At 38.5% G+C, this 144179-nt stretch overlaps 2 protein-coding genes across 3 annotated transcripts; both read right to left on the reverse strand.

Annotated features, from left to right (window-relative positions):
* Nucleotides 1-632: 632 nt before the first annotated feature.
* On the reverse strand, nt 633-7029 carry SRP19 (signal recognition particle 19). Of its 2 annotated transcripts, none has more exons than XM_070938739.1 (5): nt 6897-7029; nt 3827-3902; nt 2970-3041; nt 2263-2374; nt 633-2105 (listed from the first exon to the last, which is right to left on the reverse strand). In XM_070938739.1, the coding sequence occupies exons 1-5, from the start codon at nt 6935-6937 to the stop codon at nt 1972-1974; spliced, it is 435 nt and encodes a 144-aa protein (XP_070794840.1). In that variant the 5' UTR covers nt 6938-7029; the 3' UTR covers nt 633-1971. The 2 variants fall into 2 exon arrangements, with proteins under 2 accessions (XP_070794840.1, XP_070794839.1); XM_070938738.1 differs by lacking the exon at nt 6897-7029 and adding an exon at nt 5823-6824.
* An 8067-nt stretch (nt 7030-15096) lies between these two features.
* On the reverse strand, nt 15097-107451 carry APC (APC regulator of WNT signaling pathway). The gene is made up of 17 exons (XM_070938740.1): nt 107103-107451; nt 105267-105313; nt 68756-68908; nt 62225-62309; nt 59011-59212; nt 57789-57897; nt 57362-57475; nt 54829-54912; nt 50287-50391; nt 39303-39401; nt 32009-32387; nt 30208-30303; nt 28705-28844; nt 27948-28025; nt 26770-26886; nt 25276-25490; nt 15097-24767 (listed from the first exon to the last, which is right to left on the reverse strand). The coding sequence occupies exons 3-17, from the start codon at nt 68888-68890 to the stop codon at nt 18224-18226; spliced, it is 8502 nt and encodes a 2833-aa protein (XP_070794841.1). The 5' UTR covers nt 68891-68908; nt 105267-105313; nt 107103-107451; the 3' UTR covers nt 15097-18223.
* Nucleotides 107452-144179: the final 36728 nt, after the last annotated feature.

Here is a 144179-nt window from a genome sequence, read left to right on the forward strand (position 1 = left end):
TTTAAGTCGGTGGATAGGTTCAGGTCCTGTTTCGCCTGGGCTCTAGTGGCGACAGGAGCAGCCAACTGCTTCGAAGGGATAATCAGTCGGATCACTTCCGGCCGTGCGCTATTGTATTGAGGCAATCTCGAGAGAGCATCTGCCATAAAGTTCTTTCCCCCAGGGAGGTAGTGGAGAGAGAAATTAAAGCGATTAAAGTGTTGTGCCCAGACTTGTTTGGGTGACTTCTGTTGTCCCCAAATAACTTCTGGGGCATTTTTAGGGCTTCCAGGTTCTTATGGTCTGTCCACACCTCAAGAGTGTTTGGCCCCTTTGGTACAATGCTGGACCAAACCTGGGTCCAAGGACTTTTCAACTCTTGTTTCCAATGCTTTCTTTATAAAAATATTTTAGACATTCTTAGATATTTTGGCACTCAAAAAGAAAAAAAAAGTTCAACTATGTAATTTAAATAGAAATTATTCCTTTAGACATCTACAGAAAATATATTGATAGAGTAGTTTATGAGTACTTTCCCTGCAATTTCCCATGAAATACAGCTGTTGTAACTCTCCCAGGCATGACAGTTTATCAACCTCCATCAAAAAATGATATAACTGGAAACAGTTTAGCAATTAAACCATTCTAAACAGTTTAATTCAAACATGTTTATTGTAATAAAGAAAAATTGTTTCAGAAGCCTAAGATCACAGTGACAATGTATTTTCATTGTAAAATTATCAAGTGAAAATGTGTCCAAGGCAAAAACAAACAGCTTTGCACTCATTTGTACATATAGTTCAATACATTAAAACATTTTTTCCATACAGCAGTGGCCAAAATTGTGGAAACCTTTTGGGAAAAGTGTATTTTTGAGATTTGATGGCTAATAATACCACTTTTTTTTGTAGTTTCAAGATAATCATATTCCACTGCTGGAATGGCCTGGGAATAGCCCAGACCTTAACCCAATTGAAAATCTATGGAGACGACTAAAGAAACTTGTTAGTCAGAAGTGACCCAGCAATAAAAATCAGTTAATAGAAGCAATCATTCAATCTTGGTTTCACATTATAACAGGTGCAGAATGAAAAAAAACTTTGTTCACTCCATGGAAAGACGTAAGGCTGTAATTCATGCTAAAGATTACCCAACTATTAACTGACATAATTTTTGTATACCTCATTTTTTCTATGGTGATAATTTGTGTATATCTCATTTTTTCTACGTTTCACTTTTCTTTATACTGCAACTGCTATTCTAATAGCATATCCTTCATAAAAGTTATTGCGTTACATTCTTGATTAAATTGTATTTCCATTGATATATAATTTTATGGTAAATGGTAAAGGTAAAGGTTTCCCTTGCACATATGTGCTAGTTGTTCCCAACTCTAGGGGGCGGTGCTCATCTGTTTCAAAGCCGAAGAGCCAGTGCTGTCTGAAGACGTCTCCGTGATCATGTGACCAGCATGGCGCACGGAATGCTGTTACCTTCCCACCAAAGGTGGTCCCTATTTTTCTACTTGCATTTTTTACATGCTTTCGAACTGCTAGGTTGGCAGAAGCTGGGACAAGTAATGGGAGCTCACCCCGTTACGTGGCACTAGGGATTCGAACCGTTGAACTGCCGACCTTTCGACCGACAAGCTCAACCACTTGAGTCTTATCCACTGAGCCACTGCGTCCCTCAATTTTATGATACTACTCCCAAAAAAGTGGTGTTATTACCTAGTTTTAGAAAATACACTTTTCCCAACAGATTTCCACAATTTTGGCCACTACTGTATGTTTTAAATACTAGAAGAGGATTTTCTGGCTATGTTCCCAAATGGTTCAACCATAATTTTATACAAAATGAAACTCATTCTAATTTAAAAACTACCACAAAATAGCTTTGCATGTTTTCATTGGTCTGTCCAACTGTCATTTGAAGTCATTATTCTTCTGTAACCATATTAATTTGAACATATAGTATTAGTCCATGTCACATTCATTTCTTCTTTTTTCCTTTATTTTTTTTGCCACCTTCTCCTTGCTGTAGACTTGGGTCACTGCCTCCCATTTTCTGTGTCCTTGTTTTCAGTTTGGGAATGGTTTCTGCTGCATATAACATCACTGCCTTACCTAAATAAACAGAGAGAAAAGAACAAGAAAATAATTCATCAAGAAGAGGGTAACCAGGAATTATCCACCATTTGCACTTCATAATGTGCAGCTTTGGCTTCCATCTATAAATGAACAAAAGGAACAAACCAGTCTTCTGCATATTTATAGCACTCACGTGTTGGAAACTGAGGCTGACATAAATTACCATCTTCCTGCTTCAGTTGAATGCGAACTCTACCCCTATATTGCGCATCACGGTTCCATTCCCTGGAATACATTTTGTTTTTCTAGTACATGGAGAAAAAGTTCAGAACATTACAAGCAAGCATAAGCAAAATAAAAACACTTATAATTATAAATCTACTTTGGGAGCAAGAACCATTAAACTATTAAATTAATAGTCCTAATAGTTATACAGGAATAACCAATATAGGGCTGAACTGTTTATTTTAATAGTCAAAGGTATTACCTTAGTAATTCAAAGGAAAGCTCTGTAAGAAAGGCTACTTGACCCCATGAAACAATTTGAAAGTTATACTATTAAAGGTTTTTTTAAAGAGTATGCCAAGGATTAGATTTCAAAGAGGAATTTCCCAGCTCATTATCTTAATTATAGTATGCCAGCATAAACATTTTAGATTTATATCTCTCCAGAGTGTTGTTAATGCTCTATTGGAAGTGTGTTCTGTAATCCTCAACCTTTTACATTTATGACAATGTCCTCTGTAAATTCTGCTGCTTTTCTACTCTAAAGAAGGGAAGGACTTGTGTCACAATATTGCTTCTATGAGTAAGACTCTTCTTATTCCCACCCCCTTTGTCACAAATTGTGGAATTATAGTTTTACATAAGTGTACAGTAGAAAATAACAAAAAAAATTACCTCCAAAAGCACATTAAGACCAACTGCTGCACAAACATCTTGAATTTCTGTAGATGTAGGATTTTCAATAGCCTGCCCAAAAAAAAAAAAAAAACCCAGAAATTTTTTTAGCATCTATGAGTTCTTGCCACCAATTAAGCTGTTATGCATAAATCAATTATCAGCTAATACTACTGAATTTGGAGCCTTCAGTATTTTATTGCAATAGCATTAAAATGATCGTGTGCATCTTGCCCATTTATAGGAAAAAAAAAAAAACCAATTCCTAAAATATATTGAGGAACAATTGACTGAAACCACAAAAATTAGTAAGACAATGGAAGTATTTAGAGACATATGGTATAGCTCATATAATGTATAGATATAAATTAATGTGAGGGTGCACAGGTTTAAATTTTGCAAGCCATATGCCAGCTTTAAAAATTGGCACTGACAACCCTCGCCAATTTGTTATCTGATGCCAAAAGAAAAGAAAAAAAAAAAAGCAAAGAAATTTTCATGTAACAAAAATGTTAGTTAACCATGGAGTAATTATAGCTTGCAACTGAACTTTTTAATGTTCCTATAAACATAAATTACGTAAGTACTTTAATAACTATATTAAAACAACTAAGTCTTTTTATACATGCAAGACATAAATATGTAGTGGCAAAACTAACATTGTGGGCTAATGAATATATACAACAAAAAAAGCTTTATTTAAAGCAAATACAGATACTACATCTTAGTTTCTGATTAATAAGGCTCCATCCATGAAATAATTTAAATCGTATATCACACAAATATTTTATTCTACATAGTTTTCAAATTATATTTTTGATGCACAGATTTTCTTTCCTCCCTTCACCCACAATTACTTTGTCAAGAGGTATTCTTCTTCCTTCTGCTATTGTCTTCTTGTTATTTATGTAGGCTGGATATATACAGATAAACCTAAGGCAAGAAATAAGAATTGAAAGCCAACAGGTTACATAAAAGAATATTTATTTCTTCACATTCAAATATTCTTCGAAATATGACATATGCAGCTCCTAAAGTAAAGAAATTCACTATGGCCAAGAACTGTGTGAGTGAAAGGGCTTATTTTTATATTTTTATGTTTAACTAGACAACCTGCAATGGGTCATCATTTCAAAGACACTGCCTAACCTAAACAGAAAACTAGGGGCAAAAAAGCAATGGGAGCAGAGGCAACTTCTGATTTCCAGCTGGCGTGATGGCAGAACTAGTCTGCCTGGCTACCAAATGGCTAGGGTGGGATCAGCTTACTGAACTTCTGGACAACAGTGTAGCATTGCAGGAGCATTGAAGTGTCCACATATTTGCCAAATTTCAACCTGGGAAGCATGGGTCCCAGGTTTTGGATGCATTCTATAAGTTAGCCCATTTGAGGGATCCTGATTCAAAAACTGCTGCCCTAGGATGCACTGTTTGGCCCAATTAAATGTTACAGACACAAAAGTTTTAATAATATATAGATAAAACTGAACTGGGTAATAAAAACATTTTGGCAGTCGTCTGCTCTCCAATTCTTTCAATTTAGTTTTCTGAATGTTTCGTTACCAGTCTAGGTAACATCAGCAGCAGATTTTCTTGTCCTATTCTCCTTAGCCTATAAATGTCTTGTGTGCCAGTGTGGTCAGTTAGCCGTATGACTGGCTGTTCATATGGAACTATATTTAAATTCTGGGCAGCAGATTGGTTGATTGGTCGTTCGAATGGTCTGGTTTCTTACATATTCATATATGTAAGAATAGGACAAGAAGATTCTACTGATGATGTTACCTAGTCTGGTAATGAAATGTTCAGAAGCTAAATTGAAACAAGCTTGAAGAGCAAAAACCACTACTAAAATCTAGAGTATTTTCTACAAGTATTTTCTATTATTTATTTTTTAAAAATCTATTTATATCCTAATTTTATTATTTTTTATAAATAACTCAAGGCAACAAACATATCTAATACTCCTTCCACCTCCTATTTTCTTCACAATAAAGGAGGATTGGGTTGAGAGAAAGTGACTGGTTCAAAGTCACTCAGTCGGCTTTCATGTTTAAGGCAAGACTCAGGGTCTCTTGGTTTCTAGCCGGCTGCCTTAATCACTAGCCCAAACCGGTTCTCCAAAACATATGGATTTTATGAGTGAATTCAATGTTGCCAACCCTTACAAAGAAGTATCAGCAGGTTTTAAGGATTCCTAAATCTTGCAGATTCACCCCAAATAAATAAGTAAATGTTAAAAATAAATAACAGATTCTGTCCCACTCTACTTCTTTTAAAATAGGAAATTAAGCTGAATTCTATGCATGAGCAATACTATACTAAATGTCTGAAAAAAGAAAAACTAAAACACTTGACAGGAAGATTATGAAATTGAATGGCTAATTTGCTATCGTTTTTGAGGATCCTGTCTCTAATATTTTAAATAGATTTAATACAGTTGCTTATCACAACTGCAGATGTAAACTAGTTTTTTTATAGGAGTAATTTCTCTTCCCTCATACACCAGTCTTCAACTGGTGGGCTCACCATCCAAGGATATGAGTAAAGGGAAGAGGCTCCCAAAATGCAGGGAGGAGATGAATGGGCACCTTCAGAAAAAGCACCTGCAAGGGCATGGATATCACACCATCATACAAATTATGTGAACACACAACTAATGCAATTTATATAATCAGATATTTGTATGACACATGATGAGGCATGTGACCTCAGGGTTCTTCTGAATGCCTATTCCACTTCATTGTGTGCTACCAAAAAAAATGGATCTCAGAAACTTAGATAATGGATTGTTTTAAGGAAGCGTCTGTTAACTCACGTAAATTCATTATTTAAGCAAAATAGGATACTTGCTTTATAAATGTTAAATCAGTTAGAGGGGTTAAGATTTTGAACCAGGCGCTGAGAAACAAGGGTGTAGTCCACCCGTCATGCAAGAAATTCAGCGGGTGACTATGGGCCGGTCGGGTTGTTGTTGAGAGGAAAAAACAGAAGAGTTCTTTGTGCTCTTTATGCTCTTGAAGAAAACGGGGTTGCATCGATGAATGAATGAATGTCTGAAAAAATCTCCAACTATATTGCAGCCATTATTTCTCCACCCTTCCTGATACAATTACAAAAAACAGTGGGGGGAAATACAAGTAGTCCTCGACTTACAACAGTTCATTTAGCGACTGTTCAAAGTTACAACGGCACTGAAAAAAGTGACTTGTGACCGTTTTTCACACTTACGACCATTGCAGCAGCCTCACGATCATGTGATCAAAAGTCAGATGCTTGGCAACTGGTTCGTATTTATGACGCTTGCAGTGTCCTGGGTGTCAGGTGATCAGCTTTTGGACAAGCAAAGTCGATGGGGAAGCCGGATTCACTTAACAACCATGTTATTAACTTGACACATGCAATGATTCACTTAACAACCGTGACAAAAAAAAAGGGGGGCGGCGGCAAACTCGCTTAACAAATGTCTCATTTGGCAACATACATTTTGAGCTCATGTGTGGTCGTAACTCGAGGACTACCTGCCATCAAGGGGATATACCCCCGAGCAGGACAACGAAACGAAGCTCATTCCCGCCGCGCGCAAAGCCAACGGGGCTCCTTTATGGAGGGAAGCCACCGGATCGCCCCGTTAGAGCTGCGCAAGGCCCAGCCCAAGAAAAACGGGGCAGCCGCCACTGTCGTCGCCGCCGCCGCCCTGCAGCAGATGCCTCTCTTTCTCTCTCTGAGCTTCGGCCATTCTCGGCCGCCGCGCCCGGCCCTTCCCCACAGCCGCCCGAGCCGAGGGGAAACCCGCGCACTCCCGGATCCCAATTAAAGCCCGCTTCGTACAACGCGCGAATCGGAGGCGATTTGGCGATTCGCGGCTCCGGCGCGTCCCGCGAACCCCGTCAGGGAGCCCCGGCGCGGCTTCCCTTCCCGTGTTACCGAGATTTATCGGAGGGTAAAGAGGGCGCAGCCCAAGCCATGGCCTCCGCATCGGCAGGCGGCAGCGGCTTTTCGTGACTCAGCCATTCACCGGCCACGCCGAATCGGGGACAGGAAGCGGAGAAAGCCAAGCCAGCTGTCCCGCCTCCCGCGTTAGCGATGTCGTTCGATCTCATTGGTTAAGCGGAAGCGTCGCTCACGGATAAACCGAACTAAAACAAGAGTTTGAGAGACTATCTTCGGTGTCGCGAGAGTTCCTGTCAGGTTGGGTGACGCGTGTACGATAGAGATGGGAAACCGTGCTGCGGGGCGGAGATCCCTGATTTTGCCTCTCTGGCCGGGCGGGTGACGTAGGACAACCACAAAGATGTCTCAAGATAATGTAGAGGGGGAACCGTGAAAAGCTTTGGAGTAGTGATGCAGTTTCCATGCTGGCATTGTTGCAATTGATGTTCTTTTTTTTTTCTTTTTTTTTAACAGGATTCTATCTCTTGTAGAAACCCAAAGGATGATAAAAGAACTTGATAAATGTCTGAATCTAGACACGAAAAGCAATGACATCCATGGGAGAAAATTCACAATACATGCTTATATAATTTATTTATTTTTTATTTTATTTTATTAGATTTCTATACCGCCCTACTCCCCAAGGACTCAGGGCGGTGCACAGCCAAACAATAAAAACACATACAATACAAAATTTAAAAATAGAATAAAATCAAATTAAATAATTTTGGCCCCGACACATTTAAAACCCCAAACTTTTAAAACCAATTTAAAATTGAATATATAAATACTAAAAGATATTTAAAATTTTAAAAATCTTTTATAAAAGAGGGGGAAATTTAGGCCAGGCCGGCCTGGTGAAATAGTAAGGTCTTTAAGGCGCGGCGGAAGGTGCGCAGATCCGGGATCCTCCGTATCTCTGGGGGGAGCTCGTTCCAGATAGTAGGTGCCCCCACAGAGAAGGCTCTCCCCCTGGGGGCCGCCAGTCGGCATTGTATAAGAGTAAAAAACATAAATTAGCAATTTGAAAAGAGAAGAAAACTTACTGAAATCACACCCAATGTAGAGTTTCTCCTCTATGCTGAACATAGTAACGTTGGTGACTTTGACCGCTGACGTGAAAGGTCGCTCATCGTTCCCAGTTTGGTGGTCTCTGCTTACCTATCAGGGACTGTGGGAACTGGAGTTGAGAGTGGAGAAATGTTTCCTAGCTATGAAGGTTTCAACAGCAGTAGGGAGTGAGGTAGATTGCATTGGTTTGCTTAATTTAAAGCTACACAGCCTTTGGAAGCTCTACTGTTCATTCCTGAGTTGGTCCTGCTTTTCTGCTCCAAAACCTTATTACATAAAATGAATAAAATGGAAAAGAGTTTCAGCTGGCTTTAGGAGTTGCTGAGTACTCCCACATCTCTTTCTTTATTACACACGGTAGGCAAGAGAGCATGAGGGGAGGTACAAATTTGCCATTCCCCCATTGCTGTCATAATTGATGGATATTATTATTTTATTTATTATTTTATTTATTTGATTTATATGCCGCCCTTCTCCGGGCGGCTTACAGTGCATTAAGCAATAGCCTTCATACTTTTGTATATTTATACAAAGTCAGCTTATTGCCCCCACAAACTGGATCCTCATTTAACCTACCTTAGAAAAGATGGAAGGCTGAGTCAACCTTGAGCCTGGTAAGATTCGAACCTGCAGTAATTGCAGACAGCTGTGTTAATAACAGGGTGCTTTAAATCACTGTACTACCAAGGCTCTGGATAGTTTCCTGACAGCTGGTAACATACTGAAACTGGGAGGGCAGCAAAGCCAAAAGAGGGTTTAACATTGTCACTGTTAACTGTTTAACACTGGCAACATTGGCAAATAGACAGGCCCCTTTGAAATACACTGCTCAAAAAAATAAAGGGAACACAAGCAGAAGACATCTGAGATCTGAATGAATGAAATAGCCTTATTAAATACTTTGTTCGTTGCATACAGTAGTTTTGTGTTCCCTTTAGTTGTTTGAGCAGTGTATAAACTACTGTATGTAAAGAACAAAGTATTTAATAAGGCTATTTCATTCATTCAGATCTCGGATGTCTTCTGCTTGTGTTCCCTTTATTTTTTTGAGCAGTATACACACACACACACACACACACACACACACACACAATATATATATATATATGAGGAGCTATTACTGAAAAGGTTTGTACTTGTCTTGATGGAAGTAGAAATCATTTCTTTATTTTTTCCTTATTCTTTTATTTTTTTTCCTCCCTTTGTTCTACCCCCTTTTTTATTACTCTCTCCACACTTTTCACTTTTTCTTTTTTATATTTCTCCTAATTCGTATTTATTTTTTAACTTTGTATGTTTAAACGTCAATAAAAATTATTTTAACAGGTTTTTATTTTTTAGAAGTCAAAGCAATAGAAAAAGGTGGAAATATGAATAACAATGCTGCCAACAATAAAACAAAATTTAAGAAGAAAAGAAAAGCAAATCTGAGAAACATTGGAGGGAGGGTTCTGGGTCATAGAGGATCTTGTGGATCTTTAAAATAGAGCATATGTTGCAGCCAAAAGATTTGATTAATGACTCACAATTTTCTGTAAATCCTCTGTGTAATGACTCTGTCATGCCAGATGTGGAAAATAGGTCGGTGTTGGACTGAAAAAGAGAGGAATTTTCCTCCTTTAAGAAGGGATTAAAAATAGAGAAAGAAGAGGTTGCAGATGTCATTTGTCTCTCAGGCATGAATCTAGTGGCTAAAAACTCTGTTTCTTTGATTTATTTTTTTATAATTTAAGGTGGCTGTTTATTGATAGTGCATATGATTATTTCAATTTATAATCAAATAATGGCTGCTAATAACAAAATTGAGCTGAAGAATTGCCTCAGTATTTCTATCACAAGATCATGTGAAAAAAATTAATTCTGTATTTTACAACTGCATGGAATTATGTTACAGATTGCAATGCCTGCTTCAAAGAAGGAAAGATGGCATACACAAGCTATCATGTATCCGCTTTCAGCTCTTGCATTGTCAACCTCATATAATGATTTGGTGGATATTGTGTGGCTTTCTAAATAATGTGAATTTGATGATTATTAGAATGAAAGCTATTCTTAAGGGCTTTCATGTCATTCCCTTTGAAGATGAATGTATCTGCTCCTTACTAAAGGTCAGGAAACTATAAGGCAGACATGTGGGAGAAGGTTGTGAGCAAGAAGAGATTAATGCCTGCCAGGTTAAATCTATTCCAAAGACAAATTATAAAAAAAAAAATACACGAGCAGGTGGCAGAAAAAAACAGAATTATTTGATTTATTCATCTTCTCTGAAACATACTCAAACTGCTTAGTAGCAAGCATTAACAGCATAAAATCCCACTCATCAGTATAGCAGCAGCCCTCAGTATCTGTATTTTGACAACACAATTAGCTGCTTGGTTGTGGTTCCCAGATTAAGGAAGTGGGACATCAAATACAAAGGAATGGGTGTACAATATTTGCATCAGAAGGTTTTATTCTGTATAACCTTAATATTATCTTATAATGTATACAACTACTTCAAGTTAAAAAAAATGAGGCAGTGTGTCAGAGATTCATGGTACCATCTAATTAAAGCATAATAATCAAAGGAGCTCTACTCATCCAGTTTCTGCCCGTCCTTTTATATGCTACTACAAGGAGTGTTGGGAAAACACTTTCGGAGGGCGGCCCTCAATCTTTTGGGCACCAGGGACTGGTTCCGTGAAGAAAGTTTTTTCCGTGGACTAGAGGGGGTGTGGTTTTGCATGCTGTCTGCATCCCATGGATGGGGCTTTGCATGTTTGCGCGAACTGGTTGCTGGCATGCTGCAGACTGGTGCCAGTCCAGATCGGGAATTGGAGACCCCTGCTTTAGGATAATGTACATACCAGACAAGTTACATGAGTTTGTTGAACTTTGCAAGACCGGGCCACTTGCAAACTCAGAAATAGCAGGACCGATTAAAACACTTAAGCCTGTCAATGCTCCAGGCAATTATATTATCACTGCTGAAGTTATTAATAATGATCTGGAATGGTGGACTCCATTGTTAGCATCTGTTTACTTTTATAGACCATGCATATATTCTATGGAAATGGAACTTGGCCATTATAGGGTCCATTTATTATTTTTTTTAAAAAGGCATTTTTTAAAAAAGGTTTACATTTTATTTTATTCCTAAATCTAAGTTGTGGTGCACATCTCAATTGTCTCCTGTTGATAGATGGATGCTTCTGTTAGTGTGCAATCTTTATGAAAATTCAAGATTAAAAGTTTGATGCAATGCCAGTTTGGTATAGTGGTTAAGGCACCAGGCTAGAAAGCAAGAAACTGTGAGTTCAAGTCCTGCCTTAATCAAGAAAGCCAGCTGGGTGACCTTGGATGTCATCATCTCTCAGCTCAACGCACTTCACAGGGTTGTTGTAGGGAAAATAGGAGGAGGAAGATGTATTGGATATGTTCACTATCTTGAGTATTTGTAAAAATTAAGGCTGGATATACAGGAACAAATAGGAACGTTACACCAGATCTAATCTTAACGATAAGAGGACTGTATCCTGTCACCTTTGTTATTTAACTTACATATTAATTTTGTAGTGACTATGTTAAATTTCTTTGCATGCTATCTTCTGAAAGTGGTTGACAAACACAATATGATAAATTTGTATGTGGATGATGCAGCATCATAATAATATAAAATTGGTTTTGAATGAATGGGCTTGCTCTGCCATGAATTATAAGAAACTGCTGAAGATAAGTTCTAAAATTAAGATCTTGATATTTGCCAAACATCACAGAGTCTATGCCTGACAGTTGAATGAGCACCTGATTGAACAAATTAAAATATTAATATATTTGTTAATAGTTTTCTTTGGTAATGATAGGGCTCACTGGGATTATATTGTTCAAAATGCCCCAAAATTAGCATTAGTCTGCCATATTTTTATTACTCTATAGCAGTGTTTCTCAACCTTGGAAGCTTGAAGATGGGTGGACTTCAACTCCCAGAATCCCCCAGCAAGTCTACCCATCTTCAAGCTACCAAGGTTGAGAAACACTGCTCTAGAGGACCATTATATTAGCTCTCTTAAAGCATTTTTCAGCAAAAGATCATGTGTACCTTTTATTTGGTTTCCATATAGGCTGCTAAAGCTATTTTGCCCCATTAAAGACAGTACAATTTCCATTTCTAAGGACTATTTTTTTCAAGTGCTATAAAGTATGCTAATATGTCTTTCATAAAACTGATGTGATTAGAGTGGAGATTAGTAAATGGTTGTGCAGTTTTTTTGTGGTTGAAATCACAGGTTTTCCCAGCATGCCCAGGTACTCTGATCCTGGTGGATAATTTTTGAATCAACTTGGGAGACTAATTCATTGGACATTGCAGAGTTACATCTTTTCATAAGATACATTACTGATGATGGATTATAAATGAACTGTTCAGGCCTTTAAGCAACACATTATGCATACTTAAATCAATTACATCTGTCAGCTATCTCTAGACTTTTTTTAAAAAAAAGCAATATTTTTTAAAGTAACAAAATATTTAAATCATATTTCCATCCCTAAATTTAGGATAGCACTAAACCTCAGTATGTTACAATACACTTTTAACAGCTATCCTTGAAGAATTAGGAAAATCCCTTTAAGATTCTGTTCTTGTAGGAAAGTAACATTGAAAATACAATCCATGTGTTGTTGCATTGCCCATTTTATAGAGATACAAGGTTGCATTTTGTATCTTTTTTTATTAAACTTCTGAGCCATTTAGATCTATTTTACATATAGCTGATAGTTGCTATTTGTCAACCAATATGATTTAGTTTCTTTGAATGTTGCCAAATTTTGCCTTTTGTGTGTAAAACTTTTTATTTATAAATATGTAATTCTTTTGCAGATTTCATTTTTATTTTAAGATAATTTTTTGTAATTGACCATAATAAAGGATGAACGGACTGAAAATAACTTTTCCTGAGCATTTTTGTGGTCTGACAGCATGTAATACTCTAAGGGGTGTGTTTAATTGTATTATAGGATGTTTTTATGTACTATTATTTTGTTATAGTTATGACATATTTATCTTTGTTTGATGCCAAGAGTCTTCTGTGACTCTTGGCATCAAACAACTCAAGAATATATATCTTGAGATATATATTTGATTAATAAGTAAATCAATGGCCCACTGGAATTAATCCAGTTAAGCAGTAGATATGCTTTCTGACATGCATCAGACTTATTTTAATTATTCCTAATCCAGTTAAGTACCTGACAAATTTTAGCTGATCCAGATAAAATCCTTCACTGATCCTAGTCAGCTTTAGTTGAAAATATTAACTTTTTCATTCGTATATGCTTATTTATATTTTTCAAAATGTATTCATTAAAATTACATATATATCTCTATTGTGTGCATGACTTATATCCAAGACCAACTTTTAGCAAAGCTCTTATATTGCTATATGAGTAAAATAAATGAAATCACTCTTCCCTAGGCATCTTTATATTGCTCATCTTCTGAGAAAATATCTGTGAAAGATTGGACCTTAGAAACAGAAAGCAGCTGACTACATAGGCAAATAGACTGCATATTTTAACATTGTTTTCAAAACAAGCAACTGTTACAAAAAGAACAGCAGGAGCTGCTTAACAGTAAACCATTGCTCCCTTGAGTTTCCCAACACATCTGAATGTTGGCATATAATCTAACAGTTGATCAGTACTGAAAAATACACAAGTATCTGGTTCTACCATACTCAGTAAAGCTGATTTACATATACAAATACCTTTAAGACATATACTTTAATATTTTAATGAAGCACAAAAAGTCACATTTAAATTAAATCATGCTTTAGTCTCACTGAAATAAGTGGGCAAGTTAATCAAAGCTCTATCCTAGGCATTTCATAGAAACATAGAAAACTGAGGGCAGAAAAAGACCTAGTGGTTCATCAAGTCTGCTCTTTTGAGTTTTTAATTTTTTAAATTTTTGTCAGGTGATGGACGTGTGTTTATCCCAAGCATATGTTTAAACCAGGGATTGACAACCTTAAACCCTCAAAGAGCCACAAAAGTCCTAACCGGAAGTCCCCATTCAATTCTGGAGCCGACCGGAAGTCCAATTCCCCCACCAGTCTCCTCCTAGTGTGGTGTCCGTTTTCCTCTACCTGTCCTAACCAAAAGCCCTATCAATTGTGGAGCCGACCAGAAAACCCTCCCCTTGCCATGGAGTCTCCTCCTGGCATGCCAAGCTTCCCCCCTCCCTAACTGGAAGCTCCTCTCAAAATTGTGGCACCAACCAGTGACGGAGCCACAGCAGAGATGAGCCACATGTGGCTCCAGAGCCGCAGGTTGCTGACCCCTGGTTTAAACTCAGTTACTGATGACTGATCCACTACCTCTGCTGCAAATTGGTTCCAAGCTTCTGTGAAGTAATACTTTCTAACATAGCTTATGAACTACCCTTGTGTCAGCTTGAGGTTTCACCCCCATGTTCTTAATTTTGGCATAATATTGAAAATATTGCCTTCTAGAATTTCAGTAGTGCCCAAGTATGTCTAGGCTTTCGATATTGTCCTAACCTGATGGCTTGACCAGAAGTGATTTGAATCAGCCAGAAGTATCGCATAGTTGCCAGGTAAATGTCAGACATTAATGTTTTCTGAGTACCCACAGCAGACTCATAAAGAATAGATCTGTTATATTTTCATTGGCAGGGAAACCCCAACATGTATTTCAAGAGAACTGGAGGTACTTGGCATTCACTAAAATAAGTATTTTCACCTCGGAGCAATCTTATGAGACCAACTGGAGTAAAATATTAAGCTTACATGTTATAACATTTTAGGTTCAGATTTACACCTGCTCCAGGGTTATAAATAATTATGATGGAAACTCTATAAGTCAACTGTCAGAAAAAAAAGAAGAAGTTTAAGCCAAAATGTCAGATAGCAAACCTCAACAGAGTAAACTAGATTCCAATTTCAGCAGGGCATTTGATATACGGCTCCTTCTTATATGTAAAATAATGGAGGGCTTGATATAACAAATTATTTTCTTCTGTTTTATATATTTGATATATTGGAACTGAAAGTGCTTCATGTAAATAAAAACAGACACAATAATACATGCACATTTTCTGGAACATTTTGTTAAAAAGATGCACTTTGGTTTGTCAAATAATTTGTTTATTTCAGTGTGAGAATTAAATTACAAAAGAAAAGCTCTTGTCTTATACATCAACTCACAAATAATCAAGGAAGTGGAGAAAATTAGTACAATTCTCATTAGCAAAACTGCAGAAAGCAGAAAAGCTTTAAAAGAATGTCAACTTTTTAAAAAAATGTTGCCTTAATTTCTTGACTTGGTTCTATCCGTACTGCACGGCACATCACTTTTACAAGTTAGTGATTAATTTCAGTAGAAGCAAAATAGCAGTAATCAGCAAGTACAAATATGACAACATTAGTGACCTCCAGATGCTAAATTAAAGTTTAATAGTCAGCAAAGACAGGGGTACATGATGGGCTTTTCCCGTTATGTTTTCCTATTGTCTTTATACAACAAGTGATTTAAAGATAAATTGAGATGAACCATACTGCGTACTGATCCTGTTTATTGATCCACATAAGATGCCTCACAAAAAGTACATTGAAACATATACATTAATCCATCACAAAGATTATATATATGATAAGCAGGCCTTGTGTTCACATAAGATATTCTACCAATATGGTATGCCAATAAATATGCCCTGTTAAAAGGCAAAAAGTACAAGAAATAAATATGTATAATCTTTTTGACGGAGAATCAGTAATGGGGAGTTACATCTATTCTTTTGTCATACTTTGGGGGAGACACCTTGAATTTAAATTAATTATTTTTGTGGTCTTAGTAATGTTAGGATTAGTATTATTGGGCTAATTGCCTACCTATGTGTGTGCATTTCTTTTTTCTTTTTTAAAACAAATGGAATAGAGGCTGGAAAATTAAAAACCAAGCCTGCATCATAAGATAAAATTATGCAATACTAAACCAACTTAGTGTTACAAGGCCTAGATTGCTGTCTCCTCTTCCAGCATGGCCATGACTTTAGAAGCTCTTGTTTCTGTTTTAGGCCAAGCCACAGTAGATAACCTGATACTCTTTAGGTACTTTGGACTTCAGTCCTGGTTACTATGGTCAATGGCAAATGACTGCAGGAGCCTAAGAAAAATCCCTAGAATGCCTACCATGAGCTAGTTTATCATGATGTCGAGGCCTAGACAAATTGCAATTAATCTCAACTATCCTTAATATAAAAATACTTTAAATTATTAGTTTACAACATTGCCTTTTTTTTTTTTTGCTAACAGTAACAGCAATAACAATTTAAGGTTTTATGCAGTGTTTTAAAGTTGGGCACTGTAAAACCTTAAATTGTTTCTCTAACTTTTCTTTTTTTTCCACATTTTTATCATAAGTGTAAGAAGAGAAAATATAAGGAAGTAAGTAGAAGGAATACTTGTGACCATTTCTCACATTATCAAGTTTACTGTTTTGTCTGAATTTGGCCATCAATCAGTTGAAAATGCATACTAACTGTTGCTGTCACTCTAGCTTAATATAGAGGTTATTATCTGGTCTGAAAAAGTAAAACTGGTACTAGAAGAGTAGTTGTATCATCCATACATTTTAAAGCATTGATTTGATTTACAGATTAAACTGGATTATCTGAGAGCATCTGTAAACAAATATTGAACTTGTCAAATAATCATGAATAGGATTGTAATGATGAAAACCTGCCTGAGATACACATTTAACTTGTTACTACTGTTTTAATTAACAATGTGCACACACATGTTGCTATTTCTGTATAGAGGCACTTAGTAGAGTACTTCTGTTGTAAACAGTCCACGGAAGGTCTCTAAAGTAAAATATATGTAAATACCAAGTTGGTGTCCAGAGCAATTTAATATACAAATCTTATTTTCTATAAGACACTAAAATTTAGTACATTAGTTTCTAGTGCATTAACCAAATGAAAAAAAATTATTTTAAACAACTTTCATTCTCAATACTTATTATGTTGTATTTGTATATTGAAAGCACTCTAGGCTGTGCAATAGGAAATTTATGCCTTTGGGCATGTATGGAAGTACTTCTTTTAGCCTCTTTTCTGTACTGGAGGAACCAACAAACATTTCAGCTGAAAACACTAATGCTATATCCTAAAGCTGCAGCTGATACATATAAACAGCTATTAGAAATTGGAAGAAAACCAGTGTGCGACTGTATTAGGCAGTGGATATAACGCAGACCCATTCAAATTTGTAAGAATGTTTCCACTGACTTCAGTAGAATTATTATTGTTCCCAACACGCTTTTTGAGGAAATGCATAATACGAAAAGGATTTCTTAAACATATTAAAATTAAACATTGATTGTTATGTACTGCAAAAGTAACACACAACAAAATGTACATACAGCAATAATTTATTCTGTCATTTAGTTTTGTTGAGACTTCTTCACCTGTGCCTCATTAATAAAAGAGCAGCCATCTTACCTCAAATACCAGAATATACAACAAGTTACAGCATAGCAAAAATCCTACCTACTGTCAGTTAAAATCTAGTTCTGGTAAAATAATTTTGTTCAAGGTTTACACATACACAGATGTCCTTTTTTTCTTTTTTTCTTTTTTTGCAGAGCACAAAAACCAAAATGTATTCATCTCACTAACTATCTATGCACATTATGGTGACCACAGAAATGTTAATTATCATTTCAGAAAATGAACCATCAGTTCTATCCATGCAGGAATAAAAAGGCTTGTTCAGCAGAAACCATATTACTGTGAATTTCACAGCCACATGATTAATTAAAAGGTTAGTGGCTTCACAAATACTAAGGTGGAGGTTTTTTTGGCATAAATACCAATTTTTCCCTGAAGTTATTTAGCCATTTTGCAACTCTAGAAGTGAGTGATATATTAATAGAATTATTTATTTTAATCTGTTTTTCATCTTTCTAAATTCCCCCAACCCATCAAAACAATTATAAAGGTATGGGATGTTAATTAAATATATGTAAAATATACTGTACAAATATAATTATTTTAGCAATTTTATTGCTAAATTATCAATTGGGAATCCCTCAAATATTAGTGAAGACAAAGAATATTATATATGGCTTCCAGAACAAGAACCCTCTACAAGAATCAAACCTATTTACAAAAAAAAGAGGGGCTAACCACAATTTTGCTTCTTTATTTTTTAAAAATTCACATAAATCAATACATTGTTAATTTCCCATTAAACAGAAGTCACCAGATAAGACCCTGAATGGCGCTTAGGGCTTTGTGCACCACTCGAATCTGTACTTTCAGTTTTTGAGTCTCGTTTTTTTGTACTGTTATTTACTGGTGTTGGTATCTGCGATGGTCGAACAGAACTGTTATCTACACTACTTTTTCTGGGGCTTGGATTATAGTTAAAAGGCGTCACACGTGCTGCAACAGCACCACTTGGTGAGCTGTGTTTACTTGAGCTGCTAGAACTAAATGGTGTGCGCTCAGTCAGAGTGTTTTCACTAGTCTCTGGGGCAGCTGTAGAGCTGCTTAGAACAATTTTAGTTTCAGTTCCTTTCTTGTCTGGACCATCAGATTGGATAAATGAATTCAATCGGGTTTCTAAACCCATGGTGCGAATAGGGACATTTCCATTTCCGGTATTTTGTTTTCCATGAAGATCTTTTGAATCTTTGCTATTTATACTACTTTTCTCTGAACCACTGTCAATAATGGGGGGAGTATTTCCTGTTGGAGATTTTCCAGACCTTGGATTATTAATAGGACAGTCCTCAATCCTCACCCATACATCCTCTGTTTTAGAGACCGCAGGGGCCATCTGATAAATTAGAGTTTTTGAATCGGCACCATTGGTGGGACTAGGTGAGATATTCTGAGGAGGACTTGTCATTATTTGAGGAATTTCATTTTCCTTTATTTTTCTCCAAGTCCCTTTGGTTGGTGCTTGATTTTCTTTACCTTGTTTGAGTCCAGAAAAAGAAGTTACATGCTGCTTTTCATCTTCACTTTTTGCCTTTTCACTAGATTCTGAAGAAGCTGAAAGAATTGAGGAAGAACTTCCTGTCCTTCGCCAAGTACTTACACGAGGAAGTGATGAAGAATGTTTACTGTGTTCACGCTTCCATGTTCCTGATCTGTTAATTGGCAATCTGGATGGACTCTCAGAATGAGATCGAGTTATGTCATGCCGTTTTGTTGGCCTCCCATCATTGTATTCTAAAGATGGACTCAGGTTGGGAGGTAATTTTCTCCAACCACTGGCTTGGATGGCTGAGTGAGCAGATAAAGACATGTCAGGAAGCGATGGACTTAAAACTGGAGTCTGTGTTTGGGACTGGGTTGGAGAGTCTGGTCTAGAAGGTGACAAAGATTCAAAGGAGACAGACTCTTCTAATTTCCTTCTTAAAGTAGGACTTGGGGTTTCTTTAATAAAAGTTGACTGACGTACTAAAACAGGTCTCTCTGATCGGTCAGATTCACTCCCACTTGATTTGGCTGATGACATTCTAGATAACTCAGTCTTTTTATTTGATCCACTGATATTAGAATTTTGATTTAATCCTTTTGAGGCAGATTCACTTCTAGGAATTCCACTAGTACTTTTAGGCAATCCTGTTTGTTTGGCTACGGTTTGCTGGTTCATTTGTCTGCCTGGTGATGTATATGCCATTCTTCCAGAACCTGATGACTTATTGGAAGCTGTACTTGGTGATGCTGTTCTTGGCAGCTGGGAAAGCTTATTGGGAGGACTTATGCCATTTCTACCTGGTGAAATTGAGTTCCTGCCAGGAGACTGCAGAGGCCTACTTAATGGTTGTTGTTGTGGTCTAGAAGGTGTAGAATCTCTAGATCCTGATCTAGAAGGTCCTTTACTTGAAATGCCCTGTTGAGATGGCTGTCTAGATATAGGGCTTGGGTCAGATTTCATAGATGGTTTGACAACTCTTGGAGAGCTAGTAGAACTTTGGCTTTCATTAGGACTTTTGGATGCTGTATTCTTTAGTTGTGGTCCTTTCTTAGAAACTGGACTTGTACTTGAAGAACTATTTCGAACTCCAGGAATATGAATCATTGTTCTTCCTCGGGAAATAGAGGGCATATTTGTTTGCAAAGGCTGTTTCAAATGACTTGTAAGTTCAGAATTAGAACGAGCTTTACCTGTAATCATGCTTTTATAAACTTTCTTTCCTCCTTTAATTCCTTTACTTTCACAGTCATTTTTTTTATTTTCCAGTGTACTCTTCTCTCCTGGTTTAATAATTCTTGGACCCTTATTAGAAGTAAAAGGTTTTTCTTCTTGGTCTGGTGTAAGATGAAATGGTGATCCTAAGGAAATTCCTGATTTTAATGAAAGGATTGAATCTGAATCTGATGAAGCTTGTCTAGATAGTGATGCTGCTGCAGCAGCTTGATGTAAACAGCTAACTATAGAATTTGCACCTTCTTGGATAGCTTTCCAGTCAAAGTTCTCTGAATCGGGTGAGAAACCATTCTCTGAATCAGGCCTTTGTATATCTTTCAAATCTAATGTGAGATCTTCTGCTAAAATGCCTCCCATGTTTCTAGCACTAAGTTTTTCACTATCCCCCTTTGACCTTGATGGCTTTTTCTTTTTTGGCATGGCTGAACTAATACATTCCTGCAAAAGATCATCTTCTGAATCAATACTAAGAGAACTAAGGGAACTGTTCCTTGAAAAGCATACAGGTGTATCTTCCACATGAAATGATTTAGGAGCATATCCAGAAACTGGTGCTCTAGTTGATTCAATGTGTTTCTCAGGTGGTTCTATTTGTTCTACAGGTTCATTTTCTTTGCTATTGTTGTTTTCCTGATCAATATCACTGAGAGAACTGAGAGAGGAATTACGAGAGAAACAAACAGGTGTATTTTCTATTGCAAAATTTTGTGTTTTTTCCTCCGTAGATGTAATGTCTTTGGCTGATGGACAAAAAGGTGTCTGGTTTTGCCCCAAAGGTTTGGGTTGATTTCTTCCAGTTGAAGAATGCTTTTGGCCAGCTTGTGGTCCAGTGACTGATTGCTGATTTGAAATATATTCTGTATTGGAGTTGGCTTCAATTTCATTGTTTTTCCCCTTTCTCAGCTCTGCCTTTTCTTTTGAAAGATCTACATCATCATCAAATTCCAAGGAACTCAAAGAGTCATTTCGAGAAAAACAATATGGGGTTCCTTCAATTGGAGTGTAGTGGTGGGGAGAATCAAATGCAAAGCTTCCTCTTGTACGCTCTTCATTATTTGGAAGTTTATCATTTGAATTATTTTCAAGAGTCTGCTTCTTTGTCTCTTTATTATCATTATTTCTTTCACTACTAAAATTATTTTTTGATTCTACATTTTTTCTTAAGCGTGCTCTGTATTCATTGCTTTGTGGCATAGGCTTTACTGGTGATGTTGGTTTCTTTTTCTCCATTTCTAGTTGATTTTTAGTATTTATTGAGGATGATGTTGATACTAGCTGGATCTGATCCATTATTTTTTTCACTCTGAAAGGTTTGTGACTTTTCCCTTTTGGCATAGCAGAATTAATACATTCTGCAAGAATATCATCACCTTCTTCTGTTTTGTCATCATTCAACCCAACAGTTGAGCTGCTTTTTCCCCTTTGAGCATCTTCCGTATTTCTTCCTTCTGTGGGAATTGTATCCCTCTTTTCAATTTCAGCTGATTCTATTCCTGAAACAGCAATCCCTGGACTGGCCAGTTCATTTGGAGGGGATTCTATTGTTAGATCACTCAGAGATGTAGCTGTTGAAAAATTTATTGGTGTTCCCTCAACACAATAAACACGTGGCATGTCATCACCAGGGGTAAATGTAACATGCTTTTGGGAATGTAATCTGCTCTGAGAAGGAAGAAGTTTATATACAGGCAAATGGCTTGGTTTTCTGGCTACAGGTGGAGGTATTTTAGAAGCAGTTACCTGCGAAGGCTTTTTGGCTTTACGTGAAGACTTAGTTGGCATAGCAGAAATAATACACTCCTCCAATATTTCAATATCATCTTCATCTGAATCATCTAGAATATCTTTCTCTATTTCAGTGGATTCTTTTGTATCTTTTTCTACGTCATCCTTTGTATCATTTGATTGTTCAAGTTCTGCTTCATTTACATTATCATTTTCATGCACAGGAGGCATTATTCTCAATTCTACATCTTTCTGTATAAATGGTTCATCAAGACTCAAAGCACTCAGACTTGATGAACAAGAAAATCCATCTGGTGTACTTTCTGTTGCAAAGTGTAACAAAGTGTCAGCATCTTGCATTACCTGCACCCTTTGAACAGCTGTATTTACAGTTGTTTGTCTTGGTCCAGAGTCTCTCTTTTCAGTGTTGGATACTTTTGCTTTGGCTGCTTCTCTCTTTACTTGGGGCACTTGGGTAGGTGGTGGTGTTTTACTTCTGCTGGGTGGCATTGTCTGCCCAGGACTATCTGGAAGATCACTTGGGCTTATTATACCACTTATCATCCCACTACATGGCTCACTTTGAACAGAGCTAGCAATTGAACGGCTCTCAAAACTATCCAAGGAACTCACAGAGGTACATCTGCTAAACATGAGAGGAGTCTCCTGTACATAATGTTCTGGTGGGCTCTTGGGAGTCTGGGCACCACTTTTTGAAGGAGACTTGGCACCCGAAGAAAACTCAACAGCTTTATGTCTTGCTGAATCAGACGAAGATACAGTGGAAGTCTGAAGTCTATTTGATTTTGTTCTAAGATGCTGGGAAGCTAATGAGGTTTCATTAGTTGTTACTGCTGTTGACAGATTCCCACTGTTTTCTTTCATTCCAACAATCTTCAGAAAGTTATCAGCATCAGCTACCCGTGTGGAATGATCACGTCCTGTTTCATCTTCAGCTGATGATAAAGATGATAGAGAGCTACATCTTGAAAAACATATTGGTGTATCTTCTACACAGTAAGTTTGTATTGTTTCCTGGTTAATGGAAGGTGCTTTGCAGGATGTAGGCTTCTGAGTATGATTAGCCCTATTCTGAGCAGAACTTGGATGAAGTTGGTTATGTTTTTTTGACGCAGCAGAAGATGACGTATTTCCACTGCTTGACGAAATATGATCTGTTTTAGTACTCTGTACCGATGGAGTTTTTGAAAATGAAAAAGATGGTTTCTGTGCAGGAGGAACCTCCGTTGAATATCGAAGACTGTAATCAATTGGCTGATCCACATGGTGAGCCTCTTCATTGTATTTTATGCTGTAATTAGTTGGATGATCTTCTTCATGCTGTTCCTCTTCAGAATAATGCTCACTATAATTTGTAGGTTTATCAGTCTCATAATCATCCACCTGACACAAGGACTGATTGACTTTGGGATTTATTCCATGATTACATCCTACTCGGTTTTGTTCTGAATTACTGGATTCTCTTGATCTGAAAGGAGATACACATTCTGGCTGTCCAAAAGCTGACTGATAACTTAGGTGTTTATTATCACCACTCTCAGGATATACAGGATATGCTCCACTTTGACTTCTGGATTGCCTTTGTTCATTCTGCTTTATTTCTTCTTCTATTACATGCTTAGGTCTTGCCCATCTTTCATTCTGAGATGGGCTCTGCCTTCCAGAATTCAACTGTTCATCAGAATATTTCAAACTATAGTTTATTGGAGTATCCAGTTCTCCATCATTGTCATCCATATGATTAGCACTGTGTATTTTATGAGCTAAATCAGCAGGATATTGTCCATAACTGCAAAATTTACTTTCTTCATCTTCAGAATAAGATTCTATAGGCTTCATTTGTCCTCTTTTGCCATACCCATCACTGCTACTGACACTGTTTAAACTATCATTAGAAGCTCTTTTATACTCTACTTTTGAATATGGTACAGAACATGCCCTGTTCTCAGATTTTGGAAAGTTATAACTACTTGTGTGAGAGTGAGCAGTAGAAGTTCTTCTTAAAGCATTTCTGTCTTCTGATAAACTGTGAATTTCTGTTATGGATCCACTGCTTCTTTCATCTTGTGATATGTGCATATTTGCTGTTTCCTCCATTGCTTTTGAAATCTGAGTAGCAGCAGTAGAAATTTGCATTCCTATTCGTTTAGAAGAGTTGCCAGAATTTTCTGCTGTGGTATGGTAGCTGTTCAATCCCACAGCACGGTCCCTATCTAAACTCCGTTCTTTTTCAGAACGAGAATTCTCTGTATTTCCTCTGCTTGATGAGGAGGAGCCAGGCAATACTGTAGTATTTAAATATGGTGAAAGTACAGTCACATTTCCACTGTTAAAGTTTTCTGATCTGCACACTCCATCTTCATGGCGATTACCATCCAAAACATATTCACTGTAAAGATTCTGTTTATGTCTTTGCTTATTGCGGTGAGATGTTTTGGGACTTAAATTATCAATGTTGTCAAAAGTCTCAGATAATTGTTGAGCATCTAATTCTGCTTCCAGTGCTTTTTGCTTTCTGACATGAAGAGATGGCAAGCTTGAACCTGGAGACATAATATTAGCATCTTTGTATTTTGCAGGTCTGTTTGCCATTAAATTTCTTAGAGCTGCAGCACTCCCCATGGCTATCATTTTGTGCTTCGAATGTATGAGATTTTTGAGCATACTGACTGCTCCCAAGTCCCATAACGCTTCCTGGTCCTTTGCATTCCGTGCAGACAGGTTCCACAAAGTTCCACATGCATTACTGACTATTGTCAAACTGTGAGACTTCAAATGATGTAAGAGGGTTTGCAAGCAGTTATTCTCTCTCAGTATTTGCCTGGAATTGAGATGTAAGCATAAAAATTATCACATTAACACCACAAAAAAGCTCAAATATAGCAACTTGTTATTTTTCATAAATAATATAGCTTGTAAGCTCTGAATAACAAATCCTCTTAAAGAATTAATCAAAAATGTCAAAAGAGTTCTATAGAAACAATAGTTTCCAACAGATCACTTACTACGGCAAATATTCTCTATGCCAAGAAGATAGCCATGTAAATATCCCTAATTATTACATGCAGATATTATGCTGATAATGCTATTTCTGCACATATTCTGCACATGGAATAATTTTATTCTGGAAATATGAATCAAACACAGAAGGATGAAAAGGAAAGAGGCCTACTCAGCTGGTTCTGCTGAGACACCGACTCCTCCTCTCCTTATGAGAGATTCATTATGTTAAGATCTGATTCCAGAGTTTGCCCCCCACCCGGAAATCATTCATAAAACATCTTTGACTGAATGGATAACTAAATAATGCAATAAAACAGTATTCTCACCTATGGTCCTCATTTGTAGCAATCAAGCTAGACACATTACGAAGAATTCCCCCTCCACTTTCAATGATGGCTAAAGTATTTGTTTGGCTTCGGTAAGTCAGTGTGCCAACCAAAAAGGCAAGAGCACCATCCACTGCACATATATCAGCTTTATTCTCAGTGCAATGTGCTGATAGATTCCATAAGGCACTCAATACACTTTTCAGCGTAGATTCCTGCAAAGAATAAACATTACATTAGATTTCTTAGCTGTATAAAAAACATTAATACTTTATTTCAATAGGAAATATCTTAAGACAGTGGTTTTCAACCTTTGTTGCCTGGCAACCTAGCTGGGGGGAACCTGAAGGGGAACTGGGCAACATGAGCGGTAGGCCGGTGCACATGCGTCCACAGCTCAACTCGTGCAAGTGGCGGGCCAGGGGCATGGGCATATACATGCACTCAACTGCAAGTTGAGCTGTGCAAATGAGTGTGCGCCGGCCCACAGCCTGGCTGCGAATAGGTTATCAGTGGATAAGTGGATTAGTAGATAAGTTGGCCCTGCAGGATCAATAATCTTCTATGCCCCTCACAAGTGCTTGGCAGGCCTTCTCTTCCTCCTTCCATTTTTGCTCAAAATCACTGCCCTGTCCATGTAGCAACTTTATCAGTGTATGGGTCTATCTCTATATGTGAGATATATCACACGGGTACGTCTTGTGCGCCAGTTGTGCCCTTTCCTAGACCGGGATGCCCTTGCCATGGTCACTCATGCCCTTGTCACGTCTCGGCTAGACTACTGCAATGCCCTCTACATGGGGCTGCCCTTGAGATGTACCCGGAGACTACAGTTAGTACAGAATGCGGCCGCGCGGGTTGTTACAGGGGCTTCTCGATACTCCCGTGTGACACCTCTCCTGCATGAGCTGCACTGGCTGCCTGTGGTTCTCTGGGTTCGTTTCAAGGTGCTGGTGCTAACCTATAAATCCCTAGGCCCGGGGTATCTGCAGGATCATCTCCTGCCTTCCTCCCACCGTCCGGAGCGCTCGCACAGAGTGGGCCTCCTCAGGGTGCCGTCTGCCAGACAGTGTCGGCTGGCGGCCCCGAGGGGGAGGGCATTCTCTGTTAGAGCGCCGACCCTCTGGAATGAGCTGCCCACCGGCCTCATGATAGCCCCGGACCTCCTCTCCTTCCACCGCGAATTAAAGACGTGGCTTTTTCGCCATATGGGCTGAATCCGTAGGGGGATTCTAAATATTTCATAATTTTAATTTGATTTTAATTAATTTTAAATTGATTTTAACTGTTCAACTGTTTATGTAATTCTCTGTCGTTTTTGTAAGCCGCTCTGAGTCCTACGGGAGAAGGGCGGCATATAAATTACATAAATAAATAAATAAATAAATAAATAAATAAATAAATAAATAAATAAATAAATAAATGTATTATTCTAAAACGAGGAAATTTTTAAATATATTTAAATACTAAAAAAATACTGATTTGCTACAGTACCTTTTTAACTTCCAAAGCACATTCCATCAGTGCTTTCACACTCCCAACCTCTCGTAGTGTCTTCTTACTATTCACATCTGCCCGCCAAGACAAATTTCTTAAAACACTTGCAATAACCTATAATATTGTCAATGAAATAATAGAAAAAATTAATATGCTTTAACTACCATGCATTTAATAGACTATTACTTGGTATGCTGAGAAGTAGTTTATTACTCATTTTAATATGCTTGTTTATACAGCAGTACCTTGGTACTCAACTGCTTTAAACTCATCAAATTTGGTACTCAATGCAATTTGACATGAAAATTTTGTCCCGGTACTCATCATTTGTTTGGTACTCAACGGACACTATTTTTTTATAGGAAAAAATTGTTTGTTACTCTTTGTTTTTGGTATTCATTTTACCTCCCAGAACCAATTAACAATGAGTACTGAGGTACCACTGTATATTGATTTTAAATAATTCAGTGCTTGAGACTTTGAGTCAGAAATGTAGAGCATCATCTTTTTTTAAATTTGTCATAAAAATTCTTGACAATAATAGACATTTACCATGAGGTAAAATGGTATCTATAAATCTCTATCTTTATTTTTCTATCTATTTTTTTTACACTATTCATCTGTAAATGAAAGTATTCTAATACATTATTGTGAAATATGAAAACTTTTCCAATGTAATTATTTTAGCATAAAGTATTCAATATAAAAGAAAATGTTTCTCAGGATAAGTAAATAAATTGCATCAATATAAAATCCTTAATATAGACAGTTTGCTTATAGCAAATTATCTTATTTGATGGACTTTCAGACATTATGAATTAGTTCAACTCAACATTCATTTAGAATTTCTTAAAAAATCAAATGTTGTAATAAAACAAAGGGCAAAAAACATTTAATGCTTGGTTTGTTCCATTAATCAATTTAATGACTGTGTAGCTCCTTAAAGTTGTCCCTAGTCATATCAATTGTTTTTTTTCCTCAAAAGCAAATTCAGAAAAATTATGTCACTCAATATACTAATTGAAAGATTACAGAATAAGAAAATAAAAAGGGAAAACTTTTGAAAAACCATAAGATCCAGATAGCAGATTACAGTATACAAAAGAAACAAAAAAGAAATGTTGCATGAAAGTTATAAATATATAGAAACAGAATACCCGAGCAATGAAGTTTACCTGCTGCAAATCTTCACTTTCAGATTTTAACTGTGCTACTAAAGCTCTCATGCAACCCTTCATAGAACACAAAGTAGCCTATTTGAAAGAGAGAGAAATTTTATGAAACAGGTAATTAGATGTATGTTGGCAGTTGAGGATAAATTATCTAATGGATATTCAAAATAGAATTCTTTTCTCTATTTTTGCACTTAGTCCACTAACAGCTTCTCATAAAACTACAGTAATAAACAAATGAGAACGACAAACATAATAAGTTAGAAGCAGTTTTTTTCTAGGTTTAAGAGAACATCTTAGCTGAGAATCCCCAAATCTAATTGAATACCAAAAGAGAGAAGATCCCCCCAAATAATGGGGGGGAGGGGAGGGGAGAGGAGAGAATCTGAAATAAACATCTCAAAAAATCACAATAAAGCAAGCACACTTCCAAATATAAATTAAAATAATTCATGGATAAGCAAAATTAACACATATAATTATAGATCAACATTCATTGCATAGAACAAGAGTAAGAGCATAATCTTTTTATTAAAAAGACAATTTTAATTAATGCAGCTACATGAATAAGATGAAACAAAAAGAACTGGATCTTAGCTCATAATTAGTTCACACAAGAAGAAAACTGCTGATGATATAATTCAGATGGCACCTAGATTCAGAGTTTACAACAAGACTTAAAATAGCAAGAATCAATCTGTGAAGTACAACAGCATCTATTACAATAAACAGAAATAAATCCAAAGAGATTAAAACCTACCTTATTGGCTACATCTCCAAAAGTTAAATTTGTCAGAGCCATTCCAGCATATCGTCTTAATGTGACACTATAATGGTCATTAGTAAGCCCATACATTTCACAATCTACCTGTAGCAATTCTGCAATGGCTTGTAAACCCCCTATTAAAATAATTGAAAGATTTGTTAGAAATATTTTGGTAAATATTTCTATTTTGGAGAATAAATATTGGCATATTTATTCTCCAAAATTCCTTTCTTAAAAGCGTTAATACATAAAAAGAAAGAAAAAACAAAAATTATTATTATGGCTTTATTGTATACAAGATAAATAAAACTAATCACTCTTGGAAAGAGCACATTCTTAGCTTTATAATCCTGGATTAGAGATATATGGTCAGTTTCTATTTATTGATTTAATGGAAACTCTAATGAATATTATTTTGTAGGGTTTAATGATTTATTTAAAATTTAGAATGAATTAATGTCTTGTATGCTCTAAATTTCAAATTTTATTGAATGTTCCAAATTTTCCTGTACGCCCCAAACTCCAAATTTTATCTTTTTAAGCCACCAGGAGTCATTAAGTGTGAGTTGGGCGACTATATAAATTTTCATTCATTCATACATATGTAAAATGTAAATATGAAGCAAGGGAATTGGGCTATGAACAAGTTCAGTAGCTGTTCTGGAAATTCCTGCTGGTTATTGATGTATGCATGTACAACCTTTGGGCTGAAACTGACAGTGAAGCAAGATAATTTAATAATTAAGTAAGTAAGTAAGTATATATAAATAAAATAATAGGTAATATAACAGTTGAATTAAATTGGTAGAAGAGCCTCTATGTGTGTAGGTGTCTATCTCTGCAAGTGTAGGTATATTTGTATGACCTCTGTGTTGGCATAATTCTAATATAGATTTTGGAATCTTTCTTTTGGCTAGCTTCCTTTATTTTATGGATAACATGAAAAACACCACATGGAACTATTCAAAACTGGATCCTAAAAAACTCTGAGAATTCAGTTATTTTTCCTTCTAAATACTAACTAAAGTTATCAAGTTGCATTTCTTGCTTTTTTAAAATAAAATAATCATTTAGCTTCATTTTGAGTCTTTTTCTAATACCATAGTAAGCTAACTTAAATTACTCCTGCATTTTATATTTTTAAACGTGGAAACTCAAAACAATTGCACTTTTTCTTTTTTTGGTGCATGTGTCAGAGCAAACTGAAACTGCCAGAGCACCAGATACATTCTGATTTATATTTCTCCCCTTATGGGTGTTTTACTGTACTGTCAGTATTTCCCCATTTTCACTAGTATGTTTTCACATAATAAGGAATTTTAAAAAGTGTATTCAATACTTCGAATAAACCTAATAACAACATTGATTTAATGTGGATTTGGAAACAATCAATTAACTTATATATCTGCTCCCTGCAAAAGAATGCCCTAACCTCCTTCTAACAACTGTATATTAAGGACAAAGTTTTACTTTTCTGCAATGTCATTTTTTTCTTACCAAGTTCATTCATTGCATGCCTATGCTCTTCATCAAATGAAAGCTTCATTAAAACACATACTGCAGGACAGATCTGATGGTCAACTGGAGCTGGCACTATGTCAGAACAAAAAAAATCATTTTCATTTAATGTATCAGTTGAAGAATGCAACAAAACCTTTAAAGTTACACTGTTAAACAATTTATTAAACAAATGCAGTCAAACAGATATACTTCTCTAAGCATTTGCAATGGGAAAAAAATTGAAGTCTGCCAGTTTTGCATCAGAAAGAATAACCAATCAGTTATAGCACTTCCAAAGTTGCTGTCAATGAACGTGATTCCTATTGCCAAAGGTCAACAGGGCCTGGCACTCATAATCACTTCCATGTAACTTCCAATTCACAAGTAGTCAACTTACAACTATTCATTTGGTGACTGTTTGAAATTACAATGGCACCGAAAAAAGGGATTAAGGACAGTTTTTCACACTTATGACTGTTGCAGCATCCTTGTTATGTGATAAAAAAACAGACACCTGGCAACTGGCTAATATTTATGATGGTTAAAGGATCATATGATCACCTTTTGTGATATTTTGACAAGCAAAGTCAATGGGGAAGCCAGATTCACTTAACAACCGTGTTACCAAGTTAGCAACTGTAATGATTCACCTAACAACTGTGGCAAGCAAGGTTATAAAATGTGATAAAACTAACTTAACAACAAAAATTTGAGGCTCCATTGTGATTGTATGTGAAGGATACCTGTAATGTAAAACTACACTGCTGACAGTAGTATGAAAACTGAGAACCAGTTAAACTATTAAAAGAGGGATAGAAAAGATACTAATGAACTGATGGATAAGGGCTGCTCAACACAAAATATTTGGATATTATAATAATTACAAAGTAACTTCCTTACATTCCTGGAATGCTCTATGTAAATCATGAAACTGGCCGCTTTCCATGTATTTCCAAGATAAACTGTTATGCAATCCTAGGAACTCTCTATGTTTAGTGGTATCTATGAATATGTCACCATTTTTCATTTTTCACAATTGCTTCAGACTTGAAAGGCCTATATTAAAATTGAAACAGGGTGTTTCAAATTTGGAATGCTTTGAGTTCAAAATATTTTGAGGCATCATTGGGAACTCCATAGTCCTTAGATATGAAGAGCTGCAATTGGTGTAATAACTGATTTTAATTATTATATCTTTGTTTCCATATCATATATGGAATTTCAGAGGCTAGTATATCAGAAGGAGTTTGGCAGCACCTTTTCCATCTAATGTATTTTATTTAAAGGCATATACTTTCACAAACTGCAACACCACAAACTAACACAACTCTCCTCTACAAATACTAGTTCAAAAAAGTAACAAGAAATCACTAAAAATTATAGTTGTATATATCTCTTGGATTATATCCAAACATTACTAATGTTGATTTTTAAAAATATTATCTGTTGCTCTGTGCAAAGGAATGTTTGAAGAAGTCAGTCATTGCAAACTGATATAATTACCATATAACTAAAAATTTAATTATTACAAGTGATTTCATACTTCACCTTATGCTGAAGTGTTAGAAATTTAGAAAATAAATTTTAGGAGTTAAAATTCCCAATCAACACAGAAATATATACTTTATAACAAAAATGACATGACCTAAAATAGATAAATTTTCCCATTCCCATTTGCACCTAGTATTTTGAACAGCCTGCTTGGAAAAAAATATTCCACAAATAGCCAGAGTTCAAAGCTGTTAACACCAAAGAATACTTCACAAAGGTTTTGAAACCTGAATTGCAACCAACATACTTGGATTTTTATCTTGGTCCATGCCCTGATCATGTGCTTCCTGCCATTCCCAACAAGTTTCACAGTAAGCTCGGATTTGTTCTAAAAGATGGAGAACACGTATTTCTCGTCTGCCTCGTTTATCATCAGGCTGGGAATGAATGATATTATGTAGTGCTGCACTGGCTCTGGCACGAGCCTCTTTACTTCCACGAGAGTTGCCCAACAACACAGAGTCTTTATCATTGCCATGCAAAAGTTGAATGAGAAGAGGAAGACATCCAGACTGGCGCATAGCTATGCAGCTATCCTGGGAGCTAGACATGGCTAGCAATGTTCGTGACATATCATCTTTATCATGAGTGCCCAACATTGACAGCAGTGAATACACCATTTCAACCTGCAAAGCAAATAGTTTTAAAACACCGTTATGTACAGTTAATGTGGATGGGATATACTAAAATGAATATTCTAGGGTGACTCCACTTATATGTGGTATATGAGTAATTTACATATAAATATTATTTATACCCACACAGAGGCAGAGATGGATGTAATGTAACGTAAGGTAACGTAACTTAATGTAACATGTTTATGTTCCAAATGAAAACTTACTTAAAAAGCTAAAGACAGAGCACAGTTCAGTAGTAATAATTTATGTGGGTAAACAAAGCACTCCAAAATAATTACGCATTAGCATTCAACTCAAACTATTAATTTGGCAATAATCAGATATTATACCATTTAACAATATTAACAGTATCATGACAGGCATAATAACTAGCTTTTTTATAAAACTGAAATAAGTATTAAAAAGTATGTTAGATGTTAAAACTTGATAGTTTTTACATATTACAAATAAGACAGCCAAGTTGGTCTAGCGCTTGTGTCTATCAGTCATCCAGGTCATGATTGTCCTAAAGGTGCTTTTTTCAAGAAACAACTAGATTTTCTTTGTTTTTCCTTGAAGACATTCTGCTTTTCATCCAAAAAGCTTCTTCAGTTAATGAAGAGGCTTCTTGGATGAGAAAGGAAATGTCTTCAAGAAAAAACAAAGAAAGTCCAGTTGCCTTTTGAATGAAGCACCTTTGGGTCTAGCGCTTCTAGTCCCATTTTAGGCATAAAAAGCTGGGCTTTGACTTTGGGCTAATCACTCTCTCTCAGCCTAATCCACCTCACAGGATTGTTGTAGTATGGAAAATAGGAGGAGGAAGGAATAATAGGGAAGTTAGTTGCCTTGAGTTATTTATAAACAATAATAAAGTTGGGATAAAACATTCAAATAAATAAAAAAAATTAATTTGGATTGAAATGTATTAATAAAAGCTGGTTGGCCTTTTGAAAATATATCATGGTTCTAAAATATTTCAAAAGCATCTGAAATGAAATTTTTCCCACAGGATACATGGTCCAGATGGATAAGAATAAAGAATTCATTGTTAAGTAAAAATTACACTATATTGCATGTATAAAGCTTGCTTTTAAAAACAAAATTACAAAATAAGGTTAGATTTGTTAATATTACATTTTGCATTATTGGAAAAACCAGAGACAAAGGTTAGAAGATTCCTAGAAATCTTCTAGTCCAGCCCCCTGCCAAGGACAAGAATGTTCAGACCATTGCGGACAAATGGCTGTCCAAGCTTGGATTGATGATGGAGCACCCAAGACTCCATGAGCCAGGATGTTCCACTACTTAATAGCATTAACAGTCAGGAAATTCCATGTTATTTCAAGTTTATCTCTCCCAAGTATGACCATTGGTTCTGGTCCTACCTTTTGGGAAATACATCTGTATCTTCTTGGCTGTCTTCCTTTCAAGTATTGGAGGACTGAATTCATGTTTTCTGCTCTTTTCTTTAGGCTAAATATTGCCAGTTCTTTTAACTGTTCTCTGTAGGATTCAGTCTCAAGCCTCTAACCTTCTTAATACCTCAGCATTTTTCTTGTATTGTGGTAATCAATACTGGATGTAACACTAAAGGTGTGTTCTGACCACTCCAGCAGAGATTGGAAGTATCACTTCCCATTATCTAATCCAACTTTTAATTGGTTTATTTGAAAGTTACAGAAAACTGCTGGCTCATGCTTAATCTGTGGTCTATCAGGATATCCAGATCCTTTTTATAAGTACTATTGCTGAGCCAGCTATTAGTTATCTGATATCTGTACAACTTATTTTTTCCTACTTAAATGGAGAATGCTACATTTCTCACAACTGAATTGCATTTTGTTGGAAAAGACCCAATGTTCAAATCTATTAAATTCCTTTTTACAGTGAATCTGTCTTTTGGGGTATCACCAAACCCAACTTCACAAATTATTGGATAAACAGAGATGATGACTTCAGAATTGTGAAGAATTGAAGCTGTATTTCTATTAAATAATGTTTTTAATACTGAATGGTATGTGTAACAAAACAGAAACAAATTTACATGCACATTTGCAATGACAGTTCCTATAGACTGAGAGGATTATCCTCGTGTCCCCCTATGAGACAAATATGTCCCATTATCCATTTTTAGAATATCCTCACTACACAGCCTTTCTTTTTTATACCAACCCCAAAATGAAGATACAGCTATACTTTTAAAGTAGCATTTTTCATAATCTCTCAACATAAATCTAGATGAACAAAAGAAATCCTCAATGGCTAGCATTTCTGGAAGTCTTATTGACCGCTTGAGGCTTCTGGAAATATTTCCGCACTCCTGTCTAGTCACTGGGTACTGCCTTCCACAGCCATTATTGCTTGGGCTGCAGGAGAAACCTCTCCTGTGTCAGCAAATACAAGTGCAGAAAGTTAGACTTTGAGCTCTTTATGGCAACTATATATTTCACTATAGTGCAGGAATGAAAGAACTGAACAAGCTTTACTGTTTCATGCAGACAAATCTTACGATCCAGGAATCAGAGTTCACTCTATAGTCTTGCGCCAGTCCAAAGGTCAATCAGAGAATCAGAACATGTTCAGGTGGTCATCTCTGAGACCAGAAAGATATTTGGTAACAGTAGTCAGACGCCAAAGCTCTTTTATAGCTCTGAGTCAGGCACATCTATCTTCCTGAGTCCTGCCTTTCTTTTAAGGAACCTCGCTGAACATTTCTGTTCTACTCACTTGATATTTGTGTGAAGGCTGAGGATCTTTTCCTGCTCAGGTTCTAGATCAGGTGATTAAGCCTGCTGCCACGCTTCTGTACCAGTAACTGATTACCTGACTTTATCTCTACCCTTGGATTAAACATTAAGCAAAATAAGCATGTGATTAATGCTTATTAATTAAGGGGGGACCAGAGTTTTTTCCTCCTAGCTACCATGATCTAAATTCTTTCATTGCCACATTCAATTTTAGTTTTCAGCACTTATGAAATTTTAATGTCTTGTCAGTGAATCAATGAAAGAGCCAAGAGGCACCACTGTTAGGCTTTGCTTAAGGCATCAGTTGGCCTTAATCTGGCCCTGCTTGTCTACTCCTTTGAACACATGTGAAGATATCTGAAAGACTGCTGGTTCCAAATCGCGGAGATCAGTACCAGTCGTGCCCTGCTCTTTCAATTCAGAGTCTGAATCTATTCAGTCCAGGATCTTAAAGGGAGATGAAGCATGAAACATTTCTACTGTTTTCATTAATTTTCCTGTGCTAATGTCATTTTGCAATTATCGATGCAATAATTTTGATTGTCAATTAATCACTCACTACAGCACTGCCACTCCCTGGCAGCATCTATTGTTTTGTTATATTTATGAGCTGGGTGAGATCAAAAGCATTCTGCCACTTTCCCCTTTTAGCCCTAGTGCCAGGAAGATCAGAGAACCTATTTATCAATCTTTTGGAAGACAGCTAAAACTCTGTCCAAAAATATCCAGCTGACAGGTTGGTAGGGCAGCATGTGGGCCAGGATGCAGCCGGAAAGTTATTCCTTCCTGTTTCACCCTGCAACCTCCTCTGCTACATATATATAATACTGGAGGATGCACATTAACTCTGCCATGAGGGAAAAGACCCTAGGAACAGCCAGTGGTACAAATTTGCCACAGTCATATGCTTTCTCATTATGTGGTAGAAATAAGACTCATAAGGCTTTTGATACCAAAGAATCAAAAGTACATTATCACCCACTATTCTTCTTTATACACAGACAAACTAGCTTGCACAAAGTTGGCCAGTCAACTTTCTCTTACTAAAGCCTGGCCATATATTTGCAAAACTGGTTCTGGCTGAAGTTTTATACTGTAATTAGTTTTGAAAAATCCTGAATTTATGGTAAAGTGGCAAAAGTTTGGAGGTGGGCAAATTTGTCTTTATCTGGAGAACACAGATCATAATGTCTGATATTAATACCTGGAAAAATTCTAGAGCAGATAAAGAGACTGATTTATAAATGGTCCTTGGTGCACACTGAGCCTGTTTTTTTGCATATGTTTCATTACCCAAACTAGATAACATCATCAATGCTAGTAAGGAGTGGGATTTGCTCTCAGTATATATTCTAGTGGCTTGTCCTGGGGTGGTCTTAGAGGTTCTTTGGGCTGTTTACTGTTGATCCTGGCATGAGGTTTCCCAGGGTCTTTCCACATATCATTACATCAGTATAGTACAGTGATAGCTAACCTTTTCAGGACCGAGTGCCCAAAGCATGTATGCGAATTTGCATGTGGTCCTGTGCATGGCCCCTGCATGAGCCCCCCCGCATGTGCGTGTGCCCTCCGCACGCGCCCTGCGCATGCGTGCATGGCTCTGCCTCTGTGCTCTGCCCCCCCTGCATGCGCAGCAGTGACCTGACGGCCGGCTGGCTGGCGGGACATGCATGTACATGTGCAGCAGAGCTGAACTGGGGCAACGGCTCGCATGCCCACAGAGAGGGCCTGTGTGCCACCTGTGGCATGCATTCCATAGGTTCGCCATCACGGGTATAGTAGAAGACAGAACAAAAATTCTGTCTTAACAGATCAGTTAAATGGGCTGGTAATAATAATGCAACTGAACAGAATCAAAAACAAAACATTTCATTTAGGAAACAAAATTCAAATGGACAGATATAGGATAGAGAATATAATCTCAGACTTGATAACATTGTAAAAAAGGTTTTGTAATATTGTTGATTGAAAACTGAATATGAATCAGCAGTGTAATGTGGTTATCAAAAATGCAAATACAAATGATAGAAAACATTTCATCTTTTTTTTCTATAAATCAGCTCCCTCCTTGAATGTGTGTTCAGTCCTGGCTATCACACTTTGAAGACTCAAATAAAATGGAACAAGTTTAGAGAAAAGCAACGAGGGCAATCGGAGAAACTTGAAACTTGGCACAATAAAGAAATACTGAAGGAACTGGGAATAATGCAAGATAGCCTTCTTCAAATTTCTTGAAGGACACTACGCAGAAGATCAAGATATTTCATCCAAAAATGCATTTCGGCAACAAAAAAACATTGAATTCGAAGTAGTAAAAGTAACCTGATAGTACCATCACATAAGCAGAGAAATGGTGGATTGTCTTTTATTGTATATGTTAAAAGCAGACTAAATAGCCATCTACTGAGAGACTATTAATTCCTGCACCAAGCAGGGAACTGGAGTCTGGAGACTGGGCTCTTTTAACTGTATCATTTTAGGATGAAACTCTACCAAGGGACCCCCTCCCGCCCAACAATTAGGGATGGCAACTGAGTAACTTTAGGATGAGAATATATTAGTAAGCACAGTGCACGTAACAGGTTTAAATCTTACAGCTGTGCAGAACTGCAAATTTAATTACACTGACTATAGTAGAATATGCAAATTTTACATAGCAAACACTTAAGTAAATTGAAATCTAAAACATCTGGATGGTATCAGCTTGCCCTTGATGGTACCAGCATTAAAAGAGCATATGCATAATCTGATGACTCATTCAACTTCTTTCAGGATGTATATTAAAATTGTGTTATAGGTACTGTTAGACCTGAAAATAACTATTAAAAATAATATTGACCACTAACTCTATATACCAGGTGTGCATTTTTGGAGTTATATATTAATTACGGCCATCTTCAGGTTGCTTAATTATAATAAAAGTTGAACCCTATGCCTCTATCTATACATTTCACCCTAAAGTGAAAGTGTTTTTTCAACTATTCAGCTTTTTGTATTTTTCTGTATCTATTAAATGACTGCTTCAATAATCTTAAAACCCCAAATTTTATGAATGTTATAAATCATTACTAAACACAAAACAGTGCATTTTTAAAAGTAGGATTACAATTGTTTAAAAGCATCCATATAAATTATTAAAATATCCCAGAGCAGCAGACTATTCCATCTATTAAAATCTCTTTCATAGTTTAAAAAAAAAAAGAGTCCATTTATCTCCAAATAGATACTCTTCATTTTCACAGCTATTTCTCTGAATTCACAAAGCAGAATGGGACTAGAGCAGGGATCACCAACCTTTCGGACCTCAGGGATCACTAAATTCATAATTTTAAATCCTGTGGACCACTAATATGATCTGCCTAATGACTAGGTGGGGGGGGGTGGCTAGGTGGTCATGTGACTGAGTAGGCTTGGCCAACTCAATGTCACTCATGTCAAGGGGTGCCTCGCCAGCTTCTACTCGCTACTCCCCTCCCAGCCACTCCTCACCTGCTGGCCCAGGCTCCTCAGGGCCCCAACAGGAAGCAGTTGTTGAAGCTAAGCAGCCACCACGAGAAAGAGTTGGCAAAACAGCTGGCTCAGTTGAAATTGGATCTGACCGAGAAGGAGGCTCAGCAGAAGCACCTCACTGAGGATTACAAGCATAGGCTTTCCAAGTTGAGGGAAGACCTGAGGGTGTGCAGGGCCAGGTACTGGCGCCTGAAGGCTCAGCGGGCTGAGATGGTCAGCCAGTTCCAGGCCATGATGCAGTCCCACTGGTATGAAACCTTTTGGCTCTTCACCACCAGTGGCACTTCCCTCTAGCCTTTGTTGAAAGCCCTGTACCAGGAGGCTGAAGCAGACCCCAAGTTGGAATTTCTGCCCCCCTCCAACCCACCCAAAAAGACCCTGAAGGGGGAGTCTCTCTGCAGCAACACAAATATTCATTGCACATATCTGTCCCAGGGGCTGTAGTTTGTCGACCGCTGATTTAGTGCAATATAAAAAAATGCAAATAATTTTTCTGCGGACCACCAAATTTTCTCGCGGACCACCAGTGGTCCACAGACCACCAGTTGGTGACCGCTGGACTAGAGCATCCATTACTGATTATAAATTGAGATAGGTCAATGCAGATGTAAAATATATTTTAATTATAAAATGGAGAATTAGCAAATCTACAGAAAACTTTGGTTACCTTGGTACCCAAATGACTGGTGAGTCTTCGAGGAACAGAGTAATTACTATTAGAACTCATAACACTGGCTGTTTCATGGTCCATCCGAGCAGTTGAACTCTGTAAGTTTAAGAAATAGGGTTATAAGGGAGTTAAAATATTAGCACAATGCAAATGTGGAACTTACTGTTACAGTAAATAAGAAGTCAACTCAGTAAATATCTCATTATTTTTGTATATATATTTTACTGAACTATGATTATCAAACATTATCAAGTAACAAAATAACATAAATCCAAGATGCATAGATATAAAATATATAGAAAATATTTTTAAAATCTATTTAAAAGTAAAGAGTTAGGTACTGTAGATATACAAATTTACCATAAAAGTTATCACATTATAGCCTGCCCTATTGCTTTTGAAATAAACTATAAAACCCATCCAATCCTGATAGAATTGTGGGTCCTGCTTCTGATGTTTTATTATTTTAATAATGTCTATGATTTTTTTTGTAAATTAGCAATTGAACTGGATTTGTTAATCCACATCTTAACTGTTAAGAGATTTTCAATGTTGGGCAATTATTATTTTATCTGCTAAAGTTAAATAGATAAATAAGCTTATTGTTAAGCGTGAGACCTGGTCTTGTAAATAAATGCAGTAAATTTAAATCTGAAAAGCATTTGATTGTTTATTTAATAGCAATACTTAATTCTACAAAAATGTTATGCCATAAGAGCATACCTTTATCGAATGAATATCACAACTGAAATTGAGGCCACTTTTTGGACAACCTCACCAACAATTGGAAAAAAAGTCTGATATATGTGTGCCAATCTAAATGGAGTCAAGTGCCAGCAATGTATAATCTTCCACTGCAGTTTTTCCATTGGAGCTCATATCTTATTGTTTAGATTTTTATTCGATATGTTATAACAAGCCAGTATAGTATAGAAGAAAAAAAAACATTTCCCACTTATGCAAAGAGGTCCTTTTGTAGGATTTTATTTTCAATTGACTGATTGTTTAAATGCTGTCAGTTCAGTGTTGACTCTTAGCAACCAGATAGATTTTCTCCATCATTATCTGCCCCTAACGTGGTCTTTCAGATATTCTACTGTGTTTCCCCGAAAATAAGACATGTCCGGATAATAAGCCCAATCGGGCTTTTCAGCACATGTGATAAACCCCCTCCCAAAAATAAGCCCCCCACCAACTACTTACACGCATGCACAGCCGGTCCCGCCATTTCCTCTGGTTGCTTGCTGCGCAACCAAAATGAGTTGAGGAGGCGAGGCTGGAGGGGGGAGACATGCCCTCCCCTCCCTGTTCTTTGTGCCAACACGTCCCACCCCACCCCAATGGCAACAGCAGCCTGGCTGCTTCTCTTCCCCGCTGTCTCTTTATCGAGAGGGGTGGCAGGTGGGGTGGGGGAGAAGCAAGATGTGTGGAACGAGATGTGACTCCCCTTGCTGTCTCTTCTTCAACCCCCTCGCCGGGCATGGCATGGCAGGGCTCCTGCCCCTTGCTTAGCCACCTGCCCCCTTTAGGGATGCAATTTGAGAGTGGCAGATGGGGCGGGCGAGAAGCGGGACGCAGGTCTTACCTTTCAAGCTCTGTTGCTTTCCTTGATGTTGTGTCCAGGGAAACACGTTGTAAAAGAAAACCTTCTTGCGAGTCTGAGAAGTGTGATTGAACTCGTGAGAAGGCTTTCTTTTACAGTGCGTTTCCCTGGTCACAATGGCGAGGAATGCAACGAAGCTGAAAAGGTAAGATGCACATCCCACTTCTCACCCGCCCTACCTACCACCCTCAAATTGCATCCCTAAAGGGGGCGGATGGCTAAGCAAGGGGCAGGAGCCCTGTCATGCCTGGAGAGGGGTGAAGAGACGGCAAGGGGAGCCACGTCCCACCCCACCTGCCACACCTCTCAATAAAGAGATGGCGGGGAAGGGAAGCAGCTGTTGCCATTGGGATGGGATGTGTTGGGCTGCTCGGCTGGCGCAAAGAACAGAGAGGAGGCAACAGCAGTGACAGGACATCCAGTCCCATGCTCACTGCCTCCTGCACCCCAAAAATAATTAGACCCCCCCTGATAATAAGGCCAAGCCCTTATTTTGGTCTTGTTATAGGGGATATAGACATGGAACCCTTGTCATGGACTGACCACTCACTTCTTCGCCTGGATCTTCGAACCGCTGCCCCCCGCCGCAGGGAGGCGGACCCAATTAGATGGATCCGCCCCAGGCGCCTGATGGATCCTGATAGGTTCCAGATGGAGCTTGGGCCATTTCCTGAGGATCTAGCACATGACTCGGCCGAGGACCTAGTAGCCGCCTGGGATCGGGCGGCTGGTGGGGCCTTGGACCGAGTCGTGCCTTTGCGGCCTCTGACCCGGTGCCGATCCCGGGCGGCTCCTTGGTTTACTGAGGAGCTGAGGGAAATGAAGCGCCGGAAAAGACGCCTGGAGAGTGGTTGGAGGGCCAGTCTCGCTGAATCTGATCAAACACTGGTAAGGTCGCATATTAAGGCCTACCTAGTGGTGATAAAGACGGCAAAGTTTAATTTCCGCCTCAATTGCATCATCAGGGAATCGTCCGGCTGCCCTGTTTAGGGTGACCCGCTCCCTGCTCCATCCGGGAGTGCGGGAGGATCCCTTGGAAGGCAGGGTGGAGGATTTCGGACAATACCTGTATGACAAAATCGCTCAGATCCAGGGGGATTTGGACTCTGACTGGGTAGATCAGGGCAGGGTGACAAGGAATAGTCTTGAGAATGTTATCTGGGAGGAGTTTGATGCTGTGACTCCCGACGATGTGGACAGGATTTTGGGGAGACTTAGTACGGCCACATGTTTACTGGACCCATGTCCCTTCTGGTTGGTACTGGCTTCCCGGGAGGTTACACGAGGCTGGCTCCAGGGTGTTATCAATGCTTCATTGAGTGAGGGTTACTTCCCCACTGCCTTGAAAGAGGTGGTGGTGAGGCCTCTCCTCAAGAATCCGTCCCTGGATCCGGCAATATTGGCCAACTACCGTCCTGTCTCCAACCTTCGCTTTATGGCGAAGGTTGTTGAGAGTGTGGTCGCGCAACAGTTTCCACAATTCCTGGAGGAAACATCTTATCTCGATCCGTTCCAGTCGGGTTTCAGGTCTGGGCACAGCACGGAAACGGCATTGGTCGCGTTGGTTGATGATCTCTGGAGGGCTCGGGACAGGGGTTGCTCCTCTGTTCTGGTCCTGTTAGATCTCTCAGCGGCTTTTGATACCATCGACCATGGAATCATGCTGCACCGGCTGGAAGAGTTGGGGGTGGGAGGCACCATGTTGCGGTGGTTCTCCTCCTTTCTCTCCGACCAGTCGCAGTTTGTGTTGGCAGGGGGGCAGAGGTCGACCTCGAGGCCTCTCATCTGTGGAGTGCCGCAGGGATCGGTCCTCTCGCCCCTTCTGTTCAACATTTATGTGAAGCCACTGGGTGAGATCATCCGTGGCTTCAGGGTGAGATACCACCAGTACGCTGATGACACCCAGCTGTACATCTCCACCCCAGGCCACCCCAACGATGCCCTTGAAGTGATGTCCCAGTGCCTGGAGGCTGTGCGGATCTGGATGGGGAGGAACAGGCTCAAGCTCAACCCTTCCAAGACTGAGTGGCTGTGGCTCCCGGCATCCCGATATAGCCAGTTGACTCCATCATTGACTATTGGGGGCGAGTCTTTGGCCCCCACAGAAAGGGCTCGCAATCTGGGAGTCCTCCTGGATATGCAGCTGTCCTTGGAGGAACGGCTGTAACCAGGGGGACCTTCTTTCAGGTTCGCCTGATTCGCCAGTTGCGGCCCTTTCTTGATCGGGATTCCCTGTGCACAGTCACTCATGCCCTCGTCACCTCTCGCCTTGACTACTGCAACGCTCTCTACATGGGGCTCCCCTTGAAGAGGACCCGGAGGCTCCAACTGGTCCAGAATGCACTAGGGCAGGTAGTGACGGGAGCAGCATGGCGCTCCCATGTAACACCGCTCCTGCACGAGCTGCACTGCCTCCCGGTGGTCTTCCGGGTGCGCTTCAAGGTGTTGGTCATCACCTTTAAAGCACTCCATGGCATAGGGCCTAGCTATCTTCGAGACCGCCTGCTGCTACCGACGACCTCCCATCGACCCGTGCGCTCCCATAGAGAGGGCCTCCTCAGGGTGCCATCAGCCAAACAATGTAGGCTGGTGACCCCCAGGGGGAGGGCCTTCTCTGTGGGGGTACCTACCCTCTGGAATCAGTTGCCCCCAGAGATAAGGAGAATCCAAGACCTCAGCGCCTTCCGCCGTGCCCTTAAAACCCACTTTTTCCAGCAAGCCGGGCTGGCTTAAGAAGAAATTTTAAAATGTTTTAATTGGTTTGTGATTTTTAATTTTTGGGCCAAATTTATATATATTTTAATTGTTTTTTAATATTTGTATTTCATGTTCTTAATTCTGGCTGTACACCGCCCTGAGTCCTCAGGGAGAAGGGCGGTATATAAATTGGAAATAAAATAAAATAAATAAATAAAATAAAAATGGTGGGGGTGTCAAAACAAAACAAGACTCTATCTTATTTCTGGGGAAACATCGTACCAGTACATCTATCACCTTTTAAATGAATCCATTCCACCTTTTTATTGAATGAGTGGGAATAACATAGCTCCCAGATGGACAAATATTCTGCAATATAAGGTAGAACTAATGATTTCAAAGCTTTTCAGGAGTCACATGGATAGGTAGAACTGGATATATGCAGAACAACAAGACCTAAAGCCAAGACACACCATTATATCAGCTTACAGCAGGGAAATAGAAATCTTGATTTCTAAAAATAATTTATTAGCAGAGTAAAGGGGATGGCAGAGTTCTAAAATAGGGCTGCTGTTTTAAAGAGTGTCTTCCAGAGGCGGAAAAAAGCAGTATAAATGAAATAAAACTAAAGAGAGAAATATTAAGGTGAAACTGCATCAATATCAGTAAATATCAGTTGCATAAATAAAAAGAAAAAAATCCATTAAACAATAGGAGGTATTGATTATAACAGCATCAAACAAAATAATATGTGAGCTTTGCAAGGGCACAGCTATTTTACATCACAGAAATAACTACGGATTTTGATGTCAAAAAATATTTATTTCCCAACTGTTATTTTTCTAAATAACTTAAGGCAGTGAACACACATACTTCTTCCACCTCCTCCTTTTTTCCCTACAACAACAATAATTCACTTCGGCTGAACCGATTGTTAAATTGCTGACTGGCCCCACCCCAACCACTGGGGGTTGCCATTCAGGGTGGGGAAGCTGCAGGGGCATGCCTGGGAACTGTGCTGATCAGCTGGGAGGCTGCAAATGGACCAGCGGAGCCCATCAGCTGGGAAGCTGTGAATGAACCAACCGATCAGCTGGGAGGCTGTTCTCCCCCACTGCAGTCAGTTTTTAGCCTGGAGAGCTTCCTGCAAACTCCTGCAGCAACCACCCTTCCCTCACTAACTTGCTTTCCAGCTCAGTTCTCTGGCATGCAGGGCAACAAAAGACCATGTGAATGCCACTTTAAAAAAAAAAAACTTCAATCAGACCTTCCAACTTCGTGATATCTTTTTTCCCCGAGAAGTTGGAAGGTCTGGCTGAAGTTTTTTTTTAAAAAAAACTGGTAGTCGCATGATCTTCTTTTGTTGCCCTGCAAGGAGGAGAATGGAGCTGGAAAGCAGGTTAGTGAGGAAATGGTAGTTGCTCTGGACTGATGTGGAAGTGGAGATTTTGCATTATGATTGCTCATAAGTAAGTAGGAACCAGTAAAAGGAATGGAAAAATCTTTATCTGTGGATCAGCGTTTTTTTAGTCTTGGCAGATTTAGATGCTGCCTGGGGAATTCTGGGAATTAAAGTCCATGCACCTTAAAGTTGCAAAAGTTGAGAAGCATGGGTCTACACTAGAGTTTAGGATTTTCCATTCCTGTTTTATTTAGAGTTTGGTGCAATTAAATATATCAGTTATGGTTTCCTTAACAAATAGTAAGTAATTAAAGCGATATGAACCATTACTGGACTTTTTGTGAGAAACTGAAATAAAAGTTGATCTGTGCTTTGATAATTAGATATGGGGTTATGGAAATAATGTAGACAAATGTTAATCTTAAAGTAAGAGTTTGATATATTTTGTACTTATATCTGTACCAAAGAAACTTGGAAGTCATTCTTTTTCGGTTTTCCTTCTTTTCCTCTTTCTTTCTTACACTTTCACTCTTTTTCTTTCCTGAGCCTTTTCTTTTTTCAAATCTGTTTTTTATTTGTTTATCCCTTAGCTTTGTATTTTTTTGATGTATGAAGGATCAAATACTCTGCCATTATAATTCTACATTCCTTATTTACAGAAATCGTATCAAAATTTAGGATGAAATCCACTGGGAGTCATCTCATATAAGGCAGGCTCTGAGTCCCTCTAACCCAGTGGCTCTCAACCTTCCTAATGCTGTGACCCTTTAATACAGTTCCTCATGTTGTAGTGACCCCCAACAATAAAATTATTCCTAAGACCATTGAAAATATGTGTTTTCCTATGGTCTTAGGCAACCCCTGTGAAAGGGTCATTCGACCCCCAAAGGGGTCCCGACCCACAGGTTGAGAACCACTGTTCTAACCAAAAAATGTTTATCGATAGAAGAGAATATTTGTAGCTCAGGGTTGAACTGTGATGTCCTTGGTGCTCTCTGAGCTTGATGGTTTTCTTGAGATTTTTCATTATCAAACTAGGTAACATCATCAGTACTAGAAGGGAGTGGAGTTTGCTCTTATTTTCATATACTAGTGGCTTCCCCTGTCAGTGTTAATCAGTTGCTTCACAAACAGTGTTTTGATTGGTGCCAGGTCTCTACAGCCTCAGGCTATTCTGCACCCCACCCTCAAATGTTCTTTAAAATACAGTTTCCCAGCATTCTTTTAGGAACCTCCAACATGCAAACTGTGGTTACTCATCCTAAAATGAATCCTCTTTACCTGGAGCTTCAAAATTTGCTGTTTGCTAGGAAGATGTGTAGCTAAAAGTCAGTCTACATTTAGTGTACATCTGACTTTGGGGATATTTCTTCATAACCAAACAAAAGTGTATTTTCTGTGCAGTTCACATCCCTTGCTCACTGGATCTGGATGTCACAAAGCAAAGCCCACATTTTGTAATTAACTCCCATGCCCTGTTTTGCCTGGCAGAGTGCTGCAGGAGGCTGAGTACTGCCACACCCACCCAGCCAGTTATTAGGGCACAGAACCGGTTGTTAAAAAATTTGCAGCCCACCACTGCTCCAAGGTATCTTCTGATTCTAAAGCCCCTTCTTTGTGGCAGCCCCCCAAAAGCCTGTTTTGTGACCTGCCTATCACACTCTTGGACAAAACATGTGAGCCATTTCCTCCTTTCAGTGGTCCATGAAAGTACATCTATAGTATGTAGATGCAGAAATAAAAGTCGAAAAAAGGTGAACAACATTTTTACACAACTAGAGATACGTTGAGGCCAGGTGTGACAAGGAGTGGCTGGGAAGGGAGGGCTGGCCAAGGTGCCCCTCAACGTGAGTGATGTCGAATTGGCCATGCCCACACAGTCACATGACTACCCAGCCACACCCACAGAACCAGTTGTTAAAAAATTTGAATCCCACCACTGCTCTGAGGTGGAAGTTGTCACAACTCACAGTCTCTTGGTTTCTAGCCTGGTGCCTTAACCACTAGACCAAACTGGTTCTTATCATCAAATTTGGTTTGCATAAAGTTCTGTGTTTCGCGTAACTTTGATTGACATGAAAAGGAATTGCATGATAGGCATCATATGCATATTAGAGTAGTATCTGTCAAAAGCCTCAACTCCAGCTGAATTGTTTGTAATTAATTGTACTAGGACCAGGAAATCCCAAAGATAGCAGCCTAAAAAACATTTTGGGAGATGCAAGATACCGCTGTACTTTGCCAAGAAAATTATATGGATTTGTCCATAAAGTCACCAGAAGTTGAGTTCAACTTGAAGATGGCCTTACATACAATTCTACTATGAAACACACCAATGGAAGATAGTTAATGGTATCCTCTTCCCCCTAAGAAGGACCCCATATTATTTCAGGGGATCCTCTTGAACTAGGGTAGTTTGCCATAGATAACCTAAAAGAAAAGAATAATTGCTCAAAGATTCCCTGAATAGAAGCTTTAATTTCTGACTGTCTAAGAAACTAAATACCTACCACTAGAAGAAGAGAGAAAACCACTATCTGTTTCAACAATTCTCTGGATCTGAGTCACTAAAGGCAGAACTAGTATTAATATCAAATATATAATAAAATAGAAGCAATCAAAGCTCAATTACAGAACATTAATATTCAGGGAAGAAGTTAAAACACTATTTTTCCACAGAGCCTTCCAAGAATGAAGTTTTATTATGCTGTGGTTGAATTAGCTGATGATTATCTGGGAAGTGATGATTGCATCTGATGTTACAACAGTTTATTTTGCTTTTAGTCTGTGATTTTGTATGGTTTTGAATTATTGTACAGGGTAAACAACCCAAAGCTATGGATTTCTTTATTTTCAATAATCATAGACTGTCCCAATTGTAAGACTGTGGGCAGAGTACAAAAAAGGTGTATAAGAACAGAAGATATCAAAAGTAAAAGCAAAATATGCAAAAATGGAATGGCTATATTAAGTCAACTATGACCAAATATGATAGAAACTTTTCATTGACTTGAGAAATATTAAGAAAGAAAGAATGTTGCATATTTCTCCAGGAAAACAGATTCTAGTTTAAGTGGTCACTACACAGAAGGCTTGTCATTTAACCCAGGAGTCTCCAACCCCTGGTCCATGGCCCAATACTGACCACAGCTCATTTAGAACCGGGCCGTGAAAGTGGTGAGTAAGTGCCAGGGGTGGGTTCTAATTTTTTTTACTACCGGTTCTGTGGGCGTGGCTTATTTTGTGGGCGTGGTTTGATGGTCATGTGACAATTCTTTAGGATTTAGCAGAGGTACTGGTCTACCAGGCTTTTAACTGCTTGCAGAGCTGTACCGGTCTACTCATATGTTTTTGGAGGCACCGGTCTACTCATTTGTTTTTGGAGGCACCAGTCTACCCATTTATTTTTGGAGGCACCGGTCTACTCATTTGTTTTTGGAGGCACTGGTCTACCTATTTGTTTTTCAAGCGCACTGGTTTACCACCACACTGCCTTTTTAACATTGATCAGCTGTAGGGCGGCCCTTTGAAGCCTGGCGGCAAGAGTTTAAACAGTTTTTTTCCTTCTAGCCGATCAGCTGGGACTCGTGAGGCAGCGAATAGATTGGGCCAAATAAAAGGTAAGAATAACGCGGGGGAGGGGCGGGAGGGCCCAGCTCCCGAACAAACAGAACCGGTTCAGTGACGTCATATCATCACTGCTACTGGCTCAGCTGAACCGGGCCGAACCGGGAGGAACCCACCACTGGTAAGTGCATGTGCACGCGCAAAGCTGCATTTGTGAAAGTGGCACATCCGTGCAAAACCATTCCTTTCCCCTGAGCTGCCTCCGCCTCCATCAGTCTGCCAAGCCAGAAAGATTGGAGACCACTGATCTAACCCAAATTCTAAGCACTTCCTGCAAGAAGGATTCCTAACAGACCTTCTCCAGGTGACTGGACTGAATATTTTTGGGAAGTCAGTATCCCAGTACAACAGCATTTATGTCTCTGTTGATGATAACCAGCACTTTGAATAAAACTGAGAAACCTATTTTTAACCATTAGAGGGACCACAAAATTGAGGCAGCATACTAGCTGTACAAATAAATAACTGAATTACTTTGTATAGATACTCACCTTTTCAATAACTTTACTTTTGCTATCTGAACATTATTACTGCTCTGACTTACTTTTACATTTTTTAATCCAATGCTTTTATCACATCTCATTTTAAGCCACCTCATTTTTAATGTTATTTTCTATAAAAATGATCAAATAAAAAAAATAAAAATTCACACATTGAAATCTTGTTATGATGGTATGATGGAACTTTTCTGATTAAAAAGGAAAGCTGCTTAAAATTCATTTGCTGGTTTGAGATACACAAATAATCAAAATAAAATGTGGTAAAGCAACAAGAACAAAGACAAATAGTTATGTTATTTATAATAATATGCCCTCCTGACTTTTTTTTACTTTTAAATTAAGTTTGCATTAGGATTTAGCAATGGATCTTTGTTGTTCCAAAACAGCAGAGAAAAAGAATAAAATTAAAAATACATTTTAGCCATATCTGGTACATAATACTAGGAAGTCTTAGTAGCATTACATAAAATCAATTCTAGGTATATATATATATATGTATCTAAAGGGATTTAAACAATTTTACAGATTTATAAAAATTGATTTATGAAAACCAATTATAATAATTACAATATATATAATATTATATATTAGTGTAGAGATTCCAAAGCATATTATAAAGGACTCTTGAAAGCAAAATGCAGATTTATATTAAATTAGATAATCCCTGCCATGTATATAGCAGGGCTGGACTATATCCAAATTAATACAGTCTACAACACTTATTTAAAAATATATCCCCTTTCAACATTCCCCGAGAATGATAAAATTATTAGGTTTACAAAATTCCACCTTTTGAGAAAAACAAATCTATTTCAAAATCGCCCCATAATTGAAAAGAATATTCCTTTGGCTCACGTATCCATATTGAAAATGGCAAGCCAAATTGAAAGATACATTTATTCTTTTTCCTTCAAATGTATGCATAACAGCTCTTTGAACATGAATTATACTATCACAATGTGGAATGTTAACGTATTTCAGTTTAGAAAAAAAATCTTCTGTAGCAGATTAATGAGTGTTCTTCTCTAGTGGCACGCTAGCTTTCTGGTTTAACAAAAATGAAATAATTCATGCAGGCAAAGTTGCTATTACAGAATTACTACCTCTAACCTACAAGATGACCGTATTTTTAAGCACAATATATAGCCTTACCTGGCTACTGCCAGCAGTTGCCACAATAATTTCAGCTGCTCCTTGACATTCATTTTGCCTTTCAGATTCATGTGAACTTGCACCATGCTTGCTTGGAGCTGTTCTCTGTTAATGCAAGAATTTCTGGCATTATGCATAGAGATCAAATACACTTCATCATGCAAAATCTTCTAAAAACTGAACGAATCAATGCTGTAGTTTTTCATGCCACTAAAGTGCACTTTGCATTTTATAATCCCCAGCCTCAATAATTAGCACTCGAGACTGGCTGCCTAAGCAAAACTGCAGAATGAAAGTGAAGCATGTCCTCTGAGGATTATAGCTCTAGAAGACAAAGGATCTGCTGTGAGACACAAGACACCATCTTCCACCAGCTGTGCTCACATCACTTTCAGAAATGTAACAGAATTAGAACAAGCTGCTTTGTCACATGATCTACGCATTTACTGGAGGCTACAACTAAAGCAATAAATATAATACAAATAAATATTTGCATGAAAATATACACAGAACTTCAGTTTAAAAAGCATTTTTTTAAATGTTTCAGTATAGGATGACCTCTATTGAAGCATCCATTTTAACAGCAAAGAATACATTGTCCCTAGCTTAATTTCCAATTAGACATATAAAACTAACCCTATCTATTTTCCCTTGAAAAAAACACCAAAATTATAAATAAAGAAGTTTAAAGGTTCTTTACTTATAAAAGCAACATTATTTGTTTAAGAACTGACTGAAATATAGAACAGCGTATAGAACCATTTTACTGCTCAGAGCTATTTATGCATATTTTATGGGGACATCTCTATAATACAGGATTTTAAAAGATCTCCAGCCCCAAGCATACTAGGCAAATGATGCATGCACGAGCCTTTCGATGTGTATTCCACATTGTCTGCCTGCTTACTCTCTTGTAATCCCGTTCCCTCCAATGAATGTAAACACAACATTAATTCCCTTCTTGCTAATTGTCCCAATGCTGGGGTGAGCATTCCAAAGAGCGAGGGAGTTGGGAAAAAGGAAAAGCTGAAGTAAAATCGTAAGTCATGTGATGTCTCACTTAATGACCAAATTGCTGATCTTGATTGTGGTTGCTAAAGAAGGATCTTCTATCACAAATAATTCTCTTATGTTATGACCCTGTTTCTAAAGGATTTCAGTAATCATTCCATCTCCTTTTAACCTTATTTGCCCCTATCAGATCACTTTTATGTTTATTCTTGAATATTCCTGCAAGTTTTCCTGTAATTTCACCTATCTTCTTTTAAAGGTCTCTACTTTTCTTCCTCACCTCCCTTTTTTGTTATTGTTGCCATTATTGACATTTTCTTGTCCTATCTTGTTTAAAGTCTGCACTCAGTTATAAATTATTTAGGGAACATGGTACAGACCACAAATAAGAAGTGAATTTTATCTTCTTTTGATGCAGGGATTTATTGTAAAAAAAAAAGAAAAGAGAGAGAATATACACTTACTCCAATAGTTACGCTTTATTTCCATGTCTTTTCTTTTTTATTGCTATTTGTGGGTTTTTTTCATGTACTTCTATGTCTTACATTTCTGTATCTTATATCTATGTACTACATTTCTATAGGTTTCTATAAATTTCTGTAAAGCTTCTCCCCTACTTCTCCCTCCTTTCGTTTGTAATCAGGTTTGAATTGCCAATACTTTCTTAGATTTTTGTTAACCTTCTGTCCTTGGCTGCAGTTCCTTCCATGGAATGCAACTGTTCTCTTCACCTCATCCTAACTCCTAGTCATCCCAGACTTGGGTGACCTGGTTGCTGGCTGGCATTTTCCAAACTTTTCAGCCAAGTCTCTGGCTTAAGTTGCCATTGCGATTTTTTTGCAGTGTCTTGCTGGGAGGAAGGAAGCTGCTGGGCTTGATTGTTGTTTCTAGGTCTTATTCTACTGCTAGATTCCAACTTTTGCAGTTATGTTCTTCTTCAGTGCCATCAATCAACCAAATGCTGTATCTTTTCTCTGGCCCTAAGTATCACCACAGTAGTATTTTGTCCTGTCCAATTCCAGTATTCCTGCCTTTTTCATACTTTCCCTTTCTTCCTCTCCAGTCAACACTAACCAGAATCTCCTCCCAAAACATCTGCTTCCAAATAAAAAAAAAAAGTTTCTCCTTTAGTAGCTGGAGCAGAAATGCAGTCCTGCTAATTTGGTTGTATCAAAATCCCACGAAAAAGTAAAAAGGAAGGAAGGGCTCACACAGACTGTTACGGGGCCCTTCCTCCACATACTTATCCATCCATCTTTTCTTATTTTGATAGATACGGAAAGATATTTAGATTTTTTTCCTCTTTAAAATTTTGTGAATAATTTGTTCAGTTTTCATAATGTCTATTCCTACAAACACCCAGGTTCTCCTCTTAAGCTCGTTATGTTTTTATATTGGTCTTTTATTTTGACTGCATGTTCCATGCAAATATGCTCTCTTAATATTCCAACCTGTAGGGTGGTTCACTTCTCCAACAGCTCTGTAGCATACAGGGACTGCAAAAACAGGAATCACTGGATGGTAGCAAAGAAATTGTATTATCTATTGGATGCTTCCATCTAGTGACTATTGAAAGGTTTGCACTTCATATAAGGTTGTCTTACTATTGTTTAGTTGGCAGCATGTTACAGCTCCTTTCTGACAAACTCCAAGAACTCAACATGAAGAGGACAAAAACCAACAAAGGACTGATTGCTTTAAGGTACTAATTCAAGTGTCATTGGCTTTGAGGGCTTCCACATCCTGACACCTGAGTGTTGTGGGTATCTGAACTTCTTATCCAGATCTGCTTTTCTCTCTTCCTTCCCACTCCTTTCCCTCCCTTCCTTTTTGTTCTTACTTTCCCCTTCTTCTTTTTCCTTTGGCTCTATCCTGGTGTATAAATTAGAATTACCACATACACAGCTTTAAGTCAAGCTGTTATCTACTCTTGAAGAGTATACACATTTGAACTTACACAGAAGTTGATACACATGAGTCAACTGAATTTTTGTGTTCAATTTATCAAAACCTGGCAGCTCTCATGTTTAGTTACAGCTATCCTGATGCTTTTAAAAACTTCTCATTGCTGTTCTGATTGGTTCTTCATAAAAGAATGTTCCTTACTGTTAAAAAATGTTGGTTTCTTCCAATACAAAAATTTAATTTTTCTCTACTAAAATCAGATATTATCTCTTGTTATATTTTGCAGATAAAAGTTTTAAGAACCCAGGATTTCCCTGATTTTAAACCAAACTGTAGTCAATAATGGATTCAGTTGTTGTATGGAATCACAACTCCCATCCTTGGTAAAATCAGATTTATTGGGCCAGAAGTAGCATATTTCCTTTTAAATTTATTTTTCTGATAAATATCTTAATACTACCATCCCAAAATGAAACACCTAGACTTCTTATAGTGTTGTTATTCCTTCTCCTTTTTGTTCTTTTCCTAGGTAGAATCTTCTACTAACTACTAGAATAAAATGGGTTCTTCATTTTTAAAGCAGACAACACGTGGTTTCAAAGGAATGAAATGCCATGAAAATTTTACTGCTGTCAATTAATTTTAATCTGTGGAGCCCAAAAATATAACTTTAAAAGGAATGACTTTTACATGGAAGTAAAATTCTTTGTGCAGAATTTTACAATGAAGTCTCAACTATTATAAACTTGTGTATTTCCTGTCCTTAATATATTTTAAGTATTTATTTATTAGATTCATTACTCAACAAATAACTCTCAGCAATGGGAGATCACTAGCAGGTTCTACTAGAAAATCCATGACCCTGAGGAATAATTCAGAGCCAAGCCACGTATGGCCTTAAAAATAAAATCAACATTTTTAACTATTGTCAGTACAGGGAATGGAGCATTAGCTGGAAGCTATATATATCCACTGTACTAGTAATCAACTAAGTGTTGATATTGGTGATTTTTAAAAATATCCAGAATGAGAAATGCATATGGCAGGAGAGGTGTGACGTCCTGGCCTAATTACTATAACTGGGACTGTCTGTATGTTGTTTTAAGTCAGAGGCAACTTTTTAATATGACTATTGATGCTTTATGTGACTGGAGGATCATGCTATTAGTTTCACTTTATATATCATATTAAAGAAGGAAATAGGACATACACACTTTAAATAAACGTCTTGTATGACTGAAACAATATAATACTGGTTGATATGCAAAACATTTCAAATCCAAAACAGATTTCAATTGTTTATCTTTTGAGCTCAAAACAAATGTTTTAAAAGTCTGAAATGGGGCAGTTTTGCACTTAGAACACATTCAAGATAGACAAAACAATATCAGTTAAAACAGTTGCTTCAAATTTGAAACTGGATTATTTTGAGCTCAAGATGAGGCATTTTGACATTTTTGTATACCATCATAATTTAATATTACTCAGCTGCAGTTTAGCCAAAGCTAAAAGATTGGCATAGATTACTAATTATTTCTATTGACCATGCTCAACATTCTGTTAATTCCGCTTATTTCTTTTAATCCCATTGTTGTCTGAATAAATAGCAAAAAAACAAACACTAACCTCTGGCTCAGCAACCTGGGATTGCAATAGCTGTCTTATACGTAGAATATCTTTCTCAATTTGTTGAATTCTAGCTACTCGCACCTGAAACAATATGAAGTTTAAAAACTATCTTATTATTATTTCCCCTTTAAAAATTGCATATGAAACTGATAATGTAAAGCTTGACTCAGAATATTTATTTATTAAATTTGCTTGCTATCTATCTTGCTTTGAAGTGAATATATTGCTATATATACCGTGTTTCCCTGAAAATAAGACCCTGTCTTATATTTTTTTGAACCCTGAAATAAGCGTTTGGCCTTGCTGCCATGCGCTCAAAAGCCCGATTGGGCTTGTCATCAGGGGATGTCTTATTTTGGGGAAAACAGGGTAGAAAGGAAGATAATTCTGTATTAAGCAACCTTCCAGAGAAGGAGGAGGACATGATGGTGGTAGAGGAGGAAAAACACCTCCATTAGGAAAACATCTTAAAAAAATTAGATCAATATTCAAATGTTCTCTTCCTACGATATAAGATCTCTTATTTCCAGCTAAAATTAATCCTACAAATGTTTTTCCCCAAAAAGGACAGAAACATGGCAAGAATTAAATATCATTTTATTGAATTGTAACTGCTCATTAAAATTGTCCATTTATAAAATTAATTGATATAACATAAATCATTCTCTACCACAAGGTCCTTCTAGCAGAAATAGGAAAATGTGTTGAAGATAAACAAGTAGTGCTTGATCTGTAATGGAGCCTGCCCATTAAGGAGGCAAGTGGTAACAACTGTTAAGTGAGACATCCTTGCTTAATGACCCCTACCCTATGCTCTCCCTAATGCAACTATTAAACAAATGCAAAGATCGTTAAATAAGCATGAAGTAACTCGTGGGTTAGGGAGGCCTTGAGAGACAGGTCACCCAGCTGTCACCCCCAAGCCAAACACAGCCCAGCAGGGAAGAAGAAACCAGTTAGATTAAGGCCTACTGCTGTGTTCCAATATCAGAGAAGCTTCCAAACAAGCCTCCATGTTTGGCTAATGAAGCCATGTTTGTAGACTGGGTTAGGGTTGGCCTCCTCTAGAAACCCACATTTCTTCAATACAATAAACAAAAAACCTGGGATGGACAGACTTCTTAATTCTTTTTGTCCCCAAAGGTTTCTAAGATTTTTGCTGCCTGTTTGATTCCCTTTAGGACCCAGCTTCTGCTGTTATTTGGTGCCTACATTTGTGCTTTAGATGCTTTTTTTTTTCTAAAGAGATGAACTTTTCTCTAGCCCCTCAAGGCAGAAGATTTTCTTTGCTTCCTTGCTTCCTTTCCTCTATTCTTCAGCTTGGCAGTGACTCATCAAGGTAAGTAACTTATGGATTCTGTCACCCTCTTTCCAGGTATGCAGTAAATTTAGCAAATTAAGTGATTAAATGGATCAGGATTGGAGGGCAGAGGTGAAGAATTCAGTTTCAGCACCTAGCTGGGGGAGGGGCGGGTGTAGAAAGATCAACAAGTATGTCAAGTTTCTTGATGCAAACATCCATTTCCTGAAGGACTACAGGGGCATATTGCAAAATAAAGGTACACTAGATTATAGAACAGCCATCTTTATTATATTTTTTCTTGCTAGCTTACTTCTAACAATATGTACTACATATTAGAAGATTAGTCCAGATCTTAAGTTCATCTGCAGTCCTTTCATTGTCCAATGTTCTTTTACAATCCATGTGAAGCAAACTACTGATGATTCAAAAATATCCTTAAAAATCACCTGTTTCAAATTGTCTAATATGATTAAGTCACTCATTTTTTGCTGAGCATAGGAAACTGCTTAGAATCATTTGGCAGATGATTCTAATAATATCCTATTTTATTTTTTTATTGCTGAAAGTTTACTGATACTACATTGTGCTGTACTGCTATTTTATATTTGAGTCTATAATGCCTTTTCATTACTTAAAAACAACTGACTTCAACTCTTATCACACCTTTTAGATACAGGATAATAAAATTTAGGATCCTTCTTGAGACTTAACGTTTCCCCAAAAGAGAAGGACTCATGTTCACTCTGACTATAGATTCCATAGACTCATTTTTTGGGTCAATTTAAACTAAGAAATCCAATGGCTCCTTGATCTCTTTTACTGTACATATAAGAGAGAACTTATGTCTCCTGGTTTATCTCTCTTTGGTAGGAAGAGTGAGAAAAGGAATTGCAGGGAACAGATAAGACAAAAGTACTAAGCGGAGAAAGATTGTGAAACTTTGGAAGCAGATGCATGAAAAAAAATAAGCAATGTACAGTATTTTACTTTTCTTTGAGTGAAATTGTGCAGTCAGTTCATACTATGTCAATATTGTATTATATTATATTCAATACCACTTTCTGTTATCTGTTTTTTGAACCATAATTGTTAAGCTTACTGCATAATTATTAAACATATCATTTGAAAACAAAGGCACTTTCTCAAGCAGCTTTACATACACAAAAAACAGGTACATCTTTGAATTGTTGCTAAATTATTACTGAATTGATGTGGAGAAGAGATTACCTGGGCTCTCTTCTCCATGTCCTGACATGTACCAAGTTGTTCTTCCATGGCAGCTCTGATCTGTCTTGCCTCATATTCCAATTGCCTTCTATTCATGTCAGTCTGCAATGAAAACTAAAAACATAGGAAATACAATAATCCCAATGAAGAATAATGCTAATGTTCCATAATAAACTGAAGAAATTGAATTATGTGACTCTAATGTTTATAAAAGTTAAAGTTAATTAATGTCATTTTCCCAATATGACACACACAGATACACAGGAAGACTGAGAATAAACATATGAAGAGTTTTAAAAAAATATTCCCAATGTATTTCTGTAGACCTTAGTCTTGTCCTCAAAAAATCTGAAATGATGACATATTTCAACTGGTATATTTTGATTTAAATAATACATATTACATGTGTATAGCTGTTACCACTTACATTTTCAGTAAGAGGAAGACTATCTATCCTTTTAGTCAAATTCTGAAGCTGAGCATAATACCAGTCTTTTTCTTTTTCTTCCTTTTCAAGCTCAGCAAGCAAAAGAGATCTAGAGATGAAGAAACAAGTATTTATCATTTATTATTCTACATTAGCCAATATGTAACAGGTAATACTTATACAAGTGAATCATTTTTCATTTTCATAATCATCCTTCTCATCTTAACTGAATCTTGCCTTATCTTGTACTACCTTGATTTGAGGTTCTCTTGATAGTGCTGTAGATTTATTTGGATTGATACATTATTATTTGTTACCTTAACAATATCAAATATGTAGTTAGGGAATGCTAATTTAAAAATTAGAAAAGGCTACCTTAAATTTTACATTTTCATACTGTCTTTTTATCTACAATAGGGGTGTAAAACTCAATATCAGTGAGGGCCACGCATCAGGGTTGTGTTTGACCTCGAGGGGCCGGGGTGAGCGTGGCCAGGGTGGGTGTGGCAAGCTCGACATCACTTGTTCTGGCCCTGTGGTGGCCCAAGCACTCTGTCAGCAAAAACGAGCTCCTGAACTCCGCTTCAGCTGTGACGGCCTCCTGAAACCCTCTGCCAGTGAAAATGGAGTTCGGGAGGGCCGCACATGGCCTTCTGAGCTCCGTTTTCGCTGGCAGAGGCACTGCGGGTGGGTCCTTTGCTGTTTCCAGGGCAGCCCTGTGGGCCAGATCCAGCCCCCGGGCCCTGAGTTTGACACCCCTCATCCACAGTTTAATAATTTGTTATCTTTCAAATGAAAGATAATAGATGTTTCACAGCTGCTTAGAATTTCAATAATACATAATATTCATACTTATTCAGCATGTGAAAAATTCAAAAAATGCCTACGTTGACTCTGGTGGTGTGTCATTTCTCACCCCACTCCTGACAAAAGCCCTCCGGATTTCCTCTCTTCCAACCTCTCCTTTCCTCCAGACCCTCTGAAAGTCGCTCCAAAGGGTCCTGCTGGAACCTCAGAAAATTGTGCAAGACTGCTTCCTCAATTTTCAGACACCAAAGGGTTATCATAGATTTGCCATCAATGGCACTGAAGCACAATTAGCTCCACATCAAATTCACAGCATCCAACTTAGATGAACCCTATTTATGCAAGAAGCTTCAGGGATAGAACTAATTTAAAGTTTCAGATTGATAAAAAACACATATCTGAAATTAAAAATTACCTTTCTTTCTCTAGTTCTTCTAGATAACCAGTGCTTTCTCTACTGCCGTTCATAAAACCTCTTCTGGGAAATGATCCCATGGGAACAGGGCTGCATTCACCTGATCGACTGGAAACTGATCCTTCTCTGCTTCCGTATGAACGCATGGATATCTTTGGCCTCAGCTTCACTCCAGGGAAGTTATTGCTATCCAAATTCAGTTCTGAGCAGAAACAAAGAAAACTGTTGAGTTAATAAGAAAAAATCACTTATATGATTTTTTTTTAATTATGCCATTCCCTGTTCAGGTAAGCAATGTTACTCAAAAGGAAGAAAAAGAATATAGGTAGTTCTTGACTCACAAACATAATGGAGCATGCCCATTATGGTAGGAAATTGTGAAAGCCATTAAGTCAAGAGCCCACATGATCTTGTCACTTACAACCCCTCATTCCTGCTTTCCTAATGTGGTTGTTAAACAAATGCATGGGTCATTAATCAGAGGTGCCTCAAGAACCTCAGAGGGAGGTCCTAGGAACAGCATAGGCCCTGCCCAAGATCTCCCAAGGCCTCCTCCAACCCCTGGCGCATCCTGTGCTCTGCAACTTGCTCAATGGAGTCCCCGCAGGTCTTGGGCCTGCTTTCCATCCACTGGACCCCACTCTTTTCCTCATCCAGCATCAGCCAATGAGCACTTACCTTTCAATGATCTCTGGAGCTTGGGTTAGGGAAGGAGGACAGGCCACTCCATTGCTGGGCTGCATGGCATAATTCCAGAAATGGCAACATTTTTTGAGTGCCCACAATTCAATGCAGAATGCAGCTACGGAATGCTGTGGAAAGCTATTCCATTGCTGGGCTACACAACAAGAACCTGGAAACACCTACTATTTTCCGGGTGGCCACAATTCAATGCAACTACTTGGAAAATGGCAGTCTCCACAAGGGTTGTACCAAGCGACCCATCAATGGAGTTTCTTAACCCAACTCTGCAGATCTTTGAAAGATAAATAAGAAGGGGGTGGGGGCCCAAGGTCTGCAAGGACTGGGGGAGATGGGGGAGATAAGGCAAGGGAGCACTGCAGTGTACATGAGATTGGCTGTAAGGGTGAATGACTATGGGGGAGTGCCGGCATCTATAACTTTGGGACTGAGCTGTAAAGTAGTCTTTGGGGATCTGCTGTAACAGTCGCTAAGCGACCAGTCATATGTTGAGGACTACCTGTAAGAAATAACAACAACAACAAAAACCCTCAAGGAACGCAGTAAGAGAAAATAAAAGGAATACTGCTAAATCTAGTTTGCCCAAGCATTTTCTTTATCTTTCTATGCCTTCCTGTTCTTCTACCATGTCATACACTGTCTTTTTTCTTTAAACACTTCAATATTCATCTTTCTCTCAACTGTTCTGTAATTTGAACACACATTTTTTCATTCAGCACCATTCTTGCCCCCCTCTTTTTTATTCTTTTATTATTATTTCCTTCTAGGTACCCATTTGTATTGCATTCAAATATTCTTAACAAGATTTCATTCCCCACACAAAGTCATCTGTCTTCACACTACCACTATCCTTCTTTGCAATTCTTTTTATTGCATAGGCTTTGACAGATTATTAAAACAGAAATCACATAAGAACACTGTGAAGATATTATTACCACTACCTTTTTACTAGTATTTGTATCTCTTAAAATTTCTCCAACTATTTCTCTGTCTTTAGGAAATATTTTATTAAGATATATCTATTTATCTACTTGTTCCAGTTTGTCAATACAGTTTGGTGATTTTTTTCCTCCAAATAAAAAGATTTTTTCCTTATAATAAAAAGATAAAAGTAGGCAATAAATCTTCTACCTTGTTTCCCCGAAAATAGGACCTACCCCGAAAACAAGCCCTAGCCTGATTTTTTTGGGTGTGCCTAATATAAGCCCTACCCCGAAAATAAGCCTGGGGGAAGGGCATGGCAGCACGAGAGGCAGCGAGTGTGAGGGGGGACAATGGTGTTCGGCAGCAGCCACAGCCCGCCAGCCCTTTGCCACATCGCAAATACCGCTAAGTCTGAGTGTGGAAACAGAGGCAGGGGGAGAAGACAGGTGATCCGGACGTGCTGTGCGGCCTCCTGACTCACGGGAGGCTTGCGTGGTAGCAGGCGGAGGCAGGGGCATGGGGGAAGGCAGGTGCTCCTAACGCCCCGTGCAGGTGTTTTCTCAGGTCAGCTGTAGGCAAGTCAAGAGAGAGTGGGAGGCGCGTTGGGATCACCTCTGTCTCCGCCTGGCTCTTCTGCGCACTTTTTACTCAGAGGAAGATGAAGCTTTGTCTGCTTGCAAAGAGGATGCGTTGAAACAGAGCTAATTGCTCTTTTTCAAACCATCCCCTTTGCAAGCAGACAAAGCTTCATCTCCCTCTGAGCAAAAAGTGTTTGGGCAGCTACCACCACACCCGCACTCTCTGTCCCACTGTCTATTTGCCCGCGGCCTCAATCAGGGCCAAGATCTCGGCACGCTCTGGCTTCCACCCACCCTGCCAGGAGGGCGAAGAGCCCCTGCGAGGCTAGCAGCAGCATGGGCAGCCATTTGGTGGCCAGCACGGCACCCGCCACAGCCAAGAAGTATCCCAGCAGCACCTGGGCCAGCAGGAAGGGCAGATACAGGCCAGGGCATGTCGAGAGCTTGGCCCGTTGCAGCCACAGGCAAGCAGACAGTGGGACAGAGAGGGTAGGGCCAGTGGTAGCTGTGCTCCCACTCCCTTTGGCCCCCACGCTCACTGCCTCCTGTACTTAAAAAAAATAAGACCTCTCTGAATATAAGCCCGAGTGCTTATTTTCAAGCCTCCCAAAAAATAAGACCGGGTCTTATTTTCGGGGAAACATGGTAATGCTTCCTAAAGACAGAATATTTTCCTACTAAATTAAAATTAGTGTAAATTAGGATTAGAATTATTCAATTCTTTTCCCTTCTACTAAATAGTATTTTATTAGGAACCTCACAAAAGATTGTAAAAAATGTTTTCAAGTTGCAAGAATGGGAATCTATTCAGTATTAAATATTACTATGTCTAAACACAAACTTTGTAAGTATGAAAGTTAAATTGCCAGTGTTTTCATATTTGGGTGATAATTTGAGAAACTTTTTTGGGAGGGGGGGAAATATATCTTTGGCTCGCAATGTTCACCCTCTCAGAAAGAATTCATGGAAAATATTTGCTTTGCTAACTGGTGTAGCCTTCTTCCATTTACCTTTAAGACGTTCCAGCAAATCAATCTGACCAGATGAAGCCATTGCTTCATCTTCAATACTTCCTTGCAATTGCTTCAATACCTCCTGGAATATAAGGAATGGTATTATTTTAAAAAATTAAGCAAGAATGAAATATAAAGGTTACTGTTTTGTAGTGTACTCACTTTCAAACACATCTTTTGAATTAGGTAAGAACATGTACAGAATTTTTTTATTTCGAATGTGGAATTAGATAATAGAAAATGCTGCACATCTTTAATTCGCAATAGATATTATTTTTTAGTACAGATTGATTTTTTTTTTCAAGAAATGTATATATGATGTCTTAATACTTGTACAACATGTAGTGTGTACATTAGAATAAGCATTGTGCTTTTAGAATGAAAACAGATTAATTTGTGTGCATTTCAATAAAAATATTATGAAATTCTATTAATGTGTTAAAATTAAAATTATTGTAATTACTAATTATATAATAGAAAAAGCAGACAGTAATGGGAGCACTTAGATTTAGAGTTATAGTTTGGATCTTAACTTGATGTTGTTTTAATTTATGACATGAACACATGTCTCATTCAAGTCTATGTTAACATATGATAGCAGGGCTTCAAGATGGCCAGCTATTCGACTCCCCTCACCAAACCTCTTTTAGTTAACATTTTGATTATGTCGTAGGATATTGAAGACACTGAGCATAACCTTTTTTGATGCTTTTAAAAATATTTAAAAATATGAATTCATAAAATTCTTCATTCTGTTTTGTTCACAGAAGATGCAGCTACCAATCAACAGTGTTTTCTTCGTTTCTGTAGCAAGTCCACATATCACAAACCATTCAATTCCTATGGGTACCTTAATTTCAGAAAAGGTGTTTCAAAAAAGCACAGTTGTGTTGTAATCAAAAGCTATTTCGGGACCCTTATGAAGAGGCAGCCCTACACACGTCCCTAAATGATGCACGATTAGTAAGTAAAAATGAGCTGTGATAATATACTGCATATTGACATACATTTTAATCTCTTTATATATGCACTATGTTCTCTTCCTGTTATGCATATGATCAGTTTTAAAGTCCAAAGCACATATTTCAAATCTGATGTCTCATTTCTGATGCTGAACACCTGGTCAATTAAGTAGGGAAATGATAGAATTGTTTCAAAAACTGAATTACATTCATGTGATGATTTTTCTATAAAGTTTGCTTGGCTATTAATATTTATCTCATGAGGATACCAGTATTATCATCTATTGAAACAGTGTTTTGCTGCCGATACTTCAAATCTGGGAAATTTGGGGTGAAATTGCTTAATAAATGCTTCAAGAAAGACAAGAGTATATCCTGTAACTCTTGCAGAACAGAAATAAAAATTCAGAAAATCACTAAAGTATGAGCAGTGATTTTTAAAAACTCTAATCTTTTCTTGTTACAGAGCAAAGAGTAAAAGGAAGTGTATGGGTTCAATACTACATGACTAAGAAATCTGGGGTATGTTTGTCATACAGCTACCAAACCACCTTCTGCTTCTTTTCAACTTCAGAATAAAGGAAGGTGAGATGGAGATTATAGTGTAGTTGTAATAGGTCCTTACATTGATTGCTCAATTCTTATTTCTGTGTATTTAAAATTAGAAGGGTCCTGTTAAATGAGTACTTGAAACTCTGAGGAAGCAAGAAATGGCAGGCAAAATCAAGGAACGACAGACGTCCTCTGATAAAGAGAAGGGCAGAAAAACTGACTCTGGGTAGTTCCTGTCACTTCTACTGGCTGAATTCCTCCTCCCTCCTACCTCGCCATCCATAAAGATACAAATGTTGTGTCTGTGACAACCAAAACCAAAGTTAGGCAATCTATTGTCAACTGGAGGGACATACTTAAAAAAATTGAGGCAGGGCAAGATCTATTTTTATTGGAGCAGTAAGATTTGACAGTTATATCATGAAATTTAGTGGGTCTGGGATTTTATTGACTGAGTTTTGCTTCTATGCTTGTGCCTAATTTAGAGCCTTATAATTTGATTTATATGTTCTTCCTATCCTAATTCAGCAACAGAAACAGAAAGAGATGTATAACTATAAAGGCACAATTGAAAGATGCATTAAGTCCTGGACACAGTGGTTGCTCACTCCCTATATACACCCAGATCATTCTATATTTTCTGGAAGAGTTGTCTGGTCTATTAAACAGCCCTTAACGAATTTTAGAATCTCAGATTTCTATGTTACTTGTGTCTTTGTGAGCGCAGACCAAGAGAAGCCAAGAGATAGGGCAATAAATTGTTCTGCTGAAGGTTCATCCCTCAGTTTGAAAATGAGGGTAAGCTGTGAGGTAGTTTGAAGGTTCACTACAATCTTTATGTCAAGTGTGTCAGTATTTCTTTACACTTTTCTGTATGCAGAATATATCTCCATTATGAGCAGTTATTTGCCTTCACATCCATATATAGCAATCATTGAAGTCTCTTGGAAATTATAACCCATCTCCTCCCACTTATGACTGTATGACTGTAACCTTGTTGCTGGTATCATTACGATTTATTGATTGACTGTTTCCTAATATGATTTGATTGCTTATTTGTACCCTATGACTATCATTAACTGTTGTACCTTATGATTCTTGACGAATGTATCTTTTCTTTTATGTACACTGAGAGTATATGCACCAAGACAAATTCCTTGTGTGTCCAATCACACTTGGCCAATAAAGAATTCTGTTCTGTTCTATTCTATTCAGCTAATGTTATAATGCAATATACATGACAGAATAGAATATTACTAGTGAGCCAAAAAGGCCAGCATATGAGTTTAATCAAAATGCTATTATATTTTTGCATTATGGTACCTTATATTTAAAAACTTACTACAGTTCAGCATCCAACAGAAAAACAAAGCAATATTTGTCTCTTGTAAGGTAGAATTTAAGTATAACTTTACAAAGTCAGTACCTCCAACTCAGTGGCTTCTGAATACCAAGATAGAAAAAACCCTCAGTGCCCAGAAATATTTTTGCCATGGAACGTTCTTAGTGCATTGAGAAGGCAGGCAGGCACAACTTCCCTTAGACGCTTGCACTTTTTAAAGCCCTGTTGATAACTTCCTAACTTGAGTACCAATCCATTTAAGCATCGACTTCTCAGCACTAGCAGCAACTAAGGAGGGAAGTCCGGGGAGAATTTGGCAGGGGCATACCTACATAAAATAATTAAAGAAGTATGTTGTCATTCTCTGTTCTCAGTAGTATTTCAAATGGTTAATGCTGGAAGACAAACTATGAGATACTGTGACTTAAATCAATTGTTGAGAGTTTGGAGCCTGACCAGAATATATATATTGGCAGGGAGGTCTCCATTTAAACTATAGAGGTCTTGTTTGTAGCTCACCCAATCGCATGGAATCCAGAGGAACCCTAGATAAGAGTGAAGGAGGCAGTGGCATTTGGGTACTAGGCTACTGATATTGATAGGTCAACGTCATTCGCTACCATGTGGTGTTAAAGTTGCTTCAAATTATGCATGTGTCTGGGGGTATTGTTCTATTTAACAAGCAATACATTCATTCCACTCACTTCAAAATTTTCTAATCTGTTTATGCATATTTAAGTAGGGTGTAAATACACTTTTATACATAGAATTGCATGAATAAAAAAGCACTCCATGCTAAGTAGTTGCATTTAATTTACGCTAGTGTTTGGCAAGACCATCCATAACTTACTGTTCCAGGAATATGATTTTAAAAACCAACAGAAAAAGCAGACATGCCTCCATAAAAATTCAGGGCTCTTGGTGCTCTCTGAGCTTGGCTGTTTTCTTGCAGGCGTTTCATTAGCAAACTAGGTAATATCATTAGTGCTAGCAGGAAGTGGGGTTTGCTTTCATTTTATATACTAGAAGTTTGCCTGTCAGTATTGGTGGGAGTGGTCTTGGTGGTTTCTTGGACTGTTATTTACTGTTAATTTAGCTAACAATAAACAGCAGTCCAAGTAATCGCCAATACCACTCCCACCAATACTGACAGAGCAAACCACTAGTATATAAAATGAAAGCAAACCCCACTTCCTGCTAACACTGATGATGTTACTTAGTTTGCTAATGAAACGCCTGCAAGAAAACAGCCAAGCACAGAGAACACCAAGGACACTACAATTCAATCCTGAGTTAAAAATATTCTCTTCTGTTGGTACAACATAAAAATGCTTGGTAAGGTACTCATGCTGTCTTGCTGATTCTTGCTATTTACAGGTAGTCCTCAAGTTACAAATGTAATGGAGCCTGCCAATTACATTCATAACCCAAAGATTCGTAGGAGTGAATCGTGTAACTTGACCGTGATCACTCCCTGCTTTCATCCACGCATTCGTTAATTGAATGCGCAGATCGTTAAATGCACATGAGATATCTCAGGATGGGAAAGGCCAAGGGGGACTAATGATTGAACAGGCTACCTGCTTCAGACTACCAAAGGCCTCTGTTGACCCACAGATACCTCATGCAATTGCTTCCTCCCCACATTCTACCACGCCAGGTTTCCACAGGCAGGCCTGTGGAGACTCACTTACCTTTCGAAGATCTAAAGAGCTGTCTCCTCTCCTGCCTCTCTGTTTCTTTGCCTGCTTCCAGCGAGCGGCGAGAGCAGAGGGAGAGCAGGATGAGCGCACCCTGCTCAGCTTCTCTGACTCACTGAGACTGTCTGCCACTTCTGGAGTGAAAGCTTTTGGGGGCCAGGATCTCATGCAATTTCAGGCACCCATCTGCTTTTGCAGAGAATGAGTGCCTGAAGTCCTGCGAGATCAGGGCACCCAGAACTTACAGTTTGTGTTTGCATGCCAGTGGAAGCCGAATTTGCTGCCCCAAAGCCTTCAATACAGCGTTCAAACACTTTTTCATGCTGAGCCTGGAAACCTTTGGAGGAGACTCACCGAGGCTGCCTGCCACTCCAGAAGAGGCAAGCAGCCTCAATGAGTGAGAGAAGCCGAGCAGGGTACGCTCATCCAGTTCTCCCTCTGCTCTCACTGCTCGCCGGGAGCAGGCAAAGAAACATAGAGGCTGGAGAAGAGACAGCTCGCTAGATTCTTGAAAGGTAAGTGAGTCTCCACAGGCCTGCTTGTGGAGATCCGGCAGGGAGAGGGAATAGGTAGGGCGAATGCTGCAGTGCCTCTGCAGTTGTTCATAAGGGTGAACGACTGCCATGGTGCTGCAATATTCGTAACCTCGGGATTTTGTCATAAGTACATGGGTATGGGTGTGGGTGTGGGTGTGGGTGGGTTATGTTGCAACTTCAAAAGGTCACTAAGTGAACTGTTGCAACTTGGTCATTACTTGTACTTACAAAATGTTATATTGCAAGGAAATTTAATCTTCTACTTATACTCTATTCCCTAGAATGCCTTCATTATTAAATGCTAAATCTAAGATTTTGAGCCTCAAGGCCTGAAAAAAAAATTTTTTTTTTTTTTAAAGCCAATGAGGCTTTATACAGTCCTACCAAACAGGGGCTTAAAATAATGTGTGGAGTAATTTACAAAGAGGAATTCAGGAGCCCACTAAGGTTGCTTCACTTCTAGCTGAATGCTGCGACTGATATATAATGCTAAAAATATAGTCCTCAAAGGGAGATTAGATATAAATTTTAAAACATAGACGCTGCAACCCAAACAGTATCTATACACAAGTTAAAAGGTAACAGTAAAGGTTCCCCTCGCACATATATGCTAGTCATTCCCGACTCTAGGGGGCGGTGCTCATCTCTGTTTCAAAGCCGAAGAGCCAGCGCTGTCCGAAGACGTCTCCATGGTCATGTGGCCGGCATGACTAAACACCAAAGGTGCACGGAACGCTCTTACCTTCCCACCAAAAGTGGTCCCTATTTTTCTACTTGCATTTTTGATGTGCTTTTGAACTGTTAGGTTGGCAGAAGCTGGGACAAGTAACAGGAGCTCACCCCATTACGCGGCACTAGGGATTCGAACCGCTGAACTGCCGAACTTTTGATCAACAAGCTCAGCATCTTAGCCACTGATCCACCACATCCTTATACACAAGTTACTCAATTCCAAATAATTCTGGATCTTCCCTGGAGCACACTTCAATGCCTTTCTCAGTGCAATAATGCACTGAAGATATAATCAGACAACTTTTACACACAGAAGATGCCCCTGTTGTCTCTGATGAAATTGAAATCTTAGAACATGTTTTCCTAAGGTATAGATTTTACAAGGAATTGATCTCAACCTAAAGATACAAAGCACATGAACAAGCAGCTCTCACAATTAATATGGCACAATTACCAATTATTTTAAGAAATTGTATTATATGGGTATTATCTTAAAGTTGTGGGAATATGAATACATACATACACATACACACAATTCACACACAAATACAAAAGAGGTCTGATATAACAGAGTATTTTTTAAGGGAAAATCAATTATCTAAAAGGGAAAGCTCAATATCCATTGCATTATGGGGAAAATCATGCAAGCCTTGCAATCCGAACCACAATCCCAAAATGCTTTTAAAGTAAAATTATTTTCATACCTTCATATTAGATGCTTCAGTTTCCAGTTTTGTAAGATGATTTGAATTATCTTCCAGTTCTTGTCGAAGATTTGAGTTCTCCATTTTTAACACCTCTACTTGTTTTAACAACTGATCATATGACACTGCAGCCATTCTGGGCTACCCCAGGACCTGAAGCAAATAGAGAATAAACATTTGGTTTAATTTGGTCGAAGAAACATATCATGAATTATTATTTTTTTTAAAAAAGACTACTTCCCATCTATCATTGCATTTTTCATATATCGTAAAAATGTCTTGGAACTTCAAGTAATTCTCTATTTAAGTACAAAGTACAGAGCTGAAAGATGGACAGCTATATACAGTAAATGTTTTAAATAACTAAATAAACAAACTCTTGAATGCCTTTACTTCAGACAACACAATAACATTTAAGACAATATCAAAAGGGGCGTTGGTCCTACCTGAGACGCACCTTCTTGTTGGGTGGAGACAGCAGCCAGGATGGGGTGTGCTCGTCTGCTAAGCTGATAGACTGAGCCTGTCAAAGTTGCTAAGTCCCGCCCTTGTTACTGGGCAGACCCAGCTTTTGGCGAAGACTAGAAGACAGTCTCGGCGTGTGGGACACCAACAAGAGAGAAAGGAAAAGGCAAGAGATAGAGACCAGACTGGCAAAGGGAGGGTCTGGCTGCTGTCTCCACCCAACGAGAAGGTGTGTCTCAGGTAGGACCAACGCCCCTTCTCCATTGTGGGTGGAGACAACAGCCAGGATGGGACATACCAAAGATTCAAGTCCCTACAAACAGGTGGGACCAGGCTGGTCCAAAACACCCTCCCCTGAAAGAACCCGCTGCAGCACCTGACGACCAAAAGCGGCATCTGCCAAAGCAAATTTGTCCAGTTTATAGTGTTGGATGAATGGAGAAGGCGAAGTCCATGTAGCCGCCCTGCAGATTTCGAGCAATGAGGCCTGCATGGCCCAGGCCGCCGATGTTGCAGCGCTACTGCGCAGCGCAGTCGAGGAGGTCTCGGAAGGGAACGTAACTCATAGGCCTTGGCAATCGTCTGCCAGATCCAACGTCCAATGGTCGACAATGACACCTTAGTACCTAAGGAAACCGGCAGGAAGGAAACAAAAAGAGATTCTGTTCTGCGGAAGTCTGAGGTTCGCTTAATGTATATACGCAACACCCGTCGGACATCTAGTGTGTGCCACCGCCGTTCAAGCCTGTGAGCCAGACGAGGGCAAAAGTTGGGCAGGACAAGTTCCTGCATGCGGTGGAAGGTGGTATTGATCTTAGGCACAAACGTAGGGTCCAGACGAAGTACCACACGGTCCACGTGGAATACACAAAGGTCAGCACGGATGGAGAGGGCGGCCATCTCCGAGATGCGGCAAGCCGAGGTAATAGCTACCAAAAAGGCAACTTTGCACGTTAGAAGCCGAAGGCTGGTTGTCCGTAGAGGCTCGTATGGAGCAGCCGTGAGAGAATTAAGAACAATGGAGAGGTCCCAAGTTGGGTACCTATGGAGAACTGGAGGATATAAATTGGTAGCGCCCCGCAGAAAACAATGAATCAAAGGATGTTGGGCCAAAGAAGACAACGATCCAAATGTAAGTATCGAGGAAATCGCCACCACCTGCCTGCGCAATGTGTTAGGAGAAAGCCCTTTGGAAAAGCCCTCCTGCAGAAAAATCAGTACATTGACGATCGAGGCTTGGAGGGGTGAAACCCCGTTCCGATCGCACCACACACAAAAGGTCCGCCAGGTGGCCGAGTAAATGCGATCCGTAGACAGCCTCTGTGATGCCTGAATGGTGTGGATCACATCTGCTGGGATATTGGCCTCTCCTAGTGTGCACCGCTCAACCGCCAAGCAGTCAGACGGAGCCACTGCAAGTCCGGATGCCACACAGCCCCTTGAGTCAGTGCGTCCAGCGGTTGAGGTAGCTGCCAAGGCGGAGCTATTGACAACGACACTAGGTCCGCAAACCAAGGTCTGCGTGGCCAATGCGGGGCCACAAGTATGATCTCCGCCTGCTCCAAGAACAACTTGCAAATCACTCGGGAGAGCAGTGAGACCGGAGGAAACGCATATAGGAGTCCCGGAGGCCACTGGGTGCGGAGGGCATCAATGGCCTCTGCATGAGGCGACGGGTACCGCGAGATGAAGCGCAGCAGTTGAGCATTGTCTGATGTGGCAAAGAGGTTGATCACCGGAGTCCCGAAGTGTGCAGCGACTTGGCGGAAAATGCGCGGGTGAAGATGCCATTCCGCATGATCCAGGCGCTGGCGGCTTAGCCAGTCTGCTTGTATATTGGCGATGCTGAAAATGTGTTCCACACGCAACGAGGCAAGGTGAATTTCCGACCAGACTCCCAGCCTTAACACCTCCGACATCAGTGAGAGACCGCGTGCCCTCTTGGCGATTGACATGGGCCTTTGCTGTGATGTTTTCCGTGAGGACCAGCACGTGGGAGTTGGAGATGAGGAAATGAAAGGCTCGAAGCGCCAGGTAGATCGCCCACAGTTCCAGCCAGTTGATGGGGCGACAGGCGTCGTTGCTGTTCCAGGTGCCCTGAGCAACTTGACCCAGGCAATGAGCCCCCCAGTCCTGAAGGCTGGTGTCCGTTGTCACTACCATTCTCTATGGATCGAAGAAGAGACAACCTCTGGATATTGCCGGAGACTGCCACCACCCTAGGGACCTGATCACCTTTCTGGGAATGGGAACGGTCACAGAAGACGTGCCTCTGCCTGCTTTCTGCAACGGCAAAAGGAACCATTGCAGCTCCCTAGAGTGCAGCTGGACCCAGGGAACTATCGAGATGGCGGAAATCATCTTGCCCAAGAGCTGAGACAAGACGAGGGGAGACACTGCTTTAGCCCGTTCAATTTTATAAATGAAACTATCCTGGTGCTCGCGTGAAAGGTAGACCCTCCCTTCCACCGAATCAATTAGAGTCCCTAGATGGAGTAAACGAGTGGTAGGGACCAGATGGCTCTTCTCCAAGTTAATAGAGAAGCCATGGGCAGCCAGAGTCTGGAGAGTAAGCTGCAGGTCAGAGGAAGCTGGGTGGACGATAGAATTAGAATATTGTCTAAACAGCAGCGTAGACGAATAGATTTAGCCCTAAGGGATGCTGCTAAAGCAGCCAGTACCTTGGTAAAGGTACGAGGGGCAGAGGAAAGGCCAAAGGGCAAGGCCCGATACTGGAAATGGCACCCCATAGTAGAACCAAAGGAACCTACGATGGGAGGGGAGGATGGGGATATGGAGATAGGCCTCGGTGAGGTCTATGGAAGAGAGGAGATCACCCCTCCGAACACTGTCGAGGATAGATTTCAAAAACCGCATCTTAAACTTACGGTATGCAACATACCGGTTGAGACGTTTAAGGTCCAGAATAGGTCTCCACCCCCCCGATGACTTTGGAACAAAAAAAATAAATAAACGGGAATAAAATCCCGTCCCTTGTTCAATCTCGGGCACAGGTTGAATAGCCCTGATTAAAAGAAAGTGCTGAACCGCCGAGTCCATAAGGGACCGTTTCTCGATATTCCTAGAAAGTGGACAGCAAACAAAGAACATCGGAGAACTGGAGAGAAATTCAATGGCCAAGCCAGATCGTAAGGTGGCCAAGACCCATTTATCCGAAGTGGTACCTTCCCAAACAGGGCAAAGAGGGCCAATCTGCCCCCTATGGGAGGATCTGCGATGCAGCTAATGACGGCGTCTGGAGAAACGACCTCCTCCCCCTTGAAAGGGCCATTTGGAATTAAAAGTCCTACCTCTGAACGCCCTATCCTGAGCGCCCTGCTGCCTAGGTTGGAAGTTCCCCTGTGATCTGTGAGAAGGAGAGACAAAATGAGACCCTTCATAAGAACGAGGCTGAGGACGGGACGAATATGGATGGAACCTCAATTCCCCCCTGCGGAAGACGGTAGGGAGGACCTTCTTTTTGTCCTTTCTTTCTGTAAGAAATGCGTCAAGGGGTTCGAACCAGAGAAGGGTACCGATGCCAGTCGCCACTTATGCCTGGCGTCGGCCTGCCAGTGGTGAAGTCAGACCAAACGCCGGGCAGTCACGGATGAGGCCAACGTCTTGGAAGCGAAACGAGCGGCGTTCAGAGTAGTGTCCGCCGAAAATTGCGTGGCGGCGATGATCTTATTCAGGTCTTGTCGAACTCGGACGTCCTCGGTGACCAAAGACTCTTGCAAATGGCGAAGCAAGAGGAGAGTAGTTCGGTTAAAGAAAGAAGCCGTAACCGCCGAACGTATGGCCCAGGAAGCACCCTGATGCGCTCGTTGTAGTACCTGCTCTGCCCGGTGTTCCTCCGGTCAGAGACCTTCATCCGGAGAGCCTGGAACCGGGGAATGGGACAAGAGGTCTGCCACTGGAGCGTCCACAGCTGGAACCTGGAGCAAAGAGGCCAAATCCGCTGCCACGTTAAAATTCTGTCAATCCGAAGACAACGGGGCCGAACCCGGGGAGGACCATTGTCGGCGGATAATGTCCAAGAAAAGGGGACGTGTCGGAATAATGTCTACTGGTCTGGAGGGTTCCGCGAACAAGAAGTCTAGAGACCCTTTCGCCGCAGTCGAGGGGGCGGGAGGTTCGCAAGGAGAGTCCAGATGAGCAGTAGTAATGGCCTTGTGAAGCAAAGATTTAAACAAGGCCTGTGGAAAGAGGCCGGTAAACGCCGGCTGGTCAGGCGGAAGGCCCTCATCTTCTGATAAGTCCATGTCCCAAGGATTGTCGCCAGCCCTGGAAGGGGAATGGCTGTTGATGGAAGAAGCCAGGGAAGCTGAGGCCGCAATGGAAATGGAATCCTCCTGTGCGGTGTCAGCCTGATGAGTAGGGATGTCAGACTGGACTGAGGCAGGCACGCTGTCGGACAGACGTTATGAAACCAAGGACTGATGTACCGCCGCCGTTATCATTTGCTGGATCTGGACCTGTGAAAGAACGACCTGTTGAGTTGGCGGACCCAACTCCGCTGGAGGGGGGGGCCGCAGCTGTCTCGAGGGGATCTGCCAACGAGGCTGGAACCAAAGCAGGCACTGCCGGTAATTCCGGAGTTGTAGTCGCCTCTGAGCCCCAGAAAGCGTTAGGCTGGATTAGTATAGGACAATCATGTAGGGATACCTGGTCAGGCAGAGCCCGAGAATCAGGTGTAGCGGCCCTTTGAGAAGAGGCAGTGGTAGTGTCCTGCCCGGAAGCTTGTCGACAGCTCGCCTTAGCACAGAGTTTAGTGAGTACTCTATTGCGGCGGGCTTCGGTCCTGGAGGGTGCGGAAATGACGGAAGACTTATGATGAGGCCGAGAGGACCCTGAAGATACTGTCTTAGAGGAAGACATAAGGCTGTGATCCCTCCTGGAGGGAGAACCGCCGTCATCTTGGTGATGGGGGCTCCCGGAGCGCCCCGCTTTCCGGCCATGTCTTGACTTCTGAGAAGCCTTGGGCATCTTGCCGGCTTGAGTATAAATGCTCTTATATAGTGCAGGCCAAAGCCTGGAGATCTAGAGCAGTTGCTACAGAAAACGGGACAGGAGCCATGTACTGTCAAGGAACGTACTCGGATGGCACAGGCCACAGTCTAGAGGCCAAAAAGACAGAGGCGACGGGCTAAATATGTAGAAATAAGAGGCAATAGTCAGGGCAATGATTCTCGCAAAGCCAAGAATGCAGCCCACTGCAGCAACCAGTACTCCGTGAACGTCGTTAACAAGGGAGCGCACGAAGCTCCACAACAATTATCTGCCTCTTTAAATCGCCGATTGAAACAGGAAAAACGAGGGAGCACAAAGCCCCACAAAAAATTTGCCCGCCTCGCTGCTTAGCTGAAAGGCTGTGATCAGGAGCGCAAAACTCCACTAGTGCTCCTCAAACAGGTCTATTGGCGCGAAGAAATGTGCTAGGAAGGGGAGCGCGAAGCTCCACCGAGAGGACCTAAGGAGAAATAGGCATGCTGAAATTAGAAGCGCGCCACCGACGCATCAAACCATCTTCGCGCCAAAAGCCGTTGGCAGTGCGCGAAACTCTGACCAGGCGCACGTCCTGCAGCCAGTCTCAGCCGGGGGCACGAAACTCCACAAGCCGGCTCAAAGGGTAACGAAAGCCCCAACGCAAACAAATTAGGGCTTCGGAAGGCAGCAATGTCAGAAGGGAGCACGTAGAGGGATAGAACCGCCAGTAGTTAGCGAAAACAAAATGGCGGCTTGTAAATTTAACAGGGAGCGCGAAAGCTCCACAGACAATGATAAACTCCGATGCCCAACGCTCCAAAGGGAACGCGAAAACCAAACAATCCTAGCAAACTATGTCCCGGGCAGGAATAAGGGACAGGGCAAGAGGGAGGGAAAAAAAAAAAACCCTTCCCCCAGAAATGGACAAACCCACAACCGGGGAAACCAAGCTCAGAGTTTACAGATACAATCGCAGTCCAAAAAACACAGTCCAAGAACAGTCCAAAGTCAAAACCAGAAATCACAATGCGAATTAGAAGATACAGTGAAGAATAGGTGAAAAAATGCCAGAGGATCAGTCCCACACGCCTGTCTAGGCTGACAGACTGAGCCAAAAGCTGGATCTGCCCAGTAACAACGGCGGGACTTAGCAACTTTGACAGGCTCAGTCTATCAGTTTAGCAGACGAGCACACCCCATCCTGGCTGCTGTCTCCACCCACAATGGAGAATATTCATCAATGAGGACTTTCCAATTCAAATTTTAGTTTACAGCATGCATTTCCATATAGACAAGTAGTATGCTTGAATTCATTTGCAAAATAATTCAGAACCAATTAACATGCTGTAATAAATAGATAAGCCCCTTAATTCAATGTAGTAAACTTAAGGCAGACTCAATTTCTCACTGTGGAAAAAGGGATGAAAGTGAAATATTAAAGTTCAAAGTGAGCTGAGTTTGCAAGAGATAACAAAAATAAAAAAGACTACCTTAAAAGTAAAAGTAAAGTCAGAGAGGATGTAGGTTCAGTGTGAGAAAATAGTATGAATTGATAATGGGTGATCACCAGAAGACAAAATTTCTGAACTCCTATTTTATGCATGTCTTTTTTCAGAACAGAAATAGAGCCCTAGCTGGTCATTCCGTCTCTTAGAGAACAAAGAAACTGCAATTTAGGAGAGGCAAAAGAAACAGAATTTAGCTAATTTAAAGAAATTCAAGACTTCAGGTCAAATATATCAAGAGGTAGCCATTGGTTTCTGATAGCAATTAGGATAGGAATTGCTATCGCTAAGTAATGTGGCTGTAAAGTACAATGTCATGTGTCTCTATTGCTTTGTGATGGCAGTTCCAGCAGTCCCAGTTGCCTTCGTTAAGCAAGGACTGTGTGTGCCGTTAAGTGAGGACTTCATGTGAAGTTTACTTCCAACTTCCCACTGGTTTCCCCATTGGCTTAGTTTATGGAAAGCCAGCAGGAAACATTAGAAATCATCATCACATGACTATGGAAATACTGCAGGGGCTGGAACTCAGAGGGCTGGTTGTAACTAGCACTCATTCAGTACTGTTGTAAATTTGAACAGTTGCTGAACAAATGTTCAGATCACAAGGTCCTAGCTTCTATATCTCAGGATATAGAGGGAACTAAAAGAAGCAATGACAGGAACATTTTTAGTAATCTTTGAGAATTTCTGGGGTACTGAAAGTGCCACAGAAATCTGAAAGAAGGCAAATGTCATCCTAATTTTCACAAAAGGGAAGAAAGAAGATACAGGAAACTACAGACTTGTCAGCTTGGTATTTATGCTGGATAAGATTTTTTAAATGATGATCAAGCAGTATGTTTATAAACATTTGGATAGGTGTACTACAACTAGCTGCAGTTAGAATGGGTTTGTTATAAAGAAATTTGCCTAACTAATGTAATCTTTATCTGTGACAGTTATAAATTTAGTATGTCAGAAAAATGATATAGACATGGTGTATCTGGATTTCAGTAAAGCTTTTGACAGAATACCTCCTTATTAATAAAATTGTATAACGTGGCCTGGATGATACTACTGTTAAGACTCAGAGTTGATTAAATAACTGCATTCAAAGAGTGCTCATAAATGATTCTAAATAACTTCAGCTTGAAAAGGAATATTGAAAAAAAAATCCCAGGCCTCTATCTTTTATGTTTTGGCTAATGTTTAACGTAAAAGAGATATTTATAAAGATTGCGACAACACAAATATGGGAAGGGTGGCTAATGTTTACATAAAAGAGTGATTCCAAACAATAAAGACAGATTTGAGCAGTCGGTTGAAACGAACTATTAACTGGTAAAATGTAAATTCTACATGTATAGGGAAGTTATAAGGCACAATTATAGGATGGGTAAGACTTGGCTTACACGACGACAAGTCAAACATGAGTTAGCAGTGTAATGCAACTGCTATCCTGGGGTGCATCCACAAGAGCTCTGAGTCCAGATCATGAAAGGTAACTGTGACTGGGACCAGGCCTCACTTGTGGAGTACTGTCTCCAGCTCTGAGCACCAAACTTCATAAATGACAATGACAATTTGAAGTAAGTTCAAAGCTTCAAGAAGCTGAAAGGTCCAGAAACCAAATCCTATAAGGAATGATTAAAAGATCTAAGATACGTTTATCTTATAGGAAAGATAGCTGAGAGGAGACATGACAACAGTCATATGTGAAGGGCTGTCTCACAAAACAAAGAGTACTTTGGATAGGCATGTCCTCTGAACTTACTTCAATTTGTCACTGTCATTTATGAAGTTAAAATTACAAAGGAGAAAGTTCAAGTTAGGTGGTGGAATAGTGGAATAGGCTACCATATGAAATGGTAAGTTATTACTTGATGAAAGTCTTCAAACAGAGGCTGAATGAACATCTGTGGGCCTCCCATCCTGACTGCTGTGACCACCCTGACAGGAGAAGGATTAGATAGTCACTAAACTCCATGTGAATTTTATGAAAAATGGATATACTTCTAGGAAATTACAGAAAGGATAGTAGGCAGTAGTTTCACCATATGCCTGATGGCAAGTACTTACATACATAGATGTTATGTGACTAACATTTCATTTGACAATGTTACTTGAATACAATAGACCTGGGATGGCGAACCTATGGCACCTATGCCTCTCTGCGGGCACGCCAGCCATCGCCCCAGCCCAGCTCCACCACGCATGTGCGTGTGCCTCCCACCAGCCAGCTGGCATTCTGGTCTCTGCCACACATGTGTGGGAAGGGAAGGGCGTGGGGGTGTGTGCAGGTGGCTTTCCAGGCTCAAAACAGGGCACGAGGGGCCTCGCACGGCATCCTGCGCCCCGTTTTGGGCCTGGAAAGCCTCCTGCACCAACTAGAAGACAAATGAGGTGGTGTGCCAGTGCGCATGCGTGGGGGTGGTGCGCATGCGCGGGGGTGGTGCGCATGCACGGGGGTGGTGCGCATGCACGGGGGTGGTGCACATGCATGGGGGGCGTTCACATTGCATTTTGGGGTTTCAGGCACGCGTACGTGCATTCGTGTGCTTGCGCTTTGGGCACCCGGCACCAAAAAGGTTAACCACCACTGCAATAGACAAACCTATTTTCCTACTTTTTTCTAAAAAAGATGAAATAAAATAGAAATAGAAAGCAGGGAATGCACCTAATTGAAATATATTAAAATGTGAGTGAAACCTTAGTTCTAAAACAGTAGGTATTCAGCCATGAATGAGCAACAGGGTATTTTGGATACGAGTACAGTTAAGCATTTTCCTTGATTCCAAAGACTGTGTCAGTTGCTCCATGACGATCAGAAAGTATGCATGTATATACAAATATTCCATTCATACCAGGGGCATATGAGATGACTGAAGAAAAGTTTAATTCAAATGTGAACTATGAACAGTAAGTAAAAGAAATATCAAATGAATCTTCCTTACTAATTAGTTTGCTCCCATTCATTCATTTTCCTAGCTTAAATATGGTACATACGTGTAAGTGTGCAAATGTGTTTGTGTGTATAAACAAATAACCTTGAAAGAAACATTAAGATATGAGAGAACTTAAGTAATAAACACATGCAATTTAATTTAACTTGATACAATTAACACCAATTTATTTATGTTTATATTTTTAGTAACCTGCATATTCTGGCAACTTGTTTTTCCTTTTGGTTGCTGATTGAATAGAAGATCAGCAAGAAATAATAGAATTGAAGACCGATCTAGGAACTATTTTAAAAAATCCCCAAAGAAGGAATAGCAAATCATTTGCATAATATTCCCAGGAAAACTATCCATGAAGCCACCAGGAGCTGAACTCAAACTGAAGAAAAATTTACTTTCCATTCTATTTGGAATGTGCTTTGTAATACCCCATTCAAAGATGGAATATGGCCCTCGTACAAAGTTACAAAGCTTTATATATGAATGCCAAATGCCAAATGTCTAACTCCTGAGATTATTATTTCCAGCATCTTTGACCTCTGGCTATACTAACAGAATCTACTGACAGGTCGTCCTTGACTTATGACCTAGCAATTACTTGATCCAGTTTACTTATGACCTAGTTTCAAAATTAGGGCTCCTGCAGTGTTCCTATGATCATTCACCCTTACAACTGACTGCAGAGCTACTGCAGTACAACCCCACCTATTTCTCATTCCCCAACCCCCCGCTGGGTCCCCATAGACTTTGGGCCTGCTTCCCACTCCACCAGCTCCCACCCACTCCTCCCCACCCACTCTCATCACCGATTGCTCACTTACTTTGTTCCACCTTTGTTTCCCCACCCCCAGCAGCTTTTAGTCTTCTTTTCTAGCCCAGGCACACCACAAGCTAATGGGTGAAATGAAACGAAGAGACATTTGTCCCTCTCCCCACAGCTTCTAGCCCACCTGGGCTAGAAAGAAAGGCTCAAAGCCATTGGTGGTGGTAATGAGGAAACAAAGGTGGAATAAAGCTCTCCCACCTTAGTTTTCCTACAACTATTAGCATGCCTGGCTTAGAAACTGTGAGTGGGAAATAAAGCTAGGACAAAGCTTTCCCATTTTTGTTTCCCCTGCAGTTTCTAGCATGCCTGAGCTATAAAGAAAGGTGCTACATCCCTCAATGTCCCTAAGCTCTATTGCTGGGTTGTGTCCCTAGGCTGCTCCAAAAATTTCCAGAAGGACATCTACAGTAAAAAAAAAAAAAATAAGTGAGTGATATGTGATGGGGAATAGTGTGTGGGGATCCAAGGCCTGCAGGGATCCTAAAGGTGGGAAGCAGAGCATGGGATGCCTCAGGGGATGGGAAAAGCCAAGGTAGGGCTTGCATTAGGCTTCCCAGTGACCCTGAGACAACACTGCTCCACTTAACAACTGCATTGGGGAAAACAGGCATGGGAGTCATTCAATGTAATCATGTGGGTGCTTCACTTAATAGCCATCATAACTTGCACTAATGGGCAGCTCATTATAGTCATAAGTCAAGGACTACCTGTAAATTTGATGCTCGGCTTCCATCTCATCAATTCCAATTTTGTACTTGATGCAGAAACTGCAAATTTAGGCAATTTTGTTATTTACACTTTTAAATCCATTTTAACAATGATGTTCGGGGGGGGGGGGGGGATCTCTCCCTGAATTGTTAGAAATCAAATTTACCCCTTCAAAACAATTTATTATGTTCCAAAATAGACCAGGTTTTAATGAATGCTTAGAAGATAGTAATTTTGGGAAAAATATTATTAGGTAACAGACAAAACTTATATTCTTCATTGCAACTATTTTTCAAAGCACTTGCAAGCTGAAATTTTGCATATTAAAAGATGACTAAACAACTTGAAACCTATTTAGTAAACATTTGCATCAAGAAATGAGTATAAATATATTGTAAATATGCAGATTGCATGCAGAGTATCATTGTACCCAGAGAGACTAATTAATGTGTCAAGAGGTTCATCCACGCTACTTTTCCATGTTAAATGCATATTTTTATTTTAGTAAAATGATGGTTAGAGTTGAAAGGAGGAGTAAGGATTTATACCCTTCTTATCAAGAGTGGAAAAGTTAGATAATGAAGTGCTAATTGCTAAAGTAACACCTTGGCAGGAATTAAAGAAATGCAGGGCTAGATGAAAGAAAAAGACTAGCTGAAAAAAAATGAATGTTGTAAAGAGCCTACACAGCATCCTGGCCTCCATTGAAAAATTTCAAGGAATAGCTGGAGGAGTGGAAGATAAAGAAGAGTTAGTACAGAGCTACCATCCACCTTATTTATCTCTTTTAGAAGGCTTCAAGGACAACCTTACATTAAGAGTCTAGAGTCTTTTTTTAAAAAAAACATCAGATTAGCATATTGCCTCTGCCCAAGATTGCATAGACTCTAAATATTACATGTAATTGGTAAAATATTAGCTACCCATTCTGGCTTATAAAGAATTACAATGTTCTGCATCTATTCAAATAGATGCAAATGCCTATCAGCATAATTTCTGGATTTGTCTGGATTCAGTTTCAGGCTATTTGTCTTATTCAATAGATATCAGTTCAAACAGTAGTTCTGCATTTAAATTTTCTTTGCTTAATCACCCTATCTGTGGCAGGAATTTCCACCACTAAACATTGTCTAAGCATCACTTAAGGTTAAGTGAAATATTATGTTATCACACCACTTAATGAGGGCAATTCCAGCAGTCCCAGTTGTGGTTCTTAGGCCAAGACTTTGCCCTAATTAGGCAAGGGCTTCATGCTTCTCCTGCCTTCTGCTTCATTCTTGCTTCTGCTTCAGCCCCTACCCACCTATCTCCCCCTCCATCTTGCTCTTTTGGTGACCCTGCACTCTGCCACCCCAGCCTCAGCTTCCTCCTACCAACCCATCATTATCTCTTTCCTCCTATTTACCAGGTGTACTTGGCAGCACAAGTCCTTGAAAATGCTGCATGCACCCAAAAGCTGCTTTGGAGAGGGACAGGCAGGTGAGCCCATTCCAGCAGGAGGAAGAAGATGGTGAAAGTCACCTGGGGGTGATGGGTAAAAGGGCAGAGATGGGGGGCAGAAAGGCAGGAGGGGGAAGCTGAAGTGCACTCGACAGTTGTGAAAGCTGAGTGCTCAAATTTTGGTCACCTGACCATGGGGTCACTGCAACAGCAGTATCTCCAAGGACAAACTATAAGTACCATTCATTCAGCACCATTGTAACTTTGAACATTCACTGAACAAATGGTTGTTAAAAGGGGGACTAGCTGTTTGAAGCACTTACAAACCTTGGTAACAAAAATTAGAATCATCACCAGAAACTAATACCCAGTTACAGAGCAACACTGAATCTTCCAAATAATTTAAATATTAAGTAGTGTTCTATTTAAATATTATATGGAATATTTTAATGTTAAATATTATTATTAAATATTGAAGAGCATTTACTACTACTAAAAAGTGCTAATACTGAATATTGTGGAGCACCCTTTAATAATTTATATACCTTGTCTGTGTAGTCAAAAAAACAAACATACTTTAAGAGATGAGATGAATCATTGACTCATATAAGGCTTTCGGCATTCACAGTTCAGGCCATCAACTAGAAGTGTCAGTTGGCTTTACCATCCAGGAAGGATTAGAAGCCATATTCCACATAGCAACTTTCAAAAAGTAAGAAAAATCTTAAAGGTAACTCAATATGGGTTTCAGTAGGACAATGTATATGTGACAAAGACAAGTATTTACCTTCAATTAAGAGAATGTGAATCTCAAATAGCAACGCACACCAATTTCCTTGCTGAATTACAAGATTTTCATTAACATATTAGCTAACAGACTCTAGAAATGTATTTCAGATATACATATGGATCAAACTGCTTTTTTCTTAAGGAGAAATATAAAGGGTTACAATAGGCTTATAATCAATACAACAAAATATATAAACAAAAAGAAGAAAGCTGCACTAATTTTTTTGGATGGAGAAAAAGCCTTTGACAACTTGCAATGGTACTAAATAAAATGAATCCTGCAGAAGAGATTAAAGGGTTAAAGGTATATACAAATGGCAAAAAGCAATAAAGTCTTGGCAAGTTTCAAATCAGTAAAGGGACAAAGCAAGAATGAACATTCTTACCTTTACTATTTATCATTGCAAGAGAAATATTGGCAAAAAAATATTCCAAGGTGATAAACAATAGGCCTCAACATTTGTGAAGAAGAATATAAGCTTAAAGTTTTATGCAGATGATGCAGTATTAACTGTGATAATTAGTTAGTTTCAGATAATGAAAACAATTTACAATTATGGAGAATTATGGAGAATACTTTATATAAAATCAATGTTAAGAAAACAAAAATAGTTACAGCATTTTTAGTAGGAGAAATCAATTTTCTGCCAGAAGAATTTGGTTGTTACCCTATTTAGCAAAATATTAGTTTGGAATTGACAGGATACAATAAAGAAATATATAAAAATAGCAATGTCAAATTATGGCCTCAAATTAAGAGATCTTGAATGATGGAGGAACCTAAAGCAATCTTGATTATAGGATCTTTTACAATTTTCAAAATGAATGTATTACCCAAGATAAACTATTTATTTCAAATGGTACCAATTGCAATATCAGAGAGAATGTTTCCTAAATGGCCAGAAACTGTCACAAAATTTATATGGAGAGGGGAAAAACCCAGAATCAAACAAAAAATTCTATGAGACTCCAAAAAGAGAGGTGCTCTCACTCACCCAAATTTCAAATTGCATCATAAAGCAAGCCTGTCATGGCATTACAATGAATAAAATTCCCAAATAGCAGAATAGCAATTCTAGAAATAGTTGGCTTAGCTAAAATATTTCATAGATATTTATGGTACAGAGATATGAAGGAAGATAAACATGTTAAAACATTATTAGACAAAATTTGATAAACAAATGGAATTCCACAAAACGAATAATAGGCCCCACAGTTTCATCTCTGGCTTCTTCTTCAAATATTTTTCATGTTGCAGATAAATACAGCAAGAAAAATGTAACTGTATACGTAGATATGGTTAATTCATATTCTGCAAATTTACTGAAAAGGACTATTTAATGAAGGCTGGAATAAATCATGGGTGACGTATTTACAAATTGCAGGAAGGATAAAATCAGATGTCAAGAAAGAAAGAAGGATATTAAGAAAAAAGAATTTGAAATGTTCACACAAAACCAACACTATGTATTAGGGCCCATACATAAACTTTATTTATGATGCAAGACAGAACAAATAAATTATATGATAAAATGGATGCAAAATTTCAAAGAAATAGTTGCAACACAATAATGGGAAGAATTATGGACTAAAATCTTTTTAAAAAATTACATCAATTAACAATTTAAAGGAAAATTGATACAAAATGTTGTACCGATGATAACTGATTGGTCCTTAGAGAATACACAGTGATGGTAAAACTAATACACTCACACATACACTAGAAGTTTAACCAAATTTAAGCAAGAATGGTTTCCATACATGCAAACATCACACAGCATAGCAAGTATATTAACTTATAGTTTGGTTTCTAAGGGGCCTAAATGTCTACACACATTGTAAAGTGGTAGATTATAAAAAAAAAGAAATAAAAAACCTAACAATTCTTTTTTAATTTCCTTTTTAAAAGTATTTTTGGTATTTTAAACCTTTTTAAATTTCCTTTATCTATTTCCTTGTTTTATTAACAAGTTTTAGACAGACAGAAACAATGCAATGGAAACTTTAAGTAATCAGTGTAAGATTGAAATCTTTACCATATAAAAATGCAATGAAATTCAGAGCGAGTCTTTTTCAATGTTATATTCAAATGAGAATGAAAAAGTTAATCAATTTTATGCTTGTAAATTAATGATGATAGATCACTTCTTTATACTCAACACTCTAAATTTTCTAAATAGAATGTTAATCATCTCAAATAATCTGTAAACATCACTATACTGAAACAATATAATGTATCATTATTTATAATGATTCAATGAAAAGCAAAAAAATCTAGCACTTTTACTGATAACATTCATATAAATAATCTGCAGGAAGGATAAAGGAAGGATAATGATAGGGTAAGATATAAAAACAGAGAGAGCACTAAAGTAATTTTAAATAAAAGATATCAGAAAACCAAGGGCAAAATAATTTTGACTACAAAACAAAGTGGAAGATAATGCAACCTGTTAGCTATGTTATTAATCTTAACTATGAATGATAATACTACAAATGATATTTTGGTAACAATTGATTCTAACACACCAAGGAATTGATCTCATTAAAGCTTGTGAGGTAGGTAAACTAAAAGAAAATGACAAAAGAAACAGCAGTACAAATATTTATATGTTGATAATTTAGATACTTTGTATCCCGATGATATAAATGATTCCTCTGACAACCCATCTTACAATGACTATGTATGTACTGCCTGTACAGAACATTAAACCACAAGTACAATGAACCAAAAGAAATGTTTTAGACTTTGGTTTACTATCCTAAAAACAAGCCATAATTCACTGTCTGATTCCCCATTGTATTAAGCCATGAACGAACTACACTATGATTTGTTCAAATGAGTGTTCTGAGCCAAATGCTCTTCTAATACAGAATTCCAGCTTTGAAATGGTTTCCCAATTAGCTCCTATATAAGACAAATAAGGTTGAAACAGATACCTCAGGAAAGACCGCATGAGTTTTCCAAGGCAAAGAAACATGCCTTTGATCATTATAAGGGCTCTTTTACAGCATGCTAACAATTGTATTAAAAAAATAGATGGGACAGTAATTTCTAGTATTTTATTAAATTATTGTTTTTCCTTATTTTTATTTTAACAAGTACTGTAACAAATACTGTAGATATATATATTTTTACTAATAGGGGGTGCTATGACCCTGAAATTCAGTTTCACAACTCCATCTTCTGATGATGAAAAAAGCTGCAGTTATTTCATTGTTACAGACTAAGCAAAAACTGGCAGAAGGACCAGGGGGGAAAACCCAGAAAAAATCAGAAAAACTATTGAAATAGGAGAACAGGATAGGAGAAGCAGCAGAGTGAATTGAGAGGAGGCAAGAAAGGAATCTGAAGAAAGAAATCAAATGAAAGGATTAACAAAGTGGAGGAGAAACGAAGTGGAAAAGAAAATGGATGTAAACGCACACATACAAAAGAGAATCAGAGGTAGCAGGAAGCAATGGATTAAAAATAAGAAAAGTGTGCAGCAGCAAAGGAGAAAATGCACTGCCACAAACGAAGAGCATCCAGGCAACAAGTAAACTGAGTAGGCCTAGAAGACAGAAGTGGAGGAAGCAGTGATATCAGGAAATTAAAGAAATGATAGAAGGGACTCCAAGTAGGAAGAGGGGGAGAGTGATGGAAAGAGTAATGGAAAGAGTACTAACAAAGGGCAGAATATTAGGGACAAGGGGTTGAATGCACTTTAACCGGAAGCAGCAAACAAGCCTGGGGAATAGAGGCAATGACTGCACCAGAAAGCACTTTACTAGAATTTTAGCACTCCTGCTCTAGGGCTATTCAACATGTTGTCAATCATTCTGCTGTTCTGCACGTGTATTCCATGCTAGCACTTCATGGGCTTCCAAAGTTTAGGATTAGGAAGCATTATTTGTCATTTGCATTGTATGGATTAGGTTTTGTCTTCCTCACTGCAATTTGGTGGTTACGGTATATATTATTGATTATAGTTTTCACAACATATAATACAATATAAATTCAGTCCAATTAAGAGGTCAGTAGAGTTGCATTTTCCCCATTCACCAAGCATAAAGGTTTTCATAAAAGTCAGTGAGGTTGGGGTTTAAAATGTCAGCCCAAATTTAGTAACAGTAGTTTCTCTGACCGACAGGTGACAACAGTTCAATGCCATTATTATTAGAAACGCTTTATACAGCCTTAGTAAGATCACACCTGGAATACTGCTATCTGTTTTGGTCACATTACAAAAAAGATATTAAGACTTTGGGAAGAAGAGCAACTAAGATGATTAAAGGCCTGGAGACTAAAACATATGAAGAACAGTTACAGGATTTAGGTTTGGTTAGTATAGAGAAAAGAAGGATTAGGGGGACATGATCGCAGTATTCCAGTATTTGAGAGGCTGCCACAAAGAGGAGGGGGTCAATTTATTTTCCAAAGCATCAGAGAGGGCAGGACAAGAAACAATGGATGGAAACTAATCTAGGAGAGAAGCAACGTGGAATTGTGGAGAAACTTCTTAACAGTGAGGACAATTACTGCAATTACTGCAGGTTCGAATCTTGCCAGGCTCAAGGTTGACTCAGCCTTCCATCCTTTCTAAGGTAGGTAAATTGAGGACCCAGTTTGTGGGGACAATAAGATGACTTTGTATAAATATACAAAAGGATGAAGGCTATTACTTAGCGCATTGTAAGCCGCCCTGAGTCTCCGAAGAAGGGCAGCATATTAATCAAATTAAAAAAAAAAAATTAACCAGTGGAACAACTTGCCTTCAGACGTTGTGGCTGCTTCATCACAGGAGGTTTTTAAGAAGAGACTGGACAGTCACTTTTCTGAAATGGCATAGATCATAGGATCTCCTGATTGAGCAGAGAGCTGGACTAGAAGACCTCCAAGGTACCTTCCAGCTCTATTCTGATTCTGACACCTGAGATTCCCATCTCTCTCTGCATTTTCCTTGCACATAGAGATTAGCAGCAAGGGCACCTAACCAGTTTTGTGCTACAGTATATATCATGCTAATAGGATGTATCTTTCTGTTCACACCCACAAAATCAAGTAGATTATTTCCTAGATTATTCAGTTGCACTGATGTTACCTATTTTGAATAATGAAACGTCTGCAAGAAAACCATCAAGCTCAGAGAGTACCAAGGACCCCTCATTTCAACCCTAAACTACAAATATTCTCCTTTATGGGTAGATTATTTTCCCTTCATCTACCACTACTAAGTGCCGTATTTATTATTTGTTAGTCTTTTGGGACTGCTACCAATTTATATAGTAATACGTATATCTTTAAGTCTGAATGGTTAAAATTACATATACTAAAATACATTTCATACAAAAGTATTCATACAATACTTTTCATATAGATACCAAGTGCAAACGTCTACATGTTAAGCAAGAAAAAAATAACATCGAGTTCAATGGAACTTCAGTACCTTATGATATACATAGCACTGTTATTTAGTCTTGTTCAGTTACTTAAATAGGTTATATTTTATACCCTTTGCTATAATTATTAAAATCATAACTAATTATCTTGAAAGAATGTCAATGTTCACACTTTCTGAAAACAAATTAGGTGAGATTCAAGATTAAAGATCAGTTGAAATCAATGGGATTCCATTTATTCAGTTCATGACTGAAGCCTCATGGATTTCAACTGGGCTGCCCTAACTATAGTTAAGTCTTCCTCCCCATTCTTTTAAAATAAGGAATATTGGTTGTAATAATTAAAATTAGACAATCTTCATGAATGCAATTAATATTTGTAACTAATATTATAAAAATTATCAGGAAAATAAAATCATACACATGTAGAAAAAAATTAGCATTTTTAAATTTAAGGTAGATAACAGATTTTAAAGAATAATTGGGATTGCCCACCTCTTCCCACAATAGCAGCAAATGTCCTCTAAAATACTATCTACTGCTTATGTTACCAAATATTATTTTCGATTTATCCATTTACTTTAAAACATTGCATTGCTTTACGATTTATAATTCTGCTGATACTGAAAAATCCTTCATTTTTCATCCATACCGAAATAGCTAAGATGACCTAATTATTACATTAAAAAACTATATGACAAGAAAAAAAAAACATCTCATTTGCTATTTATTATTAATATTATCCAAGACTGAATAACTCTCAGAATCTTTTTGATGATGAATATAAGTCAGATAGCTTAGGCTGATGAAAGAAAATGAAGAGACCAATATTCATCTTTATTTTCTATTTCAGCAATTGCTTTTTTTCAGGTGGCAGCTCCTTTATTACATTCCTGATTGCAGCAATGCAGGAAACATTCTTGTCTCTAGGTAGCTTTTTCTTTTTAGTAAGGAAGCAAAAGCTGCTGCAGCAAACCGCGGAAGTGCCACTTACACATCATGTCAGTAACAAAGGCATATGATTTTGCACCATTTTCAGTACAGAATCTTCCTGGCTTCCCAATGTCAAATCAAATATTTCAAAGCTAAAATAATTCGCTTTCTATAATACTTGCCTCATCTTCCCCTACAGCCTCTATTTTGCAGGGCTGTTAGATTCACATCAAGGCATCTCCTGTGTGGCTTTGTGTCTTTTTCTCTGGCGGCTGCTTCTGTGACAGGAGGGAGGAGGAGGAGGAGGAGAATGAGAACCAGAGGATTTCAATGGGCTCAGTTCTCATTCCTCTAAGCAATGAATCCATTTCATTCTTTGTTGCCCTTTATCCGTCTCCTAAGATACCATTTTCCCGTTTTTTATGTCAAACCTTTAAAACAATCTTTTGTTCCCGATAAAGACATCTTTTTTTTTCAACTGCCTTCTAAGTGCACCATTACTACCTTCTTCCAGTCTGTCAAAAACATGGATTATAATGCTAAGAATCTCTCTCTCTCTCATATATTTCTGTAAAAGTCAAAATGAGGAGGCTGCCCTCTCTAATATTTGTCAATACAAATACATGGATCAGCCCATTGCCAGAGATACAAATGCTAGTTTCTATTAGAAGCACAATGCCAATGTACACCTACCCCATCTCCGATGCTGACTGCACCTCCATTCAGTCTATAATATCCAGTAGCCTCCTGTATTCAATGACTGCGCTACAGTAAGAGCCAATACAGCCACATTCCAATCACGTGGGTGCCCAGCCCAATTCAGCCAATGGCCTGCTTGCTTCGGAGAATGTAAAAGACTATGGTTCATACCCAACGCTTCCTTTTTCCTACTCACCCTGACTCTTGTCAGTTTGCTGCCTGGACAATCTACACAGAGAGGGGAGGGTTAACTTGTCAACAAGAACAGGAAAGGACACAACCTTTACAGAGCAAAGAGGAAAACAAAATAAAATGGAGTCAGGGGAAAAGTAATAGCTGGACTTGGGAAAAGAAACATATCTAAAACAGAATTCTTTTATCCTATTTAGCTGAAGGATTTATCTCTGCATTGAGATGGGATTTTTCAAGAGCAATATTTCTATATTAATGACAATTGATAATGAACTCAAATTGTTACTATGGAAAAGAATTAGTTCCTTTGATTATAGTGAGAGCCACTTCAGGTCTGTTTTCTATTACTAATCCTGACAGTCATTTAATCCATTTAAATTTAAATTACAGGATCTTGCTTTAGGATAGCTGGCTAACAAAAATTGCCTTCATTTCCTATTTATAAAATCAAGTTTCTGTAATAATGGTAAATTAATTTAAAACAGTTTAAAACATTAAACAGAAAAACATAGTTTTTAAAGCAACATTGCCTATATTTTACAAAGTTATTTTTAGTTTGCTATAATTTATAAGAAAATCTTCCTTAAGTTGACTATGGAGACATCTATCTAATTTTTTTGGCAACAATGTGAAAGTAGTTTATCACTGCTCTTTGTGGTATATTTTTATTATTATGTTTGGTTGTACAATCAGCCAGATGTTTAGATTTCCTAATTACCTGGGGTAGACAGATTAATAATATTAAAGGTATCACTGCAGGATGTAAGCTGTTGTTAAGTAAAGCTGCCTTTTGCAATTGACTGGTGGTGATTTTGTTAATGCAGATGGTGTTCAAGTAGTGCTCTAGCTGTTTTAGAGTAGCACCCAAGGCACCTATTACTATTGGTACTATCTCTTCCTTTTTGCCACAGTCATTCTACTTCTACTTGCAGGTCTTTTCATAATTTTCTACAGTTATTTCTCTTCTATTCTGCTGTCTCCAGATATTGCCACATCCATTATCCAGACTTTCTTGTCCTTTCTTATCAACAAATGTTATGTCAGGAGTGTTGTGTAGCAGATGCTTATCTGTTTGAATGTTAAAGTCCAGACCATTTTTTATTTTTCATTCTCTATTACTCTATTTGTGGCTCCATCAGTTCATGCTTGCAGTCAAGTGGTCTTTCTTGCAGATATTCCAATAAACCATTGTTGCTTATTTTCTTATGCTATTGTTTACAATCAATCTGTGCAATCTTATTACAGCAGCTAACTACATGGCTCATTGTTTCTTCAGCTTCTTTGCTATCTGCTGTTGTCTTCTCAATTGTGGCTTTATATGCATTTGTTCTTATGGCTTGTTTTTGTGATACCATAATTAGCCCCTTTCTTCAATTTTCCAGCTCTTAGCCATTGCCAGATCTTGTTCTTATCTGCTTTGCCTTTATTTGCTTTGTTTTTATGTAATGGTCAATTTAATTTCTCTGGTATTCAGTAAGCCTTCATTGTATACTAGCTTCAAGTGAATCTTTTTCACTGACCTTCAAATATTCTCCCAATGTCCCTTGCATGGATGAAGGGCATAAATTATTGTTATTTTTTTCTTGTTTTCTTATTCAGGGCTTCTAAGTCTGCTTGAGTCCAGTTCAGTATTTCCACTGTATCTAATATCTGGGATTACCTGGGTGTTAATCATCTTGATGGCATATGTGCCACTGAGTTTGGATCTTAAGATCTTTGCTCTCATGATGTATTTATTACTAACCTTCTTCTTGACTTTAGTGTGCTTGATGTTGTCAGTTTGAAGGATGCTCAGATATTCATAATGATCATCTTCATCCAGATTCTTGATGTTATTTCAAAATGTCATCTTGATTCCTTCAGTTGTCATTATTTTTCTCCTTGCTGATGATGAAGGTGGTATATTTATCCAGGCCAAACTCCACTGTAATGTTCTGTCTGACTATACGGGCAGTGTTGAGCAACGATTCTATTTCAGATGGTGTTTTTCAGATTGTCCATCTAAAGATTCAGATTGTCCATCTAAAGATTCTACAGATTCAGATTGTCCATCTAAAGAAAAAAGCCTGGCAGATGTTTTTGATGTTTGATAGCCATGGCCTAACTTGTTCAATGCTGTAGATAGAGAAATCAACAGTAGTAATCATAGTGAATCTACTTGAAAGATTCCTCTCTCAATGTTAATCTCTACTGGTTTTTCACTACCGACTAGCAACCGTGCCTTGCATTGTACCACTGATCTTTGTACAAAGCTTCTTATGTTTCTACTGATTCTTATTATTTTCAGGCACTTAATTATCCAGTCATGTGAAAAGGGAGCCAAAGGGACGCAGGGGAGCCTTCTTGTAATCACAATTGAAGCTATATTAAAGTTGATCTTCTTTTTCTTACAGTTTTCCAAAATCATTAGGAACTGATCTTTTGTTCCGCTACTGTTGGCATAGTTTCCTTACTGGTCAAATGGAAAGAGTTTATTTTCAATTAGATGCATCAGCTATCAAACCAATTAATAATCTGAAAGTTACAGATAACCAGGTAATTGACCTGTAGTTGCCTGTTAAACTGCTTGGCAATGAGTGGATGCAGAGCAGTTATTGTACATAAATGAAGTTCATCTTCAACTGGTGCTGACCAGACCTTGATTTTCCTTGCCCCTTTCTTCGTCATTTCTGCTGTTATTACAAGTTCTTTCATTTCAGCTTCACCCCTCCCTCCCTTTTCACCTCCTTTATTCAAACTGCATTCATGTTGTATTTCTTTGGGTCATCCCACAACTGTGCCCAGATCTGCCTATCTATTCTTTGTAAGGTGTTGGCTGGCTCATTATAGTCTTTCCATTGATGGATTGGTAGAAATATTTTTATTTTAACTGCAATTGAAAATTCTGCCTGTAGTGTGCAATTTGAGTTTCATTCCTGTTGATTTTTTTGGCTATGGCTGTTATTTGTTACTTTATTATTTCCAGTGCTTCCTTGGTTTGTCTCTAGAAGATATTTCTTGATCAGGTGTTACTTGGTCTTGTTCTTCATCTTTTTTTTGCTTTCACTTCTGTTCTAGCTTGCTTGCATCTGATGTTGCTTCATGATCTTATTTTCCAACCTGATCTTCCATTTTAATATTGGCCTTTTTTCTTCTTTGTGCATTTTGCATCCAAGATCTTCAGTTATAACGGCAGCTAAGCTGCCCATCAGTTATTCTGTTTCTTGCAGTTTGGTAATGCTTATATAGTATTGGCATCTTTTAATACTTAAGCTGTGCTTTTAACAAATTTCAATGCATGCAACATTATTCTGTTGTTGTTTTTCCTGCTGTTCTAGATGCTCAGTTATTTTTCATTTCCTATTCTTCTTTTCCAGTTAGATGACTTTGTTCTTTCTGAGGAGAAGGTGGAGGAAAGGATGCCTGGTTTGCAAATGAAAATACAGTTCAATAGTGATGCTGGCTTTACTATCACCTCCCCCCTGGCCTGTCTCTACTGTCTAAACTACTTTTGGCAAAGCTTTGATTTCTTTGCCCTGGGTAGACATTTGCAGCTCTTCCAATTCTACTCCTCTGAATACTTTATTTCATATTATAAATCAGGGTTGACCTATTAATCTGTTCTATTATTTCTGTTTCTCGATGTTTTTCTTTCCAGAACTGGTGCATTCTTTTCAAATATCCTCTTCTCTTTGGTCTGATTTGCAATAACAAATCATTATTTGTTTGTTTTTGGTCTTTGAATATTTGCCATAGGCAAGCAACTTTTCTTCCAGTAATTCTGCAGCTGCTGGCTCTTGTTACTCAGCCAACAGTCCCGAGTTCTGTAGCCCAATTGTCACCAAAAGTCCAGTATAGCAACTGGTCCAGTATAGCAGTGGTGGGTTGTTCCCGGTTCGCACCGGATCGCAAGAACCGGCAGTAAAAAAAGTTAATAGTTCGGAGAACTGGTAATAAGATTGGCTGGCCACGCCCCCGAACTGGTTCCCGGCCCGGTCGCCATTCGCTTACCCTGCTCGCTCCCAATCGCTGCCTCCTGAGCCCAAGCTGATGGCTAGAGGGAAAAAAACTGTTTAAACTTTTGCCGCGGGGCTTCAAAGGGCCGCCCTACAGCTGATCAGCGTTAAAAGAAAACAAATGAGTAGACCGGTGCCTGCAAAAATAGAAAAACCAGCCCCTTTCAGCTTCAGCATAGGTTAATTACCACAAGTTGATTAGATCGGCCTCCCGACTCTCAGCTGATTTGCTCTCATATTGCTCTTATATTTTGCGCAAGGCTCTGCAAAGATTGCTGGAGCAGATTTTTTCCCCCCTAGCTATGCTGAAAAAACGAAACTGAAAGTAAAGCAGAGTCTTTGCTGCAACATGACAAAATGAGGCAGGGAAAGATTTCTTTTTCTTTTTGCTCACCGAAAAAGGTAGGTGCAAACAATGGGAAATTTAGGGCAAAAGAGGAGAGTTCAAGATTTTAAAACACAAAAGAAAAAAAGCTCTATTTAACTAGGGAATTGTAATAATTGAGATACTATTAATTGTATATTGTGTTGAAAGCAGAAATGGTTAAGTTGTGGTTTGGAGGAATATATGGGGGAAATTATTTGGTTTATTATTATTGGTAAATATAATTAATTGATTTGTAAGAAATTGGATTACATGGAAATAATTGGAATATTCATGTTCATATTGATTAATACACAAAAAAGATAGTTATATAACTAATTGATTTATATTAAAATGTTGAATTTATATTAAACAACTGTATTACATAATTACATAATTAATCAATGTGAGGATGGATATAAAAATAGATGACAATGGGAAGGGGTATAATATAGAAGTGAAAAATTGAATTTGATTAAGATTAGAGATGAGGATGAAGGGTAATATTGTTTTTTTTTAAAAAAAAATAGATGAGGAATAAATATGGCAAAAAGGAAATATAGAAATTGTAAATTTAATTGAAATGACTAAACACTGTTTAAATTTGTGAACCGGCCAAATACTCTGTTCAAAGAAAATACATTGTATGTTTGTATGTGTGTTTCTAATTATTGCTATTTATTCATATTTGTTCTCTTTTATTCTTTAAAGTTTAACAATTCATTCTTTATCTTAATATCTTTATATTTGTTTGGGGTTGCCTTTCTTCCCTTTCATCTTTTTTATTGTACAGCAATCTTTCTTCTCAAACCTACCAAATCTCTCTTTTCTTTCCTTCTTACTTTCTCTTCCCCCCCCTTCTTCTCCTCCCGACTTCCTCTTCCTTTCTCCTTCTCCTCCTCTTTTCCTCCCTCTCTTACCCTCACTCCTATCTAATTTCCCTTCCCTTCCTTCATCCCTCTCTATTGCTGTATCCTTTTATGCTTATGGACTACTCAGAGGGCTGAAAAAGTTATTTCTGACTGGTCCTCGCACTTTTGACCAGTCCTTGAACTTACGACTGTCCTCACATTTTACGTTTTGCCCTATCTTGTCACTATGGTGACGAGAAGCAGTTGTGAAATGAGTGACATGGTTGTTTAGAATTCTGCACGGGCATAAATGTGAGGATGGTCATAAGTGTGAGGACCAGTCAAAAGTGCGAGGACCTGTCAGAAATGAGTTTCTTCAGCCCTCTGAGTAGTCCCTATACACATAGCCATGGCCACCCGGTCACATGACCAGCTAGCCACGCCCACCCAGTCACATGACCTCCAAGCCATGCCCACAAAATAAGCCACGCCCACAGAACCGGTAGTAAAAAATTTTAGAACCCACCCCTGCAGTATAGGGTCCTGTAAGTTACATGTCATCATATTGTTTATGGCAGAGGCACTTCTTTGACTCTTCTGACGAGACTGTTTAGCATGGCATATTTCTCATTTTCCTCAGAGGACACAAGTTCCACAACCACATCAAGGTAGTCCCTCACATTGGGGGATTATTAAACGTGGGTAGTCTATAGTTAGATTCATTGTCTGAGACTGACAGAAACCTAATAGTTCAAATCCTAATCAAGAACTTAAAAATTATAAAAGTAGCATCTAAGAATATAGACAGTTCCAAATAAGGTGGGATTTTTGTTTTTTTGTAAAAGTAGGGTGTCCAAGTCTGAAAAATTCAGTATTTCCAGAAATCAAGGAAGTCCTTTAGATATAACTCGGAGGGCTCAAATCATGATTGATATAACAACAGATTACTTTTTCCATAAGCGTTTAACTTTGGTCTGCAAGTTCAAGTATTTCTGTATTATTATTTTCATGGTCTAGTCCATAGGTGTCAAATTCAACACATCACATTGCTGTCATGTGATGTTTTTCCCATTCATGGAGCTGTGGTGGGCGTGGTCAGAGCATGATGCATTTGGCCACCAGTTTGACACCCGTTCTAGTCCAGAGGTCACCAACCGGTGGTCCATGGACTATTGGTGGTCTGTGATAAAATTTTGGTGGTCCACAGCGCACCCAAGCTGCTCCGGGATGACCAATGGCCAGTCCTATGACTAGAGCTCTGAAATATGGGACTGGCCAGGCAGCTCGCGGTAGGGCTGGAAACTCCGCCGTAGAGGGAGCTACGTGCAAATTGCAACTTTGCAGAAGGTGCAACATGCAAGGAGGAGCGCAGCCCTTGCCGGCCGGAACACGGTAATGGTGCAAGGGAGGGTGGGTGGCGGCGCAGGTGGGCCAAAGCAACGGGTGTCGGCAACTTGTGGCTCTTTCTTCCCCCTGCTTCCTGTCGGCTAAACCCACCAGTGGCTGCCCTGCCCCTGTCCTTGCCCCTCTTCCTCCCCTCCCCTCCCCGTCACTCCTCACCTGGCCTGAGAAGGGAAGGGCGGGGGATGGAGATTCGCTCCATATTCCATAGCGGGAGCGAAGCTTCATCTGTTGCTGGGTCTTGTGGGCGTGTCTTCTGGCCCTTGTTGGTGCTCCATGCAGCTCAGTCTCTCGGGGAGACACACAACTTCCTCTCAGCCCTGAGACATTGGCCCGGCCTGGCTGTTTCTCTCCACTGCTCTGTTGGTGCCTCCATGGCCTGCCCACTGCTCTCGCAGCACAGTTAAATTAAATGCACTTCGCAATGGGGGAGACGGCATCCCCTTCTCCTCCTGGAGTCCCTTACGAAGCGGAGCATCGGCTGCAGCCGAGTCGAGCAAGTGTCTTGGGGTGGAGAACAGGTTGTGTGTCTTCCCAAGCGACCGAGGTGCGTCCAGGACCAACAAAGGCCAAAAAAGCACCCGCGAGACCCAGAGAGCACCAGAGAATCAGAATGAGAGATATGAGAGAGAGACGGGGGGGGGGGAGAGAGATGAGAGAAAGAAAGATGAGAGAGAGACAGACAGAGAGGGGGGAGAGAAAAAGAGATGAGAGAGGGGGGAGAGAGAGAGACAGAGAGGGAGGAGAGAGATGAGAGAAAGAGATGAGAGCGAGATGAGAGACAGACAGAGGGGGAGAGATCGACAGAGGGGGAGAGATATGAGAGAGAGGGGGAGAGATGAAAAAAAAGATGAGACAGACAGAGGGGGAGAGATGAGAGAGAGAAAGATGAGAGAGACAGACAGGCAGACAAAGAGAGAGGGGGAAGAGAGCTGAGACAGACAGGTGGGGAGAGAGAGAGAGAAATGAGAACGAGACAGAGGGGGGAGAGAGATGAGAGAGAGAAAGAAAGAGAGATATGAGAGAGAGTAAGAGATGAGAGAGACAAAGAGAGAGAGAGATGTGTGTATGAGAGAGAAAGAGAAAGAGAGAGAGAGAGAGAGAGAAATAAAGAGAAAAAGAAAAAGAGAGTGGGGAGAGAGAGATGAGAGATCCCAGTGTTTTGTAATAGATCCAAATGGCTCTTTGAGTGTTTAAGGTTGCAGAAACAGGTGGCCAAACTAAGTGTCTGAAGGATCCCATCCCGTCACTGGGAGTCCAGGTGCTTCAGCGGGTGGTGCGCTGGATTTGTATTAGTGGTCCGCAGGATTTAAAATTATGAATTTAGTGGTCCCTGAGGTCCGAAAGACTCCTGGTCTAGTCTGTAGCTCAAAACCCATTATTTATACTATCTCTCCAGCAACACAACATTTTATTGAGCTGGTATTACTTATAGAAACTGGATCCCATAAACCTCAGCAATCTGTTGGTGAGCACCCTGGGTTTTTTTACATATGTGGGGTTAATTGTAAAGATAATATTCCTCTTTAAATGAGCTTGACTCCTAGGGACTGCATGGACATGTCTAAGTTTTTGCAGCAATATATACATGGATTGCGTTATATCCTTCTGAGCTGGGTTTTGCCTATATCACTGGTGTTTTGTTTTGTTTTGTTTTGTTTTTTAGCATATGGCACGTGTTAGCCAGGGATACCGAAGTGGCTGGCTGCCTCTGTGAAAGGAATTTTTTTCTGGTGGTGTTATCTTGCCCGTGGGATGCCTGAATGCCAGTAGGCAATCAGAGGAGTTTCCTTTCCTGTCCCTAGATGGTTTATTCGCTCACAGGAATCAAGCTGCTGAGCTGTTGACCTCAGCGGAGCACAGGTTCAGCGTCTTACCATGTGAGCCACCGCGGCCCCATATCACTGGTAATGTCAAATCATCAATCTAAGTCTACTGAAGTTCAACCTGATATAGCTTTTCAAGATCATTCTGAATCAGTTGGGGGGGGGGCAAACTAACTACATGTAAGGTATAATTCTTGTTATCGAAAAGTTATCGAAAAGCTCCATGCAGCACAATAAAACGATTAACAAGTAATCACACAGAGATCATCTTTCTAAATGGAAATCTATGGTTCACTGAATAAACCATAATTAGATAGATTCACAGAATTGTTGACTTCACACAACCCTATTAAATCAAAGACATGCATTTGGGTTTTGAACATGAAAACTGAGTTGTACTGTGGTTATCTCCAGTTCCAGTTCTAAAGTTCCCAATGGCCCAAGAGTGTATTACCAAAATTCCAAAGGAGAAGGACTGGGGAGCAAAGCCTCAAGTACCAATAAAAAAAATTATTTGGAAGCCCAACTAATTTGGAAAATTATTTCATCAAATACACTACAAAATAAAGAGCATATTCCTAATTAGCTTCAAGAATTTTATAAATAAAAGAAAACTATGTATACACAATAGGAAAGCTCATGTTTGACACATCCATGAACCAGCAAAATCAAAGTGGGGTTACAGGATTGCAAAGTACTAGCTCAAGGTAGTTTTGGCCTAGGCGCATCATGAAAAAAATATTGAGATTCTAAGGGCATTGTGAATCAAGAAAGTTTGGGAATCTCTGCATTATATTATAGCACACATTATAACAGAAGAGCATGTTTTAAATAAAATAATTGTTTTTAAAACATACAGTACACAATTTCTTTAATAATGAAATCAAATCCAGCTTTTTTCTACATTTGAGATTACTGAAAATTGAAACAAAAGATACTGATTTTCAACATCACATTTTTAATAATTTGTGTCTATGTAACAATAAGAAAACTAGGCACATAAATCCTCATCAATTTTGCAATGAAGTGATTCAGACCATCACATAAAAAACTGTCAATTCCAGTTCCACCAACTCCAGTTAAATCACTGAGCCACCAATCATTCTATCACTCTCTGTGATAAGACACACACAAATCCTGTACAATATCCAGCTTCCTACTTTGTTAAGGTTGCCAATACCATCTGAAATCCACACTACAGATTCTTCTTCACCCTCCTTCCCCATACTGGCCCATAAATATATTTGAGTGACATATTTGTAAATGAAGAATTTTCAAGTAATACTGGTATAAAGTATGAAAATAACAGCTTTTCATTCCATTCGTTTGAAAATCTATGTATAATATTATAAACATTTTACTTAAATATAATGAATTCAGATTTATATTTAGAGTATGTCCAATGACTTTCTGACAAATGTAAGACTCCTTAATTTATATGATATATGGTCTATGATCTAAATATATCATATTTTTCGGACTATAAGATGCACCGGAGTATAAGACGTACCAAGAGGTAAAGAAGGGGAAAAAAAGTTTTTGCCCTCCCCAGCCCCAGGAGCACTCTTGCATGTCACCCAAACCCTCTGCACATACCGTTTTTGCCAAAAATGGGCTATTTTTTGCAAAAACGGGATGCGCAGAGGGTTCGAGAGGCCTGCAGAGTGCTGCTGGGGGCTGGGGACGGCAAAAACATGATGTGTGGGGGGTTTGGAAGGCCACAAATGGGCCTGTTTTTTGTGAAAGCAGGCCCGTTTTTCATAAAAACGGGACGTGCAGAGGGTTTGGGAGGCCTGCAGATTGCTCCTGGGGGCTGAGGAGGGCAAAAACACAACGCATGGGGGGCCAACAATGGGCCTGTTTTTTGCAAATACAGGCCCATTTTTTGCCAAAATGGGTGCGCAGAGGGTTTGGGAGGCCTGCATAGTATTCCTGGGAGTTGGGGAGGGCAAAATGCCATTTTTGGGAAAGAAATTGCATTTCCCTCCCCCCCCAGCCCCCAGGAGCACTCTGCAGGCCTCCCAAACCTTTTGTGCGCTGCATTTTTGTGAAAAATGGGCCCAATTTGGGGGGGGGGGGAAAGGGCCCATTTTTCACCTTCCAAACCCCCCATGCATCGTGTTTTTGCTCTCCCCACCCCCCAGGACCACTCTGCAGGCCTCCTAAGCCCTATGCTCACCCCGTTTTTGCAAAAAACAGGCTTCCCAAACCCCCCATGCATCACATTTTTGCCCTCCCCAGCCCCCAGGAGCACTCTGTAGGCCTCCCAAACCCTCTGTGCATCCCGTTTTTTCCTAAAACGGGCCTGTTTTTGGCAAAAATGAGACATGTGGGGCGGGGTTTCGGGAGGCCAAAATGGCTGTATTCGGTGTATAAGACATACCAACATTTCCACCCTCTTTTAGGGGGGGGAAAGTGTGTCTTAGACTCCGAAAAGTACGGTATCTGGATCAAACTCTTCATATTTAGTTGCACTAATCAAACATCTACCATATTTTTCGGAGTATAAGACGCACCTTTCCCCCCCCCCTAAAAGAGGCTGAAAATTTGGGTCTGCCTTATACTCCAAATGTAGGTTTTTTTAAGCTTTTTTTCAGCCCTAACGAGGCACTAGCAATTCTTTAGAAGCTTTTTTTTAGCCCTAATTAGGCGCTAGCCGAGTGAAGCGATCTCCCTTGCTTTGCTTGCTTTTCTCATTGCTGCTTCCTCACAGCTGTGCCTTAGAAACTGTTTTTTTATCCCCAAGCAGGAGTTAAAAAACCAGCAAACTAATGTTCTGAAGCTGACCAGACTAAGGACACTAGCCAGATAAAATACCTGGTAGGCAGATTTTTTTCCTCTATTTTCCTCCCCAAAAACTAAGCTGTGTCTTATACTCCGAAAAATATGGTAGGTGTGATAATCCACATGATAGGAATGAAAAACATTCCTTCGGGGAATTTTTCAAATGGGAAGAATTGTCATAAAATGGTTACTATTTCAAGAATTCTATTTTAAAAAAGCTTAACAATATATTTTAAAACAAGATATTATATCACTTCTTCCATGAAAAGAAAAGGGAACAAAATATATGAAAAAGGTTCCTTGCATTTGTCAGTTATTTACAAGAATAATTTTATATTATCTAGTATGGCTTTAAAATAAATTAAATATATTGATTTTTATTTGCGGTAATAATTCAGATTTGTGCTTATTTGCAATCACAGTCAAATTATAAGAGAGCCCTGTCTTGCCCATATAATTAATTAATTAAGCTCCATTCTAAATTCTAATTTCTGAAATAATTTGAATTCTAACTTCTTATAAGAAATTAATTTATGAATAGAAAACATGAAAAAGCTTATCAGAAAAATTTAATCAAAGGCAAAAACCATAATGTTTTCAAACTTGCCAAAAGAACATAATTAGCCATTTCATTTTATAACAAGAATGGAATGCAAATATTATTGCCAGGTCCAGTGGGTTCAATCTGCACTAATGTGAAAACATCTACTAGCATAAAATATACATATATTACATCAACTATGTGGCAATTGCAGAGATAGAAGCTGGGAATGTAAACAAGATAAGATTAATTTTATGCATAAACAGTAGAAATAACTGGGACCAGCTATAGAGCTACATTAATAATTGCATACCTTTTTATGATATGACAGTCTTACTTCAAAATGAAGATAAAGTGATTCAATACATAAATGAGAAAATACCAGTTATTATCATTGAAAAAGCATACTTAACTGAGAGAGTTGCAGAAATGAATGTAATGTTAATAATCAGTCTTCAACCTAATATTTTCTGCCATTTAGTTAACTATTCAAAGGGGAGCTACATTTTACATACAGTCTTACTTGATAGAATACTTGCTTTTTTGCTTTTCACATTGATATGCTTTAAAAAATTTAGTTTTGACATATAGGTAGATGTATTTATAAAACATAAAATTAAAATATATATTTAAAACAATGTTATACATTAATGCTATAAAATACACCCAATTTTAATCTTTATACAATTACTAATTTAATGTAATACAACCAAAGACTTTTCTGAAGCAAGTATTTCAATAGCTGAAGTTAAGACATTTTGTTCCTCAGTAGAAATAATAGCTTAAAGACCTACTTTTTCATGCTAACAGAGAGATACACAAACTCACTGCTTAAAGAGGACAAGAACTTTTTTCCCATTCAATTTACTCTTTTAAATGCATTACACTTGAAACATTTTTGGAAAAAACTTCATGAACCAAGTCCAGTTCTCAAGGTCTAACAATAACATCTAATTAGTGAGCTGTCACTTGAGCTGGAACCAAAAAGTTAGTGAAATACAGAGTTCCACATTAATTCAATATCATGCAGGCTATAACGTAAGAAGCAAAAAGTCAATTCTTACCATATGAAATAAAATCAAAAAATACTGTTAATATAAAGAAAATTTTATAATTTTAAAATCTTCATTTGCTAACCTTTTTTTTTTTTTTAATTTGATTTATATGCCGCCCTTCTCCGAAGACTCAGGGCGGCTTACAATGTGCTCAGCAATAGCCTTCATCCTTTTGTATATTTATACAAAGTCAGCTTATTGCCCCCACAAACTGGGTCCTCATTTCACCTACCTTAGAAAGGATGGAAGGCTGAGTCAACCTTGAGCCTTGGCGAGATTCGAACCCTGCAGTAATTGCAGGCAGCTGGTCTTAAGCAGCTTAATAACAGGGTGCCTTAAACCCTTGTACTACCAAGGCTCTTTCCTTACTCACTGAAGAAAATTCCCATACTTGCTCTTTGGTTTTGTTACAATTTATTGTGCACAAAGCTTTAACAGGTTCAAAGGCAGCATAAGAAATTTCCTAATTTTCATACTCCTACTCCAAAAGTATTATGAATTGAAGATAAACCCAAGTGCTCTCAAAATTCTTGCTACACTTGTTCAATATGGCATTGTAACTTTCGCTATAGCTAAGAATCTATCCAAAATGCTACATCAGAACATCAATGCTCATAATGATTATCTCGCATTACATTCTATGCAGTTGATAATACTGGAAGTAATTCACATGTCATTTTCAGCCACCATAAAGCCAGTCACAATTGTGCAATTCTATATATTCCTTCTACTATAGTTTTAGCTTGTTGTAAAAGGATTACAACTGCCAACAAAAAATGCAAATCTAAAATCCAAAATTGCCAAATATACAGGCAGCAAGGCTTAAGAAGACTCCATATGGTCTATGTTAATATAAACCCTGTTTCATTAACCATTTAGAAATATTTTAAAAATAATGAACAAGGGTGATTTGGAATGTTTTTGTATTGTTTCAAGTTCTTGGGCAAAGATGGTTATTATAAAGTAAGAAAAACATTTATAATATAGGCTGGTAACTGATTGGAGAATTGCAGATTCAGATAGCATCGTTAAAATAAATTAGAAAAGTTATAAAATGAACATTCAAAATGGAGGATTGGTTTCAAATAGCAACAAAAAATTAAATGTAAACAAATAATGCACAGTGGGTCAGCACCCCAAAAAATTAATAACACATATACAGGTAGTCCTTGATGTATAACAGCCGAGACTGGCATTTTGATTGTAAGTTATTGTGGTCATAAGTTGATAAACCTATTGACTTGACCCAATTTTTGGACCATTTTTATGGTTGTTAAGCAAACCAAATGGTTGTAAATCTAAATCATGTGATCATTAAGCAAATCCATTCTCTCAAATGGGCATTTTGGGGAAGTGCAGCTTGTTGCTCTTTTCTTCAAGGACTCACTCCTGCTCCACTGTAGTTTTCCTACCACCCAGGCCATTCAAGGCCAAAGGCAGACATGCTGTTACTGGGGCGGGGGGTTAGGGTTAGCAGTGATAGCTGGACTTTTGGAAAAAGCAACCCAACTGTTTCTTTGCGGGGAACTGTGACCCGTTTGCAAACTTATTTCAGCAAATTCCAGTCACTCCTAAGTAGTCACATGCATGAGTCCTTAGAGTGTTTGGATCTCTGCAGGGAAGATTTTCAGTGCCACAGGGGAGAGGCAAAGGTAAGGTAAGGAGTGTGGGGTGTCTCGGGAAGATGGGCAAGGCCTGGACCAGGCAGTGAATGTGTCTTTCTGTTCTGGCACTAAAAATCCTGCTTGCAGGGAGTGGGGTATATCAGGAGAGTGGGGCAAGGCTCCAAGGGCCTGGTACAGATTTCCCTGAGGCACCCCACGCTCCTTACCTGGGACTCCCATCTGCTTAACAACCTGTGAAATCACTTAATGACTACACTAAGAAATGCTGGTATTGTAGTTATTGACCAAAGCAATCATGTGATGCTTTGCTTAACAACTGCTTCATTTAATGACCAAAATTCTGGTCTCAGCTGTGATCAAGGATTACCTGTATATTTTTTTTAAGATACTATGGTCTAATGTAGATTATGTATAAGCACTTTATTTTCAAAGAAAACGGGCTATTTAATTCTTTAAAAAGCAAATATTATTACTTTTCTAATGTCACTCTATCTGTGCACACATTCTCTTTGTAAAAAGACACTTTTCTATGTCAACTACCTACCATGCAGTCTACCATATAAATCTCAAAGTTATCCAGGTTACATTTTCAAAAAACTCCTTATATACAATCAATAAACCTTTTCACAGCTGGAAAGATCTAGACAGAAATTGGTCTATGATGTTGTAGTTAGACATGCAAAGCTTCCACCAACATGGAAACAGAAATTGGAAAAGATAATGTGGAAATAATTTTTCTCTGTCTCATATTATTCAAAAGTATATGGCATAGCACTACAACAAAGAAACACAATTAAATGTTTATCATTCACCCTACAACTATCAATAGATCAATCTTCCAGATATAAAATACTCACTGTATCAGACAAATCTTGTCATAGTTGAATTGATTTTTAACTTTGGTTCAGTACTGAGAAACCAAATGTTAGTACCACTGAGAATGTTAGTAAGTGCATTCAAGCAACATAGTGATTACTTAGAAGTAATATAGGGAATTATAAGTTTCCAACAACTTTCATATTAATGGTAACTCTATACATAACAGCAACATATTATTCAGAGATTCAATAGTATTTACTACTAATCTGATCAAAGCAAGTTAATGTAGGAATAAAAGTAGTCCAACAACAGATGTCACCACTGAATAACTCATACATTCATAAACATACCCTTCCTCAAATATATCACAATATTACACTTACCTGAAGAACAAAAGTTAGATTCCCTCTGCCTCCATACAATATGATATCTAAGTAGACAAAATATGTAATGGAAGGATTAGCACAAACAAGACCTGCTTCAATAAAATCATGAAAACTTGAAATATCTGAATAATTCTAACACTGATGCTCAGTGAACATATTGATTTAATAAAATGCAATTTATCTCATTCCCTTCCCATCAGCTGAATAAAACATTGATGTGTAGATCGTATATTTGTTAGCTCAGTTCTTTTACAATACTAATAATTCTATAAAGATTAAAATTCAAGGTTAAAGATATTAGTAACCTATTGTTCATTAATCACAGCTCCTGACATTGCATTAAAAATGAATTACCTTCTTTGCCATTACAGTATTTCAAAATGCTTATTTATTGGCCATGTTAGTTTTATAAAGCTGCTTATCATAAAGAGATCTATGACACTACTGTATACTAGCCAAATACAGTTGATTCAGTTTGGTAATAATTCTCTAAGTTTCAAACATAACATATTCCTCATGTTTGATTGAAGATGCTAAAAACAGGACCTAATTGAGGACTAAACTAGGACCTAAAAAATATGCCCGTGCTATTATTGAATTATAGTAATCTCACAATCATTTCAACTACTTGAAAAGTGCACTGTACCCATCAGGACCAGAAGGTACTAAGAATATAACAGTTTGGTGTGCATCCTCTTGGAAGTTAGTAATCTTCATATTAGGCAAACACTATAGGTCTCCAAAAAGTTATTTTATCTAGGGTCTAGAGTGTTTGAAATGGCCCTGACCCAGATAAAAATTGCTACTTTATTAAACTTATATATGGACTGAAAGGGGAAGGGGGAGCACAACTCTCAAGCTGAGAATAGCAATAGCACTTAGACTTATATACTGCTTCACAGTGCTTTATAGCCTTCTCTAAGCAGTTTACAAAGTCAGCATATTGCCCCCCAACAATCTGGGTCCTCATAATAGTAAGGATAAAGTTTTAAGAGTCAAGTGAATGTTATTGAGAGTAAAAAATCCTCACTTCAGTAAATAATAGAGGTATTACTGACTACAGCAAATCAAGACAAAACAGTGCCCACATTAAGCCTATTCTACAGCTCAAAATGTACCTGACAAGATTTTTTTGACAAGATTCCTAAACAAGTGTTTCTTTGTGTACACCTGTAATTCACCTGTTAGTTACCCTCAACAGTCCGCAACTCACCCCATACTACCCAACTTACTACGAGCCGTTCTTCCTAAAAATCCATAGCCAGCTTCTCCCATATAAGAAAACCTTAAGAATCCTGGAAGGGAACAAAAGCCTATTATCCCATCCAGCATCCTGTTTTCCCTTCGAGGGCTAAGTTAAACGCTTAGGGGAAGTCACCCAAACAGGAAACGAGCTTCTTACGAGGCGGCACCGGACCCCAACCCTCCGTAATTTTTTTTAAAATTTTTTTTAAAATTTTTAAAGAAAAGCTTAAGCCAACAGGCACGTCGTATTTACCAAGAACGTCAAGCCCCGTCTCCGAATCGCGCAGAATTGCCATGCTTAGATTTTTCAGAATCCAGCCAGACAATGGGGCGATAATGTCTGCGATCCCGTAAAAAGTGGGAGGATCTGAAAAGGCGCAACGCCCCTTAAAAGGCAGGATCGCTTTGGTTGGCAAGTAAATACCTCAGGACTGCCAGAGCCAAGGCTAAGAGACGACAAAAAAAAAAAAAAGGGGGGGGAGGGAAAGGAAAGGAAAGGAAAGGCAGGCGTGTTCTTCGGAGCCGCCGTGACCGGGGAGAAGGCACATGTCCGCCTAGAGACGGACGCCGCCGACAGCACACACTCACCTGCCCACTTCGTCGCACTCCACACCCAACGGCGCCGCAGCCTCCGCAGCTCCCCGAACTCTGCCGCCGCCTCCGTCGCGGCCGGTGCTCGGGGGACTCGGCCCCACCAAGGAACCAGGAGATGACCGCCCACACATCCGGGGCGCCAGGCAGGCCCTACGGGACACTGCTTACAAGCGGTGGGGACAGCGGGCAAAAGGGGTAATAGTATCCCTTGTCCCGCCACCTTGACCCCGCATTTCCGAAGACTACAGTGAGCGAGAAATCCTCCCCGCTCGGCACGATTCTTGCTCCAATCGGTATCAGACTTTCGCCGGCCTTTGCCTTCCCCGTAGTCCTACCTGCGGCCGTCACCGCCCCCTTCCTTCCCTCACCGCAACTCCCTCAGCAGCTCTCCGCCGCCATCTTGCTTAGAGAGCCTACTTCGGGCGCATGCGCGATACTTGGAAATCCCAGCTCCGAAAAAGCTTTTGGCTTGCTTCTGTAGGTAGGGTTAACCGGAATGAGCAACAAAGAGGCGAGTGCGCCTGCGCTGGCTCACACCTGCCGTGTGACAGAAAAGAAACCTACTAAGGGGGAGGGCGGAGCTTCGGTTTAATCGTGGCTCGTCTTGAAGCTGCAGACAAGGAGGTGTGGACAGCGGTCTTTGAGGACAGCACGCCGGACTGCCCTTTTAGGTTTACGAGATTGAAAGTTTGAGAAAGTATGTAAGAACAAGGTTGAAATGAGTTTGGGTTCTTACAATGGTAAAGCAGTTGGTCTGTGATGCAAATAACTAATTCTACAGAATGTCCCAAAGGTGCTTTTTCAAGAGGCAACTGGACTTTCTGGTTTTTCTCTGAATACGTTTCACTTCTCATCCAAGAAGCTTCTTCAGTTCTTTCTACAAAAAAGAATCTTGAAGGGTCTGGGAACATCCGGAACATTCTAGATATGTTGGGTTCTAATTCACATTATCCAAATGAAGAATCTAAACTTCCTATTATCTTCTCCAACTGTTTAGTATTTTGCCTAAAAACGTATGTGTTGTTTTCTTACAGGTATGGCATGGTAAATAAAATTAAAAATAGAAGGATGTGCCCTATATCATGACCTGATTCATATAGTGTACTGAATTGTGGTTTGCTGAATAAGTCAGAATAATTGGATTGTGTTTTGTACAGAACCATAAATCAAACTACAATGCTACGTTTATATAGCAAGGCAAAACTGAACAAATTTCACCATGGTGTAATACAGTACAATGTACAAACCTGGTTGTTTGATATATTCGAAGAGTCTAAGCAAAAGAAAAAACTAAATATGTCACCCTCCTCTTTTTATTTATCTTTGTGTACCCTAGCTTGATGATACACAATCATTTTGTTCAGGAAGAAAACCTATTTTTAACTGAAATATCTAGAAATTTGGGCAATATGTGGAAGTGGTTAAGTTCAGTAATTTTGAAAGACAACACTGAAGCAATTTTGAAGTTGCTAAAAGTCATTGCATAATGACAGACAAGTTGTACTTAATTGATCTATGTCTTCAATTTAGAGTAGTCCTCACCACAGCTATGCTGTGATGGGGTTGATGGATAAGTGAAGGTTGTAGATGACTGCAAACAGACGAATTTGCACACCTCTGAAATGCAAATCCAAATCCCAACTATACATTGTAAGATGTGCATTTTACACACTGAATGATTGATCTGACTTCCTATTCTGTGCCTTGCTGTTTAAGTGCCCCCTAGCCAGAATGTTACATTTGCAGAAACAAAAATATAACAACTATGCAACCGTCCCCGAACAACAAATGCATTCGTTCTCTGATATGCGCTACCGGAGAACTCTGCTCAACCTTTAGAAAGTTTGAATGGAATTATTGCAGGATATATTGTACAGCTATAACAAAATAACAGAGTTGGAAGGGACCTTGGAGGTCTAATAGTCCAACCCGTTGCTCAGGCAGAAAACCCTACACCATTTCAGACAAATGGTTGTCCAATGTCTTCTTAAAAGCTTCCAGTGTTGGAGCATTCACAACTTCTGGAGGCAATTTGTTCCACTGATTACCGTAATTGTTTTGTCAGAAAATTTCTCCTTATTTCTAGGTTGTTTTTCTCCTAGAATATATATATTCTGGTTTTCTGCCCTTCATTACAGCTGCAATCCCCTTTAAATTAACTTGGCAATAAAGTTTTTTATGCTTTACCTAAATTTATGTCTAAATCAACATGCATACCCTGTTTTCCCGAAAATAAGACATTCCCTGATAATAAGCCCAATTGGGCTTTTGAGTGCATGCGCTAAAATAAGCCTCCCCCAAAAATAAGCCCTTCCCAAAAATATTTAAATGCAAAAGGAGCCCCAGTCTTGTTCCATGCACCCCAAAATAATAAGATTTCCTCAAAAATAAGGCCAAGCACTTGTTTTGGGGTTCAAAAAAAATATAAGACAGGATCTTATTTTCAGGAAAACACGGTAGAATTATTTGTAAATATTCTTATATCTTCTAACAGCAAGTCTTTGTAATCTAAGAATGACACACAGATCACTTTTACAATATAAAATAGTCATACACCATCAATAATTTCTAACTGAGTCACAGACACTTAGGTTTTAATAATAACTGGCAGGCTAATTGCCCTGCCTAATTTTTATGAGAGAGCTTTCTTTGTAATGCCAATAGTAGCTGTGGCATTATAACAAAGACTTTCTTTTAAAATTTCCAAATATAGATTAAGTCCCCCCCAAACTTAGTTAGATTTGTCTCATTTAGTGTAATAAAGAAGTTACTGTTCTTGGTTCATAGCTAAGATTCTTTTCACTGAGTAATAGTATAAAAAGTATTGCCTTTATCAAAATAAGAGTGCATTCAAAATCTGTTTAATTTATATTTGAATATTTGCCAGTGGAAAAGCAAGCCAGAAGTGTATTTTTTTTCTGAAAAAATTAACTATGTCCATACAAGGTAAAAAGAAACCCAATTAATATGGAAAATAAAATATATTTAACAAATTACAAAAAGATACTGAAAAGAAGTAATAATTTAAGATGTAAATTTTATCATTAGGAGTTGACAAGCATTTTAGTTTGTTAACTTACGTATTTTTACTGTTGAACTTCTTCTGACTATGATTTTATGACAAGCTGTTTGTCTGCACATGAGTTTTAAATTTGAATCATGCTATTTCTTTTATGATGTGTTTATGGTTCTTTGACTCTAGTCCCATATAACTTAAAATCCCCCACCTGCTTCCTTCGAGATATGTTTGACTTCAATTCTCATAAATCTTTAATAATTCTGATTGAGGATTATAGGAACTAACATATCTGTAGGGTACTAATTTAGACAAGGTTAATAATGCATTTGCATATTCTTAAATGTTTGTTAATTTTCTAAAAGATACATGGAATGAAAATTAGTGAAATAAAATTATGGAAAAAATATCAGGAAAGGATCCTTCTCAACTTCCAGTGTGCTTTACTGTATTTAGGAAGACATTTTGCTATTTCTAAAAAACTCAATAAAATCTCTTTAAATTCCTGTTTAGGGAGTTTGCTTTTTTTTTAAATACAAGTTCACATTCAATGGATGTTATATGCAGTTTAACTTGTAGAATAAAGCCATCACATATATACCGTTCTTGTGCTTCCAACAATCATCCATCATTATAGCATGAAATTTCTGCTATGACTTCTACCTCTCTGTATCTCTTTAGCATTGGGAACTTTATTTTTGCCATGTGGAATAAATAGCTTTCAATATTAGCACATAAAAATATACTGCTATGCTTTTCTCCAAAGATTTTATATATAGTGGTACCTTGGTACTCAACATTAATTGGTTTGGGAAGGCCCATAAGAAATAACATAATGAGTCACAAGGCACCCGACACCAAAATTCTAGTTGTGCGTTGAGTACCAAACAAATGAGTACTGGGAGAAAATTTAGAAATGAGTACCAGGACAAGTTAGAAATGCATGATATTGCTGGTTATGCCACTTTAAAAAAAAGGCATTACATTATTGGACAGGAAAGTGTTGATCGTTTATGCCTCAATACTTAAGTCTTTTAAAAAAAAGAAAAAGAAAAAGCTCCCATGTGCCAATATGCTTTTAAGATATCTCCATTGAAAAACAATGGGCTTTGGGATAGAGAGCAAAGCTTTCCTAAAATCATTACAGGCTGCATTGGGTAAATCCACAGATCCAACTCAGTGGCCCATGAGATTTCACATCAAGAGTGAATTTGTGGTGGCGCAGTGGTTAGAGTGTAGTACTGCAGGCTACTTCTGCTGCCTGCTGGCTGCCTGTAATTTGGCAGTTCAAATCTCACCAGGCTCAAGGTTGACTAGGCCTTCCATCCTTCCGAGTTGGATAAAATGAGGACCCAAATTGTTGGAGACAATATGCTGACTCTATAAAACCACTTAGAGAGGCTGTAAAGCACTGTGAAACAGTATATAAGTCTAAGTGCTATTGCTAAGAGCAGCAAGATTCCTGCTTCTGCAGGAGCATTCACTATTACAGAACTTGTTTATTACATAATCTTACAGCTGTAGGATGGCTATTTAAATTGCTTTCTTGCAGTTAAGATATAAGCCACATATATCCAGGAAATTTCTCTTCAGGCCTATTATTTGTGTCTGCTGTGGGGTTTAAATTATTTTCAATGGAAATTTGGCTGTTTTCTTCCCGCCTTTGGAAAGGGAGAGATCTACTTAGTATTGTTGTGGTCCGCCAGCTGCCAACGGAGACCGGACGATGAGAAGGTTGGGGAGGAACGTGGACCAGTTCTGGATGAAAAACAGCTGGGGCCTGTTCCAGATGCACGTATGCGCAGAGCAGTTAAGAGAGGTGAACAACGGAGGACAAGGAGTCGACTCGGGAAGCAAAGCACACATGGATGCTGAATGGCCCCTCCCTGGCTGGGGAATAAATAGAAGGAAAGGGGAGTGGTTGTCGTAGGAGACAACAGTTCCTATTTCTGGAGATTTTGCTCGTTGTGTTTCATGCATCAAAGACTGCTTGCCAGAACTTAATTTACAGCCTTTCAACTGGGAGCTCACCCCTTGCAATTATCACAAGGAACTGATAAGGTCTGTTGCTGCGGTTAACTCCTTGCAGGATTCTTGCCTGGACTTTTCAGTGGATGAATGCAATTAATTCCCAAGAGGTAAATAAAGAGAGATTTTTTGTGACAAGGGGTGTGTTTATTGCTTCTGCTAAAGGCTGAGTCAGAACAAGTATTTATCTAAAAGTTCAGGCTAGCCTATGAATAATTGGTTCTTGCCTCATGAGATTCAATGTTTATTTTGATTCAAAACTGACATGTTGAAGCCAGTGAGGTAGTTTGCAAAAGGAACCGTCAAATTTGATGAGCAGTGTATATATTAGCTGCTATTTCCAGCTACAATTCTGTTTATGTGGGTAACCCATTCCTTGAATTAAATAGTCTGATCTGCCTTTCTTGCACCAACTAAATGCCATCTTAAATTATTCCTCTACCAAAATGGGGGGTGGGGTGGGGTGGATTTAAAGGTAGACCTCAAAGTATGACCAATTGTGTAACAATTGTTCAAAGTTATAATGACCTTGGAAAGGGTGTTTTGCATCTTGTAAAGCAGTTGCAGCCATTCAAAATAACGTGCCGTGTCTCCCGCACATAAGTGGTTACACGATTGCATTTTTGGCGCTTGGCAACTGGCTCACATTTATGATCAGTTCCAGCATCCTGTAGTCATATGGCCATAATTTGTGATTTTATTTATTTGCTGGTTGCTGGCAAAAATGCCTATTTGTTGCTGGCAAAAATGCCCATTTGCTTAATGACCACAAGATTCACTTAACAAGTGCTGTAAGAAAGGTTGAAAAATCAGATCCAGTCACAACAACTTAGGACCAAAATTCCAGACCCAATTGTAAGTCAAGGAGTACTTGTAGAGTAGAAGAATACCAGTTGGAATAGGGGCATTCCAGGAATGGTGGAAAACCAAATGTATTTTCATTGTGATTGGCTAGAAATTGATGATGAAAGACCACATGACTGACCTATGCAATTTATAGTGTGGGCCAAAGAGGGTCCCAGAGCCCTGTCTGTCTGCTGATCTCAAGGCAACTATCTCTCCTGCCCTATTTGTATAATCTTTGTCATGGAATGGCAAAAGTCCCTCAACTACACACTACAGACAGATGCAAATAAATTTCCAGAATGCCAATCTTGATATTTTTTCATATAATTGTATGCATTTGCCTGGAAGTACATAACAATCTGAAAAGTTGCTCTGAGAGAAAGCCATGTAAATTAAACTGCTGAAATCTATACAGATTTGATCAGGTAAATAAAATTCTTTGCTGCCATTCTTCTGTTGTATTTAAAAGCCACTCTGAGTGGTGAAGATGAAGTGATACCATATTGGTATCTCTGTAACCAAGCACTTTTGCTAAAATCTGGGATTATGTTTGTATGCATTCTGAGCCACACATAGAAAAGGCAGGCTTCAGAATAAAGATGCTCAGTCACTCTGGGGTGGTAATGGCAGGAAAGAGTTCCTGTCAATCAGGAAACATTGTACCTACAGCTGCAGAGCCTCAGCAATTCCATGAAAAATTCCCCTTTTGCTGTGGTTTCCAATAAATCAGTAAATTAACCAATAAATTAACCTTGAATAAATTAACTCCTGAAAAGAGATGGTGGTGCAAGGATGAACTAATTGGGAAAGCAGGTGAAACAGTCGTCTTAAATTCTCCTATGAACTATTTCTTGCCCTATATTTTCCTCTTTGCACTATTCCTTGCCTTATATTGCCCATTTGGCTCAGGAGAAATAAACATGGTCATACAGGATTCCAACAGAGTTGAAGAATGGTACAGAAGGAGGAAGGGCACAAGGAGCCACAGCTTCTACTCTGTCTTCTCCTTCAGTGTTGATGCTGAGTCAGCCAGCCATTGACTCAACAGTAGCATTTTGTCAACAGCTGTTTCTGACTCTTATCAGTCGGAATGAATTCTCTGCAATGACTAAGAAGGTAAAGGGAGATCACTTTACCTTCTTTAGAGCATTTATTGGGGTGGTGACAAAGAAGCAGCAACTATGGGTTGGTTCTTTCTCTTTTGCCCATCTCACTTTCTGCAGACTTAGACCAAATTTGGTTTTGGTTCTCTCTGCATTGGTGGGTTCATCCTTGGGATCAAAGACTACATAGGGAGTAAGATACTGATTGGATAATGATGTTCCGGTGCTGCTCTTCTATTGGTTAGATCAGGGATGCCAAACTCATGTCGTCATGTGACATATGTTTTTTTCTCCCTTCGCTAAACCAGGCGTGGGCCTGCCCAGCACATGACGCCTCTGGCCCGCGGGCCGCGAGTTTGACAAATCTGGGTTAGATGAAGGTTAAGCACTGATTGGGTCATGGTGGTTTTTGAGGTCAATAGACATGAAGACAACCACAAGTCAAATTCAAAGTGCTTTGTAAGGGATGGGAGTGGAATTATTGGTAATGTGGAAATATTCTATCAGGCAATCCTTTTTCAAAAATTACTCTATCAAGAGCTATACAGCCAGAATAATTTAAAGTCACTAAATTGTAGAAAGATGCCTTAGGGTCCACCTGCATCAGCCATACATTAAGTACAGCATTAAGAAATATAAATATTCTTGTGCAGCTTTCTTTAATTTCAGTATGGCTTGGGGGAAAAAATTCACAAACTGAAAACCTTGGTACTGTGAATAATATGCTTCCTTTATAACCACAGAATCTGTCTGAGTAGTTGTCACAATTATTCATGCTGATAAGACATTTATTGGAAGCTCTTTTAGAAAGAATCATGTCAATGCAATCACTTTCCTTCTAAAAAGTCTTGTACACTATTAGGCTGGAGACAAAAATAGAAATGTTTCATCTATATATATTGGAAGCCCTATGATGCCAGTGTATAAATGATTTCACATTTGCATTATAACAAACTTTTGTAGTACAATGTTTAACAATTGGGAAATTGCAAAGCCTGTATCCATAAAAAAGAATTCACATTTATTGTATCACTATTATTTTGCTTTTAATATTTATGTGAGGAAGCGTCTCTTGCCAGTCACATCCACCCAACCCACTAGAGCAGGGAGGCAAGGAATGTTGCTGGTCTTGTTCCATAAGGAGTTATATCTGGCAGGACCCAGAAGAAGGCCCTTCTCCGTGGTGGCTGTCTCACTTTGGAATATCATCCCTTCAGAAATTAGATTGGCCCTTGCTTTGACACTCTGTTTTAAGGCCCTGAAGACTTTGTTTTGCTAGGAGGCCTGGGGAATCCAGAGAGTGATAGAGCACATCAAATGGCTTTATTTGACTGTGTGTTGACATTGAGGGATGAGTCAGTGGAGGGTTATTTTTTTATTTTTTTCTATCCTGTGTTGTTATTGTTTGTAAGCCACCTAGAATTGCTGTGAGCGAGCAGGTGGCTATATCAATGTAATAAATAAATAAGTAAATAAATATACTTGAGGCAATATATGTTAACTAACAAAACTATTTACTCAGCTCTTCTACAAAATGACCATTCATTTTAATTGATGAATTTTATCACTGCCTGAGGAATGCCCACTTTTTTTCTCCTATGTTTCTTCTTCTCTCCTCTCCCTGCTTGATTGGAGTTGCTCTTACAAACATTTTGCCCATTGTATATGTGCATTTTAATCAAAAGGCAATTTTCAATAGAATGTATATAAACACACATAAAAATCTTCATATAGTATAGCCATAGTAATTCTTGAATGTAATAATATCAGGAGTCTTCCTTCTAGCATGCAGAAGGGAATTGAATATTGTGCTTGAATTCTTTCTTTGGTCAATGGATGAGACTGTTGGTCTTTGGCTTGCTGTGATGTTCTTTTTGGAGGACAACGCCACAATGTTCTGCTAGATGAGTGTTGAACCTCTGGCTAATGGTAGAGGCCAGATTTAACTGGAATCTGCTTCCGTAAAGATCATTCCGTATTTAGCATACTTTGAATGTCTTTTAATTGTGGCACCTTTTATTCAAACCGTAGATAAAGCAAAATCAAATTTATTTCTTTGGCCTTGCAAATATAATTTACACCTTCAAATTGTTCTACATAGTAATTCTGAACAGTTTTCCCTCTCCACATCCTATAAGTAACATTTGAAAAGAATGTGTGAGCATTTCCTCTCTAATCTTTTACTTTCAAGTTTAGTCAATTTCTCTCTCTCTCTCTCTCTCTCTCTCTCTCTCTCTCTCTCTCTCTCTCTCTCTCTCAATATGTGTGTGTGTGTGTTTTATTCTAATTCTATCCCTATCTGCTCTTCCTAATTTTTGCCATAAGAAACAGGTTACATATATTAGAGGTTATATTTCCTCTTTCTCTGGTTCAGAGAGACAAACTGACAACTGTTCTTGATTTACTTGATGATCATTTAATGAGCAAAATTTTGATTATTATTTTTTTATAACATCTTCAAACTTCTACCAAGAATTGTCTGCAATGCACCTTTCTTTCTGAAAGGCTTTGTGGTCTTTAGACCATTCACAAGCCAATGAGCCTTCAGCAATACAAACACTGCCTAACCTCTTTTAGGATCACTAGTCATCCTTTCCCTGGACTTAAACTGACAGTCCATCCTAAGAGTCACTGTGGCTATCTAAGCCCATATTAGTCATTTTAGCTGTCAACAATCTCCTTTATTCCCAAGTTTTTCCCTCTCCCATAGCCTCTTGGATGTTTCTTTCCTATTCTTCCTTCTCTTATAAGAACTGTTTTCTATCAGATTCTATGCTAAATTCTACTCTCAGCTCCTTATCAGCAAAGTGAGACAAACTCATTTATTTAGCTGTCTGTATGGAGAGCCAAGAAGAAGACATGTCTTGGTTCATCACACAGAAAGTCCTGCCCAAATTTCCCAGATGGGAGATACTTCAGGTTCTGCCTAGAATCTGCAGACTGGGTCACCATCTGCTATCACATGTTTAAAGAAAGGCAGTATTTTTACTGTGCTTTATATGCTGTCTCTTGATTTATTTTTTGGTTTCTGCCGAGAGATGCTTTAAGAACTTTGAACAATCAATGCAGCATCAAATTTGGAGGCCCATAACTACATAACAGTTCTAGATTAATATTACAGGTAGATCCTTGCAACTTGCAGTATTATATTTAGATATTTTAACTGGAATATCTACAGGAGCCAGAATTAAAAATTAAAAAGACAAAATCTTAATACCACTTCTAGCTTTAAAACTTAAAAATCTTTTTCTATAGAGAAAGATACTACTCTTGGCAGAATGAAATTGCTTTTATTTCTAAAATGCTCTTTTCCTTGCTTTTAGTTTCACTTTTAGTCTTTTCACCTTCACACCTTTGAATTGCTCATTCAAAGCCCAACTCAACCTCCTGCTCTGTTTAAAGTCCCCCAATCTTTCTGAAGCTCCATATGATTGCATATACTGTCAAATTTGCATATGATTTTAACTTGCTCAACAAAATGCAATTTTTCTTCTGACTTTTGACTATAAATTCAATACTGTTAAGTAATAAAACATAAATTTGGGGTAAATTTGAGAAATTATATGGAATTAGAATATAACTGCATCAATCTACATGGTCCATGTTTCTCTATATGTCTTTAAGATATTATCTTTCTATTCAGCTATAAACCATTTAGGGCAAGGCACCAGAGCTGAAGTCAGCTTTCCACTGCAGGCCATACTTAAGTGTGGTCAGTAGCTTAACAAAATGGGTAGAATTCATTTTGTTCAATAACCTCATTTGGGTTTTTACTTGCTTTGGCTGTAATTATGCAAGAGTTTGACCATTATTCTCCCTATTAAATGTAATTTTGTAGTTACAGTATTTTTAATTCTGTAGTTGACCCTCTGCAAATTATTACTTTTAATAGAAGCCCAATCCCACCAAAATTAAGCAATTTTACCCTCGTATATTGTAATAACAGAATAGATTGTTTAAAAAATATTTTCCAAGTCCACCTAGAAAATGTACAAATACATCAGGCAAAGGAGGGGAGGACATAAAATAATAGCATACATATTTTGTTAGTTACACAAGATGCATCTTGTATCCAAATGCACTTAATAGTGCCAGCATAAAAGGATTTCCTTTGTAAATTAGTTTTAAAGACATGGCAGGAAGAAGAAGCAATTCACTAAGAAGTTAAATCTACAATTAAGCTGTAGAATGTCCTTGTAAATTTTTGGTCCTAGGCTGACGCAGAAGTGAAGCTATTTCTAGCATGTAATGATAACACAGAGCCTGCTGTGTTAAAACTGTGAAATTTATAGGGAAAAGGTCCCTTTGAGTGTACCACAGATTCAATTGCACGGCCATTTCATTCTATTACTGTCTCCTTTCTAGAAAACAATGACATAGAAAAACCAATGCACAAAGCCTATCAGCTGTGCTGCTAGGGACAACTGTCAGGACTAATCTATCACACCTTAGTTATTCTTCAAGACAATGGCTGAAACAGCAAGAAAGAGACTCAGCCAGGAAGGGGGAGAAAATGGCTAGCACCAAGGACAAGGTCAGCTGCTGATAAAAATATAATAAATCCAGACAGTGCCTTCAAACTGGAATATAATCTTAACCATGGATGCATCCTCTTTCTGGATTCATTAATCACAGCTGCACGGTTTCTGTAAGCTGCAGCAAAGAAACAATCATATTTAAAAGTACTGATGGTGTTATTTTTATTATTTATTATTTATTGAATTTGTATACCGCCCTACTCCCGAAGGACTCAGGGCGGTGAACAGCCAAATAAAATACATATAATACAAATGTTAAAAAACCATTAAAATACAATTAAATAATTGGCCCGAAAACGTTATGGCTAGTAACCTTTGACTAAATGCTTGTTTTTATGTTTTGAAATTGTTTCACAGTCAAGTCAAGGTTCTGTAGTGAAATTTGCAAGAGTTTTTAAAAAGATTATACCATAGGGGATTATTTTCCTTCTTTTTAAAAAATGTTTCATCAAATCCATATTAGGCTGTCTTGAAGCAGGCCTTGTGCTGGTTTCACCATTAAGTACACTGTGCAGAGGAATATCTGTGAAGTGAAATATTGTAAGATATAAAAGGTGAAATTAGAGCAAGTAAATTAATTTTGCATCTCTGTAGAATGCTCACTAAAGACAGGAAAATGGAGACACCAGTATATGTGCAATGCTGGGAGTGTGTAGTATATGGCCTAGTGCAAAGAAATATGCAAAATGCTAAATGTCTATGTATACGAGTGTGCTTGTGTTTTTTTTGTCATATGGAAATGAAAGTTTGGTTTATCATGAAAACAAAAACTTGAATGGAGCATTGAAATAGTTGAAGAGGAAAACCAAGGTCATAATTGGATTGAGTTGCTGAATTTCTCAAAAATAAGTTTAAAGAACAAAAGTCAATGTATAAAGCTGTGTATGGATATGGTAGAAGGCTGGTTTATAAAGAAAAAATTAGGGAAAAGCTCATTGAATTGTATTTAGGTACACTACATTTGATTAGGGTTTTATCCTTTTATCTCCAATTTCAATTCTTTTGCTCATCTACTGTCCTTCTCCACTTTCCATGTCATTGCTGGCCACAAAATGAAATTGTATGCCTACATCCTTCTACAATCTGTCATTTCAACTGTAGGACTAACAGAAAAACTTTCTAAATCTTTTGGCTGGGCTTTATTTGGAAATGCCAACCTATCACTTCTATTTAACTTACTCCATTTGTCAGTATATGATTTTAATAATTTTATACCAAATGTAAATATAAAAGAAGAGTTTTGCAGGATTGCCCCAAGAGAGATTTTTTGGCGCAGAAGATAGCGCATTCCCACCCAACATTAGACTCAAAACAAAGGCCCAAGATTAGTTTAGCATATGAGGCCAATCCCCTAGAACGTAATAAACAAATTCAGTAAAAGCAAATTAGTATATTTTGCTGTTCTTTGGGGACATCCAAAATTTACTCCTTGAAACAGTTGTTAAGCATTGTCAAACGTTAACTGAATTTATACATAGCCAATAGATTTAACTTAGCCAATGATTTTACTTCATGGAAATCAGTTATGCTGATTTACTTTAAATACATAATCAACTTGATTTCCATAAAATGTAGGTGCCTCGAATAAAAATATTTCTGTAGCATTGCTACTGAAGTTTTTTTGAAGATCACAGTAATGTTTATACTGAAAATAAAGCAATGTTAATAAAAATGTAGCATATCCTTCACCATTACTCCATTACTCTTAATTTAGTGCTAACGTATTTAGGGATCTGACCCTCATGCTACATTCACTACATCACTTTATAAGAGCGTGGAATCATTCCAAACAGATTAACAATGGAATTTAAAATACTCTTCTTATTATGAATGCATTAAAGTATGAAATTGCTCTTTTGATGTATGGGAACAAGAAGCAAGGGGGCGGGGGGGGAGGGCAAATAAGCTTTATTTAAAATATATTTTATTCACTTATATAAAACTCAGGAGTGAAATCCAGCAGGTTCTGACAGGTTCTGGAGAACCGGTAGCGGAAATTTTGAGTAGTTTGGAGAACCGGCAAATACCACCTCTGGCTGACTCCAGAGTGGGGTGGGAATGGAGATTTTGCAGTATCCTTCCCTTGGAATGGGGTGGGAATGGAGATTTTGCAGTATCCTTCCCTTGCCATAACCAAGCCACACCCACCAAGCCACGCCCACAGAATCGGTAGTAAAAAAATGTGGATTTCATCACTGATAAAACATATATATATAAATATATTTTATATACGTCTTCTTTAACCATCTCCAGCTATATTAGGACATCAGCTCCTTGGTTGGATAGAATTTATAAGTGGAATTCCCTAACTGATCTGTAGAGTGTCAGGCTAGACTGATGTACATAACATATTTAATATTATTTTTCGAATGCGTAGATAAAAATCTGTAGCCCGGGAGTTCTTTTTAGTCCAAGTATTCTTTTTAAAATAACCTACTGCAATCTTAGAACACTCAGTGATTCACAAAATAGAAATATACAGTATAAATATATTAATAGTAATGTAGCAATTTATATGCCACTCAACTCCCAGCAATTCTGGGGCAGTTTATATATTATTTAAAACATTAAAACAAAAACAAGAAATCAAAAGAAGGGTAAGTATAGCAGGATGGGGGGAAAAACAGGAAGACAAGAGCAGGGAACACAAGCCATCTACAGTACTTGAAAGAAAAAGTGTGACTCAGCCATTGAAGTCAAGCTGGTAATCAGGGTTATATGCCTGACTTGTTGTGAGAAATAACATTTAAATTTCCTAACTGCGATTTTGTCAGTATACATTTGTGGAATTACTTGGAACCTTGGACTACACATGGACTATTCTTGGATTTCCCTGAGCCTGACATTTGACCTTCCAGATACTTGCAAAAGTAAGCTCTTGTGCCTATTTTCTATCCAGAAAGCTTTGAGTTTTGTGTTAATTTGGTGATTTACAACTAAATGCCTTAGGTTTGCTATCAGAAATTAGCTACATGTAGTCCTTGACTTATGACCATAATTGAGCCCAGAATAACGGTTGTTAGTTGTGCCAATTATTAAGAGGGTCATCATATGACCAACCTGATTTTATGTCATTTTTGCAGTGGTCATTAAGTGAGCATTGCAGTCGTTAGGCAAACCCATTCTCAACAATGCATTTATTGATGGAAACTGGCATTTACTTCCAGTTTCCAGCAAAAGTCATAAATCATGGTCATGTGACCCTGAGGCGCTGCAAACAGCTCTTTAGCAGAGTCCCAGGTAAGGAGTAAGGAGTGCCTCGGGGGTGCGGGGTAGGGAAGATACTGGGAGGCTCATTTTTGTTCAGTTTTATACTGTTTGTAAATCTTTTTTCCCTTATTCCTTTCTTTCTCCTCCTTTTTCTTAGTTTCTTGTTAAATGTATGTTACACTAAATTAAAATAAAATAAGCCAAACCGTCCCACCCTACTCCATTACAAGATAAATGCATTGCAAGATGACAGTGCTGGTAATGGAAGACAAAACCTTGTTCTTGAAATAGTAGGTCCAGTTGCCAACTGCATTGTACGTCTCTAAAATACCCTCTGTTTTAGAACTCTGGAATAGACAACTTCTGGGAAAATTTGGAAGAGTTCTATAGGTGATCTTCTCTTTCATGAAGTTTTAGGAGAAACATCTTAATAATAGTGAAACAATTTGTAGAGCTACATGGAAGTTAATAATTTTAGTTCAGGAACTCAGGGAAACAAGGTGAAGTATGACATAATGATGATGTCCCCCAAGGCAGCATTTTAGGACCCACACTCTTTATACTTTATATAAATGACCTTTGCGATCATATTATAAGCAAGTGCGTTCTCTTTGCAGATGATGTAAAACTATTCAACACCACTGACAATGCTGCTACTCTACAAAAAGACCTTGACTATGTGTCAGAATGGTCAAACAATTGACAACTCCAAATCTCAACCAACAAATGCTCTGTCTTACACATTGGCAAAAAAAAATCAGAACACAAAATACAAGCTGGACGGATACGACCTAACAGACGACCCTCACTCTGTCAAAGACCTTGGAGTAGTCATCTCAAATGATCTAAGTGCCAGAGCTCACTGTAACAGCATTGCTAAAAAAGGCATTAAGAGTTGTTAACCTAATCTTGCGTAGCTTCTTCTCCGGTAATACTGAACTGCAAACTAGTGCATACAAAACTTTTGCCAGACCAATTCTTGAATACACCTCATCTGTCAGGAACCTGCACTGCATATCAGACATTAATACAATCGAATGAGTCCAGAGATATTTCACAAGAAGAATCCCCCACTCCTCTGCTTGCAACAAAATACCTTATGCCACCAGTCTCGAAATTTTGGGCTTAGACAATTTAGAACTTCACTGTCTTCGGACTGACCTAAGCATAATACATAAAATCATCTGCTACAATGTCCTACTAGCCAATGAATACTTCAGCTTCAACCAAAACAATACAAGAGCACACAATAGATACAAACTCATGGTAAACGGATCCAAACTAGACCGCAGAAAATACGACTTCAGTAACAGAGTTGTCAACGCCTGGAATGCACTACCTGACTCTGTTTTCTTCCCCAAATCCCCAAAACTTTAACCTTAGACTGTCTACTGTAGACCTCACCCCATTCCTAAGAGGTCTTTAAGAGGCGTGCTTAAGTGCACCAGCGTGCCTACCATCCCTGTCCTAATGTTTTCTTTTTTTGAATCCTTTTCATGTATTTATAATAATGTTTATACTGTATCTGTCATAAAATACATGCTTGATGAAATAAAATAAATAAAATAAAATAAAATAAATGATGGGTATGAGTACATGTTCTCAATCTCAGACATCCAAAAATGGTATTGTGGCATTTAGAATACCAGTAGAGCATCATGGAGTCATAAAATAAGATTACACAAGGACCTCAGGGCACAATCCACTGTTTTCTGAAGGCCACAGCGCTCCAGAAAATTACCATAAATCTTAATTGTATGCTTTGTTCCCAATTGTCTGATAAAAGGTTATATAAAACACAGCTGCATTATTGAAATATGGTAATTAAAAAGCAGTTTTTCTTCTGTGAGCTAGAAAAAACTTTCATGCCCTAATATATAAAAATGCAAAGCGCTCCAATTTTTCTGTCTTTCTTCAGAGACCTCTAGTTCTTCCTTATTATTCAATCTTCTAGCCATCTGTTAAAGCATAGTATTTTCAACTGAGATTTCACAAGTGCACATCAATGAAAATTAATATTAATTACCGGTAAATATTATTTTGAAGAAGTAAATATATTCTATTACTTCTCACATCTTTCTTAAATGGTATGCATATGAAAATGAATGATACATAGCCTATTCCAAAATCCTGATAATATAAACATGGCTATGCAAGTGATTCTGCTATCAACTAATTGTGAAAAAAAACACTGGGAGAGGAGAGAATAAATTGGGAAAAATAATACATCTTTAAAAAAAGGTAAATGTTTCCCCTGTCCAGTCATGTCTGATTCTAAAGGGTGGTACTCATTTCCATTTCTTAGTGGAGGGAGCCAGCATTGTCCAAAGTATCCAGATAATAAATCAAATCCTTATTACGGTCAAAAGCCAGCATACAGATAATGTAAAATAACCAGAGTTGGGAAGTTTATGTATAACTATGGTAAATGTGTAGAGGATCGTAACCTCTTAGATAAAAGAAGATATCAATAGTCTATTCCAGACTGATTCCAAAGCACATGGTAATCCTTCACAAAGTTGTTAGAAAAATAAAAAGCATCTTAAAAGAAATACCAGTATATTATGCTTGGAATAATATCTTCTGGGCCTCTCATACGCCTGGTACAATGGCTCTATTTTCTAGTTTCATTGATTTGCACTTATAAGTGACCAGTTATAAAGTATAATATAATGTTGCCAAATCTGACACATCATATTGCATTTACCTGTCAAATAGTGTCACCTCTGTAATTTGATGTGTAATTTCTATGGGATCTGAAATAGAATTGTTGGAAGAAATGTCCATCGGGGTTCAGTTCCAAGTGGGGAGAAAGATACGGGAAACATGGAGGCTGTTTGGAAAGATGGTTTAATGGTGGACAGGACCACATAGGTTTTTTGGGTCCTGGGCAAATGAGCACATGGAAGAGAGAGAGAGAGAGATTTATGCCCTCTCTTGGGCTTTGAACATGAACTTCAGGGGTGGGTTCTAAATTTTTTTACTACCGGTTCTGTGGGTGTGGCTTATTTTGTGGGTGTGGCTTGGAGGTCATGTGACTAGGTGGGCATGGCTAGCTGGTCAGAGTCATTTCTGGAAGGTCCTCGCACTTACGACCCAACTAATTTGTTTGCTTTTAACACTGATCAGCTGTAGGATGGCCCTTTGAAGCCCCGCGGCAAGAGTTTAAACAGTTTTTTATCCTCTACTCATCAGCTGGGACTCAGAAGGCAGCAATAGATTGGGGGTGGGACCAAATAAAAGGTAAGAATAACGTAGGGGGGTGGGGGGGAGAACAGGTTCGGTGACGTCATATTGTCACCGCTACCGGCTCGGGCGAACCGGACCGAACCGGTAGGAACCCACCACTGATGAGCTTGTATTCTGATTGGTTGTCAGACTCCCAGGGGTATGCAGGGATAACTTTCTAGGTTGTCTTGAGTCCCAGGCTTGGTTGAACCTTACTGGATGATGATGTAATAAGGAGGTTATGTTGGGCAATTCCTATTATGGCTTAATGGCTTTGTCCTGGTTTGGATCTTGAGTGAGGGCTAATCCTATCATGTCCTGAGGGTGAAGGTCTTTTGTTTTGTAGATAAGCTGGCCCAGCCTTTTGTCTTGTTGATAGGCTGGGGCGGCAGGGAGCTGAGGCTCTGAGTTTATGTCTTTAGAAACATGTTTCTCCTTTATGGAAAATATAATATTCTGTCTTTTAAATATTTCCCAGAATATTTCATTCTTCTAGGAGAAGGATGGATGCTAACTTTCTACAGAACATTCAATTTTTTTTTCTCCAAGGGCATAAACTATTCACTCTCCATGGGATCCAATTAACCCTTCCCATCATTATTTCAGTAGACTTGTGAAAGAGGTCTTGTGGTAGACTAACCTTCCCTCTTCTGGAGTGTGCATACTTCAAAAATGCTTCAGAAGAAATATTTTGTACCTTACATAAGCACGATTTCAACTCCTGACTGCTATTCATTTAAACAGCCCAACCTTTTTCAGGCTTTCTTGTCAGGCTGGGAAAAAAAAAACACATCTCCCAATCTACACATTAAAGTTAATGTGATTCCTAAAACAGTGATTTTTTTCACTGCTTTATGTTTTCAGACTGTGCAGAAAAAAGTGGAGCAGCTTTAATGAATACAGAGAGCTGCATTTGCACTATCAAACATTTTATGTGTGCCCATCTCTGTCCTTCATTTATAATGAAATCAGGTCATTGATCCATGACTGTTTAGTTCTATTTCTGAACTTGGGATTTTTAAACCTCATGGCTGTGCTCAGTGTGAGATTTAAATGAGTTAATTGTACAATGCCACCCTCTTCCTAGTTGCTAAGATACAGTGGTATGCCTTCCAGCTGTAATAACCAATTCTTTATTCTAGTATAATTTACCTGAATTTGAGAGTAAAGGTTGAAGTTGAAGGTAAGGTCAGTAGAACAATGTCAGTTTAGGAATGCCTTCATAGAAAATTACTTTTTTCTCCTATCTTGCTATATCATTTTCAAATTAATACTTTAATTTATCCATATTTAGAAAAAAAAGTTACTACCCCTGCGGATTTTACCTTTTGACTATATATGCAGAACATAAATACAGATTGTGTGTCTTATTACTTCTACAGAAACATTCTTTCCTGTGTGTGAAGAGGAGGAAGCCAACATTTCTTACGCAGAGTTGAGAGTTATGTAAACACAACTACCACCCAACTTCAAGAATCCAAAACACCATGCCAAGAATCGATTAATTAATTGGAAGGATTGGAAACAGAAAAGCAAGTTTAAACCATAATGGATATAGGAATCACTGGTTGTAGGCAATTAACTTTTTTGTATGGTTTAATTTTTATATAAAATTAGCAATAACTTTGCCTTTTCTAATTTAGCCCTGGCTCTGAGATTTCTTCAAACTCTAATAAAAGAGTAAGCTTCAAGAAACAGAGATTAATGATTTACTGCTAAATCCTTCTTAAAGGACCATGACACAGTTTCCCATGTCACCCAGGAAAGTTTATGGGTTTGATTAATTTTTATTTCTTCTCAGTAGCTAGTCATGCATTTTTATATTTTTGCCTAATATATTTTACCACACACAAACAATATTTAAAAAAAATACTCATAATATACATTCATCATACTTTTTCTCTATTAATATGTATATTTGGTTTGTACTTTCCCAAAATATGTATATTTTATACAAATGTTCGGAAAATTGCACAGAAAAATCTGGACTGCCAAGAAATGTTGAAATCAAATAATTAAATTGCAATTGGTGTATTGAGGTGCGAATTGAGGTGTCATAAAATACGATTAGAGAACTGGTAAAGTGAAAAGTGAAACTGATCAGACTACAAACCCAAGTTCAATACTATACTATGATTTGGGGTGGGGAGTGAGGGGAAATTTTTCATTATTTTTCCTCCTACTCCACTGGCAGCTATCAAGTCAAGAATATGGACAGCAGCCTTATTTAAGGTGGCCTGGGGTTATTGAGGATCTGAATAGACAAAACAAGCTGATGCTGAACCCAGGCCAGATAGATTTCTTGTTATTTTAGGTTTCTGACACATTTGGTTATCCTTTGACAGTAAAGCACCACCCAAGAAGAACCAGGTTCATACCTGAGAGATGGATACAATTCAATGGATAGATGCAGGATATCGTGGTGGAGCCTTCACCTACAGTAGTTTTGGTTTGTAAAACACTCTTACATGGAATGTGAGGACCTCACAACAGTGAATCATGCCTTCATACGGTAATTTCCCATCTTGATTATTGAAATACTCTGTACATAGGCATGCCTTTGAAAAATACCCCAAAGCTTTAACTAATGCAGAATATGGTGATCTGGCTATTACAGTATGCACCACATGAACACTTTATCCCTGTGCTCAAAGCTTGGCACTCGCTCCCTAGTGTTCTCCATGCAATTCAAAGAACTGGTTTTAACCTTTGAAATCCTACATAGCTTGACTTTGTGGTATTTTTTCTAACCAGTCTTGATAATCCAAATGCAAATGTCTCAGCAACATCCTTTAATGGTCCCACTCTTTCACAGCATAAATGGGTTGGTGACTCTCGGGCACTGCTCTGTTGCTCTTCCTGCTTTACTGAATACCCTTCCACTTAGGATACAATCAATTCCCATTTTATTAACACTTCATAAGCAGCTGAAAAAGAAATATTTAGAAGAGTTAACTACTTTCCATATATGCTTTGTATTTATTGATTTTGTTATATCAAATACAAGAACTGTCTCCACAGCATAATTGATGGTAATGGCCCATTGCTCTATAGCGATGCACCATTTCTTGTGCCTAACTTGGTACACAGGACAAAGTTGGGCAACCTTATACACTTTAACCATGGCTTCTTGAACAGGCTCCTCCAGATAAGTTAGGGTTGTGGGCAGAAATTCAGCTTGGTGGTCATAATGCATCTTACAAACACAGCAAAATATTTTGTATATTATCTTATGAAAGACTTCTGGGGTAGACTGAAAAGTGAAGGCGATATCCAGCAGCATTATCATTCTAAAGTGCATTCTTAATAGGACCAACATTAAGAGGTATCCAGCACAGAAGTCTATTTTGTATCTGCCATTTTACTAAAAATATCTTCTTAAGTGGAGTATAGAAAATTGTGGGTTTTGACATTTCTCTGGTGTTCTGACATAATTACAAAAACACTTATTTTTCCTCTTTTCCAATAGTCACTAAATAATAAGCCCATTCTATGGGCTCTTCTTCCTTTCCCAAAATGTTTACAGTCAATCATCTGTCTACTTCTTTCTTCAAGTACACACTTACTGGAACTTCTCTCTCTCTCTCTCTCTCTCTCTCTCTCTCTCTCTCTCTCTCTCTCTCTCTCTCTCTCTCTCTCTGTGTGTGTGTGTGTGTGTGTGTGTGTGTGTGAGAGAGAGAGAGAGAGAGAGAGAGAGAGAGAGAGAGAGAGAGAGAGAGAGAGAGAGAAATATTTCTGCTCAGATGGAACATCCTTCATATTAGAAACAACCATATCAACCCTATTAATAAAACTCAACTATCAATAGGTTTTGGAACCCCAAAGTGGGAGAGAAGTCTCATGGCTAAGGCAAAAATTAACCCTGCAAGGTTTTTTTAAATCATTGCTTATTTAACTAAGTGTAGACAACAATCACACAGCTGTAATGTAAAGTCGTCTGTCAGTTCTCTTACCAGATGATTACTAAAGAATTCTTAAAGTACTTCCATATCCTTGAACATTGATAATAGTCATACTTATATGAAAGGCATTCCAAAAATGGTATCTTACTTTATCTTATTGGACATTACAAACATCTGTGGGGGGGGGTAGGAACTCTATGATGATTTTAAGTTGGGCAGGCATAGAATTACTACTACAGTACAATATCATAGCATGAGTGTTAATTCTACATCTCCCAGCATAAGACAAATGGTCAGCCAGTTTGTTTCTCTATCCATGTGATTATTCCAGTAGTAGAATTTTCTGTCTTCTGTTAAATTGCATTCAATTCTCAAAGACTGCCTGGACAAATCCCTGCAGTTTTTTGGGCAAAGTTTTTCAGAAGTGATTTGCCATTGCCTCTTTCCTAAGGCTGAGACTGACCAGCCCATAGTCATCCAGCTACCCTTATGCCCAAGGTAGGATTGGAACTCCTGATCTCCAGCCTAATGCTTTAACAACTACACAAAACTGGCTCTAAGTAGTAGAATAGCTCCTGATAACATAGGCTCCACAGAGCATGGAGAAATTCATTTGAAATCTGCTGAGCTAGCATATAGAATGTGACGAATCAATATAATCATTTGATCAGGAGCTCAAAGAAAATGCAGTACAGCTGTTCCTTTGTTTATTTATGGAATAAGTTTACCCTACTCTTCTAGTGTATGTCTCTCACTCAGATCAGTTTATAGCAATTAAAATCACAGAGGTGCAATCACAGCAAAATTGCCGTTTTGTCTTTGTGAGAGGCAGGCATACAGATGTAATTGCTGCTGCTATATACCAAAGCATTTATTGGCACTGATGTGCATGAAATTCTTTGTAAGAGCTATGAAATCCAGGAAATAATTTAACATTTTTTTTAAAAAATGAACATGGACACAAGTATCATGGGAGATATATAGATCCTCAAACATCTACCGTATAATGAATTTTTTTTTTTGTCCTGAGGACATCATAGTGACAGATGCAGTTTTGAGGAATTGCACACCTGAGCATTTGCACAGCATTTGGTCCATAGAGATTAAGAAAAATCACAAAAGCTCACATTAAAAAAAAAATCTTAGGGCAATGTCAGCAAACCTTCGATGCATGTGTCAAAGGTGACATGGCACAATGTTTTGCTTTACAGGCCTATTTTTACCAACACTCAACAACAATTAATATATTCTCGAAAGCATACAATTTTTGGAGTCTGTGAAGGCTGCGCAGCAGTGATGGGTTGCCCCCGGTTCGGACGGGTTCGCAAGAACCAGTAGTAAAACCGGCAGGAGGCCCCACCCACCGCCCTGGATGTCATCATTAGCGATCTGTGCATGCTCAGAAGCATGTGCGATCCCATTGCGAACCGGTAATAAAGGTAAGTAGAACCCACCCCTGCTACGCAGGAATGGTGTATGCTCTTGTGTGACCTATGGACTCTCCAGAAATTGTACAAAAGGGCTATGCTCTCAGACAGCCTCCTAGGCTTCTGATAAACTCATGAGAATGGCGTGTGCTTTTGCATAGTTTTCAGAAGCTGAAGATAACGCAGAAGAACATTCTCTGAAGGCGCTTCAAGAACGAAGGCCTCATGATTCTTCATGCAGCTTTGAGTGGGCTACAGAGGTCTGTAAGCATCACCTGAAAATGGGTGGTGCATGGCAGATTTTGGAGAATGACGGGCCATGGAGGTAATTGTACCATTCCCAAAAGCTTGCACACCTTGGAGAATAATGCATGGTGGCCTTTTTGAAAGGCAACAGTGGCACTAGAACTCAGTGGTGGGTTTCAAATTTTTTTACTACCGGTTCTGTGGGTGTGGCTTGGTGGGCATGGTCTGGGCATGGCAACGGAAGGATACTGTAAAATCTACATTCCCTCCCCAATCCAGAGGAAGGAAACTGCAAAATCTCCATTCCCTCCCGATAAACTGGGACTTGGGAGGCAGAGAATAGATGAGGGCGGGGTCAGTCAGAATTTTTACTACCGGTTCTCCGAACTACTCAAAATTTCTGCTACCGGTTCTTCAGAACTGGTCAGAACCTGCTGAAACCCACCTCTGCTAGGACTGAAGTTGAGGCCTGGGTCTCTACTTCAGGCCTAATCTCTGTACTGCTGCCAAGTGCCATTGTTCAGAGTGGCCTATTCACTAGTGGAAGGAGAGCGAGAAAATTCTTTTGTTTTTTTTGGTGGGGGGAGATGTGATATGCCAACAGAATCAAGTTAGACATTTTCCAAATTTTTGACACGACAAGCCCAAAGGGTTCATCATCATTGTTCTAGACACACTTTTGTTAAGAACAGCTTTTAAAATAATGTTCTTCATTAAAAGACTAAAAAAATAGAAATAACTGTTGACACCGCCACTATCTGGATGAAAACAGTGATTAAATTAGTTCTTCACTGCTACTGTCTCTGATGCTATAAATCACAGTTAATGCTATTTTGATTTTGATTTTTTTTTGTTTTACACTGTTTGGAGCAGAAAATACCAGAGATAATATTCAATCAATCAGGCAGTCATCTCCTTACTATCAATGCCTGGTTGTTGTTTTTTTAAATATGCGCTCTTACTTTGTGCACATACTTCGTGCAAGTATGTCCACAATTACTCCAAAGAAAAACAAGAAAAAAGCACCTTTGGAACACACATGCTCTTATGTTTCAGATGCTGGGTCATCAGATGACATTGCATTAAAGAAGGAATTATTAAATCTCATTAATAAATAATAAATAAATAAATAAATATGCCAATGCTCCCAGATCTTATCTGGATGGGCAGGATTATTGGGAGAAAAGGCGTCCTTCAAATAGCCAGACCCCATGGGATAAAAGGGCTTTATAAATCACAAACAGCATTTCAAATTGCACTGGGAGCTTACTGGTAATCAATGTGGCTAGCACAGCAGGATGTACAGTGTACTCATAACTGCCCATGCCAACCTATTCTGGATCAGTACCGGCTTCAAGTGGTCTTAATGGGCAGCCCCATGTACAATACACTATAATAAGGCAGGCAGAAGGTCACCAAGCTATGAATGATTGTGAGAAGGAATTTCCATTTTAAGAAAAGGTGCAATTAGCATATTTGTTGCCTGCTGTTCGAGCAAGAGCTCAAATTGAGCACCAGTTCTCTCTGGAGGAGTGCTACTACACAGATAGAAAATTTACTAATTCTTTCCCATCCAGATCCCAATAGCGCTTTGGGCACAAAACCTCTATCACATCATATGTACAACTGATATTTATGCAGGAGGATCAAGACAACCTTGAGAAAGAAATTCAAGGGCAGTTATATATTGTAAACAAAGCTTAGCTCTGAAACAAAAAAGAGAGAAAGAAACTTGAGATTGCACTGAACTGATTCTCTGGATTGGAGGAGAGAGAAATTCTCTAGGCTTTAATATTCTGCTTTCATACCATGCAACAATAATGTAGAGTTCCATTTCTCTTTGTGGAATCTGTTTCCTAATTTGGGTTGACTCAAAGGGCTGACATCACGTGATCATGTGTCAATAGATGGCCTAGTCCAGTAACTTCATGTAAAAGTTAAATAGAAGGACTAAGAGTGTTAAGTCCTGTGAGACCTCACATATGAGGGATATTCCGATTATTTTCTTCCCCATCATCAATCATCAACACTGATTAGAACTAGCTACAGAGAAAGGAGAAAAACTGTTGCAACAGTGTGCCATCCACTTCAGTTTACTCAGACAATCCAGAAGGATACCACGATCAATGATAACAAAACTGCTGAGAGTCCAAGGAGAACTAGGACAATTGTTTAACCACTATCTTGGCTATACCATTGTTTATTCACAATATGATTGATACTACTTTGATACTATATGCTGATCTGAAATCTGACTGAAAAAGGTCCAGATAATCCATTTTCTTCAGAGGTTTCTGAAGCCTGGCCACCTTCTCAAAAACATTCACTAAAGATATAGGTTTGGAGACTGGATAAAAATTATCCAGCATCATTAGATACAGCAATGGCTTCTTGAAGATGGGATGCACATCCTTATCTTTCAAAACAGATAAAACCACCTCTTCATTCAATGCTGCATGCACACACACACACACATTTCACATCCTGGAAAGCATTAACTAACCAGAGGTAGAGGGGATCATGGGTCTAAAGGGCCAGGACCTGGGTTAAGTGTCCCAAGGAGCCTGTCCACTTCCAAAGAACAACAGGTGCCCTCTTATAACCTCTGATGAGTTAATCTGCACTGATCAGAACAATTTTATCAGACAGGAGCCTGGAATATTCCTCAAGGTAAAAGTAAAGGTTCCCCTCGCATATATATGCTAGTCGTTCCTGACTCTAGGGGGCGGTGCTCAACTCTGTTTCAAAGCCAAAGACATCTCCATGATCATGTGGCCGGCATGACTAAACACCAAAGGCGCACGGAACGCTGTTACTTTCCCACCAAAGGCGGTCCCTATTTTTCTACTTGCATTTTTACATGCTTTCAAACAGCTAGGTTGGCAGAAGCTGGGACAAGTAATGGGAGCTCACCCCATTACACAGCACTAGGGATTCAAACCGCTGAACTGATGACCTTTTGATCGACAAGCTCAGCATTTTAGCCACTGAGCCACCGTGTCCTTATTCCTCAAGGCAACCTTGAAAATACTCCTATGGTTCTTTCCTCCTCAACAGAGATAAATTTATCTTTAAAATCTTATCTTAAGTAGGTTATCTTAAATATGGTCAGTGGGTGGCTACCTATGAATGTAGTAAGAATGGGAAATACATTTTGCTGCTATTACCACCACAATATAATCACTAATGTGGACTTTTAACATATATTTGGTTTGTTAACTCTTTTATCATCTTCAATACACTACAGTATTTCTTCTATTGTTTCATTTGCTGGAACTCCTCAGAAAAATGGAGAACTCTCCACGCCTAATTAGGTCTTCGTAATATATGCCAGATCAGCCACCTCACTCATAATAAGAATAAGAGAGCAGCTTTAAATAACATGGCATGTAATAATTGCAGTTATGAAGCTTTAGAGATTTGCCATTGAGGCTGAATGCTAGTGTCTGGAAGGCACAATAAATTTCAAACATTGGTTCCACTTTTCCCATGATAGACCCACTCCCAAATTTCTATCATATCTCCTCTGCCCATAACAACTGGGATCTTGGTGTCTGCCCTCTCTCCACCAATGTTACCCCTTCCCACATCTCTCTGATTATCTCCCAGGAACCAGGGACCATCTACTAATTGATTAACAATGCTCATCACCTCCAGCAACAACCAAGTATTCTAGGCCAACCATCAGACTGCATTGTTCTCAAGCTACTTCCACTTTACAGCAGCTGTAAAACAGTATAAGGCTATCTAGTTTCAAAAACCATTACCCATGCAGACATTCAGTGATCCTTTTGCTGTAAACCTGGGATAGCAGATGCCACCATACAAGCCTACATATACAACTTCACTCCTACACAGGACACAACCAGAGGTCCCTTTAGTCCAGTGTTTCCCAAACTTGGCTATTTTAAGATGCATGGACTTCAATTCCCAGAATTCCCCAACCAGTATGCCTGGTTGAGGAATTCTGGGAGTTGAAGTCCATACATCTTCAAAGGGTCAAGTTTGGGAAACACTGCTTTAATCCAATAAACACTCCAGTAAATAGTCCAACATACACTGGCAGGCAAATCTAATAAAATTGATGAAAAATCTCCAAAATAAACATAACAGCAGAATTATAAAGGAATTCTACATCCTCTAAGCTCCTAATAGCAGCAATGGCTCTAGGTTGAGAGTCAAAGGGCAGAGAGAGGGAGTGTTAGACTAATTTGCAAGTCCTCCTGCCTTCTCTACAAAACTTGTGACCAATTGTAATAGCAATAGCACTTATATACTGCTTCACAGTGCTTTACAGTTTTCTCAAAAGCAGTTTATAAAGTCAGCATATTGACCCCAACAATTTGGGTCTTCATTTTATCAACCTCAAAAGGATGGAAGGCTGAATCAGCCTTGAGCCAGTCAGAATCGAACTGCTGGAAATCAACAGAATTAGCCTGCAATTCTGCATTCTAGTGAGACATCAATAACCAACCTACATTGTTGCCTCTGACTTGTGACTTTAACTTTGTAATAGAACATCTTTGCTACTGCCTGACTGTTCAATTGTTCAACTTTTTGTACTTGCTATTTAAGAGTATATTTATCTGCCTTCACCTTTGGGTTGTTTTTTGACTACACTTTTTCCTGTTGATTCTGGTATGAATAAATTGGAGGAATCAACTCCAGACTAATTGCTTTAGCTTAACTTGAAACTTTTTGTTGGAGCTGAGGCAACGTGCCACTTCATTATGTTCTACTTGTATTGCTACATGGAAAAGCCTTAAAGATTGGAAAAATAGCATCATAATTGCTAAAAAGATTTGGAATACTTTCACCTTCATATATTCTTTCAGTCCAAATAAATGTGTTTTTATCTCTCCAAAATATATTTTCTGTAACTTGTATTCAACATGAAGTGAGAATTATAATTAAATAGAATTTAGAATTATAAATAAATTATAAATTTAGAATTATAAATAGAATTAGGCATAGAATCAAAATCATGTGCAGCATTAGTACCGCTTTATAAATCCCTAGTAAGACCAGTGATGCTGTTCAGCCGGTTCTATCCAGTTCGGGCGAACTGGTAGGGTGGCTGTGGGAGGCTCCACCCACCCGCCTGGACGTCAGCACATCCTGTATTTGATGCTTTGTGCAGGCATGCACACTCCCATTTGCAAACCGGTAGTGAAGGTAAGTGAATACCACCCCTGAGTAAGACCACACCTGCATCCAGTTTTGGTCACATTACAAAAAATATGTTGAGACTTTGAAAAAAATACAAAGAAGTGCAGCTAAGATGATGAAGGGCTTGGAGACAAAAACATATGAAGAACGATTGCAGGACCTAGGTGTGGCCAGTTTAGAGAAAAGGACTAGAAGTGACATAGCAGTATTCCAGTATTTGAGGGGATGCCACAAAGAAGAGGGTGTCAACTTATTTTCCAAAGCACCAGAAGGCAAGACAAGAAACAGTGGATGGAAACTAATCAAGGAGAGAAGCAACCTGGAATTGAGGAAAAACTTCCTAACAGTGAGGACTGCTTGCCTTCAGATGTTGTATATGCTTCATCACTGGAGGTTTTTAAGAAAAGACTGGACAACCATCTTTCTGAAAGGGTATAGGATCTTCTGCTTGAGCAGGGGGTTGGACTAGAGCAGGGGTCACCAACTTTTCAGACCTCAGGGACCACTAAATTCATAATTTTAAATCCCGCAGACCACTAATATGAATCCAGCAAGCTGCTTGCTGAAGTGCTGGACTTCTAGTGACGGGATGAGGTCCTTCAGGCACTTAGCTTGGCCACCTGTTTCTGCAACCTTAAGACACTCAAAGAGCCATTTGGACCTGTTTCCCACAGAAAACAAAACACCGAGATCTCTCATCTCTCTCTCTCATCTTTTTCTTTCTTTCTTTCTTTCTTTCTTTCTTTCTTTCTTTCTTTCTTTCTTTCTTTCTTTTTCTTTCTTTCTTTCTTTCTTTCTCTCTCTCTCAGAATCTCTCTCTCTGAGTTATATCTTTCTTATCTCTCTCCCCCCTCTCCCCTATTCCATCTCTCTCTCTCATTCTGATTCTCCGTCACGACTGAGGTGCGTGCAGCACCAAAAAGGGTCAGAAGAACGCCTGCGAGACCCAGCAAAAGATGAAGCTTTGCTCCCGCTCTGGAATGTAGAGCGAATCTCCACTCCCCGCCCTTTCCTTCTCAGGCCAGGTGAGGAATGAATGGGAGGATGAGGGGCAGGGACAGCCAGTGGTGGGAATATCCAACAGGACGCCACAGCAGGGGGACGAAAGAGCCACGAGTTGCTGACACCCTTTGCTTTGGGCCACCTGCGCCGCCACCCCCCCTTGCCACAACACCACCATTACTTCATTCCGGCCGGCAAGGGTTGCCCTACTCCTTGCACGTTCACCACCTGCAAAGTTGCACATTGCACATACCTCCCTCTACAGCAGAGATTTCCAGCCCCACCACGAGCTGCCTGGCCGGTCCCATATTCCAGAGCTCGTCACAGGACTGGCCCAGAGTAGCTCCTCCACCTGAGTGCACTGTGGACCACCAAAACTTTCCCACACACCACCGTGGTCTGCGGACCACTGGTTGGTGACCTCTAGACTAGAGGACCTCCAAAGTCCCTTCCAGCTCTATTTTAATTGAAATAAAACAGATGACAGAAGACTAAGTAAACTAACCTAATCATAACCCTAACTACGCTTTTTAAAACAAGATGCTGTTTTCTTCTTTTGAGTGGCTTCTAAAAAGGCTTTTGGATTCATATTGCATTTTAAATGTGACTACCCTGGTTAACAATTTAGGAATACTATAAATTATCAGAACTTCATTCTGAATAAGACAGAAGGGGAATCTTGAGGAGGTACTATATTTCACTTATATAAACAGATTCCAGCCAGGTGAAATTTTATTGACTAGTAACTTGCAATAAGCAGACTGCGGATCCACGTAAAGTACCTTATGCAAACATACTAAAATATAAATACTAGTAAATTTCTATTTCGCTTAAAACAGTTTTTTTTTCTGGAGAACAGCATTTGTTAGTGACAATGTTCGGACATGCTGTAAATTTATTGTATTTCTTTTTTTAGCATTCATTTTCACTGAGTTACAGGAACTACGTCATCTGTTTTATGGGGATAATTTATGGTGATTTGTTTTGAGGTTGATATATCAGCCTGTCAAAGACAGGTAAATTATTGCTTCCTATTAAATATGGCAGAGGGTCTGAAGAGATGTTGTCTTTTTACTGCAACAATTTCATGGAAGGAGAGAGGCTTACTGACAGTACAGCTTAGCATCATTTTCTTACAATGAAAGAGATCTTGAAGAATACCAAAATCCAAGAAATTATTCTCAACAGGGCTGCAAAAATGTGGACAAGCAGCAAAGATACACAAAAAACTTTTCATGAAGTAGTTGACTGAACTGTTGCAGCTCATACCCAATAGCTCTGAATGGAGCACATAAGCTTTAGTACGCAAGGGACAGTGACTGGGAATCTCACAATTACACTTAGCAGGAAGCTGTAACACATGAAATCTTGAAGATAACATTGGAATGGATTTAGGTTGACTAGGACAAATTGTTTTAGTTATGATAACATAAGCTTAGTCTTGTAAAAATATTAGCTAAAACATGCTGTGTGACTTGGGACAGTTATTATCTCTTAGCCCACTGTAACCCGTGAGATAAATATTGTTAAGATAAAATGAGAATTGATTCCCTCCTAAACTGCTTTGAGTAACTTTGTTATTTAACTGTGATAATAAAATAGAAAATGCAGCATACCACTTCTTTAATTGTTCTGCAGAACCTTTTTAAAAATATCCTTTCTATCCATTTTCAGAGACAGGATGCCTCTATTACAGAGGAAGTTCTATTCTTGAAAATGCATTCTCAGCATATGATGTTAGTCTCTTGGGTATCTGAATTAACAAAGTTTCCTTCCTGAACCTCTACAATGTCTATTTTTCTGGGCAAGATTAATAACAGGAGACATGTTATATTTCAGCAGCCCCCAATTAAAGAATTTCCCAGGGTTCCACTCCCCTCTGTAATTCCCAGGAAGAAATGAAAAATATGTCTGCATGAATTTTCTGCTGATTTCACTGAGCACAATTTATCTCAGCTACTCTGACTTTATTGATCTTGCACTAAAAGTGAATGATAGCTTACATATTGGCGTTATTTTCTTTCTTGAGCTCATAGCAATTTCAGTGATAAACATACCACCATCGTTCCACCAAAGTATGTCAGATTGGGATATACCATATTGTAAAAATATTTAAGTATGATATATGAAATATTTCTTTTCATGTACATGTGTTAATTATTTATAAAACATTCATAACAAGTCCTAAGGCAATTTATAGTGTGCTTTTCCAAAACAGATAGCACTAAAACTAGCATTATGTTTGAAAGTAATTACAAACCAGGGGAAATGAAAAAATAATTTAAGAAGAATAATGAAAAATTTAATAGCTGCTGGAAAACCTTACTTCAATCTTCCCAAATACATACATACAAACAAATGTACAAACAGATATTTTGGGATTCCCCAGCCACCATGTTAGAGATCCAACATTTCTGGAGGGCATCAGGTTGGGGAAGGCTATTTTAAAGCTGCTAATAAAGTAACAAGGAAACCATATTTATGTTGCTTTAGAAGTTACAATTTCAATAAATTTAAAAGATTCTAGGTTGGCACAGGGTGATCCCACAATGGCCAATCAAATGATTTTAGGAAACTCATAAACAGATCAGTCTGGATAATTTCTCTAAATAACAGCAAAAAAAGATTTATTGACGTTCTTGAAAAGTTTTACAAATGGGAGGTTATTACTCAAAGGGCTCTGTGATAGCAAATAAGAAGATACAATAAATAAAAACAGTCAATCTCTTCATGCCCAATTTTATATATTGTAAAAAAAGAGGGAAAATGAAAAAAAAATTCACACAAGCTCTCCATAAGCAAATCACACCCATATTTTAACATTTATGTTCAATTCTACATTAACTATACTTGCAACCTTACAATTTTCAGCATTCTCAGACCATTATGTTTTTTTTTAAATCAGTTTGGGATTTTTATCACATTTGTAGCACTGATTACAATTCTATATGCATTATTATACAAATCTCTAATAAAATCCTTCTATTCCTTCAATTCTGTTTCAACCCAAATCATTTCATAGCTTTTTAAAATTCTCTTTACTCTTTTGAAGGCTTCATGCTTATTTCTCTTCATACACTTTTAGCAAAGAAATATTGGAGAAGGATTCATATCTTAATACAGAAGATTCTTAAATGAATATAAATATAAAACTGGGGACTTTTCTTTTGGGTCTAACAAAGAACTTGAAAAAATTGAACTTTGATGTTATACAATATATGCTAATAGCAGCAAGAATGCTCTATGCATAAAAATGTAAAGTTACTTTAATTCCCACAATGAATGACTGGCTACAAAAGCTGATGCAGAGATGACTAAATCGACTGATTAATTAAAGAAAAAAATACAACTAACTTTGCTTTTACTTAGAAACTACTTCTTAACTTCATGCTTAAGGGAGAAAAAAATTAATTTTGAGTTTTGTGAATTAGATAAGTTTGTTGTTATAGAAATGGCTTGTAATATATTACAGGTAGTCTTCAACTTACAACCACAACTGAGCCCAGAATTTATGTTGCTAAGTGAAACATTTATTAAGTGAGTTTTGCTCTATTTTATGATTTTTCTTGCCATTGTTGCTAAGTGAATCATTGCAATTGTTAAGTTAATAACATGGTTGTTAAGTGAATCTGGCTTTCCCATTGACTTTGCTTGACAGAAGGTCGCAAAAGCTGATCACATGACCCCAGGACACTGCAACTGTCATAAATATGAACCAATTGCCAAGCATCTGAATTTTGCTCATGTGACCATTGGGAAGCTGCAATGGCCGTAAGTGTGAAAAACTATCAGTCACTTTTTTCAGTGTCATAACTTTGACTGGTCACTTAAAGAACTGTTGTAAGTCAAGGACTACCTGTACTATGTAAAAATAGAAAGTTGAGGTTGTATATTACCTTATTGTACTGCACTAAAAAGAATTGGAAGTCAATATTTTTGTTTTTCTATCATACATTTATCTTACCCTTTTTCCCATTTCCTTTTTCTTCCCCTACTTTCCCATTATTTTCATTTTTCTTTGTATTTTATATTTTGATAACTAATAACATTTGTAAGAAAACACTTCCAAACAACTTATTTCCATCAGAATTGCTCTGCATTTTTATGCCACTGTGCAGCATTTATTCTCACGCAACCTTTTTTCTATCGACAACCTCCTTCATTTTAATGTTATTCCATGCATCCTTTTCCTTATTTCCCATTAGCACAATTTTCTGCATTTCAATGGTGCTGTCTAATATAATTTTTTCCAATTCTGTTCCAAGCAACTTCCACATTCTCTTTCACTTTGCTTATTTTTCATTCATTCTATTGAGAGATTAATTTTAACTTCAATACTTTTCATACAGCATATATACTCTCTTTTCCTGCAGTTCTTTCATTCTAATTTCTTTCACTTTTTCCCTGTTCTTCCATGCTCATTCTTCCCCAAAGCCTAATACCACAATGGTCTCTCCCACATTCAGAACCACTATATCTTTGTGTTCTTCACTAATTAACTCAGCCTTTCATAATAAATGATCAATTCTATCTTACCTTAAATTGATAGTCATTCCTTTGCCATATTTACATACGAATATATGATACATGAATAGACATATGTTTATATATGAATAGACTTACTTTTATGAAAAAAGCAAACCTTTATTTAAACATATACCAAAATGTTATCTATTCTCATTTGTTCTTGGGTTTCTGAATGGCACAGTAACTTTTTCTGTGTGTTTTCCAGAGATATAAAAAAGACTTCGTTCTGTTTGATGGCATAATTAGATTGATGTAGAAATGAGACCATGATACAATCAAAGGAAACAAATGGTAGGCAGCATAGCAAAATAACTGATAGTAAACACAATAATAAAGGGATGTTGATGAGTGTATATTTTTTTCTCTTTTTGTTAGTCAGTGCTTGAAATACGATTGTTAGTAATAAAAGTCAGAAGATCAAACTCGTTATACCGCCTGTGAGCCTGATGCATATTTCTGTTATGAACTTTTAGTAATATCAATTTTAATTTTAATTAATAATCTGTTCATAATAAAATCTGACCAATTCTTCATTTTGTAATTTGAGGTAAGAGTGACACCTTGTGTGCAGAATAAACAGTACAGGACAGTGATCTTTGCTCCTTGTTCTTAGCATTATAAATCCATAGAACTGCTTCTTAGAATTTTGGGAGCGATAATGGCAAAAGTACCATCAATCATATATACAAATAGAACAAATTAATCAGAATAAATATTTTTAGCATCAATGCAACTACAAAAACACATGGGTGGTAATGTAAAGCATTTTGCAGTACTTAAATTTATTTGTAGTGACTCTTGAAATAAGGGTAACATCCTCAGGAAAATTACTCTTTCCCTAAACCGTTTACCAGGAAAAGGAAAGAAAGGGGTATTAAAAACAAGAAAGGAAAAAGGGAAAAAAGAGCCAATAGAAAGTACAGTGGTAGTAGAAAGAATAGGGCTTTAAAAAATAAATTGTACTTCCAATGAATGAACATCAAGCCATGATAAGTAAACTATTTGAACTTGTGGACTCATCTGGAATTTTGAGAGCATGTTGAAGCACAACTATGGGGAGTTGCTATAATGGTTAATTTTACCATAGGGTTTAATTTCTTAACTCTAGCAAAAAGTCAAAGAGGGAAATGATTGTAAAAAAAATAGAAGAGAGAGGATCAGGATGTGTCTAGCCAAGGGAGAGATTTAACCATAAGATTTTAATGAAAATAAAGAATCAGAAATATTGACTCAGTGAGCAACTATTTTTAGGCTGATTCATTAATATGTCAGTGTGGTTAAGTATGATAGCTTCATCTCTGGTTTTTACATGCTTGTAAAAACAGACACAGCGGCTACTTTCAAATGATTGACACTTAGCAGAGCATGCCAATGTTGTTTTTAAAGTATGTCATCAGTTATATGTCATCAGTTAGACCCAGCAAGTTTTTCTAATTTAATTTTAAAAAGCTGAAAATCATATTATTTGGTTTTTGCCTACAGAGAAAAGTAAAACGACAGCTAAAATACGACAGCCTAAGCATGAAGGAGAAAGCTGCTGTATCAGGAAGATTCCACCAGGTATTTTTGGTTGGTACCTGGTCTGGGGAAAAAAAAAGGGAGGGGAATTTTTTTATCCGGCAGCCTTAAACATATGCACTCCCATGCATATACCAGCTGAAAATGAAGCCAGCTTAACATTTCCAATTTTCTACTTTGACCATTTTGGCCTTGATTTCCTGTCTGGATGGCATTTACTGTGGCTTTGATCGGTTGATTTGTTGTCTTGTTTACCCCACTTGGACTGGCTGAAAATAAAAAAAGAAAATATCAGAGTTTAAAAATGTTTGCTCCCTCAGTGAACCTGTAAAAAAAATACACACACACACAAACTGCTAGCTGTTTGCAGTTTCACTGATGAACTTTGTCCAAAAATGGAGGGAAAAATGGCATGAAGTGACTAGTAATCAGGAGAGAGGAAATGTGTCTTCCACAGCATGCACAGTAACCAATGATGTTGAGGGGTTTTCTATAATTAAATAAAATGAAGTAAAGAGAATTAGTTGTGTTGGCAGAAGTAAAAAAAAAAACACTATTACTGACATACCGGTAGTACAGGGAGTCCTCAACTTATGACCCCAATGGAGCCCAAAATTTCTGTTGTTAAGTGAGACATTTGTTAAGTGAGACATTTGGTAAGTGAATTTTGCCCCATTTTGCGAACTTTCTTGCCACAGTTGTTAAGTGAATTACCGCAGTTGTTAAGTTAGTAACCTGGTTCCTAAATGTATCTAGTTTCCCCATTGACTTTGCTTGTCAGAAAGTCACAAAAGTTGATCACATGACCTTGAGATATATCAACGTTCATAAAAATGAATCTATTGCCAAGCATCTGAATTTTGATCTGCTCCTGATTGTGGTTGTATGTCAAGAACTACCTTTATACCAGAAAAATAGGCAAAATTATGTTCCCAAGGGCCTGAGGTGGGCAAAGGATGGATGACACTGCATGTTTTTGCCCTCGAGAAATGATCAGTGGCCAAAACTCACTCTAGGACAAGCAGGTTCTACAAACCAATGCTAAATACTGTCTGTAAAAGCAGGGAAGATATGGGTGGAGTTAACTCCTTATATGGAGTTTGTCCATTCACAAAACAGGCTGCCATGATGATATGCCCAGTTGCAAGGCAAAAGATAGGTTGATGGGATTGCCTGCCTACCCTATTGACTCCAACTACCCCACAATATTTTACTTTCTACTCTGGAACAGAAATACCGTATTTTTTGGAGTATCTTTTTTGGTGAGGAAAAGAAGAAAAAGAAATCTCCCTCTGCCTCTGAGCAATTTTG

Source organism: Pituophis catenifer, unplaced genomic scaffold (genome assembly GCF_029215685.1).
Source record: "Pituophis catenifer annectens isolate HBS135680 unplaced genomic scaffold, rPitCat1.0.hap2 SCAF_2, whole genome shotgun sequence".
NCBI lineage: Eukaryota > Metazoa > Chordata > Lepidosauria > Squamata > Colubridae > Pituophis > Pituophis catenifer.

Excerpts from the sequence above, each read along its gene's own strand:
- SRP19 (XM_070938738.1), bottom strand. The coding sequence starts at position 6,007 with ATGCAACCCCGTTTTCTTCAAGAGCATAAAGAGCACAAAGAACTCTTC. Across the intron at positions 3,903-5,822 it reads ACTGATTTAACATTTATAAA|GTTTATCTGTATATATCCAG; the intron begins GCAAGTATCCTA and ends TTCTTGCCTTAG. Across the intron at positions 2,375-2,969 it reads GTCTTAATGTGCTTTTGGAG|AAAAACAAAATGTATTCCAG; the intron begins GTAATTTTTTTT and ends TCCATGTACTAG.
- APC (XM_070938740.1), bottom strand. The coding sequence starts at position 68,890 with ATGGCTGCAGTGTCATATGATCAGTTGTTAAAACAAGTAGAGGTGTTA. Across the intron at positions 32,388-39,302 it reads CCAGTCATTTGGGTACCAAG|GTTGAAATGGTGTATTCACT; the intron begins GTAACCAAAGTT and ends TTTGCTTTGCAG. Across the intron at positions 26,887-27,947 it reads AAAGTGAAGATTTGCAGCAG|GTTATTGCAAGTGTTTTAAG; the intron begins GTAAACTTCATT and ends ACAATATTATAG.